This window comes from Strix aluco, chromosome 17 (genome assembly GCF_031877795.1).
Source record: "Strix aluco isolate bStrAlu1 chromosome 17, bStrAlu1.hap1, whole genome shotgun sequence".
Taxonomy (NCBI): domain Eukaryota; kingdom Metazoa; phylum Chordata; class Aves; order Strigiformes; family Strigidae; genus Strix; species Strix aluco.
The window spans coordinates 2810894-2953573 of NC_133947.1; the positions used below are offsets into that span (position 1 = coordinate 2810894).

The 142680-nt window shown below is 44.8% G+C and overlaps 3 protein-coding genes across 9 annotated transcripts; 2 read left to right on the forward strand and 1 right to left on the reverse strand.

The window, feature by feature from the left end:
• The first annotated feature begins 10704 nt into the window (after positions 1-10704).
• NKAIN4 (sodium/potassium transporting ATPase interacting 4) lies at positions 10705-64761 on the forward strand. Of its 4 annotated transcripts, XM_074843555.1 has the most exons (8): positions 10705-11100; positions 36410-36547; positions 37056-37136; positions 45482-45679; positions 53911-53971; positions 57097-57181; positions 61833-61920; positions 62389-64761. In XM_074843555.1, the coding sequence occupies exons 1-7, from the start codon at positions 11047-11049 to the stop codon at positions 61834-61836; spliced, it is 621 nt and encodes a 206-aa protein (XP_074699656.1). In that variant the 5' UTR covers positions 10705-11046; the 3' UTR covers positions 61837-61920; positions 62389-64761. The 4 variants fall into 4 exon arrangements, with proteins under 4 accessions (XP_074699656.1, XP_074699658.1, XP_074699655.1 ...); XM_074843554.1 differs by lacking the exon at positions 61833-61920 and having other exon boundaries at positions 10707-11100; XM_074843556.1 differs by lacking the exons at positions 10705-11100; positions 61833-61920 and adding an exon at positions 32565-32672.
• Positions 64762-65712: 951 nt separating this feature from the next.
• BIRC7 (baculoviral IAP repeat containing 7) lies at positions 65713-84134 on the reverse strand. Of its 2 annotated transcripts, XM_074843549.1 has the most exons (8): positions 83868-84134; positions 72999-73527; positions 70777-70876; positions 70201-70282; positions 70054-70099; positions 68872-69087; positions 67835-67906; positions 65713-67347 (listed from the first exon to the last, which is right to left on the reverse strand). In XM_074843549.1, exons 1-8 carry the CDS (start codon positions 83880-83882, stop codon positions 67145-67147), a joined length of 1263 nt encoding a protein of 420 aa, XP_074699650.1. In that variant the 5' UTR covers positions 83883-84134; the 3' UTR covers positions 65713-67144. The 2 variants fall into 2 exon arrangements, with proteins under 2 accessions (XP_074699650.1, XP_074699652.1); XM_074843551.1 differs by lacking the exon at positions 68872-69087.
• Positions 84135-84270: 136 nt separating this feature from the next.
• Positions 84271-100396, forward strand: YTHDF1 (YTH N6-methyladenosine RNA binding protein F1). 3 transcript variants are annotated; one of them, XM_074842810.1, is made up of 5 exons: positions 84271-84677; positions 85094-85118; positions 86558-86637; positions 91212-92815; positions 98910-100396. In XM_074842810.1, exons 1-4 carry the CDS (start codon positions 84651-84653, stop codon positions 92784-92786), a joined length of 1707 nt encoding a protein of 568 aa, XP_074698911.1. In that variant the 5' UTR covers positions 84271-84650; the 3' UTR covers positions 92787-92815; positions 98910-100396. The 3 variants fall into 3 exon arrangements, with proteins under 3 accessions (XP_074698911.1, XP_074698912.1, XP_074698913.1); XM_074842811.1 differs by having other exon boundaries at positions 91212-92738; XM_074842812.1 differs by lacking the exon at positions 85094-85118 and having other exon boundaries at positions 91212-92738.
• Positions 100397-142680: the final 42284 nt, after the last annotated feature.

The window sequence follows — 142680 nt, forward strand, 5'->3', positions numbered from 1 at the left end:
GGCCTCAGTGATTAAAAGGTCCAGAGAAAATATCCTCAGAAATATATCACAGAATAGATATATCCTGGCAGAAATGCTCAAACAAGGCGGATAAGGAAGAACATCTTGGCCGGACAACAGAGTTGGGAAACATCCAAGGAGAAGAAATTGTCCTCAAAAGACTCATGACCATAAAAGGGAAAAAGGAGTAGGGGGCTTATGCCCCAAACGACCACCCGAGACCCCCCCCGTGCGTGCGTCGTGCAATTTTGGGACACCAGCATTCTGTAAATGTAGTAGATAAGCAGAAAGGTGGAGACTTCTTGGAAAATGTATGAATATTCATATCTTGAAAGTATATAAAGGATAAACTTTTGTTGTAGTGTATGCACGTTAGGTGGAAGGATCCCCTGTGCATCCAGCGCTGCAATGAAGGATGCCTGCCTTCTAAAACTTCAAACTAAGTCTTAGGGAGTTCTTTTGAGACCGAATTTACGGTAACAAAGGGAGAAAAAATAGAGTTGTTTCCACCAAGCAAAACCGAAACAAAGCTTTACAGCGAACTGTGTGCGCTCGCTTCAGTTCCACACCACCACTCAGTGGTTTAGCGCTGAGGGGAGGTTGGCCCATGAAGGTGAATTATATCAAATTATGGGGTGTTTTTCAGTCAGTTATTTCTGTGAGCTGACGGGGAGTGGGAGGGGGGGTTGCAGCTGAGGCCGCACGTTGTTCCTAGGCCAGGAGAGCAGGCTGAGGGGCTGGTCGGAAAGCACAGACCTCGCTTCACCCGGTGTCGGAGGATAATTCCCATCCCTTGCTCTCCAGACATTGTCCCCAAAGGTGAGGGTGTATCGGATGGGAAGAGGACCTGGAGCTGCTTTGTGGTGCTTGGAGGCATGTACCAGGAGAGCGCGTTTATGCTCTATGCACTAATTTCCTTTTAATCTTCAACTGTAGGCACAGAGCAATGCTTTAGCATTTGTACATGAACCCCACAGAGACGATGCGCTGCTCATTTCAGTGCAACTCCTAGTCTGGCCTTCATCCTTAATAAGCGGGCTATTATCTTACTATCGTGCACGGGAGATTAACAGGAGCCATTTTCATTACCATTAATTCTAGCTACATACATAACCGCCTTGCATCAAGATAATGGGCCCTTCGGTGTGCACACATACGAAGGACCGAGGGAGGGATACAAAATATAAAGCAAACTCGGCTTAAATAATTTGCTTTTGCAGTTAAGGAGAAAGTGGTCTCTTCTGATAAGCACCATTATTTTCTGGTAAACATGAACCAATGGGCAATGAGGTTCCAATTACACAGACGCTGTATTATAGGGTCTAAAGAGAATATTAATCTTAGTTTTTCAATATAATTCATAGATAGTCCAGTGACTGGTGGTGGTGGTGGTCCTGCAGCAGGTCTGGAAGGGCACGTGTTGCACGCTCAATACTTGTGCTCACAGCCTCAGGGGAGCAGTGTTGGGCAACATTTTTCATCCGCTGTGGTGCCCGGCTAGGAGACAGATGCCTCCCGTGGTCTTCATTTCCCAAACACGCATGTTCACCCTCACTCTGGGCAGCAAACTCTTGCAGTGGCAGCTTTGTCTTTTCAGGATCAGAATTGTTACCACCAAAGAGCAATTCTGATCACAAAATACTGCTTCTGCTTTTTTCACTGTAGGAATAATAATTGCACTTTGCCTTGAACCAGGAGTCGTCCTGATGTACATCCGTCATGTACAGTGAGCAGCAAAGACTTACCTGCACGAGTGAAGGCTGCCGGGTGGGACTGTCTGCTTTTCAGTAGGAATAAAGGGAAGCCACAAACATTTGCCTTTCTTAGCAAGCAAATAAATGCATGCCATTCCCTGGCAAGTCCAGTTTGTTCTGTTCCCGGAATTTGGGAGGGGTGCGTAGCTCTCTTCCCATCTCTGCAATGTGTGACAAATGGCTATTCTAAGATAACAGGTAATGCCAACAAGAAACTTTTGCAAAGGCATCCTGCTTTGTATTCCCTATTTCTTCCCTTTCTCTAGTTATGAACTGATTCTAGCTTGAAACTAAATCACAAATATTTTTAGCACAATTGCCATTGTTAAAATTGTTATGCCCACTGCCAAGCACATATGAAATGCGACGATAAGAAACAAATTACAGGATAAAATAGTAAAATATGAGGCAGGCACAATCTCTCTGAGCTGTTTTCCATGTTGAGATTTTTCAGATAGAAATAATTTTACTCGGCTAGGAAAGAATAATACTCAAACATGTAAAGGGTAGTCCAATTTGAGAGCACAGAAAACAAGTAGAGCCCAATTCTGCAAAGATTTCATGAATATATGCATCATAATTGCAGTGAGGAAGACTAACAGCAAGTGAAAGCTTATTAAGATAACCTACCTAGTGTGTAATTTTGCTTGTAAGCTAATGATTTTGAATGATGGCTTTGAAACTTCTTAGTTAAAAAAGAAAAGTCTCTGGAAGAAGATTTAAACCAAAGGGCATTCATTTTCACTTTTTCCTCTTTTACAGATTTCTCAAACCCTTTCTAATCTGTTACTAAGACTTGATTTTGGCTATTAAATATTGCAGTCCCTGACATAAATGAAGCGGCATTACCATTCAGTTTAAATTGCACATAAATACCTGAAAAATTCCCTTGTAGAATAGCTGACAGCATGAGCATGGGGTTGGGAGGGATTCCTCATAAATCTTCAAATATTAAAGGAAAAAGAGAAGCAGCAAAACCCTGTTTTGACTTTTTTATTAACACCTGTGTGGGCTGAATACAATCCTCGGTACTAGCAGCACTTGTCGTGGACTGAGAAGCTGTGGATTTTTATTGCGTTTTTCTCTCCCAACACACCTGAGATTAGCCACTATATCAGAGTAATGTGCAGGTTGTCACAACGCTTAAATTGAGGGGAACAAAAAGAAACGTAGATACCCTTGTTAGATAAATCTGTTTAATAAATCTGAAGAGCAAGGAGCAAGGAATAGACCTGTTTCCGTGATAAATGTCACCATTCAAGTTCTGCGTTGTCATTACTTACGACTTATGTAACTATAACTGTGTGAATAATAATAAAATCCCAAACTCAGCCCTTTTAGCTCCATAAGTAGTCTCATTAATTGGTGGGAATGTGATAACACCCTTTTCTTGGAGGGTTTTTTGGTAATTCTGTGCGTTGCCTGCTCTGAATATCACCCTGGGAACTGTAAGCAGGTTGTCACCTGAGCCACCAAAGACTTGATCTCATTTTTAACTTAATAGGCTCGAGAACTTAGAATGATTTCAGGGCCTGTCTTATTTTTTTGTAAATCTTGACAGAGGCTCATTGCTACTAACACTATGTTACCTAACAAAAAATATCAGAAGAGTAATGTGTGAAATATTTTCTGCCAAACAGCAGCCCAGTTGTTACTAAATGTTTAGGTTTTTACTATTATTTATTATGCTGAATAAATAAGATTTATTAATTATTAATTACAGCATTCAGGGGTATTGATATTCATTGCATTTGGCAGCCACAGCATAGCAACCTTACCCAGCTACAATGAATATTGCCATTAGGTTATAGAAATGCCACATGCACTTAATAAAATAATCACTTCCCTCTCATTGTACAAGGGAACATTACTTTGTCCTTCACTCTTCAGCTGAGAAACCCATGTATAAGGGCTTTTCTGATACATTTCCTCAGTTAACTTGACACTGGCAAAATCTGTAACTACATCTAGTTACCAGTACAGCCCTACTGGTGGTCAGGCAAGAGAAGCGAGAGTTTAAGCAGGAGTTTAGTCCTACAGCTAATACGAGGAGTCCTGCCTACACTTGGGATCACACACAGCAGACTCTGGCGCTGAATTTCATGTCCAGCTCTTCAAAGCACAGACAAGATCAGGAGAGTAATCAACGCCCATCCTTCCACTGCATATTTATAGGAAATTCACTTCTGATTTGAGCTCACCGTGCCCGCTCCTCCATGCAGCTGGGAATGCATTTTAATGTGTGCATTTCTACTATCAATCAGGCTACTAAGACATTGCTTCATTATGTTTCTCCGCTTCATAGCTAGAGCTGAAGAAAAGCTTAAGCAGCTACTTGTATTTAGAGACCTCCATCAGACCTTCTGCCTATGAACTTTTTTTTTCATTTCAGGAATGAGACGAAATTTGGAAAGTCTTCATATGAGACAGCAGGAAGCCTTACCTCTGATATTAAAACAGCAAACAGAAAAGCAAAAGCTTTTATTTAACAAGCAGCTATTACTACACGCAGCTTTAATTTTGTGTGTACCATTGTCAATCAAAGCTATCAAAGTGGCCACCTAGCATGGCCCAGGCAGGATGAAAAAGCCTGGAAGTGCTGCCAGCTGCCTGTATCTACTCTGTGGATATTCAGAATGAACTTTGGGAGGCTGGTTCCTGTGGCTTATTTCCAAGACAATGAATTCTTTCTGAAGTAAACGTGTGTAAAAAATGCTCCTTCAGCCTGGTGGCACCTGACACTGCTGACTTCTTAATACATACTAGCTCTCGCTGGCTGGGATTGGAAATAATATCACTGGAAACATGGCAGAAAAGTAGCTGTGTTTTGTGTATGCATGTGCTTGACTGCATGTTTCATACCTACCTTGGGGCAGTACTCAAGTACGCCGGCTCCTGACAGCATACACTCGTGCACGCACTGCTGTAGATGTCCTTCAAAAGACACTCTAAAAGAAACTTGCTATTGATTTCTTCTCCATCGTATCACGTGAGACTTGTTAAATTGGCTTGGGGAAGTTTGTAATCATCTGAGAGGAAAAAATGATTCCTAAGCAAATGGGGAAGCAGCTTGTCTAAATGAGAGCGCCCTAAGCCACCGCCCAAAATTGGAGACTGCTCTCACCCTTTTGGCTTGTTTTTAATCATATCATTTGAGAAATGCAACTGTTGCATGGAAACCTTGAATAATCACTTGGTATCAATACCCAGGGACCTTGGCAGCTGCATTGAATTACTTCTTGGTCACAGTGCCTAGTGAAATTGCAGCTGGAAATGTGGCTGCAATCATGCCAGCTACTCAGATTGCATGGGCTGAGATGCTGGGGTGTCAGCTGTGACAGCTTGTTTTTCCTGCATGAATTAACCCTTCGGGCACTCCCTCCTCTCCACTCGAGGCCATGCCTATGAAAGTACCTGTGTCGTTCACCCAGGAGCGCTGGCATGCAAGCCCCAGAGCTGCTATAACCCTAATCTGAGCAGCATTTCCCAAGGTAGTTCAGTAGTTGGCTCGTGTTCTCGGTCTCCAGGTTATAAATAAGACAGACTGGGAATTTCAGTGAATGAGAGAGGCTCTTCAGTGCTGCTGTTCAGGTGAGGTGATGGCCCGTGGCACAAGGAACCCCCCTCAGACTAACAAAAATGCTGGCAGGTTCCAGAGTGTTTCAGTCTCTACGTTTTTTCCTTTACAGTCATGGAGAAGTAGAAATGGAGTTATTTGAAAGGCTGCTTGTGGGATGTTATGGCAGAATTGTCAAGGCATATTATTAAAGCTGTAAAAGTGTGAATTTGAACCTTGACTCCACTGTAGCGGTAAATGGGTGCCTATGGGTTTGATCCAGGGGAGGGACGATACGAGTCGTGTTTCCTTTGTACAAGCCCTTGATGATACAAACAAGGTACCTGCATCCGCTAGATGTGGACAAATTGTTCACCTTGCTATTATCCTGACATACCGAAGAGCTTAGTGAATCTGCCTTCCACCTCTGCCGTCCTCCACTTGCTCATCAAAGAGTGATGAGAATTTGTTGTGCAGCTCAGCAAGTTCATATTAGGGAATTACAAATGCGGAATGTAGATGACGGTGGTGTAGAAATGCCAAAAAGCCTGATTAGGAGCCGCCTTCCCCCCCCCGCAACATCCAAGACTTCACAGGGATCAGAGAGAAGATGACAGATTTCACACACCGGTTCTGATAAATTTTACAGATTGCCCTGGGCGGCTGGGGAACCATTTCAAAGCATGAAAGTCATTGAGATTGTTCCCTTTCTTGTGTAGTGATGAGAACAATTTTTGAAACACTGTGCTTTGCTCTCACAGGGCTGTTTTTCTCTGCGATGTATTCACCAGGCTGCAAAAGGAGGGGAAGAGCAGAGTGTGGTTCCTTTGGACATCGCCTGCTGAGGGTGTACCACGATGAAGCTGCTCAGTTTGGGCTTCTCTGCCTCTCTGGTCCCTCTGGAGAGAAGAAGGACATGTCTGTGCTATTGCCACCTCTCTTAGGTCTTCTACATTGATAGTCTTGGCTTTGGCTGGCTTCAGTCCCAGAGCAGCTGAGCTCTGTAACAGGTCTCTAGTTATTACCCCAGGCTAATGGGAGGTTTGAAAAATTACAAGTTTAAAATTAGAAGGTCAAAAGTCCTTGCACATTTTTCACGATCTCTCTCTCTTTCTAGCTGGTTCAGTAATCCTTTTCTACAAAAAGTCTTCAGTAAGACACATGGGAATATCACAGGGTCCAGTTCTTAATAGCCAGACCTGGCTGCCCAAGGTGAGTGGTGGCAACCTCTGGTCACCAGCAGTTAGGTCCTGTCACTGCATCCAACATTACTCTTTTGAGGAGACAGGACAGAGGCTAGTGCCCTTTCCTCCTCCTACCCAGGAAGATGATTTATCCTGATCCATTTGTACTCGTATACATTTTAAGCATCCACAGTGTCCTGTGGCAGGAAGCTTCACCGCTCACCCAGCCCTTACGTGAAGACTTTCCGATTGATTGTTTTGAATGTGTCCCCTGTGAAATACTGCTGTGCACAGTGGAAAGCTGCCATCAGTCAGACGACTGGCAGCTGGTTTTACTTCTAATTTGTGATAGAGAAATATGATGTGACATGCCACCTTGGGAAGGCTGCTGTCTGCCCTGAAGGAGGGGAGCGGGCTGGCTGATTAGCTCTTAAGGCCATAAAGCGCCGGGACAGGCACGTTTTGCCTTTTGGATGTGGCATTGATGAGGTTGGAGTACTCTGCCACCACTGCATTTGACCGGACATCTGTAAAGGCACTGTGACCCAGATGAGGTTATTAAAATGGAGAGGAGGCGAATGTAAATGAACTGAGCGGAATAATGCACCCCACATGTATCGTGGGATGTAAGACCATCTATAGCTTTCAGCAGCTGTGACAATTACAGGGTTTGGGCTGTGAAGAGACGTGTCCCCAGCTAATACTTTTAGCCTCTATTGCTCGTCTTGATCTGTCAGAGCAAGGAGGCTGTGGATATGAGAGATAACAAGCTGTGGTAAGATACTGCTGCTTTGTTTCAAGCTTGCTAACTTTGTTTCTTGATTTCATGTGAAGTAAACCTCTGACTTCTTGAAGTAATTTGGATGTAACCAGCCAGGAACAAGTGATAACAACGTCCCATTGTCACAGGTTAATCTCCCCTAGCAGTGCAGCTGGGTCCGTGCAATCCCCCTCAGCGCAACAAATTTGGATGGGAAGAGGTTTCTGATTCAAGGACTGGCTGAGAACAGGGACATACAGTCTCTGGAGCATCATTTGAACCTGAGGATGATTCCCAACTGGATTTCATTCCCTCCATGAAGTCAGGATGTGACTAGCATGTGCATCAGGATCTTAAACTGAAGGGGCATCTTCAGGAATTAAAGGAGACAAAAAGAAACAACCAGGATCTCTTAAACATGCCTGTGGCACAGCATTCGGAGAGGACTGCAGTAATGACTGCTTGACCAATTCCCTTTTCTTGGTCTTCTCCTGATGGCTGTCTGCTAGAGAGGGATGGAGCTGCCTGCAATTGCCTTGCTCTGTGTACACACATCAGGGATCAATATCCCTGCTGAGAATCCCTCGGACCCCATCCAAAACCCCTTGATCAGGAGAGATCCTTCCTGACATCCAGACTGGACTCTCGAAGCAACATTTTGCCTGTCAGAAGCTGAGGATGAGGTTATACTCCAGGAAGTAAAAAATTCAGGATATGGAACAAGTTTGGTTTTCTTTCTTTTTTGCTAATTTAAAGTTGTAGTTGGTTTTATGAGTTAAACTCTTAGGGTAGATGTGTGGCCCTGCAGCACTCATGCAGGAATTCAGATGGGTCAGGACTTGGCACAGTTTTTAGGAGATGCTGGCGGCTGCTGTGGCCATGCCAAGCCAGGGCCACTGTGCTGCACGGCCTGTGGGCTGCCTCATCCAATGGTGCCTTGTTAATCCACCTGCTAGTGAAATAAACCTAATTAGGATCTAAGTTCTATGTGTTTTATTCATTTGGGTCCAAAATCAGCTAAATTAATATTTCATCTCACAGAAGAAAAGGATTTTCTGGAGGTCAGCAGGAGGCTTTTTAATTGGCCTGCAAAGAGTAAACAAAAAACCAAACCTGTTTTCAGGAGATTCCAATGCAGGGCACCACTGGTGTTCACAATCAGCGAGGTTGGAGACCACAGTACTGCAGCAAGTGTCCAACTTTCAACATGTGAGGAGCCCCACTAAAACCAGTGAGGCTACTTGGATGCTTGATGGCAGATCCCCTCTGTGTCCAGGCCTCCTGCTTATACCAACGCCGATAAGAAATCATACAAATGAAGATTATAAGAGCAGGCTTTGGGAGTTTTAAGTCTCTCTCTGAAATACAAGTTACGTTATCCCTGTGGTTTCACCCTTCTTAATAAGCTAAGGAGAGTCAGTGTGTTTTCTTTCAGACGCATGTGGAATCCCAGCCAATGTATGGTTGCCTTCTACTTAGCTCATCAAGATAAAAGTGCAGGTGGAAAAAATCCTGTTTATGTCAGACTTAGTATTTCAGCAGCATTACCTTTTGCTGTTTCACACGATGTCTCCTTAGCAGTACAACTGTGTTGGAAAATAGCTCTGCTTACAGGAGGTTTTTAGACGCAGGAGGCAGTACAAGAGATGCAGGAAACCTTAAGAAATTGCACAAAGGCCGGGTACTGACCTGCACGGCTGCAACCCAGCCCTTCCCGTACTGTTCCCTGCAGTTTCCAGAGCACGTAACACAAACCAGCCTAAGCCCAGCCTGCTCTCGGCGGGCTTGAGCTCCTGTTTTAATTCTGATGTCAGGTTGCCTGACCCTACAGTGCAGACTGAGCTCTCCCTATGCAGCTTGTAAGGAATGTTTCATCTGCATTCATTAAAAAAATAAACTGGCCTTTGTTCCTGTTGCCTCCACCATCCAAAACCCATCATCCTGGGAATACAAGTACTGCCAAAGCTTCTTCAGTCCATGGTTTTCTGGGTGAAGTAAATTGGTTTCTTCTCTGGATGTATTCCTTTCACCTATAATAAAATGTGGTTTATTGTATCTGACTGCATTAATTGATGCCCTGGTTATGCACAGTGCACAGCTCAGATAATCAATATACTTTCCCATTTCAAACCAGTAGGATTTGTGATCAATTCAGAGTCTGCCTCCTAATGTCAGATATTCAGAGTTTGCTTGTTTGTTTGTTCTGTTTCTCCCTGTGGATGATTTAAATAAAAACAATGTTATTAATATAAGGTTTTTAACATCCGTAGCACTTTAGGACTAATCCTGCTTCCTTGGGGTATAGTCAGGCACAGCTTTCCTTGAGTAAAATGATAGAGCTTCTATCATTTCATCTACCATCTTCTCTCACCACTGTAGTAAAAGCAGCGTGGTGTGCTTATTTAAAAGGAAAGTGGAACTGGTCACTCACGGTACGAAGTCGCACCCTGCTTTGGAGGCAGAAGCAAAACCCGGACTTGCTTCAGAGGAAGAAGGAACAGCCTGAGAGTAACAGAGCAAACTGTCGTGCAGCCACTGGAGTCACTGGAGGTTGCAAAGAGACGACATCGTCACCAGATGAGTCTCTCCCAAAGCTTCTTATCCTGTTGTGTTGAGTTTAGCGACGAGTCTGCCCCAGTGACAATGCGTGGTGTGTGACCTGTTCCTGGCGCCAACCAGAAGGGCAGGGAGGGCTGGCGTGACCCCGCATCTTCTGGGCCCTGTTTCTCCTCCTGGGGAGGAGGCAATGTGGAGGACTCGGGTGTGTAAGGGAGGTGGTTGTGTGCTCATGGATTTGCTCAACTTGCGGTTGAAGTCGACCAACTTGCTTTTCTACAGATGCAGGGTATGGTGAGTGGTTTGTGGTGCTCAGGTAGAAGCTCTTCTTGGAAGGGGAGAGATGCTCCCCTACATCCCTCTGCTACTAGTCAGCTGTGGTTCATTCACAAGCCTGGGGATATACTTTAAAATTCCCACAAATGTGCATTTTAAAGAATTCCTTGCCTTAGCACCCTTTCTGAGTTTGTCTTTCATGTGCACTCTCGCTGACAAATTTTATGGGAAGAACCATCATATTTGAGGCTAATGCAGGGTTCACCTTCATGATTTTCAGGGGGAGCATGCCCGCACCTGCACGGGAAGGAAGGTGATGGATCTATGTGGAAGGGCGAGAGGATTCCCCTCCTGATTCCCCTCTCCTAGGATGCTCTATTGGCTCTGTGCCCTATAGACTCTCCGTGCCCAGCCCGCCCCTCTGCCCCGGCGCATCCCGGGCACCCCCGGCCAGCGGCAGAGCCAGCACCCCCCGCGGAAAAACGTCCCATTACGGAAAAAAAAAAAAACCCTGGGGTGCCCCCCCCAGCCCTCTCCAGGGCAGAAGGAGCTGCCCCCAGCTGCGCTGCCTGGCTCAGCCCCCCGGGGGAGGGCTCTGCCCGGGGGGCCGGGAGCATCCCACCGCGCCTGCGGGGGCTCCGGGCCGGGGAGAGGGGGGCGAGTCCCGGCGGCGGCAGCTAGCCCCCGCCCCGCAAGCCCTGCCCGCATTTGGGACGGCAGCCGCTGGCGGAGCGTTGCCCTTTTAAGCTCTGGCCCCCACTTGCCTCCTCCCCGGCTCCCGGAGGGGCTCTGGCAGCAGCCGCGACCGACCGACCGACCGACGAACGGACCGACCGAGCGAGCGAGCGACCTCCCCCCGCTCCCGGCAGCAGCAGCCTCGGGCCGGGCCGCGGAGAAGCCCCAGGGCGGCGGCGGGGCCGCAGCGAGCAGGGCTGCCCCTGCCCCCCCGGCTCGGGGACCATGGGATGCTGCACCGGGCGCTGCACCCTCATCTTCCTCTGCACTTTGCAGCTGGTAAGTGGAGGCGCGCTGGGGTTTGGAGGAGACGGGAACGGCGGAGAAGAGGGGGTTCGGCTCCCCGGGACGGGAACAAAAGCCCCCTCGGTGCCCGCTGCCCCGGGGCTGGTAAAGGCTCCGGTACCTCCTCAACTTCGTCTTGGAGGAGGAAGGTGGAGGGATGTTGCTGAGCGGGAGAGTTTAGTGATGCCTAAAACTCGGAGAAACCATTGGGGGGGGGGAACAAAAGAAGTTCTCAATTCGTAAGTTTGTGCTAAAATACAACTGGAAAAAAAAAAAAAAAAATCGCTCCGTGAAAGGAGTCCCGGCGGGTTCGGTGGCGATGTTGCAAACCAAACCAAACCAAACTTGAGAACCCCACCGGTACCTTCAGCCTCTTTCACGTCCATTTGCAAGAAGGGGCTCGCCTGTATCCCACCCTGCTCGCCCACACGGAGGGGGATGTGCTGCCAAGGAATTACATTAAACCTCCTCGGGATGAAGTGCTTAGGTAGAATGTGCTTATAAATATACATATATTTATTTAGGAAGAAACTTCCCTGTGTATGGAAAGGGTGATCCCTGGTGGGCGCGGGTTCCTCGTCCGCATGACATCTGCGTACATGATAACACGATAAACAAAGGTCTGGTTGTTCCCCGAGTGTCTGCGCATCCAGGCTGGGTCTGGAGGGTCCCCTTCTTGTCAATAGCTAACGGGCTCCAGGGCTCCTCCAGCCTTAAAAAGGAAATGACAGCATCTATGTATTTGATTTCATTTACTTCTTCCAAATTTGCTTTATTTTGGAGCGTTGGCAGCGTGCAGGAAAGGGCAGGCTTCCTGCTAAGTTCTGGTGAATAGCAGAGTAGTGCCAAGGGCTGAGCCGAGTTAAAACTCTTTGTTTTGGAGTTGCTCGCGGTGACAGCGGCGTTTTCTGCGAAGGGACGGTGAGCGGGCGCTCTGCTGAAGGTGGGAGAGCACCTCTCGCTAGAAAAAATGGGAACCTGCTAGTTTTGGAATGTAAACCATCAGCCTAAAATTGAAGGGGAAGAGGGTGGGAACGCAACCCTGTTAACTCTGACTAGCACAGTTGGAAGATGTGGATGGAAGATTTTGACTCGTAGTTAAACAAAATACAGACTAGAAGTGGTGGGGTTTTCTTGCACAAAGCATCTCGCTAGGCATATTTATGAGCGAGTTGAATGGCTGGGGAGTGTATTTAGTCTCCTGGATTATTTCTTTTGATTTTTCACCCATGATCACAGAAGAAAGAAGCTGTACCCTGTGTTACATTAGAAATTGGCATCTCAACACTCGCTGTCTCTTAAACCTATCACGATGTCATCCTGCTTTAAAGCACACACTCACACGCACTGGAAAAAAAAAAAAAAAAGAATAAGAAAGAGAAAAAGCCACGAGCTGCTGGTGCTGTTCTTATTTCTGACAAGCGTGGGAGTTTTCTCGTATCCAAGATACAGGGACAAAGAACCCCCAGCATTTTATTTTCCTTAAGACCCTCCTCCTTGAAGAAAAGAAACAGTTTGGCTCATTCTTAAGCAAGTTTGGATGCCTCGGCCGTAGCCATTTCCCATGGCACTTGCTGGGTGAATTGGTAGAGCTGGAAAAATGTGAACTATGGTGAGGGAATTCCTGGAGCCGCACTCCGATGGGGGTGAGGTCAGGAGATCCTGGCTGGTTCCCAGCAAGTGCTTGGGTGCGGGTGAGATCCAGCCTGGTGCTTTTTTTATTTTATTTTTTATATTTTTAAGCAAACTTTTTGTAAATCGTCACATCACTTCTACATCAGTGTGGCCAAGTGACCTGCAGGACTCGCTGCTGCTCGGGGTGGGTTCTGTTAAGACAAAACACTGAAGCGATCAGGCCAAGATCATCAATAAATTATAATGACATGAACTTCCTTTGTTCCTCTCATGTCTCTGCTCAGCTTCATTTAATACTTTGAACCCTTCACAGTCTTTCCTGTACATTGCCAAGATCTGAGTCTCCCACTACTGAAGTCCCAGGGGTGAAATTCTGGCTCCTCTCTGGTCTGTGGAGGTTTTGCCTCTGACTGAAATGGGGAGAGGATTTCAGTGCTGGGGTTTCATACTTCAGTTTTGCAGCACACCCCTGTGTTTCTTTACATGTTCTCATGTCTGTTCCTCAAGGCTTCACTGGGGCTTTTTATAAATGATGAATGAAAACATGAAACACACGCACCCCCCCCAAAAAATCACATTAGGAATTCAAGTTGCGATGCTTTGTAGAGATTGTTTTATTATTAGGTGCAAGTAGTTGAGTGAGTGTGTGGGGAAGTGTTCGCACGCTGCAGCCTAAATGTTTCCCTGGAAAAAAAAAAAAAAAAGGCAGAAAACAAACATATTCGTCATTGTAGTGTATGCTCCCAAAGAAAAAGTTTGTGATCCAGTCAGAGAGCAGAACGACGTGTGAATTCAAGAGCTGCTACACCATGTGAATACCAAGTAGATCTTCAGCCCCCCACGGGCTGAGCGCTGGTGGCGCAGATAGAGGAGGAGAGCTGTATGCATCTGTCTGAAGAAAATCAGGGCTGACTCCCCAGCGGTTTGCTAATCAAGGGGGGAGGGAAGGCTGTAGTTTGAATAAATAATTTGCCATGTTCCAATTTTAGGTTATTGTTTCCTTGAAACATCCACGTCAGGCTCTTGCTTTGCTGGTCGGTGCTGCAGGGAGGTTGCGAGAAGGTTCTGGCTCTCCCTCCCCCTGATCCCGGTGTGTGTCGCTGTCCCTAATCCTTCCCTCCTTCCTGATCCACCCCTCTCTTCCACAGAAGTTTGGGTGAACGTTGGCCCAGGTCAGGGCCACCCTGCAGATGAGCTTCTCCTCAGCCATGGCATAGAGGAGGAGCGTCAGGAAGGTGTTGGGTGTTTGTAGCCCCGAGTTTGTGCATCCTGAGGCTGTTGTCACCTCCCAGGTCTCGCTTTGCCTGAACCCCTCTGCCCTTCAGGTGCTGATGTTGCCGACAGCAGCTTGCCAGCCCTTGCTCATCCCTCCCAGCTATCGGGCAGTTGCGTATCAAGAAACACGAGCAAAACTTAAATGAGCCATAGGCCTTCCCATGAAAAAAAATCAGGACTCTAAGAGAACCTCTGCAGAGGGTTAAGACATGTCCCTTGGAGAAATTAGGGTTGAAAACGGCTTGTCAAGGGCAGGATTCCTGAACCCGAGTGGTACGACAGAGACTGTCGCACCCAGCAGGACTGTGGACTGGGTGGGTCATGGTGAGAAACCACAACTGAGGGCTGGGTCTCAGGCAGGGAGATATTAAAAAATCATTTATTTGCTTCTTTGCCAGCGTGAGATTGCACCCAAACTCTGTATTTTCTGGAGCAGTAAGTAATTGTGCACTGAAGGCACTATGTGAATTTATTTCCACCAAGCATGGAAAAATTCCCTCCCTCCCCGTGCCCTGTCCCAATAAATCAAAACTCTGTAGTTTCTTTACATTCTGTCCGTGGACTGAAGAGCTCAGATGCCAAGCAAAGCCTGGAGACAATTTTACAGATACATTATAAATCCCCCTAGAATAAGAGCTTCTAATGGAAAAAGTGACTAATACTGCAAATGAGCGCAGAACAAGGCGCCCTGGGACGGGACTGCTTATTGAGACAAACCAAAAGTAACTATATACCTTTATTTATTTATTTTCTCATGCTCTCCTTCTCCCTCACTCCCTTCTCAGCGATGCCTTTTTAATCTCTTGCAGAAGGGGGTGACCAGTTCTGGAAACTATTTGAAACCAGCACAGATCCTTCTCTAACTACTCCCTTGTATCTGAAGCGGTCGTGTCAGTTTGATCGAGGCATAAAGTGATGAAGAGCACGCGGGGGGTGAGGGCAGAAGGGGAGCAAGTGGGATTGTATGGCAGGGCAGGATCTGGGGGAAAAAAAAAAAAAGTAGGTGGGCTTGATGGGATGGGCACGTGTGGGCTGCAGGAGGGAGGGTGGTGGAGCATCTTCCTATCCAAGGTAAGGAGCCAGCAGGATCGCAGCATCTGCACTTTGGGGGCTGCGGAGATGCCTTTCTTGGCTTTCTCCTCTCCTTCTCAGGGAGATTTCAAACCGAAGGCAGGGTGGGGAGAGCAGGCCCCGTCTCTCCCCTCCTCTGCAGCTGCCTCCAGAGCTGGGGCAGTTCGATGCCTCTCCTGAGGGAGCTCTGAGCTCGCGCAGCTGCGCTACGGCTGAGCACAAAGCGTTGGAGGCCAGAGCAGGTGCAAGGGGAAGCGCAGTGTCCCTTTGCTCATCACACCCTGCTCAGGACCCCTCCAAAATTACCTCGTGCTCTCCCCAGCTGTTTATCTTCTCCGTGGTTTGTGCTTAAATTATAATCCCTCTAAGGAAGGGGCTGTCTTTTGTGTATATGCACAGCACCTAGCACCGTGATGGCTTGAACCTTTCCTGAAGTCCTTGAACAATACTCCAGGCTAAATAATAACATAAGTCTAAAGACTACGTTTGACAGATGCTGTCTTCTCCCTGTCTCTTCCAGACAAAGGAAAATTAAAGCTGTGCCAATAATAGACCTCGTCAGCATTTTCCACTGAAGCTGACTTTCAGTAGAAACCTGGGGATTTGGCTAAATGAATATTTTCATGAAAAGTATCTGCTTTCCATAGACAATCCTGAGTTTTTCTCCCAAGTTTTGGCCAGAATATTTTGGCAAAAAACCAAAAATGTGCTGGCAAATGTTTGCTGTGCTGGCAAACATTTTTAATTCTGGAGTTGTGGAGCTTTTTTTACAAAAAGTTGAATTTTTGCATGAGATTTTTCTTTTTTTTTTTTTTTTTCCTGAGCAGCTGGAGTCAGTACTGCTGTAGCACAGTGGTCCAAGCCCAAGAGCAGCACAAGGGAAGAGGGGCTCCAGTATGTGTTTCAGACGTGCCCCGTTGCCGACTGCGGCGTGCCCGACAGCCCACGTCCGCGTTTCCTATCGCAGTGACTCACAGGAACCACGTTTCTTTGTGTCCTCTAACCAAACCCATTCAGACCAGGAATGAAATTTGGCAAAAGCCAAGCCAAAAAGCAGCTGAGGGCAGGGTGGTATTGAAGTCAACTCTTCTTGGAGAACCAGGACTTTATTTTGGCTGACGCAGTATGCTTGCCTGACCACTCTCTGATTTCTCCCGGCCACTCTCTGCTCCTCTGCCGTCCCCTTTTTCCTCTTGCTGAGTACCAGGACCATGCAAGAAGAGAAGGAGCTGGTTTCCCCCATGGGGAACCTCTCACCCTGGCCGGTGTGGGGTTAAGGGAGTTGACGTTGTTCCATTGTGTGCTAATAATATACGGAAACTCGGATCATTTTGGCTGGGGTGCAAAATGGAGCTCTTCCAAGAATCTGCTCCAGGGGCCCTCAAGTAGGAGCTCTTGGAGAACAAACTGGGTAACAAAGGCCAGATTGTGATCGCTTTTCCTCCAGGAAAACCCTGGAATAGCCCATCGCTTTTCGAGCACTTAAGAAAATGCATATGATGTAGCGAGCAGTAAGTGCCCCAGCTGTAGCATTCCCTTTTCCCATTAGCAAAACATTAGGATTGAGGTCAGTAGAACTGAACCTTTCTTTCTTACTAAAAAAAACAGAGATAATTTGTGATTTAATGTCCTTATGCTTGTGGGGTTCCCTTTGTCCCCCTCCTCCTGGGCTGCAGTAGATGTGATGAGCACACCTAACTGCATAGTTTGTGTCTCTGTGTTTAAGTTTGGTAGAAAGAGAGTTTTCAAGAGAGTGGAAACTTTTGTCTCAGAAGTAGTGCATTCTTCTCCCATTCCCTGTCTCCAGAACACGAGGAGGAAAAACAGGACCTTTCTGGGCAAAAAAAAAAAAAAAAGAAAATACTCTGGCATTTAGCAATGTTTGCTGAAAATGATGTGAGGTTTATTGTGCCAAACCCCAAATATTTTGAACTTTTCAGAAGTGTTTTCAAGCTTCTGTAAAAAAGTTGAAAAGTCTTACTGAAAAGAAGGTGGCTTGGTGTTGGTTTTTTTTCCTTTGGAGTTGTGCGCTCTGGAAGTTCTCATCTTCCCAATATCTCTGATGTCATCGTGTCTCCCCCAAACCCAGCTCGTGTTGGGGTGGAAGGGGAGAGGTCCTCAAAGAGGAAGCACAGGTTTGGGGGTTGTTGCAGGGTAGTGCCTTGCTGAGTTGACTTATCTGCTCCTAGGCCAGTGGTTTTTGGTATTTTTGTTGTAGAAGGAAACTCAATGAATAAACGCCCTGCAGAATTGCCAATCTGAGATATTTTGTAATCATTCCAGAGTCATAATATTACCTTAAAGTTCATGACATTTAAGAATAAGAATAAATTACTTCTGCTTCGCTTGTTCATTGAACTTTGATAAGGGTCAGAATCTTAATTCATCATCTTCTTGCCAGGGATAATAGCAGGGATTACAGAAGCTAGGATTAATAGTAGTAAAAAGTAGGGAATCAGTAGTAGTACAGTAATAATAGGAAGGTAGGTAGTAATAGTAGGGATGAGGAAAACCTGAAATGATTGAAATACCTGGCAGAAATCTCTGAGATGGGATTTCAACAAAAGCGCTGCTTCTCACCCGCGTGTCGGATTTGCGTTTCACATTGAACACAGAAAAGTCAATGGTGATGTTGCTCTGGCTTCTCCCTGGGTTAGCTGAGCCCTGAGCCTGCATCTGAAAGTCCTTGTGAAGTGAAGAACAGAAGTTTTATTTTGCTTTATGTTCCGAGGTCTCACAGACTAGAGAGGAGTGAGCAGCAGCGCTCTGCTGGGGCAAGATCAATAGATCCTCCCTTGACTTCGCTGTAGCTCATTAACATCAACTGTCTTTTCCAAGGGATGCTTTTTGGTCTCATTTCCACAAGGACTTAATTGCCATTTTCCTGGTGTCTGTGGCTTGTTCTCAGCACAGCTGTTTCTGTGTCAGGACGTTAGACACAAATATGTTGTTTATCAGGGAAGCGCACGTCCCAGATTTTCTCTCAAAGGTGAGGATTCATGGAAATGAGGAGAGCAGCTTTTCCGATCCCCCTTCTCCCTTCACCCTGGATGTTGCGTGGCTGGATGTCGTGTGGGTGAATCTAGGTTTAGTAATTGAGATGTCAGATTCCCTGACACCTTTCAGCTGAAAGGATGATGGTGTGGAAGCAGTGACCTCCGCTGCCATCTGCCACGGCTTAATGAAAATATACTGTGGGAATCAAGGCAACAGCTTGTCTTTGTCACCTGCTTGGAGAAGGCAGACGTCAGGAGTTGCTGTGCCAGCTTCTCTTGCCACCTTTCAGCCACTGGCCAGCCCTGCAGGCAGCTTCCCACCTGCTCTCCAGGCTCTCTCAGGCCAACAAAATACCTGCTTTCTTCCCTCTTTTTTTTTTTTTTTTCCTCTCCATTTTTTTCATCCAATGCTCAAAACTCTAGAAAACCAGGACCATCATCTTATTTCTTCTGCACCAATGGAGCAAGCACACAGATGCTCACCCAGGCCTTGACTTTCAGAAGTGTGGGAGCACAAGTTGCCACCTCGTTACGGCAGCAGGCAGTCTTGCTGCACAGCGATGGGGTGGGAGGGCTGGGGGGGGGAAATCCAGCTTTCATGTCGTTTCTGCACTTTGGGGCAGCCCCTCACCACGCAGACGTGTTCCCCATGGCGCTGCCCTCAGAGGAGGTAAGAAGGCAGCTGAGGATCCCACTGATGAGATCCCTGGAGATGGGATGCCTGGAGCAGGGTGAGCCACAGCTCCTCATCCCTCCTCGCTCCATCCCACACCCCAAGAGCTGCCCGTGAGCTCGGTCTCGCAGGTCCAGGAGGGCATTGCTCTGCGACAGGATCTGTTTTCTCAGCACAATTCTCCAAGGCTCTTTCCCTGTCATTGTGACATCTGGGAAAACAGACCTGGAACATCACCGACCTAGGAAAGGTAGATCAGAATGATACAGGACAGACTCTCTCCTTCATTAGTGAGCACTTGGGCAACCAGTCACCAGGTCAAAGATACGAAAGAACAAGAATTGAGTATTTCTGAGGATCGTTGGGTTATGCTTCTCCTCAAGAGCTAAGTACGCTTAATAAAAAATGAATCCTGGTGCTCAGATGAATACACAGTTACAGAGAATATACAAATCCTGGGAAGATACCTCCTGTGACCCCTCTCTGCGGAACAGGGACCTGTCCTGTATCTGTGGTGACCCTGACAACAGCCTTGGACCCATTAAAGCGTCTGGTGCTGAATTATATTTTCCAAGTGCTATTCTCTGGAGATAGTTCATCTGTAAGTACCGTTTCATCTGAACAGGGAAGGTGAGATAGAGGACACTAAAGAAGGGGATGGAGCATTTTATTACCCACACAGAACTTATAAAATATTGAGTGTAACCTTGCATGGAGTGCTCTGTATGGTGTGTTCATCCATCACAGATAAACAGCCTCACCACAATTAACAGTTTGTCACTGTCTGTGTTCAGCTCCACCTGCAAATTACCTCTATAGTAATCGGAGTTCAATCTCAGTACTAGGATGGTTAACCTACGTGGAGATCAGGAGGAATCTAAATCCTGGCCTTACTCAGATTTGTTCAGATTTAGGAGGTATGGCTATTGTTCTACAGTACTACAATAAAAACATTTCCCTGCACATCAGAAATGGCTTCTTTGTGTCGGGAGTATTTTGGGTTGTACTCCAAGGTCTACAAGCAAAATTTTCCCCTACATGAAGCTCAGCAGGTAAATGGTCTTTTAGTGGAGGGTATGTGACAGGGTCTTTGCTTAGTATTACGGCTATGGTCCAGATACTCAGGAGTGCCTAATGCCATGCTGCGGGGCTTGGGAACATCCTCTCCTTTCAGAGATGCTGGACCCTTGATACTTCATTAAGAGGAAGCACCACATCCAAATGCTCCAAGGACCAGGAGGCAGCCATGGGCACTTAAAATCTTTTCTGCTTCCCTGAGAAGGAGTTACTGAGTGAAGCTGATTGAAGGAAAAACTCCTCCTGCACCAAAGATCCATCTCGGCAGGACAAGAAAGAGCTGGCCTCGTCTAACTGGCTTTGACCTTCGTTCAGAGGCCTTGAAAGCAATAGAGACCACAAGTATGTGTTTACCAGCTAACAGGTCCACAGAGACAAGGTCTAGGTCCAGAGGCTGATTAACTTTGTGGAGGATGACCAAGACCTGAGTCCTCAGACTTGGGTGGACCTTTGCACTTCCCCAGAACTCAAACCACCTTTGAGGTTCTGGGCCAAACACCTCCTGTTCAGCTGCAGCACAGAAGAGCTTCTCCTGCAGCTCTTCCCTGGGGGATGGTGAGGAGAACATCCAGATCTCTGGCCAGATTTGAAGACTGTGCTTTTAGATAGCTTGCGTGAATATCTGAACTACTGGCTACTTAGCCAAATCAAAGCCAGTTCCTAATTTCCCATGGCTACTGGTAATCCGTCAGCAGCAGATTTCCATGTGTGAGATGAGAATGGGCTCTGGCAGGCGGCTGGCATCCCCAGCTCCGGCAGACAACACACTTTTTGTGATATCATTGTGGGAAAGGCAATACACCTGCTTACATTGTATATAGACAGAATTAGGGGAGAAATCTGATTATCCTAATTACTCAGAAATGCTAAATACGTGCAGAATACAGTTTGGCTAATTAGCCTGAGAGATTGCTGTCTGTTCGGCAGCGGGTGTTGGGAGAAGTGTGATGGGAGTTCACAGTCTGTTATGTGCCCTTTGCTTTCTGAGCATGTGGAGAAAAGTGAGCATGGGGGTTTGGAGATGTGATTGCCAGCCTTAAAACAAATTACAAAGCTGGGAAAGGGCAATTCTTTTTCAAATGTCTTCCACTTTTTAGGATTCTGGGTCTTCAAGTTTTCCATCTCATTATTCTGAGAGGAAACATTCAAGGGAAGGATGGGTCTGCCTCGCTGCACAAACAGCTGGCGAGAGCCCCTGCACGACGCCTCCTCAGAGGTATCTGATCTGTGTGCTCTTCATCCCGCCTTTGTGCTGACACAGGCAGATTCTCAAATGCTCTCAGAAGCCTGAGGAGACCGTGATGGTAGTTGGTTGCGTGAATGGTGCTGCTTCGTTTGCATTTAATGGGCTTATTTGCCCCACAGAAGTGCATGTTAGAAGAGGTCTTCTGGCCCCAAATCTGACCCGCTTTTCCCAGAGATGCAGAGGAGGTCAGGCAGATACTAGGCGGGGTGGAGGGTGGTTCATGCTGAGTACATCTCAAGGTACCAATCCCCAGGTGTCTAGATCCAGAGAACCAGGCTGGTTCCTCCAGCTCCATGCGGGATGTGCAGCCACCAAGCAAACCACAACACTGCACGGGAGGGCTGCAGGAGCCGCATCAGGGCGAGGTCAGGACAGCTGGCATGCACAACTCTCTGTGTTCTTGGGTCCTACAGTCTACACAACGCTCTGCCATCAGACCAGAGCCCAAACCCAGATCTTCTGGATATACTCAGTGCCCAAAATGCACATTCATCCATTGCTCCTTGTAGTCATGCTTCCACGTATCTTTAAATAACCCTGCATGACTTTTATTCCTGACCTAGCCAGAGGCTAACATCTACCTCAAGCTTTTCTGGAAAGGTTAACTTTCTTGCTCCTAAGTCACTGGCCATACTCGGTGTGCTCAGGATCAGTCCTGCTGTCAGTTTAAAACAATATTAGCTGGGAAGTTAGCTACATGAAGCTACAGAAGCGTTGGGGCTTCCAGGGCTGCCACTAAAACAGCTTAAAACTGAGTTGTGTGACAGCCTGAAAGAATAGATAGGGTGATATAAAAACTCTGCCATGGCTTCAGACAATAAAGACTGTGTCTCCCTTCTGATGAATAATGGCTCTTTGTTTTATTCCTTAGATGACAGGGCTGTTACAACTGTTGAGAACTATTCCAGTGCTAAATATATGGCTGTGTAATAAAGGCTCTGCAATCTATGAACTGGGACTGAATGGATACTTGAGTGAATCATTTAAAGTACGATGAATTTCTGAAGCAGCTCATAGTGACAGGAGGTGGAGGGGCAGTAAACTCCTTTGCAGATCGTTTAGCCAAAGGATGCTTTCCTTGCATGAGGCGTAACCCAGGTTTCACAGCTGCCAAGTTTTTCCCTGGTGGTGGTTCCCATGGCCATGTAAAGTTCCTCACTCCCAATTTTGGGCACTAACCTGCAAACAAAGGGCATTTGAGATGGAGCTCCAGTGTTTGGTGGTGAGACACTGCGCAGATTTTCTAGCAGAAATCCTGGACACCCAATCCTCGCAGACTCAATGGGAGTGCAGCAGTAAACCCCACATTCAGCTGTAACCCAGGGCTGAGAGCTCAGTGGGGTTTTGCTGGACCCCGTCAGAAATAGTGATAGTCTGGAGCCTGCTATGATAGGGAGGAAAATGCTGCTTCTTACTGCTGCAGTGTTGCCATGCTCATGGAAGAGATGATGTACAGATATTATTATCACTGATCTGGAGTTCACCTCAGAGTCTTGCCAGATTAAACTTCCTTGAAATTACTTAATGTAGTGGCAAGGATTTGAATTTCTATGATGTGGTTTAGCACTTTTCTATTTTAGCTAAGCCTTGCAGACAGACCTGCAAGCAAGAAGATCAAAAGACTTGAAAAAAACTGGTCAGAAAGTTTGGAGTAGGGACAAGCCAAAGATGCCGTCATTCCAGGGATGAGGAATCGTCTTGCACCTCCAAAGGGAGCGATAGGAGCAGGGAGGCAGGGCCATGTGTGGATGAAGCTTTGGTACCACATGCTAATAGAGGGCAAGTCTTTGTCCCCTTTCATGGCTGGAGGAGACACAAGAGTTCATGAGCACCCCACGTCTGAGCTGCTGCCCCACGGCTCGGGGTTCAGTCCCTGCAAGGTCACCAAACTCTGGCACTGCGGAGACACCACCGTGAAAGATCTGCTGCGAATGAACTTTGTTCTCCAGAGCTGCCAAAGTGGCATCTATTGACCAGCCTCTACTTTAAAAGAGGAGGGGGAAGGGGGAAAAAGAGAGGGAAAACAGAAAATCAGCTTTGCTGTTGAATAAACCATGAGCCATTGAGGAGCTGCGAGTCGGCAGGGGCAGCGCCGAAACGAAGGGGACGCAAACGTCATGCGAAAAATGAGGCGCAGGAGGAGCCCGGCCATTGTGCGACACTCTTGGAAACTTAATTGGAGAGTCGGTTGGTGGGAGGCCAAAAGATGTGTACAATAAAAGAGAGACACTCGACTGGACTGAAAATGCAAACAAATTGGGTAGCACAACAGAAGAGATAAATTATGCTCATAAAATAAACAATGGCTGAGTGACACTGGATAAACAGTTACATATAATAACGCCACTGTTTGTCTCAGCCATCCTAATTGGGAGGCTGGGCAGCATCCGATGAAAACTCTACGTTGCACATTTTCCCTTTATAATGAGGAAGATTTTCCCTCCCCCCTGAAAGCCTCTCCTCAGTCCCATTTAGCAGCAAACTGAAAGGCCTGGTTTCATTCCACTTTCCCACAGCAAACTCATCCTGGCAGGAACTGCATTAAGGAGGACAAGTAGAAAATGATAATAAATTGAGGACTTGCTCTTATTTCACCTTGTGACAAATCTATCCAGTGGGTGACTCGGGGAGGGTGATAAGAGCATGGACTGGGCTGCTGCTTTTCTTTTGACGCTTGGTCATGTGGAAAATAACCCCATTCTAGCCTCCACTCAAAAGGGCTTTCCTTTAAAAGTAATGCTTTTTAAAAGGCACTGAATCCTTATTTACACTGTTGGAAAGCCAGCAGCTCGCCTCCATCAAAGTGAATGTCGTGAGTCTCATTTCATCATCTACGTGGACTGAAGAGCAAAAACAAAGGGGATGCTGCACAAAAAGTGATAGTCAATGCCATTAATACAAGTGGGAGAACTTGTTAAACCTTAGCTTTTTTTTTTCTAGCATGATATTGTATTGCTAATAAATCCATGATGAGAATCTTTTGCTTCATCAACTCCTCTTAAGTATAAGCAGGAAACACAGCGGTGCAGGGGATGGTGAGCATGAGAAAAACACAGGCTTAGTGACTTCCACCACGGCTCACTCTCACGCTTTGAACCAGAGACTCTCTGCCCTGAAGCACTTGTTTCCAGCGCTCAGTCTAGTCTGTAGCAGAGATGGGCTCTTACCCTTTAATGACTACCCAGAGCAGACTGCACTTCCCAAGCTGCTTCATCAACCTGTGAAAGAGAGAGGCTGATCTTCAGCCTCAAATGTGTGTCTAAACTTTTCACCTTCTCCATTCTTAGCTATTTACTTGATTAATCCATTTGAGCACTTCATGTGTCTCTGTTTTCTTGCTTTTATTGACTTAAGAAAAATAGAGCTGGATCTCTGCTTCCCAGCCTGTAATGCTCGTGGGGAGGTTAGAGCCAAGGAAGAAACCCAAGAGGTGGGCAGCCTTCCTCGCCTCCAAGAGCAGCGGGGACCACGCTGCTGGGGCTGTGCCGAGGGTACCGGCGACTCCTGAGATGTGGGTGACAGCTCAGAAGTCATCTTGAGTCACACAGAATTGGCTTTGCCTCCTAAAGTGGCTGGAAAACTGAAATATCCCTACTTTACATGTCTTGAGGGAGGCAAGGGAAATTAGGTTTGTTACCTGTAAGTACTAAGGTAATTAATCAATTATTTAAGTCTGACTGATTTTCTTCCAGTGAAGCAATCAGAAGATGAAAGTCAATAGTGATTGATTTATTTTCTAGCCACTTTGTAGAAGGGAAGTTGGTTGTGGGGATTGTGGTTATTGGAAAATTCCTGCAATGCCCCAAAAGCCTCTGACAGTCCCTATTTGTAACAAAATAGTCGTTTTCCTGTTTGTTCCAATGTAAAACCCTTCCTGTCAAAAGCATTTTACTGGAACCAGAAGCTGGACAGCTAAATGTTTTTCATGTCCAAAATACTCTTTTCTTCCCAGTTCTTTTTCATTTCATGCTTTAATGACAGGCCTGGAAGTTTGCTGGTACTTTCATTAGGGGAGAGTTGGTCAGTATTTCTTCACTGTTATTTACTTTTCAGCTGAAAAAATGGCTACATGTTTTTTCAACTGTAGTTTTTTTCCAAGGGAAATTTTTCTTTTGTCCTTTTTTTAACTGAAATAAGCACATTTTTATGTTGAGCTGTGTTTTTGGCAGAGCACAAACACCAGAGTGTTACTAGTGATGATCAAAACTCAGCTGTCACAGTATGGGTCATTTTATACTGACGATAGCGTGCATGAAATGCAAACAAACTCATTTGGCCCATTTGCAGCCAAACTCCTAAAATACTTCCAGCTTCTAATTTGCCTGAAAACTTTCTGCATATTGCCATGACGTGCAGAGGGGAGTCTCCTGGGTCAGTTTTGATATATAAACCCAATCACTTCGGCAGCATTAGCTCATCTGCTCTGTCCTGACTTCCCAGCTGTTTATTAGACTGAAGTTACGTCCTCTGGCCGCGCAGGGCAAGGTAAGATTGATAGCTGAGGTGAGCAGCAGTGGGGGGTCTGGCAGGGGGACTGACTGGGCGTGTTTTGCTGGGCATTGCTGGGATTTGGTTGGAGCATCGACAGGGCTGAATCTGGGGGGATGCAGGCATGGGAGCGGGGTGGCTTTACCTCTCTGTTTTGAGAATGTGACAGTGGTGGGAAAGGTGAGGGGTTTGGCTGTGCTGCAATCATTATGGGGGGGTTCCCAACCTCTTTTTATCAGTGCGGGCAGGTGGGCATCCAATAAAAACACTATTGCAGTGACGATGCGGTTTCTGCTGGTGCAGGATGATTAGTATGACAGACTAAAGCAGCTTTTTCCAAATACAAGCCAAGTCTCCAGCTATCCTCTGTGTAAAATGAGGGTGTTATTTCTAATTCCACTGTATAGATAGGAAGACAGACAGTTGACAACTGTGCTGGAGGGCTCTGGTGGAAGGAGCAGGGGCGGAATCAAACCCAGGAGACTGATCTGTATTTGGGGTAACACAGGTTTGTGCTGCCCTGTGCCAGGGCCAGGCTGGGGGTCAGCACATCGATGCCCAGATGCCTCCGTGTTGTTCCTATGGGATCTGCTCTCCTGCTCCGTCAGACCCAGATTTTACAGAGCCCTTCAGCACGCGACTGCAGCTGGGCGTCCGCTGTGCCTCAGGTCGGCAGATGCTCCAGCGCTTCGATGAATGAGGGCTTCTGTCTTCCTCGAGGAGCTGCTGCTCATGGCATTACAGTGGGGCAAAAAGCAGGTGGAAAGGGAAAGCTGTAAAATGCTGGGAAATGCATCCCTTCAGCTTCACATGTAGTCTCTCCCTGACTGCCCCGACTTCACAGCTAGGTATTAGGAAGCAGAAGTGCTAAGAGCACTTCTCCGTGTCCTGGTGGGGGAGATAAAGTCTTCATTGCCACTTTGCTTTCCATGAGAAACAGTTGTTCTGTGAAAAAGGGTCTGTTTGTACGGTAATTACCAGTGGAAATTTCGGGGTGGCTGTGCTGTCTCCCCTCCTGCTGCACGATGATTACAAATGGGCTTTTCTTCTAGGAGCAAAGTTGCAGCAAGACCATGGCAGATCCCAATTTCCTAGATTATTAATAATAACAATATCATTTTCTTTCTCCCCTATTTCTGACCCACCCTGCGCTTCCCTTTTAATTAATTCTCTTCTCTTGCTGTAGACACCGCAGTGACACCAGCCTGATTTGTAATGTAAATAGGCAGCCCAGTGTAAAGGCGACCTGCAAGAGCACCGCAGGGCTCTAATTATAATTTTCATTAAACTCCTTCTGTTTATGAATATCTGAGCAATCTGGCATTGCAGCAGGAGCAAGAGGAAATTAAAGCAACATGACCACTTAGCTACAGTGTCAGGGAGCGGGGACCCAGCTGTTGAGCAGAAACTGAAACAGGGTTCCTACGGACAAAGTTTTGAAGAGTTATTTCAGCTTTGGCATCCTTCCTCTCTCAAGCTTTTACCCCAGTTGCAGGGCTTGCATGTTTTCCCTTCAGAGGATCTGGCTGGTGCAAGTGTTTTACACGTGATCTGTTTGTGACCTAATTAAGGGGATCAGCTGCTAGAGCTCCCGGTGCCATGTGCAGGATGGAGCTGAGGGAGAGCGGCTGCTGAGCAGGATGGGGCGGGTGGAAGGTGCAGAGCAGAGGGAGAGGGACCGTCAAGCAAAGGGGAGAGCAGGGAGCTTTATCTAGAAAGGCCCCGGTGGGGTCCCACAAAAGATCAGCGCCACAGAGACCATTTGTCCACACGTGTTGGGGCAGAACCTGCTGAGTTTAGGACTGCTCTGACACACAGAGCTATGCAGAAAGTGGGGCTTTGCTGGCCATGCTACATGGACACCAAGAAACTCTCATCCTGGTCTTCCCCTGGATGAGAAAAAGAGCTTCAGGTGGCTTTCTGCAGGTGTTTTGCCTTCAGAGAGGCGTTTTGTAACTGAGGCTACAGCTGACCCTTGGTGAGGAGAAAGTGCTGCAGGTGCCAGCCATGAATCAGACAACAGGGGACACTTTTGTTCATAAAGCTAGAGGCAGGGGATGGTCTCATATCACTTAGACACAGCAAGTCTTTCTTGGGCTGTGTGTGGACAGGACAGAGGAAAAACTGAGCTTGGCTTTTTAAGCCTGAAGCAATAGTTTCTTCCTCCTTTGGGGAACTGCCAGTAGTATATACAAGGTCACAATTCAACTTTGGGGTAACCAGAGGCAAAATAAAATTGCAGTTTGCAGTAAGTGCCTATAAACTAGCAAAGATAGCCATCATTTTTTCTAAACTGGGTGAGTCTAGCTGGTATTCATGGGCTTTATACAGTCTGTGAGTTTTAGTCTAACCTCTGAATGATTTTTAAGTCTTTCTAGTGCACTTAAGAGCTCATGGGAATCTCTGAGCTGTTCCCAAACTGCTGCTTCCCACGTCCAGGAGACTCCAGAGAGCTGCATCATCAGAAGGCAGGCTGGGCAGTCCTGGCCCAAATAGTCCTTCAGTACAGCCTTGTACCTCCTGTGCAAGTCCTGTTTATGTGTTTGTTCTCTCCCTCCAGCAGCAGAGCTGGCTCTTTTACCTAAGAAGACAATACTTAAGGTAGCAGATCCAGAGGGTATAGGGTATATTCTCTATGCCAAACAACGCCTTGCCTAATTTTTAAGTATTTTCACTTTTCCCCTGCATCCCTGTCATGTGAATGAGCCCAAACTTTTGATAGCCTTCCTGGCTGAGCAGTGGCAGGGATCACAGAATATAATGCCCTGTTGGTAGGAAATAAATCTCTCTATTAGAAAATTAAATTCCTGCTGATCTCCAACACCGCTCTGCCTCACAGCCTTTATAGTGTTTAGATGGCTTCATAAATGGTAGCAGATCTCCCGAGGGAAATGGCTGGTGAGTTAATGGCACGTCTTTAATATACTCCACTCAACAGGGAAATTTGTGCTACTGGTGGGAGAAGGTCTGTCCCGTCCCCGTCCCGTCCCCCCGCCCCCAGTGCTGAAGCTGTCTGCCACACCAGGATGCTCTTTGTGGGGAGCAGCAGGGATGTTTGCCCGTGATCATCAGTACGAGGTGGGCTAAGATGGGACAGCAAGTCCTCCAACAGGCGAGGGAAAGGCGGAACTGCCACAAGTGTGGAGCCTCAGCCTGGGGTAGGGCGGTGCCTTACAGAGCATCTGGCTGACAAAAATGTCCAGCACGTGTTGAAGAAACTCATTATATTTTATGTCTGTTGCAAATACAGTCACGTCCCTTTCGTTGGAGTGCCCCCCCTCTCTGTTATAAAGCTGGAGAGCCAAAGCTGAGCTGTGAAACTGAGGGAGGAGAAAAACGTTGAGGGGGAGCACTGTGGGCACAACAGATTAATTCAATTATGTTTGGGAAACTTCGGTTTGAGTGTTGATGTAGCTTACAAATAAAACAAGTTTGTCATTCTTGTCAGAGTGCTTTTTTGCCTGGATCACAAAGGCACCTGCTTATTAATTTAGCCTGATTGCTAATCTCAGCAATCAGCAATCACAGCAGCATGCAGTACTTAGATGCTATCAGGAGACACAAGCAGGAGCGCGGGGAGCAGAGCAGCTGCACAGACACCTCTCTGCATCCCTGCGGTCTGAGCCCTGAGCCGAGATGGGATCCAGGAGAACCAAACTGGCCAGAGGCTGGGTGGGGTGTACAGAGCACAACCTGACCAGGCACGTAACTGACCCCGATTTGGGAGAAGTTTAGGCAATACAGGGCAATAATTTTACTGAAACGTTCCTCCTAGGAAGCAGTCTTTTTTCTAGGAGCTGTATTCTGAGCATCATTTAGAAACTCAGTGCTGGGAAACCTCTTCTCTCCTCTGAAACGTTATGTGCAAGAGCCAGCTAATTAATTGTACTGCTGAGCACCCTGTTTAGAGGGTTGTGGAGCAGGAGAGGGGCTGCCACGCTTGGGCTGCACCTGGGCATATGCCATTTGGTGGGGACCATGGACTATGGAGTCTTGCTAGAAAAAGTACTGCCAGCTACTGCCTTACACCCCAGTGCCTTCTCTCTCCCTTCACATATTCCTGCTGTTTTGCCCACTAAATGGCACAACCCAACACTTGGAGTAAAAAGGTTTGAGAGGTTTGTGTGCATGAATGCTTGTGCACAGCCCACGTCTTCAGCCGAGCGAGGCTGGTGGCCATACGTGATGTACTAGGAAACCTCAGTCCTTCTGAAGCTGGAGCCTCAACTCCAGACACAAACAAACAGGCTTCAGTGTCAGTCTCATCCCTTCTGTTTAGCAAGGATTGTGCCTTTCCTGGAATGCTAAGCAGCATTTGGGCGTGTGGGACTGAATAATGACTTATCTTTGCAGCTAGGATGTTTCTGAAAGGCATCGGCAGCAAAAAGCGTAGGGATCAAGGTCAAAGCAGTGGCACTCCTGAGAGCATCATTCCCAACACGCAAAATGATGCTGGGAGGGGAGAATCCAGACCACAAAGGTGCCAGGCCAGCAGGAAGGAGGAGGTGAGGGCTCAGTGCTGGGCTGTGTAACGGCAGGATGCTCCGGGCTTCAGCAGGGAAGTTGTGCTGAACCACACCGAGGGGTTATGTCTGCCCGGGCTCTGCACTGGATGGTACTGGGGGGGCAGAAGTCCTGATGCTCAGCTGTGGCACCTGCAAGCTGTGTTTGCTGGAGCGTAACGCCCCAGGAGCGGCCAGTCGCAGGGCAGTGACCTGGTGTGGGGCTCACACCAGCGATGGGGACTTCTCCAGCTGCCTTGTGGGGCCCTTTGGCAGGGCCTGGTCTTCAGGCCATCACAGAGACCAGAGTTTGCTTCTGGAACATAAATGATTTAAGGACATAAGCTCTGCTGTTGGAGGCCTCTCTAATGTCTGTGTGAATAGAAGGGGTTTCAGCAGCTTCTGGGGAGAAAACAGACCAAACGGAGCAGAGAATGGGGCTTATTGTATCCGGTGGCCAGAGTGGCCAAAGATGTCTGAGAGACAAAGTGACAGAGACCTCCTATGCAATTAGTCTCTTGACCTCTGTGGTTCGGTGAGGGATGCCGGGAAAGGCGCTGTGGATCACAAGGCCCCAAGGAAGGTTTCCTTGACAACACTTACTGAAGAAAAATGAGATTTCATGAATGCAGCGGGTATTAGCACGTGAGATGCTGACTTTAGAAGAGACAAGGACGTGGCAAGTAGCAGAACGACCCCCTCGGATAGGGGGATGTGAAGTAGTGGCTCAGTGAACTGCTTTTTTCAGATAAACTTAACTAAACAGCTATTACAACCATTAATATTTATTTCGAAATGCAGCCACTGTGGTAAAAGCAGACTTATTGTTTAATAATTTTTCTACCCACAAAATCTTCTCCACCTTGAATAAGCACTGGCACGGAAGAGAATTTTCTGCTCACTGCTGATAGTTTCACCACACTGCAGCGGGGGTTTAGGATTCTTTAGATCCAGCATTGTTTCACCATTTACAAACGCAAAGCAATTGTATAGAAAGACTATGTATAATAATATATCATAATAATACTAATAATACCAATACAATAATAATAATAATAATAATAATAAACAGAGCAGACAGGTGTTGCAGTATTGCCAAACTTAAACTGTATGGAAGAACCAAAAATAAGGATATTTGTATTCAAAACCTGAATAGATACATTTTTAAAATGATGTATTTGAGACTTTTTAATTTCTTCCTGCTGTTTCAGCTGGCTGGACTTAAATTTTCATCCTTGATGTCTCATAGGGATAGCAGCACTGTGACTCTGTCCTGAACTCAAGCTGTCAACCACTGCATGGCCAAAATACCTCAGAAAATCAATGCAAGTTTTTCCTCAAGAAAGACCCATGACCTTTCTCAGTGAAAGTCTTGGCTGCTCCGATGGTGTTTGCACAGTAAACAAAGAGCATCTTCTTAAAAAGCAAAGCCAGTTGGCAGGAAATCAAACGCTGGATCAACGCGTCGGGAATCAGCCAGGCAGCCCTGAACATCACAGGAGCGCGGTGGTGACCGAGGGCTGTAGCTGAGGCTCTTTCTCAGTTCAGGCTAGAGAAAAAGTAAATATAGGGGTTTAAGTTGCAAATTTTGTCTGTGTTGAAGCTGTAGATACGCACACAGGGGCCCAAGGCGGCTGTGTACACCGCTGACCAAGGGCAGTGCAGGAGTTGGAGCAGTCTGTGAGGCTATGTGTCCTTAGAGCAGTGAAAGACAAAGAGTAGCAAGAGAGTTTTCAAGTTTTTATAGGCCAAGTGGAGAATTGTCTAGGTTTCTGGGTAAAACATTTTTTCTTTTTTTCGAGAGTATCACCCTTAAGTCCTGGCTGGCCCATAGCAGTAGGATCAGCCTTTCCCATTTGCTCCATTTATTGCATGCTTGTAAATTCATTTCTAACATTTAATTTTAAAAAGAAATCTCTTATTAAAGCTGAGCTTGGGAAGTGTAGGTTTGCTTGCAGGAACAGATACATAAAGACGTGTGCGTGTGTGTAGGCAGGGCATCCTCTGCGTACCTGTCGTTGGGCTTTCTGAGCATCTTTCCTGCATCTCTATGAGTTATGCCAATACCTTGATAGTGATATTTGTTATTTTGTGTCCCAATTGATTTCAGAAATGCAGTGAAAGACACAGATCCAAACCAAGTAAGATTAAAGGCTTTAAAAGCTTAACAAACTAAGAAGAACAAATCTAGCTGGTAATGTGGCTGTGATAGTAGGCTGTAAAGGACAGGGAGTTAAAGAATTACAGGTGACTGACTTGTTCATCAGCATCCCTTCTTCCTTAGCAGTATGGCGGCACAAGGGGAACAGGTTGAACTCTCCAGCTTATCAGCACGACAGGAACAACAGAAGACAAAGATGAGGGGATAGAATTTGAGGGACCAGAATTTAAACAAGCACCCCCCAGCCCATGCTGAATCAGCTCGGAGTGTCTTGCTGGCTTCGACATCTGCCAGTGCCACTGTCCTGCCAGAGCCATTGCAAACACAACCGGAATGGTTTGAACCCCCCAACAAGAAAGTATTCCACAATTTGAGATGTTTTCTAAGACTATTTTCCTATTCTGCAATGGGCTCCATCAGACAACGCTCTCCTCCAGCTCAGGTGCAGTTTCCCTCTCTGGTGAAGTTTTAATGGTGTGAAGACCTTGAGCGTGTCCCGTCGTGCTGGCTTACAAAGCCTGTCTTTGCTCACTGTGTGTGCGCTACGTGATAGGGCTCTGTAAACTGCAGAACATCTTCTCTGCCTTTCTTATCTTTCCCGGCTGTATAAATGAATGATAGCCCAACAGAGAGCTTTGGCTTGTTTTGTTTGCCTGGCTAACAATTGCTTCACATGGTTATTTGCTATTCCAGTTTCACTCAGATCAGCAGAAATATGGTTTATTTCAGGAGAGAAAAGTCTGCCACAACTATTCTGATTTTAGTACTGCAACAAATCATTTAATTTAATGAATGAAAAGTAAAAATGTTCTGTGGGCTAAAGAAGCAAAAGGAGCAGAAGGAATCCTGTTTTTAATAAGAATAGTCATAAAGAAAAAAATTTGTCCTCCCTGATGGAAAGGTCCTGTCAGCTTTGAATGGGTTGAAACCTGTGCCACAATCTGTGAAATTTCTCTTTACAACCAATATCTCTAGAATATAATAGGCTTTCTCAACAGAATAGTGTGAATCATCATAAAGAACGCTACAGCAAGGATATTACTCTGCAGACACTTGGCAGCAGCAGAGAAAGATGGCATTTCCCTGCTCACCAAGAGGGATCCAAGAGAGGTTCAGTACGAGGGTGCAGATATATCATCCCCATAGGCAGGGGCAAACCCCGGCCCTGCCATTTCTGAGCCAGACTGAAGGAACCAGGGCTGAAGGGTACCATGACATTCTTCACATCCCAACCCCCAAACCAAGGCCAGCTTAGCACAAACATCAGCCCTATTTACCTGCAAATCTCAGCAGCATTTAATGGGTAAGCTTTGCACACAGACCTGTAGTGTAATGAGTGAAACGGTTGTTTATCTATTTGTTTTTAGCAAATATTTCCTTAATTATGCTAAGTTCCTGAGGGAACAGGGCTAAGCCCAGGGTAACTTCAGGCTGCATTTCTGGATCGCAGCACTGACTCACTACCTGTGTGTCAGTAACACAGTGTTAGAGTTTCATCAGTAGCGTTTGCGCTTGTCATCAACACACATCTTACAGAAAATGGCTTTTATTTTTATAAATGAGGAAGCAGCTTGCCTGAGCTCACACATCACACAAAGGTGTACCGACCCAGCTCCCGCTCGCCTTAGCTGAACCGGCAGACAGGCCCAGCAGATCTCTGTACCAGCTGAGTCACGCCTGCAGCTTCCAGGGACACAAAACCATCAAAAAATGTAGAGAAAGTGGCAAAGGAACATAAACCAGGACAGAAACAACCTGGAGACAAGGGCAATTGCAGTAAGGAAGAGGGAAGTATGACATGAAACTAACTGCTGGGATCATGGGGAAAAATCCAGTGTGGCTGGGGACCGGAGAGCTCGCTAGGAGCTGTGCCCCAATCTGAAGTCAGTGTAGATTGGCAGGTCCATTGCCAGGACGGTTGGTACCTCCCACTTCACAGGCCAATGTCTTCCCCAATCCAAACAAGCCAGGAAACATCACAAAGCTGTGGAAGGACAAGCTTTCCCCTTTTTATACAGCCCTCACGGCAAACGTTAATTTGGGAGAAGAAAACACTTTTCCAGACATGGATGCCCTGATTCTAGAGTGGGAAAACTCATGGCAGAAGGCATGGTAGGAAGGATTTGTCTTTATCCCCCTTTTCAGAGCCTGAGGGCATGAGGTGAAGCTGAGCAGGGCGTTATCTCTGCGGAACACACCCCCATTGTGTCCCCTTGGCTAATTGATGCACCGCGGGCGCTGGCTCTTGTGGCACATACTCCTGCGTTAATATAATGCACAAAGCCAATTAAATGCCTGATTGGATGAAGCGGTCACAGTCAAGTGACCCATTGTCAGCCAGTCAGGATTCAAAATTTCCAAATATCGTTAAGGTATGTGCGTTAATCCCCTCCTAAAAGATTAAGCATTTAACCTATTACTGCTGTTTCTGATGAGATACAGAAAATCTGCTGTGCTCGGGGGGGAGGGCAGGCTGAACCGTGAAACGAGCAGCGCTCGCCCTGCTCCAGCCCCAGCGCCCCACGCGTGGCCACGCAGCACATCTCACATCATCTTCCAGGGGGTTCAAATGGGTCAGAACAGGGCAGGGTGTGTTGCTTCAAAGGGAAGACTAATTATTTTGCAGAAGAGACAGATTTGGAGACTGCCTCCCATTCCCTTCCCACTCTCTGCCCGCCTTTGCCAGTGAAGAGAGATGTCAGAGAGAAAAAGCTGCTACCACCATCCTGATTGATCTCACTTAACCAGGGCTGATATAGATTTCTTTGAAATACAGACTTTTGTTGAACTTCCAGGGTAGCGTTGAGAATTGCAATACCTTCCTAGCCCAAGAGAGGTATGAAGGTAATTTCCCCACTGATCCAGGAAGAAGGAGGAATGATGGTCATTTAATAGATGTGGCTTCCCTCATTTTGTGGCTTGACTGGGACCTGCAACCACTTACATCCTGAAATGCTTTAAACCATTACAGAAGCTCCAGTGCTTGGTCCCCAGCTGCCATTTAAAAGCCAAGCCAGGAAAAGATGTCACATAGCTGATTACACACAGTGGACAAGGATCACCCATGGTTAATGTCTAATCAGTAGTTAAATTAATATTGACTATCGATGGCAAATTGTAACGATTTATTTAGGTGAAGATAAATATGAAATGTCATCATGCAATCCCAACGTACTACTATGATACTTAAACACACTTTGAATTCTTGCCCTGATAGGGAAATCTCCTGCTGTGCCTTAGCATGTAAAGCTGCTGGGCAATGGGGGGAGGTTGGTTGTTCTGTGTTAGCGAAGACAAGCAGAGAGAAGGTCTTGGGCACTGGGAAAAAAACTGCAGGAACCGTTTTTCACCCTCCACTCACTGTTTTTCCTACAGACATAGTATTTAAAGGCTGTGGGGATGTAAAGGCTGGCATGCAATTGCATGTTTACTGTGCTCTTTCAGCTGCACGCCTAACAGCAGTTCGGATCCAGGTGACCAGTTGTTGCCTGATACACAGATGATAGCTACAGATGAAAAGCACATCTTTATGCAAATATGATTTGAAAATCAGGCCCAGCACTTCAACAGTAATGGGGTTTTATTTCTAGAACATAATACTAGCCTTGAACCATGTTATTAGTGCTGGAGAGGAACACAGCCTGTCCTGGGAAACTGATGCGTTTGCAGAATTTCTTTGCTGGGTGGCAGCATTTTCTGTGGGGCGAAGGTGGAGGAGAGAGTTTTCTCCTCTCTCTTACTTTGATGGATGTGTGCTGGAGAGCAGAAACACGAGAAGTGTCAGGAATGATGGAGTGATGCTGAAGGCTCTGACAAATGAGCTCTTGAAAGTCCTGCTGCAGCCATTTAAGATGTTACTGTCCCGCTGCTCACCTCTGCCCTCTGCCAGGGCCACCTCCGCCTCACAAAGTGCACAGGAGAGAGCACGTGTCCCCACACGGGCACTGGAGCTCACTGCTCTGCGGTAGCTCAGCCATCGGAGGAGATGGGATGGGTACAACGTGGAAGCAGGGGCATGTAGACACATGTGCTGTCCTACTGACCTGGTAGTAAATTGCTTTGGGACTGGAGCAACATCTTCAGCCGCTGCAGTGATTTGCTGAGGGAGCGTGTCAAAACCTTGAGAACAAACATCACGAGTCCAGAAGCTGTAACTCTCCTTTTCCTTCTCCCTTCCAGCTTGCTGCATTAGAGAGGCAAGTGTTTGATTTCCTGGGATACCAGTGGGCCCCTATCCTAGCCAACTTCCTCCACATCATCATCGTTATCCTCGGCCTGTTTGGCACTATTCAGTACAGACCTCGCTACATAGTGGTGGTAAGTAATATCCGTTTTGTTCAGAGCCATTCAGAGCCTTTCACAGCCTCTGCTCTCGTGGGATATGGCAAGTGATGAGGAACTGAGTGAAGCCCTTGGGAAATCAGGCACGAGTGCTGTAAACAGTTTTAGCAGGAGGTGTCTGGCTCTGCTTAGGAACACATTGTTCAGCGTGCTGCAACTTTACTGTACTTACGCCAGACTTGGAAGATTTCCGATAATTATTACTGGTACCAAAGTAACACCGAGACACTGCACAACAGAGAGGGAGAGCTAAATGCTGGACAAATGCATGGCAGAAGCTCTTCTACTCCCTCCAAACTCCTGCCCCTGTGTCTCTAATCAGGTGAGGGACCATCTGCATATGGGAAACAAACAGAAGAAAATGACTCCAGTGCCGACTCAGGCCATTTAACTGCCCCCAGCCGCATCACATATATCTAAGCTAATTCCAGTGACTTCCTAATGTTTATTGCATCTTTCTCTCCCCGCCCCCATCCCCTTCTAGTATGCCATCTGGACTGCAGTTTGGGTCACCTGGAACATCTTCATCATCTGCTTTTACTTAGAAGTGGGAGGGCTCTCAAAGGTGAGTAGGAGCTTTATGGGTGAGTGCCCAGGCTTGGTATCAAAGGGGAGGGAGCTCAGCTGTGAGATAAGGGAGGGGGTGGTTAAGGTGAGTGGTAGGGTGCTGCTTGGGAGCAGATCCTGCCTGTGGCAAGAGCTAGGGGGTGGAGGAGTACTGCTTGTTGTAGGGTAAAAATGGGGAGCTAATATTGATTTCTGGAGCCCTTTGCTGGTCAGTCTGGCTGCGTTGACCTGGACCAAGGACCTTGCTGTAATTCTATACCTGACCAGCTCTTGATATTTTTTTGCCTCCTGGTCCTGCTGAAGACCTGGTGCACTTCAGCAGGTTGTTGCTGCACCAATATTTCCCATTGCACCTTTTGGGAGAGGCTCTTGTCTCTGATGAGCAGAGAACCAGAGGGATGCTGGGAGGCTGGCACATCTCTGAATGTGGCCTCAGAAGCGATATGGCTTCCCTGTCTTAATTTTTCCTTCTTAAATACAGTGGTAGTTATTCATGGCTATTGGCCAGGGGTGTTGTGAGTTAATATGTGAAGCTCTTTGAAGACTAGATAAGCTAAGTATTGCTGTCTGCTTAATGAGGGGTGAGTCAGAAATAATAAAAATGGGAGGCAGGCCCTAAATTAAGCCTGGGCTGTAAGCAATGAATTACTAAGTGCTGCTGTAGCTTAGCAGACTCGGAGCAATTATAGGATACAGGTTCATTTCTGAGCACTCTACGTCTGGCTTAAATTCCCAGGTCATACATCTAAGTTGCAGTCATAATTGGAACTGCACTATGTTTTTTTTTAACAGGCCTACAGCAAGTCATGAGTGACAGCATAAATCCTTTGCAGATAAGAAAATGTAACTTCCTAATTCCTCTATTAATCTCAATTTCCCCTCTCAATTATCCACAGAAACTTTGAGAGAGTTCTTGCCCAAAACAGTGATTACTCATAGTCTGAAAGCTCAGCCTGAGATGATCTTGGTGTTGGCTGTGACCAACTAAAAAGGAATTTTAAGTAACTATTTAAATGCTCCCCTCTACTGAGGAAATACTGGCTTGATAAACTGCTCTGGGAGCTTCTCTGACAGCCAATGTTTACTTCCAGCCAGCTGATTACTTGTGTTTACTAATCCCAACCTGCCCTACAACACGTTGGGTTGCTGTTCTGCAATTCAAACAGCACAGCAAACTCCACTTTCTCAGCTACAGAGGAGCTTCATCTCATAACCTTGCTCTGTGCTGTGGCTCATTTTAGCAAAGCCAGCACACAGAGAACCTTTATTTAGCCTACAGGATGATTCTTGTGACTGGGGACTTTTTTTTTTTTTATAGAATTGAGCTGCAGTATAAGTTGCTATCGACTCAGCGGACTTCTCTCTAGAGCTGCAGTGAGAAATTCATGCTGTTCATTTGGCAGTAACTGGCAAAAGCAAGAATATTTGTGCTTATTTGGTGGTAAAATCCTTTACAGCCTTGCCTCTGTTCTTAAGGAGTTATTTTCATTTAAAAAGACTGTCTTGTAGGAAAAACTCATGATGCTGCTTTCTTTCCTCCTCCTCCCCTTTAACTGAAGTTATTTGGGTCTTTGTAATAGCAAAACAAAACCCTCACTTCCATGTGAAAACAGAAGATATGCTTGAAACAGGAAATCAGGTTTCTGTAGGACAGTGTGGTGCTTTGCAGGCTGGGCTCAAGTAGTGTTGCTGTCCGGCTGCATCTCTAGAAACCTGACCCAAAGCCAGCTGACATCTGCAGAGTCTTACTGATCTCTTGGGAGATAGTCTTGGGAGTAAGTAGTCTTGGGATCAGACCCCAGAAGAACACTTGGGCTTGGATGAGCAAGTGTTGAACAGGCTCCTGGAGGGGGCGAGGGCAGGGCAGTATCAGCTGGGGGTTTACGGCAGCAGTGCTGCAGAGGAATGGGTCCTCGGGAGAAAGCTGTGCTTTAGTTCGTAACAAGAAGTCAAAGTTTGTAGTTAGCCTGGCAGTAAGCAGATAGATTGCAAATATTAGAAGAAGAGCTTTGGTGGAGCGAGGCTGATGGGGCTGGTCAGGTAAACACTAACTCATTGACTGCTAGACTAAGCATGAATACGCTGGGGAGTGTTTTGGACAGGGCTGTGCTCCTGGGCAAGTCCCTTAAGGGGCTGATAGCTCTGAGGAAGGTCTTCAGGTGCTGTTTCCTCGTGATTCCTGGTGAGGCTGGGGGAGTGGGAGAGTAGTGTTCCTGCTAGTGCCGTGCTTGTCCCTCTGTTCCTGACAAGGGCAGCCTGCCAGGGAGATCTCTGTCAGCAGCTAGCTGATTTATAATGACAAAATGCAGAAAGGGCAATGAGCTAGAAAGAATGGAGTTTGTTAACTTGGCGGCTGGTAATGACAGCCCAGTGCAACTGAGACAGGTGATAACTCAGGTGGGGTGAGAAAGGATTCAAGTGTTTCTGCTGTAACAAGTTTAGAGAGCCTGGAGAATTTAAAAAATGAGGAAACAGTTATGTGCACTTATTGCAAATAATTCTCTGTGCTTTGGTGCCTAGGTCTGATTTGCCAGTGGTGAGGGAGTACAGGGTGTGAGCAGGGGAGTGCTGTGCAGGGCTGAGGTGACCACGGACACTTGTTCTTGTGCCCCCCCTTGCTGTGGGTGCCTGGCTGACCTAGAGAACAGAAACCAGGGGCACCACGGCTGTGGAATCTGTGAGGAAAGGTCCAACGCCAGCCCATAGTGAATTGGCAAAGGGGTAAGAGACTATCTCTTAGTTATAAACTCTGTCATCAGTAGAATATGGGCTGGTAGGTGCATGGTTGTTGAACTGCAGTTTGGGGGCTGGCTGTTTGCTTTCCTTTACCAAGCCAAATCGCTTCTCCACTGACTCTTTCCTCTGTTGGGTTGTCTGCCCACCACTTCTCACCCTCTTTTTCCTCCTGTCTTTCACATAATTTCCTAAAGTGCTCCTTTATCCTCCAGGTTCCTCCAGCAGTGCTCACTCTCTCCTGGCCATGGGAACCCTCAGAATGGCTTTTCTGGCCAATCCTGCTCATGGTAGCTATACCTGTTTACTAACCATCTACCTCCTAACCTCTAGTTATAACTACCCTCAGTTATTGAAAAGGAAAATGCTCTTTCCTGCTCTGTGAAACTATTCTCTACTACTTGGAAGAACTAAACTGGCCTGATTTCTATTTTTCTGTGCTGTCACTTTTATCTTGCAGTGTCTTCTTAGTAGGAATAAGAGTGTGAAATATGGCACAGCAGAACTTCATTAGGTGGCCAGACAGAAATGGATCAGCATAAGTGTCTAAGAAAGCACTTTCCTCATTGCTGCAAGGGCCTCCCTAAGCACGCAGCCTATGCCAGCTTTCCTCTAAGTGCTTTGCCAATGAGCAGGCAAGCGATACAGCAATCTGGATTTGAAGGGATGCTTCTCAGCATTGGCAGTGAGACGGTGATGTGCCTCCGAGCGGCTTTTGGCAGCGTTGCCTTGCTGACTTGCTCTGCTCCTACTTCTGAGCACACTTGCAGCATCTGGGGGAAGCGCAGCCTCTCCAAAAGTGCTGTACCACTGCTCTGTGGTGGGGCTCAGCCAAATTTCCAGATTGCTGTTCTTCCTCCTCTGGTCTGTTCCTGCTCCATCTCCTTCTTTTCTCTTTATCCATCTGGCCATTTGGTTAGGTGAATTTTGGGAGTTATCCTTGAAGTTTCAAGGCTGTGCTTGAAATAACACGTTAAGCTTCCCCCTGTCTACTTGAGTGTGAAACACAGTCCCTCCTGCAACCCCACGGTCTGAGTTAATTATTAAAATCCTGCTGTTAAGACATGTGAGCATCTGTCTGTCCAGCTGCCATACTGATTGACTCTTCATTATGTACTTGAGAAACATTCAGAGAGGTTTGAGGAATTGGTGTTGTGTATTTCAATGTATTCCTTTGTCTTTTCCCTCTGGAATTATTTATCTTGGAATGGTGAATTTTTTTTTTTTTTACTCTTCCTTTATATTCTCTCTTGTCTACTCAGTGCTTTGATCTGAATCCAGAGCTGTGGTGGTGGTCTGAATCTCTCTTGAAATGGAAGCAGCCGTTATTAGTCAAATGGAGGGTTATTTGTATTCCAGAGAATCTGGACGGCATCTTGGGATGACTTTGTACCTGGAGAATATACTGTGAGGAGGATGGATAAATGCATGTGTAATTACAACTGTCCCTCAACTCCATCTAAATTTAGAAACTGGAAGCCTGGGATTTGGCCTTTAAATGCTGTGGCATTGTCAACAAGCCTGCTGGGAGACAATGAGAGTGCTTCTCTGTTTTCTCAGGGTGATACAGCTATTCAGCACACAGGACTGAAAGATAAACATTATATTTCCTATTTTAATAAGAAATGTTTCCAACTGAAAAGGTTTAAAATGATTCTGCTGTCAGGCTCTGGGGGCTCCCATACAGGGTTCAATTTGTTTCCAGAGCCAGTATAGTGCTGGCTTGCCTGATAATTAAGGAAATTTGGGGGGGAGGCAGTTCAGAAGGCTGTTAACAAGAAGAAATAAACCCATCTCTGATAGTGTCCCCTAGAAAATAATTTCAGAACAGCTTTCAGAAAACTATTTTAGAAAAGGAACACAGCTGGCTCTGTGGGTGTCAGAAGTAGGTGTGAGTTTCCCCGTGGGACACAGTGGGGTGAGGCTTGGAGCAGAAAATAGATTGTAAAATGTAGGTACTATGGTTTTAGTGCTGTTGTCTTCCTTCTCACGCTGATGGCAAATGGATGGCAACCAGGTGCTACGGCAGTTCAGAGTGATATGTGATTTTTGGCTGGCCTTCAACATGCTCCTGAGAAGGAGCTTGTATCACTCTTTGCTCATATTTCTCTTCAGGCTGAAGGTTAAAGAGGAAGCAATAGCCCTTCAAATAGCAGCCTGTCAAGAAACAAGGGGGAGTGCAGTTACACACAGATCACTCTCCCAACAGCAGGGCCTGATCACTTCTGGGACTGATTAACATCTTCCAACCTGCATACCACTTCTGGGAGTATTTCAGTCTGTTTAGACTTCAAATGCATTGCAGAAAGGTTTTGAGAAACAGCTGTTCCCTAAACTTTCTTGCAACTGGTTCTTTTTCCCTGACTTCAGTGTGCTGTTCCTATTCCGTAGTTTCACTTCTCTTCAACCATCTTCTTCCAAATGAAGCTGGCAAACCGCAGGAGACATCCTGGGATTGTTTTCCTAGTCTCCCAGCAAGCACTGAGCAACTGGAGGTCAATTAAGTGATTTCCTTGAATGCTCTTTTATTGTGCCTCATCAGCGCAGGTATCCTCCGAGGACATCCAGCCAGGGACACGAGCAAAGGGATGGCGTTGCTCTGCATGTTGAGACCCTTTCATTCTTCTGCCCTCGTGCCCTGCAGTGCTCCAGACAGATGCTTGTTCAGAAAGGTGTCTGTGAACGCGAGGGCGTCCACAATCCCAGTGTGCAATCAGTATTCTTTTTACATCTGTGAGATGGATGGCTCATGTGTGTCAGTCGTGGTGCTTTTAGAATCCAAATGCGCTCGGTTTTTCCAATCTGTTCTTAACTCAAGTATAATTTTTTTTTTTTTATTTTTGCATGGAGCTGGAGTGCGATTGTAGGCAAGAAACAGTGAGTGCTGCTTAGGACCTACTGTTCCTCCACCTGCCCACCTCCAGCCCAGCACCTGTTCTGCTTTTTCAGGCTTAATTCACAAGCAAGTTCAGCTTCTGCAGCAAAGCTAAGGCAGAGCCAATTCTATAAGGACTGACAAAAGGGAGGTTCAAGAAGGGAAGCAGCCTGTTTCTTACTTTGCCAAATACACATAGATGCCTCTGTAAGGAGTGGAGAAGGCACTGAAGGGGCTCTTTGCACCAGCAAGGCAGAAGGTTTGGGAAGGCACCATCTGTGAGCTGGCAGAAGGAAGCCCTGGGGACCGAGGTTAAGAGTAGATCCTGTGGTGCCCTGTGGAACAGCTTTGTTTCTGTGCTGATGGGGGAAGCCCCAGGCAAAGAAACAGGAATTGAGTCGTTTTTTGAGAAAGATGATTCTTTCCTTCCCTAATCCAAGTGGCGAGTGGCTTGTGAGAGGGAGAAGAGCACAGCAGCTTGGAGGGCTGGCTGTCTCCAGGAGCAAAAGCGTTTGCTGGGGAATAGCTGTGCGTCTCAGAACATGCAAACTTTGGGGAGAAAGAACAAGCTTTGCAGAAAAGATGCAATTTGGTGGATATGCGAGAGATCTGTGGGCCACTGAAGAGCAATGCCCAGCAGAGGGAGTAAGCCAAAGACTCGCCTGCCAAAACTGTGAGGAGCTGGAAGAGAAAACTGCCTCTATAAATGTAGATAGCCCAGCACCTTGAACTGTGTGCATTCTTCTGTAGCTGCCAATCTAATAATTATTCCCCATAGCCTTTAAAACGCAGACAGCTCCCTCGAAACTCCCAACTGTTAATAGTTTTCCCTATTGTATTTGCTATTCGGGCTGCTTTTGCACTGGTGCCATACTTCATCTCTGTGCCCTCCTCCATCTACTGTAAAACACATCCCATCTGTTGTGGTGATTATGTCAGGAGTTTGGCAGCTGTCTTCTCCCTTAATTGTCCACATTTCTTAACATGTGCTTCCTGCAGCATATTTTAATAACAGCTCTGCAAACTGTTTTTGAGTATCTGTGGTGGAGTGGAGGGTACCTGCACAAAGTCTATAGTGGGGCCTTGGTTTCTATTCACAGGTTTCTCTGGCTGGCATTCACATTTTCTGCTCTTGTAACTCAAGTTTGCCCCAGGATACAAACATGGACACAGAAAAGTGTATCTGCAGAACTACCTGGCTCGGCTTCCTGTACTGGCAGCAGAGACAAGTCCTTTCTCCAGGGGGTAATTCAGAGCAGGAGCCTGGATTAGTCGCTCTGAATCTGTTTTTCCCTCTTGACTTTACAGGGAGCCGAGGCAAAGGAGCTGTTACATTTGGTTTCCCATGTTAGGAAGTGTGAATGCCCCAAGCTCTGACTGTTGCTGTTCTGGGAGGTGCCTCTTTCCTGCAGGGACTGTGTAGGACCCTGGCATGAGCAGTGTGAAGTAGTATATAGAGTGGTGCTAAAACTTTTAGTAATGGTTCAGTTGGGCCTGTATATCCAGTACCTATTTCTCTCCTGTAGAGACACATAGATTCTCTGCCTGATCCATTTGATAATCTATCTTCCAGAATAAAACTTCCAACCCCTTGCCCTGTTTTGTGGTCAAAAGGGGTTGTTGGTTCCACATCAAAGTGACCCAAGAGAGCTGCTGGGACACCCAGCACTTAGCACTCATCCGTGAAGTGATGCAGCTGATCTATTCAGCCAATTCTGAGTTCGTCTTCTACCATCTGCAGGGAGGGCTTTGCTGCGTCCTGTAAGCTCAAAATCCCAAAGCTCTCCTGGGTACTCCAGCGAGTACCACTCTCTTCTCAAGTGTGAGGAAAAGTGTCATTATTTTTAAATAAGCACTTGGTTGCATACCAAACTCCTGCACTACTTGTGTGGCGTTTCAGTATGTAACCCCCACAATGGCATGGTTTAAATTATTGAACTAGCAAAGAGGAGAAGAGCAAAACAAAAAGCCTCTCTCGGGGTAGAGATGATAAGGAATACTGAGGAAGTGTTTGCAAGAAGTTGCAATCATCATGGTGAGGTCAGCTCAGCTGGGGAATCTGACCTGAGGCTGACAGTGTGTCAGGTCAACGGCAGACACAGAAGCACCATATGTGAAGAGTGTGGAAGGCAATCAAGACAGAAATGGTAAGGGAACTTGTTAGATGTGTTAAAAGCTAGGGACAGAGGAAGATCTGTTGGGTTCTGAAACTCACTTTAGGTTTATGAAGTTCGTATTTCTCCGTTATCTGTGTTGACTCCCATGCTGGGAAGAGCATACCCATAACACATGATTCTGACAGGATGCTTAGTGCTGCCCTGTTTCCCTTTTTTCTTCTAGATTTGCAAGGTTAATCTCTCAAACCCAAAACTTGAGGATTTTTTTTTTTTTCTTCTGGGTGCAGGAACCACTAACGAAGTGTTCTTGGGTCTGCAGCCTAGAAACTGTCTTTCTGATGGAGAAGTTGCTCGGTCCTGCTCCTGAAGTGTGCTACATGATAGTGAAATTGTTGGAGTGCTGCAGGCCTGCCTCCGAAACAGTTCCCACCACAGGAGCCTGCCTGTGAAATACTTAAAAGGAACATAAAGCCAATGTATTTTGTTCTGTGCTATCACTTCTTGAGGGTGGGGGTCTTAGAAACTTTAGGTTTTTCATTGATTTTAATATGACCTCCATCTGACAGCATATCAGACACTTATAATAAATGGAGATCTCTTGGCAACTTTTCTCTTTAGGATAGCGAACTCCTGACATTCAACATCTCCCGGCACCAGTCATGGTGGAGTGAAAACGGTCCCGGCTGTGTAAGGAAGGAGGCTTCAATGTCTGGCATCAAAGGGCTGGACAGCCATTCCTACATCTCTGTGATAGGCTGTGCCCTGGAGTATCGGTACATCGAGGTCATGCACAGCTCCTTCCAGATCCTGATCGCGGTGAGTACGTTGCCGAGAGCGCTGCAGGGTAGCAATTGTTGAGGAGATGCTGTTTGGTTTTATTTTTTTCCAGGCACATAGGCTGGCCCATATTTCCCACCCCATTTTGTATCATCTAACTGCAAAAGCCTCTGTAAATTTTTTTATCTTTGTTTGCTCTCCTGTTCTCTTTTATAAACAATATTGCTTGAAAAAATTGGAAATAGATAGCAGCAACCTAACACCTGAATTAATGCATCACATGCATTCATTCCATATCCCTGTTGGGGTATGGAAATTCATGTTTTGACAAGGACAGAGACCCTTCTGAAGAAGGATTTCTCTTATTCCTCATGACTTAGTGATGGGTGGCAGAGCATACATGTGCACAGTAGTGGTGAAGAAATAAAAGGGAGAAGATCCTTATCTCCAGAAAATGAAAGAAACTTTAAGGAAGCAGAAAGCAGCATATTTTCTTTCTGCTGACACCTAAGATATATCCACTAAATGTTTTCATCAACTCTTTCCTCATTGGAGTCTTCCACAAGCTTTTTTAAAGTACTCTGCAGTAATTCAGTGTCCTTAATGTTCACTGTTAATTAATTGTTTCTCACTTGTCTGTGAAATTAACTGAAACAAAACATCCATTGTCTCCCTTCCTTCCTCGGTACTCTTGCATTTTGTAGCTGCATTAGAGCTAGCAGCCCACATCTTTCTAATCTGCTTTGGTCCGTTACTTTGTGGTTAATGGCTTTAAGTACATACGGATGTGGACTGGTGAAACGTTCACATTTCAGCTTTGGCTTAAAAAAAAAAAAAAAAAGGGTAACTTGCCCTGATTAAATGTTAAAGGATAACAAATAGAGAAATTCCAAGCTTTTGGAGTGCCAAGTACTTCTCTGCACGTTTTTGGTACAACTTTCCACTGTCTTGATCCTGCATTTCCTATTAGCTGGGATGATCTGTGTGACCCAGCGAACTGCAGGGAGGGGGGGAAGACTCGGCCCCCTTTCTTGCTATGTCACAAAAAAGAGGCAGACAGAGAAGCTCATGTTTCCTGAGTTGGATGGACTCCCTGGCGTGTGTGTTGGCTGTTAATATTTGGTTAGTTCTCCTTCAGGGAAAATGATCTGCATTAAATTGTCTGAGAGTTACTTCGACGCATGTGTATGAGAAAGGCAAACCTATGTTTTCAGAAGAATAGAGCCTGTTGTCTTATAAAGGGCCATTAGCTGGGGCCATGCCAGCGCTGCCCGGTCTCCCCAACTTGGAGGTCCCCCCTACAATCTGTCCCCTCCAGTCCAGACTCTTTCCAGCCTCATTTTACCCCATTTAACCCACTTCCCCCCCACCCAGGCTCCTCCTGCTCCCCCAGATGTTTCCTCACTGTGATGCCCATCAGCACCTCTCCACGCCCTTGTGCCCAACGGGGCCTGAGCACCTCAAAATGGTTGAGGGGGGGATGACACATCCAATGAGCTGGGGCAGGACCTGGGTTGAAGACACCAGGAGAGCTCGGAGCAACTTCTGCCCCAAGCCCAAAGATTTGGCGTTACTGAAGGAATCAGGAGAAGCCACTTGTTGGCTTATTGGTTGGGCCACCTCATCTAGACTGGGCTTTTGCCACGAAAGGTTGGACCAGATGATCCTTGAGGTCCCTTCCAACCTGGGATTCTATGGTTTAGCTGGAACAGGACTGATGCTGCTCAGTGGTTGCTGTTCATGAATTTGGTGAAACAACTGACAGACTTTGAAGTCAGAGCAGAAGTATGTCACTGTTAGCATCCTTCCCAAACGCCTGAGCTGGCACCAGCCTTGTGCCCCAGGCTAGAGGTTCAGCCCACAAATGTCCTGAGTTTGTTTGGAATAAACCTTTGTTTTATGGCAGCTTACTAACTTAGGCACATGGCCCTGAGCTAAGTGATCACACAGATATATAGGAGCTTTCTCTTTGGAGTGTTTTCTCTGTTGCTTCTTCCCCAAAGGCACATGACAATATTCTCTGTGCATCTGCAAAACACCACAAAGGGCCAGATGGGGAGACAGACGAGGGAGCTATAAGATAAAATAGGATTTAGGTAAATATTTTCTTTCTCCTTCTCCCTGAGATTTAAGTTGCAGTGGATTTTTGAATCTTAAACTCTGGAAATGAGGCTAAAATACTTGTGTATGCAAGAAAGCTGTATGGGCTGAGCTATGCAGAGTGAAGTAAATTTCTACTTGTCCTGTAATAAAGGTAGAGCATTGAAGCCCCAGGCCTGTAACTCCTGCCAGCTCTGAAATGCTCGTATAATTTTTCATTTAGTGGGACAAATAGAGCTTTTCCTCTCTAGTTTGCTGAGGTAAGGCAGAAAGCAAGCCTTTTCACTTTCGCACTCAGACCTTGCCTGAAAACAGTCAGCCAGTTCTATCCCTTTTTAGTCTCTGAGGGTCAAACACTTTAAGCCCTGCCAGTATCTTTTTCTGTTCTCTTTATCTCATTTTAAGGCAGATTTTATTACAGGTTGCTGTCCTTCCCAGAGCGCCTGGCTGGTACTGTGCTGCAGACAGGCAGGGACACCAGATCGATAGTATAGAAAACACGACTAGGAACTTGAAGGCTCAGGGGATGCAGCAAGGGACATGACCTAGTTCCCTCCTTGTCCGTCACACATCTGAGACTGGAATAGCCAGCTCCCTGTTAAGAAGGACAAGGGACAGTCAAAACTCTGCTTTCTGTAGTTTTTTGCTTTGCCTAGTGGTTTTTAGAAGTTGTGGGGAGGGGGGTTGTGTTTTGGATTTTTTTAATTCCAATTGTTGTAGTGTGAAATCCATGTTCTTTAACTATGCAGTACCCAGCTGTGGACATTTTGGTTGTTTTCTGGCAATACCAACTCCTTGAGACTATTGAGGAACTGTAGTGCACCATATTGTGTACTTGGGGTGAGGCTCACTGAATTCGATCTTGCACGCCAAAGGGGGAAAAGCAAACCTGAACTCATATGGTGAGCACAGTGTTGGCTGTCATCTTAAATCCTGCTGACTATATTATCCTGCTCCTGGGCATACATTTGAAGATACATAAGGTCTCAGTCTGCTTTTGCTCAGAGCTTGTCTGTACTCCTTGAAGGCGCAACTCCTTTAATCTGGAATGCGATCAAACTTGGGCATGTCAGTCACTGTGCATGATACAAGTAGCTGTAGGGCCCAGTAGGAAAATCTTTCTTAATACTTTAGCACAGAACACGTTGGAGGAAAAAGCTTATTGTAACACCATCTTAAAGCCTATATTGGTATAGAAATGTTACTGTAAAACTAATCCTACCAGCCCATTTAGGAAATGGAACAGCAACAATTTTGTCAAGAAAATAAATCTGCTTTGTTTTTATCTCAGCAAGGATTCATCTTGCATCTCCCCAACTCGCCAGCCAGCAGGGAGAGAAGGGATTTTTAGTTCTGAAATACCTGGCATAGCTCTGGGCTGTCCATATGGTAGTTCTGGGCGTGGAGAGGGTTAGGCTTTTCCTGAGGCTCCAGTGAAGGGGATGGAAGTTGGAAATGTCTTCCCAACCAAGAGAATTCATTGCCTGCCTGTCTGCTGTTTTCACTCAGACTGACAGGTTGGAAGGTTCCCAGGAAGGCGGCAAAGTAAGCCTTGACAGCAGATGTTATGTGAGAAGCAACGCACAAGAGATGCTTTGCTGTTGGCAGAAGCTAGATTTTCAGTGGTCATAATTGCATCCAAAGAGTAAAGAAGGTCAAGGAATCAAAGGATTTTGATTGTCTCTTCTGGCTATCTGGTCACAATAACTCTTTCCTAAGCTGGCTTTTTGCTTTCTTGTAGCAGAGATCTCTTCATTTGCCCCCTCTCGCACTGATGACAGCATACACGCTTCATTAGCTTTGATGAGAAGTGAAACCTAGAATACATCTGCCCTAAAGGAGACTCTGCACATATTCTCTGTGGTGGAAAAACCAATGGCAAATTTTTCCATAGAGAGAAAAGTTGAAGAGCCCAGAATCCTCACTAGGACAGATGTAGACTACAGCTAAGATCTTACACAAGCAACAGTAACACCTCCTAAAATTTGCCTCCCCATCCTTCATGTATTTTGCACACTCGCAGCCAGCTGGTCCCTTTCTGAGATCTTGCTGTAATTCAGTCCTTCTGGCTCCAGCACTTTAGTTCAATGCTGCTGTTTTATGAACACTTTTCAACTCGCTATTAAAAAGTTAACTTCAGATGACTGAGGGGGCAGAGGGATGTACAGGCTTATGTTTTCCTCATTCCCTTTGGGCACACTTGTCTCTTCCTGTCTTTCCTGCTCTGTTCATTTGCCTGCAGAATGCTTGGGACATCCCAGCTCCATTCTTTTTTGTTTGGCAGTGTGTGTGTTCCCAGGCTGTCTGACAGGCGGACTGAACGCACCTGCCTACCACATGTGTTCCTAATAAAAAGCTTAATCGGATACTTCTGCAGCCTGGAGGAAGCTGGTACTGAACATGCAGAACAAGTAGAGAAACAGCAGCAGAGGATAAAGCCCAAGAACATTCTTTGGGGAATTAGAGCAATAGCTTAGTGTCATTTTACATCACTGACATTTTCCCTCCTCTTCCACCTCCCCTACCTAATTTGCAAAGATCTAAGAATTATTGCTATTTCCCAGGGAGAGTAGAGCTTAAAACCCTCTTTTTATTGAAATCAGCAACGAAGATGGCACTTTGAGCAACAATGAAATTACTTCCAAATTCTTGGCCTCTGTGAAGCTTTCTGTTCTATGTTAAGTGCTGTTAAACTTGGTGATATTTGGGCTTGACACATCTTCATCAAGGCCACAGTCAGAAAGGAACTGTTGGTGTCCCTTGGATTCTGCTCATCCCACATTCTAGCAGACTCTTCCAGTGAAAAGGGCTGGACAGTAGGAGTGGCATTTCTCCTCTGTAGCTACATTTCATTCATAGTTCATGCAGAAGGTGAGACATGGGGAGTCCCAGGGGTTCATTTATCCCTGAGGTGATACGTTTAATTATAGTTTAGGTCAGCCCATGTAAAAATGCAATTCATGTTTATGTTGTACATCTCTTCCCTCCTTGCCACTGAAATTCTCCTGTTCTGGCCAGGTCACAAGACTAGCAAAACTTCTTTGAATAAAAAGTGCCATTAAATAAACCGTTTTTTATTGATGAAACTCATGTAAAGAAGGAATGGATTATAAAGTCCATAAAAAGTAAATTTTAAACACTAAGCAGGTAATTTTGAAACAAAGCTAGGAGATAGAAGAAATAAAAAAGAAAACCCTCCATTCCAATGGAGCTGGAATTAGAGATTTGGGGAAGTTCACTTAATTCACTAGCTTTTGGTTCATTTTATTTTTCTGAATGCAAAAGGTCACCTTAGCCATAAAAGGAAAAACGTATGGGGTGAGAGGAATGTTGGCTGAGAGTTATGAGGCATTAATTTCTGTGCAAAACAAACTTCCCCAATCAATCTTACTGCTCGCGTGGTGCTTCTGAACCGTGAACAATTTGCAGAGGTTTAACAGGTTCCCTGTACCAGTACAGCTGATAATCGTTCATGCGCTCTGCCCATAAACTGGGTGGATATGTAATTTTCATTGCTAATACTATCAGGAGTTCCCTGACGCAGATACACATAAGGTTTGTGTGTAAATGTTATAGAGTATAATAACAGTGAATGGATTTAGGGCTGCCACTTTGTATGACTGTTAACCCAAAGTTCCTACCCTGAGGCATGATGGAAAATCTGGGGAAAGAAAACCTTCCCAGAGTTCCCCTAGAATCAGGGCACACATTCAAGAGGCATCTTTCCTGCTTGGATGTTTGTATGTATGTAAATTAAATGATTTGACCTTCTATCCTTTAAAAGGTAAAAGGCTGGATCTTCAAATCATAAAAATTCCAGAGCAAGTACAAAGAATGTGTGTGACCACACTCCTAATTTGATCCTAGGGCGAGCACAAACGCGTGTGTGTTGGAGACCAGAGTGTGCAGACGGGTGGTTAGACATCCCCTTGAATGCTGGGACGGCTTTGAGCTGAAGCACTGTTTTCCCAAGAGCAGCTCTAAGTGTTGAGGTCGTTAGCTACCACAGCCCAGCTGATGAGCGCTAATTGCTGATTAGGCAGCCAAGCCTACTCCTGACGCGAGGCAACGGGAGCAGCCTCGGGGGCTGGGTCAGCACCACGGCCAGTTCCTGGGCCCTCCTGCCCGGCCACCAGACCAGCCCCAGAATACCACAAACTTCAGAAAAAAAATTAAAATTCCCCGGGTTTTATGTTAGTACTGTACAAGCAATAGAAGAGAAAAAAAAAAAAACCCTCTGATTATTCTGAATTTTTTTTGTTTAGTTGGTTTGGTTTTTTTGTCTGCCTTTAAAAAGCAATGGTCCCACTCAGAGGTAATTGGTAAAATGAGATTGGTCATTGCATGTGGCCTCGTGGTTAGTATCACACCTGGAAGGATTTTTTTATCTTTTTTTCTGCATGAAGTCTGCTGTTGCTCATAGAAACTTAGTGTGAAGCAGCCCTTATTTCAAAAACGCACAGTAGGGGAATGAGTGAGTCCATGGAGACACCTCTCCTTCACTGCGGTGCTGGGACGTGCCAGCCAGGCTCACCCCAGAGGAACGGAGAGAGCTGGCTTGTCTTTCAGATGATTATAGAAAATTGTAAAGCAAATACAAGGTTTAGTGATGCTACAAACCCATTCCATTTCCTTCCAACAAGGTGTGTTTTGTCAGGGAGAGCTGGAGAACTCACAAGTGCCTTATAACTCCCCAGTAGAAATCTCATTATCGTGCTTTTTTTTTTTTTTTTTTGGTGTGATGTATTTTTCTGTCATATTAAAAATGAATGGACTCTACTTTTCAAGGCCTACCATGCATCATTCTGTCTTCCCTTAGAGTGAGTCACTGCATGTTACATTCTAACTCTCATTCAAAAGAATTGAGTTCACAGTGGAAAACAATTACGTCTCACAATAACTTTACTAATACATTTACTGTCAACCAAGATCTCGCTAAGTGGGGTGTTATGTAAAGATGTAAAATGAAGGATGGGAGAGAATATTTGATTAAGAGGAAGAAGGCAAAGCAAAATAAAACCCTGCTGGATCTAGAATGTTTAACTGTCTTAGTACCAGAAGTTTGTTTCTCTATTCAGGCTGAGTAATAACTTGCTACTGAAGCTGAATGAGGCAGTTTTGATGCTTTAGAGCTTCTACAAACTACCAACTAAGAACAGACCCACCAGGCTACTTTAAATTGCTTTTTTAATGTTCAGTCTAGTTTTCTGCTCTAAAGACTGCTCTAAGCAAAGGGTTGCCATGAGGGCCACACCATGCCAGGATGGCTGTTATTTGAGAGGCACCCTGTTGTTTTACTGCTCCTTCCCTGCTTCTATCTGGTTCCCAGGAGGTGGCAATTTACTGCTAACCTATGCAATTTGTGAATTAAGACCACTGCTATCATCTTGTCTGCTTCTCACTGTGCTCTGGCCCGTTTACTTTGCAGACCCGATGCTTAATTAGTCCATGCAGGAGTCTTTATTCTCAGAAGACACCTTAGAAATTGTAGAGCTAGAATAAGACTGGGATTTCTTTCCAATGAATTTTTGATCTCCAAGCTCAAGTTAGCAAAGATTTCAGTGTCTCTGAACATTGCTGCCAGTACAACACCATTTCTATGGTTAACTAAGTTTCTATCTCATCTGCATAAAAACTACTCACATTTTGTTGCTAGCTCTTGCACCAAAGTAATTTCTCTTCCCTTGCATACCCCTTATGACAGGAATACAGAGCAGATGACTTCTTGTCCCTGGACCTCTGTTAATAAAATCTACCCCTGTACATCTGTGTGTCTGTCCAGTATGTAGTTATCTGTCTAAAAGGTTACATGAGGCACTCTCCTGCATGCCCATCACTTCCTACAGAGAGTAAACTTAGCACGGTAGTTTCAGTGTCAACAAAGCCAGCCCGTGTTCTCGCCAATCATTCTAGCAACAGCAGGCTGCTGCTCTGAAGGTGAGGATGGCTCTTGCAACTTTTTAGTTTTGAGCTTTGAGAATGCTCCCAGCAGTGTCTTCCCTTAAGCCTACACCTGCAGCCCCTACCTTACAAGTAGTACGACTTGGCTCTGCCGTTACAGTAATGCCGCCAAGCTGAGAGTAAATACCGGCTGTTGAAGTTGTGCCAAGTGGGTTTTGACCAACCTCACAAGACTGATGCTAAAATGATTTATTCTCTCTATTTTCCAGCTGGTGGGCTTTGTCTACGCCTGTTACGTTGTTAGTGTTTTTACAGAAGAAGAAGACAGCTGTAAGTATTTATCAACAGATCCCTTAGCAAAGGTTTTATTAAATTTTACTTTCTCTCTTAGATGTTTGTCTATCAGGACTGAGTTGCCATCAGACTTCTTTCCATCTCTCTATGTGATATGGCACTACCTACTTTTCAAGGATCAGCTATTTTTACTGCGAGGTTTTTTTCCCCATGTCACCATGTGTTAGATGCTGTAATTCTGCTACACTTTCAGCACAAAAAAAGCTTAGTCTTGGCTTCTCGCTCAGACTAAGCTTTAGAGAAATGGGGCAGCTTCTTTTGCTCTCAAGCTTATATAGCTTAAGAATAATGCTACTGAAGTATTACCACTGTAATTAAGAGTACCTACAACACGGAATACAGCCCAGTACTCAAGTAAGCCACCTGCTGAGTATCATATGCCAGAAGCTGAGGATGAAGCAGAGCATGAGATTTCTTGCCAAGGACCGACCTGACCACTTAATTTAAAAGCAGAGGAAGTACTGTATTTGAATTACAATGAGGAGGAAGGAGCTGACTCCCTCATGTTGGGTATACAAATCTCTTAAGTGTTATGCATTCACTATGACACGTGCCAGAGAAGGGCAAAGGCTCAGAGGAATCCTGTGGGTCTGTGGGATCTATGCAGATATCCATAACCTGGTCCTGCATTGCTTTGCTCTTCTAAAAATCCCTTTGAGACCAATAATTTTACAAACAAAAGAATGGATGCATAGGGTTCAAATAAATGTGAAGTCTGATTTCTTTGGCAATGTGTTGGGTCTAGGCCAGTTTACTCCAGGTAAGGACCAGATCCAAAGGCTTTATACCCAAGTATCACTTCTTTAAGACTTTTGTTAGGTTTCTCCAAGTAGCTTTGCTGTTTTAAAGAGCAGCTGGCATGAGTGTTAGCTGAAAAACAACAGCTTTGAACTGAATATTTGAAAGTATGTGAAGAATGTTGATTTCATAGGAGTGAGATAAGATGCACTGCTTATCTGACTTGTCCTCATGTTTTTCTGTTCCTTCCTGTGTGGCTGAACTCATTCTCCTGCCTTTATTGATCATTTGTTTAGAGCTTGGCAGTGCACTTAGTGAAGGTGCTACATTATAAGTAATATTTTAAAAATTATCCTGTAGCTCTTCTATTAGCTAAATAGCTTGAGTTCTGAGCTCCTTTCTGAATATCGCCAAGTGATAACTTGACAGAGTTCATTTTTATAGTAACGATCGTTTAGGAGAGGCAGCCACATGGAAGGAAGCATTATCTAGAAATGCAGAGCTGTTAATTTCAGGATACGTAATTTTTTTCCACTAATAAATTCCTTTTCCCTCCCAGTTTCCCAGCTTGGAGTTAAAATGCCAGCTTGAATAATTAACAATGACAAACCATCAATATTTCACACTCACAGTGGTAGATCCTTCCAGTGACCCAGACAAATCTGAGCTGCGTTTTAATTTTCTCTTCCATTTGTGGTTTCCTTTAAATGTTGCTTTGATATGCAGCATGAAGTAATTATAAGCGCTGAGGCACATTAATCAGGAAGCTCATGCTAACGTGATTTTCATGAGAAAACACAGCGGTAGGGATCTACTAATGCTGAATTGTGGGCAAGAATATTTTAGATGTGCTAATGCACTGTAATATATCGCAGCAATGAACCACAGTTAAGATTTTTTTTTTTAAGTGACTTGTGTTTTGAGTGCTTCCATGATTGGGCACTCAGATGATAGGACTTCTGTTTGTTCAAAGTACTAGACAGTTACTGAAAATTGCAATTCTTTAAGATTTCCTAATTTAGACATTCCATAACTGAGGTAATACAGTTAGTATCTGTTTTTTAGAACTGCAGACTGCCTTGATTTTAAAATACTCAAACATTTTTAAAAGTGTCTGAGAAAAGGTCAAGTCTCACTGAAACTCCTGGGAATTATCCCCCCAATTAACTTAGACCCTCTACAGATTTCACCCATCAACTGACAGTTGTTCCAAAATCACAGTATCAGCATGAAGCTATCCATCAAGATGGAATTTGTGAGAATACCTTGGGTTTCTAAATATATTTTAAGAGGGGTTTTTTTTTCACTTCCAATATATTTAGTAAATATTTTTTCTATTGTTTGTTCACTAAAAAATACCAAAACTCTTCAGCTAAAATTTAAAATAATAGTGCCACCTTCAGGAAAGAAATGTAAACAGGCACTTACATAGTTAATAAGACTCTCCAGTTATTTTTAAATGGCATTTGGACAGGATGGCTTTCACACTTGCAAACAAAATGCACTAACTTGGCACTGAAAAGTGGTCTAAGCTGGATCTATTTTGAAGGGTTTTGTAAGGCCTGCTAGGTCAGTCACAAATCACACATCATACCCCTACTGACCTGGCTACGTTGGCCAGCTCAGTAATATAGACTTGGCCTAATTTCAGGGGAACTAAGAGAGACTTGGAAAATTCTTCTGTGGTTACTAAGGGAATTGTCACTTAAAACTTTCCTTGTTTAGTTACATTGCCCTTATGTGAATACTGGAGAAGGGAAGTATTGTTCCTATTTGTATACAACTAAAAGAAAGTGAGTTGGCAGAGGGGACATGAAAAATATCAGAGCTGAAGATAATGAGGTATTTGCAGTTTTCCAAAGCTGCTATTGTCTGTCTTGCAGGAAAGACAAGTGGGGCGAGAAAATTCCCACTTCACTATATAACCTTCATGGGGATTGCTGTGCTGCCAACTTCTCGGCTGGCATTGACTCACAAGCCATTCCCCAGCTTCCTTCCTTCAGCACATCGCTGAATGGCTGAGGCTTTGTCAGCTCAGTTCTCATGTGAAGTCACAGCATGGTGGCAACATCCAAGGGGGCTGAGGGACGCCCTTTTGTTTTTCTGGAGTCTTTGTTAGCTCTGCTTGAAGTCTTGTGTTAGCTGAATCTTCTCTTTGGCACACGTGCCCATCCCAGGAGATCCCAGAGAAGAGGTCTGTACAGGCAGAGATTTCCACCAGGCAATCCATACCTGAAAAATCATTTTTCTGTTTTCTCACTAATTTTTGTGTTATGCCATGACACGCACCAACTTTTTCTTTCATTTCCTTTCAACTTTCTGGCCATGTTTGTTTATTTATTTGAGTTTTGATTTTTTTTCAGTTGATTTCATTGGTGGATTTGATCCATTTCCTCTCTACCATGTCAATGAAAAACCCACCAACCTTTTGTTCAAGCAGACATACCTGTAAGTATCATCTCCTGGGCTAAGAGGCTATGCATGGCTCTTAGTCTGATGGCTCAAGGGTCCCACAGGTTTGGGTTTTTTCCTCCTTGCAGGTTGATTTCTCTAGCAGGTTTTTCAGGCATGAACGAGTGGACACCAGAAGGGGTGAAACTGCCCCTGCTCAGCCCCAGGTTCCCAGGGTGAAGCTGGTGTTGCGGTATTTGGCTTATAGCAGTGGGGCCAGCTATAGGATGTTATTGTAAACAAACTACTGGATGCCTTTTCCTTGAAGAAAGCAAAAAGAGGCTTTTCAGCAGTGAATGGTGCCCAAGCAGGTAAAGGTAGGAGCTGTGAGGAAGTCAGTCAGTGGATGCTGAGAGTAAGCCATAACAGAACATGACTCTCTCCAGGTTCAATTGTCAGGCAAAGCCTCAATGAAAGATCTTTACTGGGATAAAATTTACACAACATCTAGTTATTTAAGCTGTATTTTAGCTCTGTGGACAGTCATAACTGAACTCTGACCTATACATCCATGCAATTTTGATCGCTGGCCCTGTCTTTGTCATCCTCCAATAATCTTCTCATGGTAGCACCACAAAATTTGACTCTGTCTTGGGTACGGGGTCTGCCTGTATCATCTGGTACTTCTAGGGAACCTGTAGGGTACAAAGCTAACACACCAGTGAATTAAACTAAACTGAGCATTAGATGGTTTGTATGCAGGATGGCACAGGTTTGCTCTCAAGGTTTCTCTCTTTTTTTTTTTTCCCTTATATTCTGTGGCCTACAAGAACAGAGGCTTCTACATGTGGGGCAGCCCAAGAGTTCATCCGAGAGCAGGGAGCAGAAAGGGGAGCTGGCCACAGCAACTCCTCTCATCCCACTAATAAAGATCCACTGTTGAATTCCAGCTTCTGCCCTCTGATAATCCCTTTCACTGCTGAAGGCACACGATTGCACTTTCACACTGTCCACTTAAAAGCTGGTTCTTAATGAGATTCTCAGACATGAAGGCCAGTATTATCTGTTTAAAGCAGCAATTAGATCTGAATTTTTGATACTCTCTAAATTGAGCTGCAAGAAGGCAGTTCAACGTGCAGAAATTTTTAAAAACAGCTGTGAAGGGAGGTTGTTTCTTGGGAATAATGTTACCAGAGGGGCCTGCCAAGAAGGATGTGAGGATGGAGAAGAAAAGTGGGGTTGAAGAAAGAAAAACTGCACCCAAATATGTTTGTAGATGTGCCCCTCTAATGTAGTATGGACTTACCACCCACATTGTCACTGCAGCACACAGCACAAGACCAGGAGAACAAGTAATTTTTGCAAAGCAGTTAAATTCCCTGTAACTTTGGGGGTTCTACAGCACTATTAGAAGGGATACTACAGAGATTAAATATTGATTTCCCTCTCATTTTGTCACAGTAGGATGGAATTTTCCAGTCTGCAGAAGCTGTGGAGCTTTAAGCAGCTCCCTGATTTACTAGCCTGATACAGCAGTGTGCTGAGGAAACATCACACTGTCACAGTATGGGGTTGGGGCTGTTTTTTTCTTAAAATGACAAATCCCATTTGTGAAAGAAGCTAGTACTTATAAATTACTGTGTGGGGAGATTGTAATATGAACAGAAGCTAGCAATGTAGAACTTCCTTTCATGGGGCTCCACAAGATGGTAAGCTACTAATGAAGTACACAGATAATTTTGCTGTTCTTCAGTACCATTCTTCAGACCATCACTTATCTATTGATAGCTTCTGCCAGCCCAATATAATACTTATTTCTAGCTACTGGGAGGTGAAAACAGCTGCTGAGCAGTAGATACGGTGGCCCTCTATAAATTTCACAGCAGCCACCAAATAGCAATTTGTGTTTATTTATTTCAGACTAGCTCTTGCCTTTCTTCTATGTGTATGAATGGGAGTGAGGGGAGGAACGGATCCTTGAGTCTTGACTAATGATGCCATGGAGTTTTGCAGTCTGGGGCACTGAGTGCCAGATGCCCTTGTCCTGCTGTGAGAATCATTTCATGATGACTGAAGGCATTTTTTTTTTTTTAATACCCTGTTCAAGAAGATGCAAAACCACAAATACATCCAACTTCTTCCAAGTTGAAATTTATGGAACAGCTAGGGGTCAGGAACATGGGCTTTCTAGTTTTAAACTCCTTTTTGTTGAAGGAAATGCTGAACAAAATCAAATCTATTCTACAACTACTGACCTGGAGCTAACTGCAACCGTGAGCCTTCATTTTCAGATGGCGTCACCCCCCGTCAGTAGTCAGCTGCTCTCCTGATAATGCACTTGCCCTGTTGCCACAACTCTAACAGGCTCACTTTCCTTCATTCCCTAATGGAATTATCCTATTCACTCCAGTTTTAGCTATCCTTTCCTGATGAGATCATACTCTTTCCTCTCCTCCTAATGTGTCCTTTCCCTTGTCCTGGCTTGCATTTTTCCCTAATCTCTCTTCTTTATCTCTCCAAATTTATGATTTTTCATAGATCTGAAGGCCCCACAAAACAGCGACATTGATCTAGACTGATGAGCATAGTCTAAGACCAGCCCCCCATAACCTCTCTATCAAGCAGTAGTCTATGAGTTAAATAACTTTTAAATATGCTGTCACAGTTCAGACACATTAAAGGGAAACTGCTGTGTTCCTTGGCAGCCTACTTCAGTGGTTACCAGCTGCTAAATTCAGTATTCAAAGTGTATACCACATTTCTGCCCTTTAGCTTCCATGCAACTCCACTGAAAGGAGTTCTTAAATACCTCTGCCTCCTCCTAGGAGGAGAAAACATCTCCCCAAACTATTATTGATAATAGGTACTTCCAGACCACAATCCAGTTACCTCCCAGCTTTATCATGGTAATCTGCTGACCTCCTTGACTTCAGTTGCAAGTCTCCAGTTAGTGGAAAACCTCACAAATTACCGAGTCAGGTGTTATTTTTCTTTTTTTTTTTTTTTTTAAAAAAAAGCCAGCAACAACAATCAACCAACAGTTTTGTACTGTTGCTTGCAAAGACACGATTTAAGTGTGCTTCATCTTAATTAGCACCTCTACCACTCACACAGCAACAATGATGTTCTATAAATACAGTTATTTCTATTTCAGGTTCCACAACTGCTTCTGTTCTACATTTCATTGACCCCAGGGAGGTTTGGTTGTGATAGTTCCTATTTCAGGTCACAAGCTTAAATAAGAGAGACTCAAATGATCATGAAAAATTGTTCTAGAAGTTTTACTGTGTAATAGAATTACCCTTAGTCTTAACTGCTGCTTACCAATCAAGGCATTGCACTAATTACTTAATAATAATATATTAGGAATCTTGATAGAAGATATGTTAGTCTTCAGTGCATGAGTTTCTGGGTCAAAGTACTTAGCCAAAGGATAATAAATCACTTCTTGAAAACTGAAGTTTTTCTCCTGAGGCCAAAAGAGAACATTTCCAATGATTTTTCAGGAAGGAAAGGCTGAGGTCCTACCTCTCCCTCAGCTGAAGCTCAAATTCAGCTGTGCCTGCTTGCACCACACTCTTCTTTTCAGCTACACAGGACAGGGCATCAGCTCTGGGTTGCTTTTCTTCCTGTTCACTTGTAGTAACAGAACTCTCATAATTTGAGGCAAGGAAACATTCTTGCACTGATAACTGTGAAAGGGTTAACCAAGACAGCTTTGAAGTTTCTGATTAAAGCTGTTATCTCCAAGTACCCACTCTACCTGCCAAGACTGGAGGAGGCCCAGATCATCACCATCATTTGTCAGCACTTCCTGCCTGCTGCATCCATTCAGTCTTTTGACATCATTCTCTGATTTTGTTTCAGAAAGCAGCACTATGCAATCTCCATTATAAAGCAGAGTCGTCTCAAAGCATGATTTTGTACATGACTTAGTGCTAAATCAAGAACCCACCGGCTGACAGGATGTAGTCTCCATTTATTTAAAAGGTAGAGAGATGAGCAATAGATCTTCCTGCCTTTTAAGACTGTATTTATAAGACCAAGCAGTGAACTGCACAGTTGTGAGGCTCCAGTCCATGACACTCACTGTGATCTGGCACCCCAAGTACTACATTACATTAATGGCTTAAGAGCTTTAACTTGATTTTAGTTGCGCAGCCACATTTCACTGACTTGGCTTTCCTCAGATCTACCAGTGGGAAGGGCCCTCTGGTAACACGGGGTGTGACTTTTATCAGATGGAGACTTCAGTATTGACAGGGTAGCAACAGGAGGTATTGGTTAATTGAATGATCTAAGGCTCCAGCTGGTGATTGCTCACTTTACTGTTCCCTGATCAATTCTTTTGTGGTGCAGTCTGACTGCTAGCCATAGGCAGGAAGCAGCTGTGAGCATGCAGCACTGAGGACTAGACCCCATGTAACAAGGTTCCAGGTTCAAAGTAGGTTCTTCAGATTAACTGACAGGTACAAGTACACAAATAATGTTCTTCAATTAAAAAAATCAAAATCCACACTGAAACACTGGGGGAAGGAGAGGGGGGAACTCCTTTAGGATTGTTTTCCTCCCACCCCCTCCACACTTTGTCTGATCACCAGAATAGTTTACAAAGGAAACTTTTACTTAAACAGAAAAAAAAAAAAATCCCACTTTGTTTAGAGGAGAGAAAGAACACAAAACAAAATGCTTCTGCTTTTCTTTCTAGGTAGATCCTTTCCCAAACAAACACTTTGCTGAACATCAACATGAATTTACACACTGTTTTGATCAACCTGAAGCTGCCTGTTTAAGAGGTGATGTTTCAGCTGAAAACATTCACTCATCTTTACTGCTGGCTACAAAAGTAGATCCGCTTATACTGCTGCATCTACACAAAAAGCACATCACTGCAATTTCAAGAAGCTACTTTATTCTAGAGACGACCTCTAGCTTTTAAAATCTCTAACCTAATTTTATGCTGCTCCAAATGCTGAGGACACATAGATCTAATACTTTGGCTTATATCTATTCCTTAGCCTAACTGCAGTATATTCAGGTCTGGCATATGCATAGCATTCTTTCCAGACTTGACGACTGCTTAACCACATTACCTCTGAGCTCTCAGTCCTATTCCTCATCTATAGTCAATCCTATTTAAAAACTCAGGAGAAAAACAAACAATTTTGCTTTCATTATTTCCACACCATTTCTGTTATCTTAAGTAAACAACTTAGTACTTGCTTCACATTGATGCCCTGCCTTCACTTTTTTCCCCACTACAGGCCTGCGTAAATAAAGAGGAGCCAGAGGATGGATAAACCTTGCACTCCACCATCAAAGGTGCTGCAGGAAACAATCTCCTGTGGCCTGGATCTCTGGCAGAGGAAATGCAGGATGGTGAACTCCATTCCATTTTTTGTTCCTTGTCTTCTTTTCAAATGCAATGAATGTACATTGAAGAACGGCCACGTGGTTGGTTTTTAATTCTCCAAGTGCCCTGACGAACCATTCCGACTGTAGTCTGGTGGTACTGGCCAGTAAATGGCACAGCCCTGAAGACCCCAGGCAGAACAAGTTCACCAAGAGCCTCTCTCAAGTGATACAGTTGAAGTCGGAGCTGCTTCCTTGCACCATGGATCCATAAAGAAGGAAGCACTGCATAACACCCTGGGACATTTCACATGTTGTGTAGTTAGTTTCTTCCCCTTCTCCTTTCCCTTGTTCTGAAGAGAGCCTAAATCCCCTAACACAACTTCACCTCCTCCCTGCCTGGATGGAACTAGGTGGGACTATTTACTTTTGAGTTATTTAGGCGCTTTTTTTTTTAAGTTATAGATAAGAGCTCTTCCCTTCTTCCCCCACCCATCCAGGACACCCTTCCTCATTCTCTATTCTGTAGACATGGTCAGCACCTTAGCAGTAGGCATTTGTCCTGGATTTTAGTGTTCTGTGACCTAACTCCTATAATGCTGAACAGCTAAAAACTAGTACAAGCACCAAATACTCAGCATGGAGCTTAGCCCCATTTCAACATGCCAAGCCATTCTCAGAGCAGCTGTAGCTTACTCTGGGTTTGCCCATCTACATTAAATTAACACTGGTGTAGCTGTAGGCACAGCTGAGCCTGCTGCAGGACGCTGGGAAATGCCTGGTTCTTCATGGGTCATAGGTGGTTTTGTACCTGCCTTCTTCACTGAGCAGCCACACTTATTCCAGGCACAAACCTGGCAACATCCTGATGGAAGGGGGTTTTTATGACAGGATGATTTTGAGGGGAGGGAATGGGCTGAAGGAAAGGGCAATATAAGTGTAATTAAGTTGCATTAATGAGCTGCAGCAATTAATTAAAAAACAAACAAAACACAATGTCAGTTTTGTCAGCTACGTCTCCCAGCGTGTTAAGTGTCAAGCAGAGAAAGAGCACTTGTCAGCCTTCCGTGGCTGGTACGCTCCAAGTGCTGTTGCAATTCTTTATTGTCTTGCCTAATCTGTTTGAGATTACTTGGCATTTTTGAGTAATGCTTCTCAGAAGAGTCAAGCTAGAAGCCATGCTAGGGAGGGGAAGCGTGAGGGAAGAATGAAAAGAAATAAAAACGTTAAGTGCTAAGTCAAAGATGGAATGATGCACTTTTTTTGTCCCATTACAAAGGATCCAGGAAGCAAAATCCTCTTCTATAAACCCAAAAGTATAAGCACTGAGAGAACATTTTTTGTTTCTGTGCAACTTCCATTCCAGATACCCACACTGCAACCTGATAACCTGAGTACAGCCAAGTAAAAATGTTGTCTTCTGTAGGTATTTTTCCTCTTTTAGCCAGTAGAAGCTACAGCTTCTGACTGAGCAGAACAGTTACTGGTTTGATACTAGTTCCATCATCTGAGGAAGAAATAGCTCAACCCTCTGCCTGATAAAACATAACTACCTCCCATATTAGTCAATACTGTGCCACTACCAAGTTAAAATATGTATCGTAGTGGAACACAAGCTACTACACCATTTTGACAGCATGCATAGTGTGCACACACAATCTCCTAGCACTTTCTCCACCTCTTCTTGAAGTCAGTTCATTTCTATTCTATTCACTCCTACTTGCCCACTTGATGTTCCCTGGAGGGCAGAAAAAGAAATGGAAGAATACATATCCTCTAGTCAACGACACTGTTCCATGAGAGATTGCATTTATTTGGGGCTTTTGAAATTAATCTTCCCTTTCCTCATCAGAAAACACTGACTTCACACTTTTTGGTTTAATATGATTTCTTTTCCTCAGCAAGAAATGTTGTCTATCAGATACCAGCATTCTTGATTGGCCTTGTTTGAGAGCAACCAAAATTCAGCACAGATGGTGGAGAAAGCACAGTTTCAGCTTTGAACAGCTGAAACATTTCACTAGTAGTTTCAGGAAGGAGTTTTTCTAGATGCTAAGACGAATTCAAAAGGAACTCTTTGAATTATTTTGAGGTCTGCACATTTTTAACACTATACCTCTCAAACTGACTAAGCCTTGATGTCATTTACTAATAAAACTGATCAAAACCACTTGCCAAGTACTCTAAAGAGACTAAGCATCAAACTATGCACTTAACAGCATGCCTCTCGACTTTAATACACACTGGTAAAGATCAATTAAATAAATACAAGTGTGATGACCGAGTAGCTTCTTACCTACCATTCTCTATTATGATGAACATAGGTAATTTATTTTACTTCTATTAAAAGATACTTAATGTTCAGGTAAGCCTATAACATTTAGTATCAATGACTGCCATAAATCATCAAAAATCAGTCTGAGAAGAAAGAAAATAAGACAAGCTACCATGGATCATATTCCACACTTAATTACCTCCTCTAGTTTTCATTAGCAGAGCCATTCATCCTTCATACTCTGACAACTCTTCCTCCTGGTCTGCTTGTGCCAGACCCACTCCGAGTACTGCAAGGTCCTGCAATGACCCTGTAAGTGAGGGCAGGGACTCCCGACCAGTTGCATCCCCAAAGTACTGTAAGAGTAAGGAGTCGCTGAAGGTTTTGCTCCGGTGGGATCCCTTATGGCCAGGCCAGGAGTGCCCTCTGTTGGGGACAGGCATTGCTTGAGATATTAGATTGCTAGTCAGAAAACAACGTGGGCCTGTTTCCGAAGTGACATCTTCTCATAGAAGTAACAACTCCACTCTTCCAGATGTGGAAAAGCCTCAATTTTCAAAGTGTTAAATAAAAGAACCCCCAGAAATAGCTGGTATATTTACAGCTTTGTAGTCCTGTTGATGCTTGGGCTAGGTTCCAGCCACACTGAGCTAAAGTTTAGGAGGAAACAACTACTCCAACACTGAGCTGGTTTTGTTTTCCCTTCTCGGATTAGCACATCTACTTAAACTGTAAGCTTTTGCTGTTATTTACAGAGACAAAATAAAGCCAATGATAGCTTGATCCCAGACACAACACCTCGTTCAGCATGGTGATACAATTCTGTTCCCTATGAAAGCTGCTGTCTGGCAAAGACCCATTAATTCCTCCAAGAGTTGGAGCATTTAAACTGCTCAACTAGTGATTTCTCTCATCGTTGCCAAGAGCTGCATTAATATTCCCCTCTTCTGAAGACAAGGATGAAGACATCTGCTCTCCCACATGGCCCAGGGATACCTGACACCTTAAAGTTACTCAGAGAAAAGCCTATAACCCTGTTCAGTATCCAGGGCTGGAACCAACAGAAGCAACTCCAGAGCCACTGCTCCAATCTCCACAGGTGTGTTTAAGAGCCACATACCAAAACTCTGCATCCAGTTCAGATGCAGAATTATCCCCCACTTACACAGCTTCAAGTATCCTTATCCTCCTGCATCCATACCCCTTCTTTTGCAGTTAGGAGAGTCTGGAGGACCCACATGCTGTCTTGTGAATTCTAAAGGAAGATAACGGATGGTAAGAACAGGTGCTTCACTCATGCCTATATAGTACTGAAGAACAGTAGTTACAAGTGATCTACAATCTGATGCTGCTCTAACATCTTAGGATACCACCACACCCCTTTCCCCCCACAGGGCATGATCTAGAATCAGATACTCAGTCCTCTAAGATAAACAAAAGAAACTTTTTATTCAGTGAAAAAGAACAGTTAATTTTAAAAACATATTTTCTTTCCCCTGCAGTTATAGTATTGACAAAACTTTCCTCTATTTAGCTACATGATAGAATGTTCCATTTAAAATAAGAATCATCAGTTTAGCCAGCAAACAGAAATCCTAAAAAGGTAAGTTTCCATAATTATCTTCTAATAGGATAGTACTCAACAGCCAGGGAAGAGGCTCTGCAAGAAGCTTCCATGAGATCATCTAATGACCCTGACCAAAGAGCCTTTCACCTTCTGTCTAGGGAGGTCAGCTGAGAGTAAAGAGGTTGGAAAGTCTACAACAGGCCAGGCTTTTCACTTAGTTACATGGATTTGAGAATTACTGAAACATTCCATCAGTTGTTGAAAATTCAACAAGGGGGAAGAGTAAGACAGCAGAGTTCAGAAGAAAAAGCTAGATTCTCCTTCCCCCACAATACATTGCTGCTGAGTATTCTCATCTCAGCAGAACTCATTTTGTATAAAAATACTCCCATTTTGACTCAGACTTACTGAAAGAAGGCATCAACCCTAGCAGAATCTCCAAACAACTGCTAAATGAGAGAAAGAACCAGAGACCATCTACTGAAAACAGCCCTTGATTTCAACACAGAGCAGGGATTCATTTGAGAATGCAAGAATTTGGAGGAGAATCTCTCAACAACAGCCTCTTTTTGGAGGACAAAAGAAACCAGCAGAGTCTTTTTTTGGAGCAGTCCTGCAGCAAAATCAGCAAGAGTACAGCAAACCAGCAACTCTTACTAGAAACACTGTGCATAGGAGGCACATTCCATAAGTTTTTACACTTATGTCAAGCTACCCTGCAAATAAGATTGCTCCAGCATCAATCGAACTATTTACTTATGTTCTTCCTGTGAGGAGTTATGAATGAGTTGTATAGAGTTATCTTTCCCCTTAGGCACATCATGGTTCATGACATGAAAGTCCTCACATTTCCCTGGATGACCGCTCTGCAGATTGGACACAATCTCAAATTGAGGGCACATTCTCCACAAGCTACCAGGTGGCCACAAGGAACAAACACAACAGACACATCTCTGTCCATGCACACTTTGCACATCCTTTCCTCTTGCAGGCGCCGGAGCTGTTCTTCTGTGCTCATCCGAGACTCATCTTTACCAAAAAAGAAAAAAAAAGCCCAAACTGTTAGTATTATAAGAGCTCCAGAGTGCCAGTCCTGTCATCTTAGGAAGTCACACTGCAACTTGCTCATCATTTTGTTCAGAGAGTGACTGTGAAGATGGCAAATGTACCTCTCTGGCAAATTTCATTTAAGCTGAAAAACTACAGCTATTACACCCTGACTTAGCTACACAAGATTCAGCATATCTACACATGCTGGACTGAGCAGGGATCAACATCTTTTTTACTGTAATATGTAAATTATCCCGATAAACTAAATATTTTGTATAACAGCCTGCTCCACAGTGGAACTAATTCCTGAATAAGGTCTCTATGTTCAGTTACCATTCAAGCTAGCACACTTTCCCCTTCAGGATTAAAAAAAGGAATGAATACAATGACCACTGATACCATTACTATAAAAATCATCCCCATTATGCCTAGGCTCAATTTCACCACCACTGTCAGCCCAGAGCACCTGATTCCTTTTGTTGCACAGATTGCATTTCTTCTCTTGAACTTGATGTTTCAGTCTCTCTCTGAACAGCATCTGTATAACCAGGAAAGAAGATGACATTAAATGCTACCCCTTTCCTCCCTCTTCAGACAGTGCTGTTTAAAAAGATGAAATATCCTGGATTTCAGTAGCCTTAGGTTAAGCACCTCTTTACGCCGCTGTTAACTTCACACACTCAGCCTGGTGAAGCTGATGTTCTGTGGTGCTTCAGTTGCTATATATGTTAACCTCCCTACCAAAATGTGTCCGCATCACATTGTCTCCTCAAAGTTGATTTATCTGTCAGACAGCCAGAGCCATCAACTGCTCATTCCTGCTTCTGTGCTACTATTTAATCACACTTTCAGCTTTGTTGAATTTTTTTTTTTTTTGCCTTAGCTAAAGAGATGGCAGACTGTGATATAGAGACAGGAGCTTTGGAAAGCAGGCTTGCTACCAGAGAAAGCCCGTGTAGAACTGCATCTTCAAATAAACCTCACTTGGCAAACAGATTCCACAACACAGATAACACAAGACAGACATAGATAAGTTAAGGAGAATATATATTATCCAAACAAAAAAGTATGGCTATTTCTGATCAAGCCATTGATTCAATTTTCAATAGGTTTGGAGAACTCATGCATCCTAGAAGCCTTGCTTCAGGCAACTACCTCTGTCTGTCTGCATCAGATGTGAATTTGTGCACAAGCCTCCACATCGTGCAGATGTCTGCTACCGCAGGTCTAAGGCAGCAGAAAAGTATCGAGGATATCTACACCATAGGCTACTGGAGGCAGATACAGCTCCTGTTACACCAGTAATCACAGCTCTTTCAGGTTTCTTTAAAACAGAACCTCATTCTTCAGCCTCTCAAAGGCAGGCAGGCTTAGGTTATTACTCTTAATTCCAGCCTAGGAAGAGAGAAGGTAGACCCGCAAGACACTCACAACAGTGCCCAAGATGAAATGAATAAGAGGTTAAACATCCACCAAGAACGTGGATGTGCAAGTCAGGCATACCTCTTTCCTCTGCGCTGCTGCTCTCTTCCCAATCTGGCTGAAGCAGATCAGAAATCAGTTCAGACTCAGAAAGGTAGAAAGTCCCAGTCAGCATGTATTTATTCTCTACCAGGTTAGCTACCCAGGTGGGGTCAAAGCCCATCTGCAGGACATTCTGCACTATGGTAAACTGATCCAGAGAAGGAGGAGCCTGCAATTCCCAATTCCTCAGAGGATCTGTAAAGCAGTGAGCAGATACTTTACCAAAAAAGGCAGAACTCTGGGCAAGAAGTAGGCCACTCCCTGAAGCTGTCATATATAAAGTGGCATTAATCTATTCTAGAACATTCCTCAAGCTGTCTATATATAGCCAGATCAACATCCAGATTTACAGTTCTTACTTCCAGTCATACATAATTCACAATAAAGTCAAAAGCAATTTCATAAGAGCCAAGAGACTAATTTTGAGTCGTTTATTCTGCTGTATCAGTGAAACAACCCTTTCATGTTTGGCCCCAGGCCAGAATCCTTATCTTTGTTTCACATTCCAGAACAGAAGCCTTGAAACTGCTTTTATGAAGATCAAGTGGAACATCCCCATTGAAGTCTCTCCTACCTCATAATCTAGCTCAACCATTCACCACTAAAGTGGGAAATTCAGCTGGCAGTCTGTTCAAAGTCTTTCTTAAGCTCATCCTATCAGCTAGGCTCTTTAAGAGAGTGAGAAAAAACACTTTTACACAGTTATGGGAGCCAAACTGCACCTACATAAATTTCCAGGAGCAACTGATGTATGGGAATAGATCCCCAGGATCAACACTTTCATGAACAACTAGACCCTCCAGCTGTTCTCTGGTCTCCTATCAAGTACATTTAGAATGCTGTAGTCTGAAAGACTCTACAGACAGACAACAACATCAAGAGCATGCACAAGTCAAGGAAGGTTAGGCAAGCACCCAGAAGTCACGTGATTATCCAGACTAGCTAAATGTCTCTGGTCTTAGACTAAGAGGTCTCACAAGAGCAAGCAATTTTCCATCTTGTGCTGGAGAACATTTGCTAAAAGTAAAGTGAAACAGCTTCTAGAATATCAAAACATCTCAAACACCATGTCTACAGAATGCATGGTAGCTAGGGTGGGGTAGAAGTAAGACTACACCACTTCCAACAAAAGACAAAACACCATACAGTTGTAGCACTGACCTTGGGAAGAAGAGGGATCCTGTTCGGTCTGATCCCAGGAATCTCTCTGAAAATATCACAAGATAGTCACAAAAGAGAAACGTGTGTTCAAAACTCCCTCTATCTACAAAAAACCCAGCCACTGTACACAGAATATGCACAACTCACTGGAGATAGCAGGGTGGTAGAAAAGGACTCCTGAACACTGCTAACAAATTCTCTCCCCCTTGATCGCAGTAAAAACTCACACCTATAAGCAGAAAGATTTAAATACATTAGTACAGGATACCTCAAGTGAAAGTAGCAATAGAAGTTTGAACTTTAGAAGCAAAGGGTGCTATCAGGTTATGAGCAAACCACTATATTCATTAAAGAAGATGGAATATTGTGGTCTTCCCCCTCCCCCCATGAAGCGCAACAGTAAGAGGCTCATGATCCCCTCTTAAATCAGTCTTCATGTTTGGCCCAAGGTGAGCTCAGTTGTTATGTCCTTTGGAACAGATCACAGGAAATGTGATAATAGACCAGTTCAGAAAAAAAACCAAGAACTGCTACAGAAAAGCAAGGTTTAAAATATCTTTCTTTTTGTACCTTAGAATAGTAGAAACCAAAGCTGTTCTTTAACATTAAAGAAAGTGATTTTAATTCAACTTTTAGATGGTGAACTCTAGGTCAAATTAGAAAAATCTTGGCATATCTTTTTGTCTTGCTATGAGGGACATTCGTCAACCAAGACTGACTTACCCTGGATACCATTTAGCATGTTCCCTCCAGGGATCATCTCCAAACGACCAGTTCCTCACACCTCCATCACAGTAAAAACACCTCACAACATCTCCTTGTCCTGAAAAAAGACAATAAGAGATTATTTGACATCTGAGACACTCTACTAGCTCTGGATAAGGACCTAGGGAAGGATGCAGCACAGAACACAGGCTACCAGACAGAACAGATGAGCACATGACAATGTACCAACGCTGTGCAAGTTGTATAGGGGCAGGAAATCTGATGAGAGTTTGAACTCCCAGAGCTGTGGCTGGTTGAGATGATTCCAGAACTGGGTCACAAGCTAACAGGCAGCATGCACGTGAGCACCATTGCTCCCATGTATGCACGTACCTATCCAATCCCCTCTTGCCTGCATTTAGAGCAGAGCTGTAATTAATTATACCTATAAACATAGTTTCCTAACGACAATCTGCCATAACCAGCAGCAGGCAGAGGACGCACACAGCTTCCATCTCATAGGTATAAGAATTTGCCTCAACATGGTCCCATCCTGCTACTGTGCTTCTCTTCGCAGAAGTTACAGAAGAAAAAAAAAATTAAAGTCAAACACAGTTAAGAACTGCCTAAAAACACCCTGCTGTAATGTAAAGGCTGCCAGTGAGGTGGGGTCACAGACACCATCTTCTAAACACTCGTGTCAGAGCACTGCTTGGCTTAACTCGAGTGCTCAGCTCCAGAGCTCTCCTGCTCATGCAGAGGAGAGCCATGTCAGGCTGCTGCTGCCTAAGAAGTCCCCAAAATAAGTCTCTGTGCTGGGCTATCAAATGGCTGCTCTGCAAATGATAAATCAAGTCCAATACAAAACACACAGGTTTTTAGCTGCAGACACTGCTTTATAGTTTATTCTGTGTTTCTGGCCATGCTGGTCTTGTGTGCCTTAAAATTAATAAAAAGACAAAAGCAGCAGATAAGCTAACATGCATACAATGCTCTTCCATTTAGTCATGTGTGCTGTTTCACCCCTGCTACTGCGCTCCAAGTAGACAGGTACAGATTCTCAGCATTAACTGGAATTACAGCAAGATCCCAGTCATGCATTTCAAGTTAAAATTTTGCAGAAGTAGAGACACATACTAGCAAACTGACCAGTCACTTCCTCTAACTCCAGCTAAAAGAACAGAAGGTCAGTTATTTAGACAGACTTTCCTATGTGCATGTCACTCACCATGTTGCATCTCAGATTTTTCCAGCTATGACAAAATTTAAGGCTGTTTTTTCCCCCATTCCCATCTTTACCAACAAATAGTACTTAAGTAAGCAGAGAAAGGGGCAATTCAATTTTACTTCAACAATGAGAGCAAGACATTCAGGATGCACAAGGTTTGTTTCTGCCAAGGGACCTTTCGTTTACAGACCCCGCCTGTCACTTCCTTCCACATCTCTGATGTGCAAATACAAAACAAATAGATTCCTTCATATGGAAGGAGTCACACTTGCAACACGCAGAAATATCACTACATTGCTAGCTTTGAGAAACAGAAGGACCCCAGTATTTAACTATAGTCAAGCATTAACATACTGTAAATATTTCCTCTGACTGGTCAACCCAGGGAGGAGCACTTCTTCAAACTTACTATCTAACCAGCAAAGCATTTGCAAGGGGAAGTAATGACGTTATAGTGATATTCACATGCATATGGTAACATGAAATATTGCTTATTTTCCTCAAAAAAAGTGTCATTTTTACTTCTGTATTACAAGTCCAGGGTCCTTTGAAAACAAGCCACAATGACAGCCAAAAGGGCTGACTGCCTACAGGTTTCACTCTGATTTGGTTTTTTGAGTAGAGAAGGCTTCAGTACAGGACAAAGCTTGTACAAAACATGACATGCCAACTAAGTGCCTCAATCCTTTTAGAAGTGCAAGTAATAAGTAGGCTCCATGGATCTCCAAGCACACACTTTTTTTGCTAGTAAAACATCTGTTTAAAACATGACACTTTTTCCACTCCTGCTGGTAAGGGAACCAACTACGTACTGGACCCCTCAGCACCCAACAGGAGTTATCACAAAGTGAATTCTGCACAAGCAGCAGGTGAAACAGCACAGGCTGAAGGAAGGATGTGGTTTCTAACTACACTACACATACTCGCAAGTATTTGTACAAGCAATAACACACAGTGACACCTTCAAAAGTTAACTTGAATAAGAGTTAAAAACATTTCCCCAAGCACCTACCTGTGTAAAAGAATCCTGCTCTAGCCAGCTGCTCAGGATGCATGTCAGTATACTGCGGCCAGTTCTGAAACGTAGAGAGTCTCATCTCCTCTGTCACCATCTCTGGGTATTCTGGTGCGTTGGGCAGGGCTGTCTCCTCGCTATCTATCCCCTGCAAAAGACTGAGGAACTGCCCATCCACAGTGTCAAAGATTTCCTGAAGAGGTAGCATCTCTTGGTTCCCAACATCCTCACCACAAATGAATTTGCAGGAAGGGAAGAACTTCAGGTGCTCTACTACCGGGCAATCACCAGGAGCCCAGTCCTTCAGGACACCACCGCAGCAGAAGCACTGTACTTCATCTCTTGGACCCACAAAGAAAAAGCCAGCCTTGACCAAATCTCGGGCAGATACAGGTGAGGTGCCTGGCCATCGCCAAAAAGTCCTCAGTCTTCTTGCTTCATTCCTCATGCTGGACTCAAAGAGCTGGCTGCGAGCAGCCCTGAGCTCAGTCTCCTCTGCTGGTGTCACGTCCCCCATGTTCTCGTTCTGAAAGAGAGGGTGAGATAACCCAGAGCAGTCAGCTGGATTCCTGGCGTCAGGCAGCACTCACCCCGCGTTATTTGTTCCTCATCCCCATGCATATTCCGGAAAGCTCCTGGTCTTGACAAAGCTGAGCTTGTTTCTGAATTGCAGCCCAATCAGAGATCTGGTGCTTCTGTACTTTGCTGTTGAACTTTTGCTGAATCCTCACTAGTGTCTGAAGGGAAGAGACTAGCACTTTCTGAGCTCCCCTGCCAGTTTACAGGAAAGATGCTCGTGGGAACAGAGAGCGGAGGGGGAGGGCAAAACCTGTAATGCCTCTCTTGCTGAACCAATCCAGCTTTCAGCATCTGATTTGTGTGATAAATTTTGCTCAGCTTTTACATTAACATTAAAAAGACTTGGTTTTTTTTTTCCAAAAGATAGATCTAAGAAGGCATGCCATAACAAAGCAGACAACTGCCACACCCTAACAGTGTCTTAATGTTCATTTTACAGCCAAATACTACACTAAATATCCACAGATTTCTCATAACCTTATTATGCTAATTAAACAATGACTATATAGAAATATGGCTAAGAGAACTTATCCAGGACACAGTTTAAAATAATTAGGTCTGGTTTCTATAGGGAGGCGTCCTTAAATCAAAGATATGACATCTACCTGTGCTAGCTCTATGGAAGAGTCAAATTAAAGAAGCTACCGAGTGCCTGATTATCCAAGCCCTCATCCTACTTAAGGCAACAGTCTGTCCCCTGTGTGAGTGAGCTAAACTGCAACTCAGCTGCTGCTTCTAATACTTTCTGTATGGCTGACAAATACACTTTCAAAAGGTCATATAATTACATAACTGAGAATCAGGATCAATTAATCACTCCAAAGGAAATCCTTTAGAGTAAAGTCATCACACATGTGACTAAGTGGTAGGTGCAATCAAATCCATTTTTTTTTTTTTTTAATTAAGTGCCCTGAGAATCCCTTTACCACTTAATAGGTCAATTCATCCCAAGGAAGTGCTATCTACTGGTTATCAGAGGTAAGCATTATAAGCACACACCCCCAAAACATCACACAGGCAAATATTAAGTTATGAAAAAAAAAATATTTATACACACACCCCTAAAAAAAATAGTGTTTCAGAGTTGGTACTCCACATTATTAATATAATACATAACTACTGCAATGTACTCTTTTGGATAGGCACACTGTAAAAAACAGTCAAGTAGAGACCACCTGTACACAGTAGCACAGACCACTAAGAGGCACTCAAGCCAGTAGCATCTCTGAAGTACTATTCCTCTTAGTTAAGTGCTGCTGTACACTTAAGGGGAAAAAAAACTTACAGGGCATTTTAGTCGCAAGACCTGTAGCTAGAGTTAACAAATCCATCCTTCACAGGTATACACGTTTAGTGAGATTTTAAAAGCAAAAGCAAGCTTGTTTAACCACATGCCTCACAGTAAAAGGCAACAGGAAAAAGAAGGTTCATTAGCAACTAGAAATTTCTTCTATAATCATAATCACAGAAACCAGAGTTGAAGGAAAAGACAGCTCTAAAAGTTTGATTTAGAAACTATGTTTTAGTTACTACAGTAAAGTAGTTACTCAAGAACTATGTCACTGGTATAAAGAAAAAAAAACATACAGAAAGAAAACAAAAACCGTTAGGCACTGATACACAGCAGAATTTGCAAGCTAAGCAAACTTAGGAGCATGTAATTTTTTAGCCTGCACAGCAGATTTCACTCTCAGAACACACAGAAGCAGAGAGACTTGTTCATCTGGCACAGCTCCACAATGCCTGTGCTGCTTTCATCCTGGGCCCTAACAAAACAAAAGCCATTATTCTGAAATTATGATAAATGCTGTTTTCCACCCAGAAGATGACCAAGTTACCTTAACCTCCTCCCACTTAGGAAGTACACATCAGAGCAAGTTTCACAACAAAACACAAGGAAAGAAAGTTAGATTTTCCACCAAAAAGCTTAACAATTGTTTTTTAAATGAGATGCAACATAGGAGAACAAGTGCATTTGTGTTTATGAATAAACTCATTGTGGTTTACCTGCATTAAAGACATTTACATGCTCTGCAAAAGAGCCATTAAGATGGCTAACAAGCCTCTCCAAACCAAATTGATACTTTAAATAGTGACAACACCACTAAAAGCCAGTATTCTCCCACAATCCGCTATTTACACCTACAAAGTAACACACTTCCAAAGCAACCTTACAGCTAACATCAACAATTCCCTACGATTAGGGCAATACAAACTAAAAAAAACCATAACAAAACAGAGAGAAATTTACCTGCAATATGCTAAAAAAACCCACCAAAACACTTCCAAAAACTAATACTCTCCCAACCCCACAAGTTTCAAGCTACCCTCCCCTCCCAGCAATGCAGAGGTCTTTCTCAAAGAAGCAGAAACCCTTCCCAGGTGTAAGTGAGCCCTCCTGATGCAGAGGCCATTTCTAATGCTTTGTTTTCCCTGATTGGATGGGTTTGTGCTGAAATTCTCTATTGGCTAAACAGCCCAAATTTCCTCTTTATAAGTGGGAGTCACCAGGGTAAGATACAAACTTCTTCCAGAAAATAACTGTTTAGGCCCAAGGAAAAAAAAATAAAAAGCAAAAAACCCCCAAGCCTTGTGATCTTGTTAAAGCCTAGCACAGTACCAGTCATGACATCTGGACTCCTAGGACATGGTGACTGCAATCCTCCTATTTTGCTATAGTACCTTTGCTCGTGCATCTGTGATTTTTAATTTCTGTTGATACAATAACAGAGATGAACATACTCATATTCTAAACGACTGTCCTGATGTAAGTTATGGCACATGTCAAACGCTGTAGTATGTCACACATGGCACAACAGCAGCTCCCTGTCAAGAGGGTGAGAGCCCTCAGCCCTTGCAATCACACTGTGACTCTGTATTAACAGTATTTCTGTGTCTTTTTCAACTTGCTCTCACACGTGTTTTGCACCTTATAATTTTTAAGAAAACGTACTATAAAATTAACAGAGAAATAGCAACAAGAATTTACTCAATATAGCTTGAATATATTGCATTGCCTTCACTTTGGGAATAAACACTCTTCCGCTACAATCGCATCTTCGCAATTTGAAATCTTTCTATTCCTTTGCCTTCCTGTGGTCACAATTCAGAACGAAGGATTTTAAGGTCAGTTTTGAAAGTTGCAATTACTTGAAAATGTGTTTTCCTCTGCCACTTTTCTGCCTGAGAAGATGCATGCAGCTTGACAAATTGTAAGTTCTCTATGTTAACATAAGAACACAGGTGGTTTATGTTTGTAAAAAAGGATAAATTAGGATTTTTCATTAAAGGAAAAAGATCGAGTCCTTTTCTTACAGGCAAGGCGATACAAACATTTTAATTAAAAAGAACAGTGTTGAAACTTTTTTTTTAATTAAATACATGTTAATGAAAATCCCTGAGCAGTAGAGGGCAGTGCTTATATACAAAACTTACAGAATCCTGTAACAAGGGAATGTGGTTCGGGGTGGTTTTTTTGTCTGTAATGAATTTATATGTAATTGCACATTATCTTCTGCTCCACAGATCCTCTCCTTTATAACTCTATATTGATTTTTGAAGAATGTATCCTAAAAATATAAGATACAGTTAACAAAATCCCTCTCACAGAGGCTGTTTGGGGACAGCTGATGGGTTGTAGCGAATCACCTGTTAATAGACAAGAATGATCGATAGTTCTGATCTTGTGAAGCATTTTACAAGCAATGACCTCATCTTGTACTGCTTGTAACCACCTTGCTTCTCAAATGTCATCTCGGGGGGTGTTGAGAATATGGTAGGCTCTTTGATCTGCCTTCCTCACAGCCATGCCTTGGCCTCACCAGCAGTCTGCAAGCAGCTCTCAGGGATGCTTTCACGCAAGGAGCTTCTAAATTAATTTACAAAATTTGGCTGATTCTGGCAGGAATTATTAGGAGTTTCTTTGTTTACATAACATCTTTCATCATGCAAGCTTCAAGACAGGTTTAAGGTTGGTTTTCTGTGGGGACACTTGTGATTTTGGGGGGAATGTTTCACCAACAAAGGGAAGCTCAGAAGGACTAGTGAGATGACTGTAGCAGAAGAAGATGAAGTGACACCAAGTCTGGTGTTGAGAGCAATCAAAAATAAGTCACCACAGACCAATGATGGGGTTTTATTTTAGCACACCAAAATTTTGAAAGCAAATAACACATTCAGTAATGTGTTGTATGCAACTAATGTTGATCTTTTTTAGCAGTTCCTATACATTTTTAGTTCCTTTTCAGAGAATTAAGATATCCTACCAAACTTCTGAATGCTTCTTAAGATAAAGAGTATAACGAGCTAATGACAAACGACTGTGGCAATCAGTAAGAATCAACCAGGAGTCCAGGATAGATCAGTGATAACAATCAGCAGCACCATCACCATGACCCTGTATGAGAAACGTAGTAACTTCTACATTGCTGAGCTCATTCCAAGCATAACTGGAAACCAGTACTAGACAGTGATTTGAAACACTCTAAGAAGGAATGTAAACATAATCAATCAAAAATGTGTTTGCTAATGTCAGCCTGATTTGGAAGGAAAGCAATCAATAAATACAAGGGCCAGAGCATAGCTGGAGACAGCATGATAAAGAGCTTCAAAGGGCTGAAGGGACTGGAGCCCCTGGAAAAACTCTGGCAGAGTTCAGCATCTCTAACCTCAAAGTTCTACACAGCTGTAATGGGATGAAGCTCTTCTGTGTGGTTTATAGGTCAAGGAAGACTACTGTGCTTTCATCCATAAATTAAGAGTTAATAAAAAACTCCTGAGGAAAGAGGCTTTTATAACAGGGAGGGAACAAAGGTATCAGTTAGCATTATCGAAGAAGCAAAGAGGCTGGGCACATGACTAGAGATGCCATAGCTTGCCACTGCAACTGATGTGTAAGGGAGCTGGATATCAAAGAAATTTATGGCATAATTCCTGTTCCCACTTGCTCAGAACCACTGTTAACCACTCTGTGAAGCCAAGGATCCATTTCTCAGCATCAAACATTCAGACCTTGTGATATAACAGCTTTCCAGCCTGCAGCAGAGTAGACAAAATCATTAAATTTGTAGCCATAGAAGTAGGTGCTGCTTCTGTTTCTCCATTTAGGGCCTTGTTTTCCCTCTTCTGGCCACCTCTTTCTTGTCTGTTGTCCTTCCTCTTCATTCACGCTGAATGCCCAGCTGGTACCATCCTGCAGCAAAACACCTGCACTCTGCTGCTCTCCTAAGAGTTGCTGGCACGACGTTTCCTACAACGGTAAAATCTGTGAGGGTGCCTGTCTGTTCAGCTGCCTTCCAGGGCAGCTGAGGGACCAAAGCATATTGCTGTCTGTTGACACAAAACGCCAAGGCATCCATAAAACAAACCTGCTGTGGACAGGCAGCGTGATCCAATCCAGTGAGTAATGACAAGACAGGCTGAAAAGTGACTGGTCACACCAGAGACAAACACAAAGTCATTCCCTTAGGGCAAAGCTCATAAGTCTCACTTTGCTTCTTCATTCAGCTCAGGGTTCTTTTTTTTTACTGAAACAAGTACTGCTAAACATCTACTGCCTACCAACATTTCCCTTGCTGCACTTTCCTCAGTGGACTTTTCAATAACAAAGAAGAACAAATGTAATGCATTAATAATAATAAATGATTTATTCTCCCAAACATTAAAAATTAATTCAAGAAGCCTGAAAAATGTTGCTATAAAGTAAATACACATACTATAAATATATACTGCCAGAACTAACGCACAGGTGAGTAACAGGCACATGTTTTGTGAAGTGATTTCCTAAGGATTCAAACCTTTCAATCTCCTCCCCTAATTCTTTCTTCTGGCCTCCACTACCATAGCATCTGATTGCCTCAAAACTTTATGTATTGTAATAGTTAGGAATAGCTAAATGTAGCTTGCAACATGATTCATGAGAGTGCTTAAAATCAAATACTATTAATATACCAGCCCACAGGAACAGAACACAGTACCTATCAAAAGAAAAATCTGCAAAGCACAGCAGATACTCAAAAAATCAATAGAGGAACTGACCTTAAAATCCTACTGTGATTTGAAAGAAAGGCAAACTAACATGCTAGTTCCTTGGAATGAGGAAAATTAAAGTGCCACAAGCCATTACTATGTTTTATATCGTTTCATAACTTCCTGATTTCAGTGTCCAGCCTATTATAAAAAATATTTCTGCTATAGAAGATAGTGTGGGTTGAAAATTGTTCAATGCTTTTCCAAAAGGTAATTGCAGAAGACAGTTTATTTTTTATTTTTCTAAATGGCTTTCGGAGCTGAAAAATTTGAGAGTTATTTTTTCAAGGGTCATTTTTCCTCCTTATTTGGTTTTCTACCCCTTCTTGCCTTTGCCAGTAAACACAAAACATCATGGGGAAAAAAAGAACAAAACCAAAACACACCTCTTTTTTTTTTTTTTTTTGTTTCCCACAACATTCTGAATACTTAAATCTGTAAAAATTCAATGCTGCCCCAAACTGGATGAACTATTTTCAGATTTCAGCAGATCAATGGGATATCCAAAGAGCAAGCAGAGTGCTTGGAGGGCTGAGCAGCTGCACAGGGATTAGGAATACCAATGACAGTTTCAGGAGAGAACTGTCTGGCTCAATACAATTCCCACAGGGAGCATGGGAAAGGTGAATGATATTCCCCTTCTTCCTCCCTTTCTGAGTAGCATCTGGCTGGTTTCCCCAAAGACCGGTTGTGCTTCTCCTTCCTCTCTGCTCCTGCCTCTCCCTCCCGCTGATTCTGATCAGTTCCTGATTCCTTCTGATTTGGACAGGGAGGAGCCTCACGCTTGGGCTCTATTCCCTCTACCTACTCAAAGCCTGTCAGGAGGCACAGGAACAGAAGACATGTAGCCTCACGTAAACTGGGTGGCATTGCTACTCCAAATTGTTCACAAATAAACTAACAACTCTTCAGAAGAGATTGCTATCAGTTTATGACTAATGTACGTTCCACCATTCAGCCATTAATTAGCTTTAAAGGATTTGTCAAGCATTGTTATGACTCTAATGGAGCTCATCCTACTTTTTAATTGGTGGAAAATCAGCCATCAAGAAACATGGAACATCTGATTTTCCAATTAAATTCTGCTATAGTTTGGAATGTGTTTTTATTGCAGAGAGATATGCCTAGCTGCCTGAATACTGCTTGGACAACAGGAAGAAATATCTGCTGTTGAGCTATTCACACTAGCAATCATCTGTTTTTCTCCATGCAAATTGACTTGGAATAGGTTTATTTTGTCCTTGTATCAGCAATCAATGGCAAGATTGAGAGATGAGGAAGAAAGACAAGAGACCAACCTGAAGGACACTGCAAAAGGCTGAAGTGAAAAATGAGTGACAGTATTCCAATTAGTAAGCAAGGACAGACTGGCCTTACAATTTAACGGAAACTACAGGAGAAGAGCAACAGAGTTTCCAATGATGAAGATCAGAGGGAGACACGGGAGAGTCCCTGCAATCAGCCATTGCTCCCTTGAGCTCCTTGCTGCAGCTTTTCAGTGAAGTTGTCTTGCAAAGAACAGCGTGTGCCATGACGGTGTCAGATGATATCTGTTCACAGGCCACACTCTTTGCATATGATTTCCCTTCTCATGTTTTCACAAACAATGTGTCAGTGACATGAAAAACAGGAGAGAAAAACAGATACTATTTCTCTGCATGTCTGCCTTTACTTTTCATCCTAAAATGATGGAAATCAATGTTGGATCCTTGCTTTGGTTACATTCAACAGGGGTGTGGGATGCAGGAGGGGAGATGATTCCAGCATGGCAATGTTCAATTTTACCCCCCTGCTCATAGCAGAGAGGGCTGCATAAAATCCCTGTAAAATCTAAATTTTTAAAAAAAAAAAGTATTCTGTAATTTACACATGAACTCTTGTGAGATTTCAGAGAGTGTTAGCAAAGGAAGAAAAAGATAGCCATAACTTTTTCTTTTGCTAGAAGAACATACCATGATATTTCTCTCAACAAAGCCAAAACCAAACAAAAACCTGTGCTACACCCCAGGTTACCGTGTTACGCTCCAAGCGTATCCTGAGTTGATATAATTTTGAATATTGCCTCATCTATATGCTTCAACTGAGACTTCTCGTCTTACTGGTTTTGTTTCTAAAAGATTGTGTACTTCTCAATGGATAGACAAGATTATTCTCAAAGTTACCAGGAAGAAGCAGAAACTCACATTTTCCTAAAGCAAAAGAAAAAAATTCCTACAAATATGGACTTAGGTATATATATATATGCTCAGTCTTTGAATCAAAAATAACAGGTATAGCCTAATAGCTGTAGTCCCCTGTACCTTAGGTTGCTGAAGCAAATACAGTTCTAACATTCTGCCCACATACACTCATGGCTAGGATGATTCATAGTCACATAGTTTCTATATAGAGACTAGTGAACATACACGATCACATGGACTTCAGAGCAGCGCCCATCACCCAAGTACCCAGGACAAGCCTTTCCCTTTCCCTTCCAGATGTTCCACTCTCTAGCCACGCTGCTCACTTTTTTCTCACAGTTGTTTCTGAAGCACTGCTCTTTAGCCAGCCTTTCCAGCTCATTCAGGGACTCTCAAGAGCACAGACTCACTGACTTTGTCCATAGGTATACCATATGGCAAACAGAATTATGATAAAACTCACCAATTTTCACTTGCTACCTAAGCCAAACAAAGAACCCAAAGCATCTCCAGGTGCTGAGGATTAATGCAATACTCTTTCTTCCTTATCTCTGTGTGACTGATTAGAAAAAGGACAAAATAAAGTGGACTATTCATTTCAGGTATTTTATTACAACAGTAAATGCAAACTCAAACTAAAAATTTCCAAACATGTGAGCACAGAGAAGACTCTGGTTTTAACTGTATTTAAAGGAAAGGATGATTGCATTGTTTAGTGTCTTTCATGAGGGCTAGAATTTGCCACTATCCCCAAAATTAAGCATGGAGATGCTACAAGTTAAGACTTTGTAACTTCTGGAACTACTCTCTGGTATGGCAGAGCATCACACAAGTCAGTATTAGGCCTAGCCTGGGCCTCAACTTATTACCTCAGGCAGTAACACAGTATATTATACACATGTTGGAAGCCTGATTTTGATTCATCTTTCTCTCAAATATGGTCTCATATTGCTCATATCTAGAAATTGTAAATGGTGCATGTTTATGTCAAGAAACCTACACAAGAGGCACATCCAAAGCCAAAAGAAACTTACCAAACTAAATTTCTGCAGGTATTTTGATACCTTCAAGAAAAATTCAGGCTTCTGGCCAAGTTAAGGGCCATTATTACCATTCTCTAAACAGATGTCAGACACCTATGTAACACGTTAAAAGATAATCTCAGTGACATATTATTAATCAATGAAAATTCTTTGTTACAAACCCTTTTACTGCACTGGTTTCCACAGAAATCTCATTTAGATGTTATCATCTGGTACCAGTGTTGTTTACAAGCACTGCAATGATATTTTCTTTTGTTGTGGTGTAAGAGGCTCCCAGTCCACCATACTCTAATTGGATGAACTATCATTTACTATGCTTGTAAGTCAGCAGGGCAGTGAAGCCTCTGGGTGTTACCATAATACAAATAATAAGAAAGAAAAACAATGTTTTCTGTTTCATCACAAAACATTTGTGATTTGGCCATCAGAACTCAAACAGATTGTTAAACAAGTTTCTGTATTAGAATCAGTATATAAAATACATTATAAACTGCAGGACCTTGGGGAGGGCAGGAACTGCCCTTTTGTTCTGTGCAGCACCTACAAACTGTATCTTGACCAAAGGACCCTAAGGTGGACCTAAACCCAATTAAGAAGTAGCAACAGTTCTGCTCACTAGATATTCCACCCACCTAGAAATAAACAAAACCAAAACTAAACAAACAAAAAAACCAAAACCCAACCCACTACGTACAAGAAGCAGAACTACAATCATTAATGAGGCAGACCTCAAATACTAGAAATAAGAGGGCATTGCTTTCATTTAATCTGATTTCTCCTTAAGCCATCTCTCCCTAAAAATTAGAGACTCAATTTTGGCATAAGGCAGCACTGAACGATGACAACTCAGCTTATTCAACAGTGCTTCATTTCCTCACCTTCCCTCAAAAGGGCGCGTAGGTAAATGACAAGTCTCCCTCCAAGCCACGAGTTTACTTCTTGGCCCTGCTGAAATCAACATCAGCAACGTTAAGGGGGCCAAGACTTCACCCAGGTTCTGCAAAAAAGCAGCTGGAAGGAAAATAAAATGAATTAACCTGGTAAAAACCCATGCCGAGAGCAGCTGCAGCCAGCAGTCCGGCTGGTCGGGCCCCTCTGCCATAGGACCCCGGCCGCAGCTCCCGCGCGCCCCAGGGCCGGATTCGCGTCGCCCGCGGGCTGGTGTGAGGGGGGACCGGCCTCCCTCAGCGCCTGGGGCCGGGAGCGAGCCTGCATGGCCGAGCCCGCGGGCAGGAGAGCTCGTATATGGCCTCGCAGAGACCGAACGATGACAGGAGACGGGGCCGAGGCAGAGCGAAGCAGCCCGCCGTCCCTTCAGCCCGCTCGCGCATGCGCAGCAGGTGCGGCCGCGCTCTGCGCGCCTTCCCCCGCCTGCGCCCGGCCGTGCCTTCCCGGCGTGCCCTGCGCGCTTTCGGCGTTGACGTCACCGCAGCCCGGCGCCCGCCGCCATTGGAGTTGGAGGCTCTGGCTTCATCCCTCGCTGCGGCCCCGACGGCGGCGGCGGGCAGGCCCGGGCGGCGCGGCCCGGGGGCATGTGAAGAGACGGGACCGGCAGGGTGAGGCGAGGCGCGGGACCGGCGCCGGCCTACCCGTCCCCTGGGCCCCCCTCCCGCCTGAGGAGACGCCGAGCGGCGGCGGCGGCGCGCGCGCCAGCGGCCCCCTTTCCCTCCCCCTCGGCCCCGGCCCCTTCCCCTCCCCGGCCGCCGCCTGAGGGGAGAGGCGCCGCCGCCCCTCCGCCAGGCCCCGGAGCTCCGCGCCGAGCGGCCCTGCCTTCTCCCCCGGCCCTCTCTGCTGAACCACGGCGGCCCTGTACATGAATTATGTCTGCCACAAGCGTTGACCCTCAGGTAAGTGGCGAGGCGCAGCGCGGGGCCTGCCTCCTCCCCACCCGGGGGCGGGGGGTTTCCCTTGCAGGCCGGTGCCTGCGCCTGGCCCGGGAGAGGCTTTTCTTCTCCCGCCCGGCTTCTTTGGACCTTAATCTTTCTCGTTAACTTCCCCTGTGGGCGCAGCATGTTCCCACTGCCTGTCGAGGGCCGTGGCCATTTCTAAGGAAGGCCGGTGCTGAATGATACTCCTCAACCCCAGTTTAAACAAACCGTGATAGGTTGTTAGCCATTTTTATGAGCTTCCTATCCGCCCTCAAAAGCAGTGTGTTTTGCAGTGACAATATAAGCGTTTTTCCAAAATTAACTTATTTTTATTTCCCCTCTTTTTTTTTTTTTTTTCCTTTTCCTTTACCCAATCATGTGCTATGGCTTCCCAGAGACCGAAAGGACAGGATAATAAAGGTGAGGATCATGCTGAGATCTGATCGTTTAAATTGTTACTGTAACGGATGAGTTATGTAGGTACCCGTAGGTGAGCAGAAAGGTATTGCTCTTAGTCTGTATGGATAACATCTGGAACAAGGGAAGTTGTGCTTTTTTTCAAAAATAACACATTTGCTTGCATCCCACTTAATGCTACTGAGTTTATTGGGAAGGACTGTGTATTAGTACTCAACATAATAATGCTCTTAATTTCCTTGAAATAAAGCAAATTTCTACATAAAGTCACAAGGATATGGCTATTCAATATATTTTTTTACATACTTCTGCATAGTCTCTTCCTGCTACGTGAATACAGTTGTGTTACTGGTCTGCTGTTGACTGATTACATATGTACTGGCTGTCATATATAAGCCTGTACACTAAGGAATTTAAAATAAAAATAGTTAACTTCTGATGAGATAATAAGATCTTTATGATAATTCTGTGCTTCACTTGGAATTAAACTTAATAACAAGTCCTGATTGTTACTGTGATTGCTAATAAGAGTGTAGCTGTTTAGGCTTAGAAACTAACATTATTCAACTCAAGTGCTTTTTAATATAACTTAACTTGCCTTAAAAATCCAGCTACTCCTAGTTACAGAAAGTTTGACACCATTTCCTGTTTGTAAATACTCTTTTACCTCTACCTGACAAACTTGCAGAAGTATTCTGGTAAATTCCCCAACTTGTTTGCAAAACATCCTATTTGGTGTAGTGTTACATTTAGTTTAGCTAGTCTATGAAACAGGTAAATAAAACAACTATCACATAATGTGTTTGACCTTGTTTCCTTAAATTTAAAGCAAACAGAGGAAATTATTTGAAGTGATCTAATAACAGTTTTGGTTTTGCATATCTCTCAGTAACGGGTTTTAAATTATTTTCACACATTAATTTATGCTTAAGTAGGCCTTTGATTATAGCAGATATCTCTATTTTACACATGGGAAAATTGAGACTTAAATTTTCCTGAAAATGTCAAGATATCAAGGCACTTAGTCATTCTTTCATAATTAAATGTAACCTCACCTTGTCTTATTTAGTCAACTTAAGCAGCGAATAACACATGCTGTGGGAACTGTGAATTAGTTTCTGAGAGTTCTAATTATGGACCAGAACAATAGATGTTGTTTCCCAATATTTTTCACAAAATTCTTGTCACTAATTATTATTTTTTTGTTCAGAGGTAATTCACATGAGTTGTCTATTCACTCTTGGCTGTATAATTTTTTTTAACTTACTGAAATTTAGTTTTGTAAGCAGTAGTTTAAAGAGAAACTGTTTGGGGGGGGGGGAAATGTCATCCCTTCATGCTTTGCATAAGAAGTTGGCTTTTCATGAAATAACATCGGGTGGAACTCTTTACTGAAATGCTACTAAGCAGTATTATAATATCTTGTAACCTTTTTCTTCTAGTACAAAATGGTTCGTTACATCAGAAGGATACAGTTCATGACAACGATTTTGAACCTTACCTTTCTGGGCAGTCAAATCAGGTTAGTGTATTTTTAACTTAGGTTTTTTTCTTAGGCATGCTGTTGGCACTCAATTCATAGGATTGTGTTGAGGGAGCAAATTCCTTAAATAGAAATGGAAAAAGAAATGACTAGCATATTGTGTTACTTGGTAATACAACTAGCGTTTGTGCTCACAAAGCTAATATTACTCTGCATATCCAGATGGCCACAAGTGAAAATGAAATTAATGCTCCAACTAGTGTCTGCTGATTGCTCCTCAAATTGCAGGTTATTGATACGGTTGGACTGTGACAGACTATTTGATCTTAGAGTTCTTTGATAGATGAGTTGCACGTGGGAGTCTGAAGGTTCTGGTTTTGGGATCTCCTAATACATATAATTTGTATAATCCTAGAAATTAGCATAGTTGAATTTTGGTTTCAGGGCTTTCTAGACAGCTTGTAGAGTTGTCCCACTTGCTTTTTACACTTCAGCAAATACTCTAGGTTCTTTCATGTCCTCTGAAATATCTAAGAATTAAAAATGTGTTGTTTTAAGGGTAAGGCACTGTAATGTAAACTCCCAATATAATCCAGTTCGTTATAATGCATGTTAAATCAAATTCCATGACTTAAATATCATTATAATTATCTTCTAATTGAAGTAATTTTTGATTTAACATTCAAATCTTTAAAGTGAACAAAATATACAGAAACTGGAGATGCAAAGCGTTTTCTTTTGCAAATATAAAGTACCATTTCGGAGAGAAAGCTACTGATATACGTTGTTATTTCTTTGTAGAAAGGCTAAGCGTTATGTTTTAAAAGGGAAGTTTATAATTCGGCCTGAAACTAATAGATGCCACTGTTAATATTGGTGACATCAGTGAACCTGCTTGCAAAAGAAAATCATTCTACATGCTAAAAAATTTCTAGTGTATAATGTGCTGTTCTGTTTTATTTGTGGAAATTGTGATTTAATCTCGAACACGAACACTGGAGCGAACAGTATCAATTCATGTACTGTATCGGTTATCTTCAAGGTGTATTAAACATTTTTAGTAGGGCAGTCAGGTAGATGGAGCTGTGTTACGAGTTTGTTTTGGATCACAGCAGTTTTCAGGTGCAAATAGCATGATATAGATATACTTGAGCTCGTTTCCATCCTGGAAGCAATCGAGACACACCACTGTGGAAGTCGGAACAAGTGTATAAAGGATGACATGAATTGTCTTCTGAGCTCTGCCCTCTGTGGTTCTGGCTCCTGAGCTAAGCTTGAGTTCTCTGCAGCATAGACATGTTCTCATACAAAGTTAAAATGATTTAATGGGAAACATTCCTTCTTCGCTGGAATTAATGTACTGTAGCAGGTATAAAAACAGGAAAAAAGGAAGTAAAATTTTCTTTTGTAATGCAAAATTAGTTTTGAAAGAAACCGAGGTTTTCACCTTTCTCTAATTTTTTGAAATTCCATTTCACATTTATATGGCATTTTTAATAACTTAAAACCAAGATATATTTTTCTAATGTGAAATCCACTGAACATTAAACTTAAATAGAAAAAAATGTAGAATCATCTATTATAGTTTAACTGTAGGAAATTTGTCTTAGCTGTCAACAAGCCCAATTATTAGGTTTAAATGGAAAAATTGCTATGACTGTTAGGATTTCTATAATTCTAACAAAGTTTTCTTACATGAAAATGTAGCTCCATTGACTGTTTTATTTATGCTGCAGTAAGAAATTGGCATGCTACAAGAAACAATTGTGTAGGTCGTCTTACAATTTCTAGTGGAAAGTGACAGTAGCATTAATTAGAACTGTGAGATTTTGTACTGGAGACAACCACGTTTCTGAACAAAGCCTTATTATCTAGTTATTCAGTCAGATTTATTCAACCCTTTAAAATTACTGCAAAATATAAGTGACTTACAAAAAAGATTTGAAACTGACTTAAGAAATTTAAAAAATACTTAAGAATTAAACCCCCAGCTGACACAACAATATCATTGACATCAAAGATCAAATGTAGGTTGGTAATATTGTGTTAATTTCATCTTTTAAAAATACAAATTAGTCTTTAAAATGAGTATCGAGCATGTCATATAATCAAGTAAAATATAATTGTCTCCCATCTTTCTGTTGAAAACTGCTCCTAAGTAGTGGGTGCCTTCTTTTCTTTCCATAAAGGTGCTAGTACCCAAGTACCAGTAGCTAATACAAATCAAATTTGAGATGCAATAGCTTTTTTGTTACAAAGCACACTAAAAGTAACTTTAAGTGCAAAAGGAACTGAGTGAAATAGAGTATTCATGTACAAAGTTATACTCAGAGCAAAAAAGACATCTCCTGTGTAATGTCATCCAGAACCAAAAGATAACAGGGAATTACTAGCAAGCAGGGTACTTTGGGAAGAAGGATTCCTGTAATGAACAGAATGGTTGGTTTGTTTTGTTTGTTTTGTGTTTTAAAAAACAAACAAAAAGAAATACGGAAGGGTGCTGAAAGGTCAAGGATAAGTTTGTTGAAATAAATGTTCTGCAGTTGCAGTGAGGGACTTCTATCTGGGTTTCTTTTACACACTCTGGCGTAAAGCCAGTCAAAATAGATTGAATGTTTTGTAAGGATGTCTGCTGATACTTTCCTTTAATCTTATTAGAATCCTTCTGGAAACTTTACAGGCTGTGTGGCAGGAGATGACAGTCTTAGGAATTGTCTGGAATCCTTTAGCAGAAATATTCTGGGACAAAACACTTGCTTTCTGTAGGCTTATTCTTTTTCATCTTAAGTTTTAAATCTGTAGAACATATGAACATAAATATCTCCAAAGGACTATTTACGTGTCCTCCCTTTCACCTGCATTTGTTTTTACATTTTTCTTATATTGACACTTTAAGATATAACACATAGCAATCTCGAAGTAAAGTCTTTTAGAAAAATGTTTTCATATGCTAAATATTGATTATTTTATCTTGGGAGTCTGACAAAATTTAACGTATTTTAGAGGATCTTCTCATAGAAAGGTGGATTGTGTACCTCTTGTTAACGATAGAATTTGCACGTAAATGAAGGCAGCATGAACAGTGGCAGAGATTATTTCTTTTGAATCAATAACCTTGGATTTAGGCTGTTTAAATCTCAGAAGTGTTTGCAGTACTGTATGTAAGTCTTGGAGGCATTTTATGATATAATTCTCTATATGGAAAATAAGGATATTGAATCACTCTGGCTTTGGGGTGTCATGGAAGGCAGTCACTGCAAAATGAGCAGTAAAAATTATTCTGTATCAGTTGGGTATTTTTTTTTTTTTATATTTTTATATTGCTTATCTTCAGCAAGGAGTTTTTTTACTTCACTTTTTGAATAAGCTGAGAAATAATCTGATTTTCAGAAAAATGACTGAAGCTCCGGTGCAGTTTTGCTGATTTTGCAGATACATTTTTTTCAAGTTTGAAATCTTAGTTTGAAATAAATCTTAGTTCCTCCTCTTAAAATAATCTTTCTCCATGAGTAAGGAAAGGCAAGCTACTGTTTGACTCATTAACAGATGTTGACCTTCCCTCCCCCTCACTGGTAATTACAGTTAGAGTGTCAGTTTGGAAAATCTCCAATATACGTGCTTCAAGTTTTATTTAAAGGGGAATAAAACCTATTAGAATATTCTGTGTTTGTTCTTTTGCATTGTTGAATGAGAAAAATACAGAATGCTTCAGAATCAAGTGTCAGCAGAAGATTCAGAGTGGAAGGAAAGGCTTGTCAGCTTGGTCTAAAAAGCAGTTGAAAGGGAGGAAAAGGTAGAATTTCAGAGGGGAATCTGCTGGGTTATACCCAGTCAGTCTCTTATCTCATAGAGTGGAAAAGATGGCCTGTTTGGGAGGACAGTCAGAAACAGCCTTGCATGGTTTTAACTTTGCTACTGAGGGAGGAAGAGACTTGCAAAAGGCTGAATAAGGTCTTTCTCAAACAGTTTGAATGGCATGTATCACATGCCATGTTTGCATATGTTTGTCTCTAGTATACCAGTCACCTTGATTTCAGTTTATAGTTAGGTCTACTTAGAGCAAACTTGACGTGCTGCTTAGCGTGTGATCTCGCTGTGACCCTGTCTGTCAGAAGTAGCCTTTGCCTGTTTTACCACTCCAGGTATGTTTTGATTGTTGGGGACTGTTGGCCCCTCAAAACAACTCCATCATGAGGACTATAATCATGTTTTCTGTTATATGTGTTGTCATATTAATTTAATTAAAACTTCTCCCATATAGCGACCTAGAAATGCCAAATACCTCAGTATAAGTTCCTTGAAATATTTTGGAGTATTAGTAGATTAAACAATTCTAGAAGGAGGCACTAAATACCCATAGTAATGTAACTAAGCTTCCATGCTTTCCAAATCTCAACTGCTAACCTCATTGTGAGCCCCTAGTCCTGGGGTGCCCAGAGACAGTGGTTTAGCCCTCAGTCTTTTTTGGAGTGTAAGCTAAGATCTGTAACTAGAAATTAAATTACCTTGTCTCTATTGTACTTTTCTATTTGGTGATGAACGGTGTTGTAGCTATTTATAAATGAAGGGGGGTTTTATATCTGAAGTTACCTTTTTTTTTCCTTCTTTAACAGAACAGTAGCTATCCATCAATGACTGATCCTTATCTGTCCAGTTACTATCCACCATCTATTGGGTTCCCCTATTCTCTCAGTGAAGCACCATGGTCTACAGGAGGAGATCCTCCTATCCCATATCTCACCACCTATGGACAGCTCAGTAATGGAGATCATCATTTTATGCATGATGCTGTTTTTGGACAGCCTGGGGGTCTGGGAAATAATATCTATCAACACCGGTTTAACTTTTTCCCTGAAAATCCTGCCTTCTCAGCTTGGGGAACGAGCGGATCCCAAGGACAGCAGACTCAAAGTTCAGCATATGGGAGCAGTTACAGCTACCCACCTAGTTCACTGGGCGGTACCATTGTGGATGGACAAACAGGATTTCATAATGATACATTAAATAAAGCTCCTGGAATGAACAGTATTGAGCAGGGAATGGTTGGACTTAAGATTGGTGGAGATGTTACAACTTCTGCGGTGAAAACAGTAGGTTCTGTTGTCAACAGTGCCGGGATGACAGGTGCCCTCTCTGGTAATGGTGGATCTAATGTAAACTTGCCAGTATCTAAACCAACCTCTTGGGCTGCTATAGCTAGCAAGCCCGCGAAACCACAGCCTAAAATGAAAACAAAAACTGGACCTGTAATCGGAGGAGCATTGCCACCTCCGCCTATAAAGCATAATATGGACATAGGTACTTGGGACAATAAGGGTCCTGTGGCAAAAGTTCCTGCCCCCCAACAGATACCTTCTCCTCAGTCTGTTCCACAGCCACAGCAACAAATTGTTCAGCCTGTTCCAACTCAACCTCCTCCATTGACTCAGCCGCAGTATCAGACCCCTCAGCAGCCTCCCCAGAATCGCTGGGTAGCTCCTCGCAACAGAAATGCAGCTTTTGGCCAAAGTGGAGGAACTGGTAATGACAGCAGCTCAGCTGGCAGTACCCAGCCCAACCCTGTTCCAAGTGGCGAGTCCCATCCTGTTCTTGAAAAACTGAAAGCTGCGCACAGCTATAACCCTAAAGATTTTGAATGGAACCTTAAAAATGGACGTGTGTTCATAATAAAGAGCTATTCTGAGGATGATATTCATCGTTCCATTAAATACTCTATTTGGTGTAGTACAGAACATGGCAACAAACGCCTGGACAGTGCGTTTCGGTCCATGAATAGCAAGGGTCCAGTCTACTTGCTATTCAGTGTCAATGGCAGTGGACACTTCTGTGGAGTAGCAGAGATGAAATCACCTGTGGACTATGGCACCAGTGCAGGTGTCTGGTCTCAGGACAAGTGGAAGGGGAAATTTGATGTCAAGTGGATCTTTGTGAAGGATGTGCCCAACAACCAGCTCCGACACATCAGGCTGGAGAACAATGACAACAAACCCGTTACAAACTCCCGTGATACACAGGAGGTGCCCTTAGAAAAAGCAAAACAAGTGCTTAAAATTATTGCTACTTACAAGCACACGACCTCCATCTTTGATGACTTTTCTCATTATGAAAAGCGCCAAGAAGAGGAGGAGGTGGTGCGGAAGGTAAACTTATTAAAAAATTTATTTTATACACAGATATGGGGAAAATGAAATGTGAAGGCTGCTATGGTGGAAAAAATGTAAGTAGGAATTCGAAATGTTTTTTAATACATCTCAACTTGATGGTTTTATGTGTGTTTAACAACACAAAAAACAAACATGCTTATTTGTCTGTGACAATTTCATAGCTAATGAGTTTCAAAGCAGAAAGCTAAGCAGTAATGCAGGTAAAGGACATTATGTCCATTTTTTTGAGTTCAATTTTTTTTTAATCTTAAAATGGTTAATAAACTAGAAAATGAATTTCTGTTTTGCAGTTGGATTCTGCCAGTGATTGCCACTTAAGTTTTTTGCCTTAAATATGAAATGTTTTGACACTGTTTGACTGGAACTGGGCTGTCAAAATTGATACTTGTATTGGCATTTGAAATTTGTACATCACCTTTAAGAGCAAGAAGCCTGATCTTGTTTGTTCAGTTGATTCCTCTGGAAAAGAAAGAGTTGCATAAAATTGCTGGAATAGTGCTAGAAGGATTGCGTTTCTGCTGCTGAAGTCACATGTATTATTATTTGGGTAAATAAAGGTTTTCAGTTTCCAGGTCTAATCTGTCTACTAATTCTTGAAAAGAAGTTTTGAGTGAAAATGTAGTAGGAGAGATTTGGGCAGTAACTGAAAACATAGTAAGAGAAATTTGAGCAGTAACCGGTAAAGTGTAGTAAAAACTTAGATACACTTTCATGGCTCTAAGTCTACCTCAAGAGACATCTGTGCCTATCTATCCCATGACCTCAGGTTCAAGAACACCTTTCTCTAATTAAGCAGTCTAGAAGTAGTGGGCTGACGACATAATAGGTGGTGGGATGTGTAGTTACAGTTTTCAAGTTGCTTGATGTTGATAGTGTTTCACAGACTTTGTACAGCATTTCAAATAAAGCATTTTTTGGGAGACTAGTGCAGCTCGTGCTTGCTTCAAAATGTTTTTGAAGCAAAGACTTAATGCATGTTCCCGGAGCTTAAATTGAAGTTGCCATCTTAAAGGTTTTGTTGCCATTTAAAAGTGCAGATAAAATTGCTTTAAACAGTCTTCATAGAATATACCCTTAAATTAGGAGAGAAAAGGAGATCAGTGTCCTAAGAACTCTTCAGCGCAGCTTTTCCTCACCATCAGATAGGATGTGCATGGCATACCTCCACGCAGCCCGGAAGGAGAGCTTAAGATTTGAGGTTTTTCTTGTGTATTCCCTGCCAGATTTCCACAAGCTAAAACCTAAAAGCTTTTACTTCCACACTTCATTCCTTCAGTAGACAGTTAGCAGTTTGATATTTAATGCAGCCTGTATCTTGGAGAGCTGTTCCCTTATGCAGGAGAGAATCCTGAGCGAGTTGGAATGCCTGGGCTCTGTTGTCCGGTGTTTACAGTGTAGGGGAGGGGTGATTGTTTTTTTTACTGCTGAGTCTCTCTGTGATTTGATGCCAAGTCTGGAGGGGAGAATAATATCCATGTTTAAGGAGTGAGAGTACTGGGAAAGTGATAGGACATCTAGTCTTGAACAGTTAATTTACTGGCCTGAGGAAGATCCCGATGGCTCGTGCTGAAAGCCAAACTTCCTTTGCTTTGTAGTAGCTCAGGGGCTGATGCTGCTTTGGGTTGTTCTAATATACACAACTATTTCCCACTTTCAGTTCAAGTGCTGATACAATATTCTTAGCCAGGTCACTGCTTTATAATAGGATCAGTTTTTCAAAATAATGCATTTTTTCTGCCTCATTTAAAATTGAGGCTCTAGCTTGTATGACGCATTCAGAAAATAAACTCTGAAGTCTAATTTAACATTTCTTAGATTCCTCCAAATAGCTTAGAAAATAGGACAATACACAGACAATTGAAGTATGCTGAGGAAGATAATAGTGCTACAGAGGTAAAGCAGATCAACAGAGAGGGAATGAAAAATATGATACTGCTTGTCGGATTGCATTCTATAAAACTTCTGTCTGGAAAGTTAATGTTTTTTCTCCTCCATTGACTAAATGAATTTCAGAAGTCCAGCTGATGACTAGAAGAGTTTCTTTGCAGGATATGCACACACTTAAACTTATTGTTGTTGAGAAGTTTGTGCTATTGAAGTTGAAGGCTTAACCAAGTTAACCTTCCTATGACAATAATTTTTGATGAATCTTATTGCCAGTTAATGTATCTTATGACCTAACTGACATTTTCAGATGGCTGTTGTGCCATCTTAATTGGTTTTCAAGTTGCTGTGGTTTTTATTCATTATACTCTGTTTAGCAGTAAAATTACTTGTTGAAATTTTGTGCTTTCATTTCACCCCTGTTGTGATTACAAAGGGCCAGAATTCTTAAAAATCTCCACATGGGGGGGGCTTGAATGCTTTAATTTATACACAAATATTTAGTAGGGAAGAATAATCTGTACAACGCAAGCCCGTAGCATTTCAGTTCTTTAGATGGTTACTGTTTGTTGCTAGCGAGTGTTTCCTTAACTATTGTGTGCTGAGTGAGCTCCGGTGTGTGCTCCGAGTTCAGCTGATCTAGGAACCCCTGTGTTAACACCAAATCATCAAATGAGGATTTGGCAGGTATAATGCTGGATGAAATTCATTAAAGTGCCAAAGATTCATCAGTGTTACCAGCATTGCTGAAGGACTGTATCATCATCTAGAATTGAGGGAAGGTTTGTTCATGTTGGGATCTAAGTCCAGCTTTTGATTTGTCATAGTAATAAAATATTTAAGCCCAGTCTGGTGATCCAGAACCTTGGAAAGGAGTAATAGAAAGATGTTGGTGTCTGGAATGAAATAGCAAAAAAGTGAGTGGCATGAAATCTCTCCTGACCCTCCTAGCATTTCTCAGTCAGTTTTTAGGGCCACTACAGTGTCCACAAAGAGAGCAACTTCTGTGATCCAAGCTTATGCTTTTAAAATGTAAAAAAGTTGCAACACGTGTGAGAGAACTTTAAAAAGAAAATACAGTATAGTGTGGCATTAATTATTAACATTCCCTAGAAACCTGCTTGCATAGTCTTAGCACAATTGTCTTCTGAAGTTAAAAAGATTGTAAAGAAAATAAACTTGTTGCAGACTTTGGTATTTTTATTTACAACTCATGGTAGTACAGATGGGCTGATCTACTGTCAGCAGCTCGTCTTCATAGATCTGTGTTTAACCAGGTGGTTGTAGTTCTGAACTGGGCTGCTGTGCTGTCACCTCTGGTCTGTGCCAAGGCACTCGGCTATTCCGAGGACTACACCTTGGTGTTGGGTTGGAAGAGCTGCATGGTCTTACCTCAGAAAGCTCTCGAACCACTAAGCTTACCATTTCTCCTTTTGGGTGATTAAATATTGTAAAGTGTTAGTTAGTGCATGTTGGCACTTAAAATACTAATTTTCTTCTAGCATTGTGTATTTCCTTTTAGTATGCTTTCTGTGAACACACTCATTGATGCAGAACTTTTAAGGATAGAATATTGTCCTTCTTCCAAAACTGTAGTTAAACATATATATTTTAAGATTAATACTGTGTTTCCTAATACAAAGAAAACGTTTATATTTTTGTGTCAGAAGGTCAATGGTTTCATTGCACTGCCCTTAGCAAATGAAGTTCAGTAGGAAGGTTGACAGCAACTTTAGACTGACACGAAGGGAACAGAAGTTTGACAGGGATGAGTGTCTCCAAAATGGAAGCTTCTGCAGGTTTTGTGAAAAGTGTATAGTCTGAATACTATACATATTAATGTCCTGAAGGAGAAGTAAGCAACAGGAGCTCCCCTGTGAGATATCACAGAATTCCCCTGGAGAAGAGAAACTGTGAAGGCTCCAGATGGATCTTCAGGACCAAAATGAACAAAGCTTTGTTACTTGCTTACAAAACTGCTTGTTCTTACTTGCAGTAGTGCTAAATAGCAGTAGGGAAGAGAATTTGAGAGTTGGAGCTTCTAAAAAGCAGCTACACTCAAGAGCATGAAGAATTGTTGCATCAGTTTTCTTCCTGTCAGTTTATATGGTTTCAGACACTTCTTAAAAGGAAGACAGATTAGCCTGAGAGAGAAAGCAAGCAGCAAGGTAGGAGGAACTGCTTAATAACTCACTTAATAGATAGCACTTTTTACTGAATTATAAAACCTGAGCTGAGTCTCTGAATGCCATGAGCGTACTTTCTAGGTACCAGCTAGAAGTCTCAGGTGCTAGCCTGTCTTCTATTTATGTGGGACTAGTCCATGAGAATGGAAAACTTTGATTTTTAAACAAAGTGTAATTGTGAAGGTCAGTGGATGACTACACAGAAAACTAAAAATAAGTTATGTAGGTGGCAATGGAAAAGAATGGACTCGTGAGCATGGTAGTGCAGTGAAGCAGAGTAAAGGGGATTTGCCACCTTAGAAGTGGAAGTAGGATGGAACAATTACTTTCTTGGAAGCCTGAAAATGGGGTTGATACAGTTCAGGTTTAGATCCTTTCTAACCCCCTTTTGTTGGAAATGGCAGGCAGCCATAAGCTCTCTTCATTAAGAATGTACAACACCTAAGATACTCCGGTGCTCTGCCACTAAGAAGTGGCTTTCATAGGTCAGCAGTTAAAAGATAGGAGGAATAGAGATTTTTAAAACAAATTATACCGCTTTACATGGGCTTTTTTGTTGATTTGGTAAAAAAAATTTGCTATCTTCCTTCTGTCTTAAATCACAGATTAAGAATTATACTTGACTCTGTTGACTTAATTTTATTATGAAAATTGAAATATTAATATTATTCAGTCTGAAGGCAGAAATCAATACATTCTATTTTTAAAAAACTCTTCTGATTTTATGTTGTGACCAGCTGAAGTAGCAAATACAGGCTGTTACAGTTATGTTTGGTATATTTGCAAAGAAGCTTTACATCGCAACAGAAACAATTCCAAGATAAATTTTATACAGAAAGATTCCACAAAACAAGTAAAATCTGAAGGTGTTAGTTTAGGAGTTGACGGTTGTTTATGCTTAGGAGATTTCACAATTTTCTTGCTTGAAATAGGATTTGATGCCATATTGAAGCATTCAAGTACAGTACACAAAGAGTCTTTACATGCCAGGTTTGCGCTATACAGTCGGTTTTAAACACTGCTGAGATGAAATGGAAGACAGTAAGGCTGAACCCTTTCTAGTCAGTCCACATGGCGTCTTAGCTGGAAAAATGCACTGGCCTAAAGATACAGCTTGTCTTGCTGTCTTCTGCATGTCCAGCAACTTATGAAACTCCTGAAACTATTACTGAAAAAGTCCCCCTGTTTTTGTTACTGCATTGCTCAGCTTGTCTGTGTGAACCCTGTGCGGAGGCCGGAGCAGAGGCATGGCTGTTTGCTGCTGGGAGAGCACAGGTTGGTTAGGTGAAGACTTAGAGCAGTGGAGGGATGCCTGCAGGTGTCCCTTAGGTTACCTTTATCTGTTTTCCGTATTTTGGTTAGCAGAAGCGTTTGAGAGAGACTTCAGAGAGCCTACTGGCTTCTGCACTAGAAGGCTTTTAGAAATTCTTGGGTTGTTCAGTCTAGCCGTGCTGGTTTTTGTCAGACTGTGCAAAAGCACGTAACTTTTCTTCTACCTGATCATGTTTGTTTGGTTTTTTTTTTTTCCCTGACTTGTCAAGTATTTCACAGTGCCTCCCAGAATAGTTGAACAGATAGGAAGAATGAGGAACAGAATTTCTAAACTCAAATCCCTACTGTTACTGAATGTGACTAAACTCCAAAGTAATTTGAGTGCTTCAAAATTACACCAGTTCTGTGGAGTCACTAATCTACCATCTCCTTTCTGCTCGTGTATTGGTTGTGCTACTACTGCAGCAGCTAAAATAATCCAGAAAGTAGAATATTGCAGGTCCTGTTTCTGCTTAGGCATGTTGGTATCCCATACCTTTCTTACCTTGACCTTCATCTGCTGTCAGTTTGAAGGGACCGTGCAGGTATTCATGCAGCTGTTCCACTTGAAGCTGCACTTAATATTAAGTTATCGAGTCCTTGGGCTTATCAGATATATACAATACACTTCTAAAATGTAGCAGCAATGTTTTAACAAAGTTTATAATTATCTGGGATCACATTAGTTCTGTTCTACTACTAAAAACGTTTTGCTTGTTCATTTGACTAAAATCTTTCTTAACTTTTAACTTTTTTCTCTTTGCAGGAACGTCAGAATCGAAACAAACAATAAGAATAAACATATACAGTTTGATATATATACTAGAACTGATATTAAATTCGACTATCAGAAACAAAATTTAAGTATACTGGTGCTGTATCCTGGCATCAGGACAAACTAAAGCTTTCAGCTCCAATATATCTTCTCGTGCAGGGGAAATTAAGTTGTCGCATCTTTAAGTACATTGTAGTTTATTTTTGCCCAAGTGGATCTGCATTAATTTGTATCTTTTTTTCTATGTAAAATTCTGTAGAAATCATTAATAAAGGTGTGTCTGTTTTTTATTTTTTTAAGTTGGTAAACAGTTATATTAACCTAATGTGGACCTATACATGAGCATACTAAAGTGTCAGTGCTTCCCAAAGACTTTATTTTGGCACAAATTATGTTCCTAGCCAGATATAGAGATTATGGAGAATACATCACAAATCTTCCTTTATCCTCCTCCCAAACCCTTTTTCTTCATGGCGGAAGTAAGAAACCATGCATTGATTTTTGTCATTTCAAAAACTTTTAAGATACTGCACTTCAGAATTTTGAAATGAAAAAACTAAATTTCAGATCACTTTGTGCAGCTGCTATGCCTCTTTATTTATCTGTACAATTACACTTTTAAAACTGCTAATGCGCCATGTTGGTTTTTTCTGTCTAGTAGAAAATCAAATTGTCAGTGAAATTGTTTCTCTGGAAAATATTTCCCTTTCACATTCTGTTAACCAGTGCTTCAGTGTGCATTTGTTATCCCATATCCTGCCGAGAGTGAGCGAGATGCTTTCTCTCAGCCATAATTCTGCTTTACGGTTTTTGTAGCTTAATTAAATAATAATGTGATGCTATCAACATTGCAGGGGTTTTGGACAATGTGTTTAAACCTGTTTCAGCTTCCAGGTGTTATTAGTTAATTGCAGATCATTTTTAATCCTTCCCTTCATTACTCCCTCCCACCCCCCAAATCCTAATGCCATTTAAAGTTTTTATACCAATAATGCTGAGCTTTAACGTAGGAACTAATAGTACGGATAATATGATGGATTATGCCTCAGATGTTTAAAATTGACAGTGTGTATGTCTAATTTTTTTCTGTTGGATGAGTAAAAAAACCTGTTTTAAGAAACTGAATTTGCTGTCATGTTTTTGTGGAGTGAGGGGACCGTCGGAGAACCTGTCACCAACTGGAGTTCCAATTAAGCATGGAAATGGTGCTCATGTCCGCTGCTCTAGCACACTGAATCTGCACGTGTTTATTGTAGAGGATCTTTTACTATATTAGAAAGCAAGTATCTTCTGAATACTATTTACTCCAAAAGGACCTCCAATTTAAATAAAGTTTAATCTGTATCATTTAGACTTGTATTTAGAACGTATAACTCTGTCTCTGGACTGTTACTGCCTGTAAGGGGTAATGGACAGCATCAGATTAACTTTTTCCTCTAGGAGAATACAAGCCTTAATAAACAATACATATTTAGCAAGTTTGATGTCATTTTCATTTTTTCCCTGCTTTCAGTTGTCTTCCTATGTTATAATCACCCTTTATGCTATGAATTAAGTCTAATTTGAGAAGCGTTTCGATTGAATAACTTAGATGTTTGCAGTCAGCACACTTGGTAATTGCAGAAGGGTTTTGCAGGACTCTGAGGAGATTGGAGCTGCTTTGAATGTTGCCCTTGCTCAAAGGAAATACATGCATGTACAGTGCTGTCACTTGTGCTGTCCCCTCTCCTTGTATGTAGAGAAGCTGAAGGAAGAATCGGAAGTTGTCCTCTGGCCTGCAGGAAGCAGCGGTGCAGATGTGGGTCACCGGGGTGAGAAAACTCTCCAAATAGATGTAAAGCTCTGAACAATTTCTTGTACAGCAGTTGGCTGTATTTCCTAACTCTAAGTTTAGTAATTTGACTTGGTTATCTTTTTTTAACTGACATTTTGAAGCAATACTGCATTTTGTAAACATGTTGCCATCTAATAAAAGCACCTGCTGTTAGTTTCAGTTGTTATATCAGGACTCTTACAACTGGTGATTCCAGAGCCAAAAAGAATTCAGCTCCATCTGGACCCTGAAGAAAAAAGTTAGTTACACAACTTTTATTTTGTTCTTTAGATCTGAAAAAAAAAAAAGGTATCTTTGTTGTGATATAGACTTCAGATAAATTTTTTCTTGAAAAGAAAAAAGCAACCAACAAATTGAGAGCCTTTAGCTGAAACCGGTTTGGCTGTATTGTTAAGAAAAGTTAGGAAGTGTCTCAACCTGCTATCTGGCTTTGTGGGTAGCAGAAAAAATTCATAACAGCTTCAGCATGCAGAGATTTCTTACAGATACTGCAGCGCTGTGGCTGGGTTGTACAGCAATATCTGAGTTAAAGTGGGGAGAAAATTTAAGTGGATGAAATAATCACTTTCATTATGATCATGTTCAGTGCTAAGATAACTGAAATGCAGACTGCCCCTGGTTCTGATTTTCAATCAACTGTCAGTCTAAAGAGATCCCTCAGCTTTTTGTTTTACAGTGTTCAGATTGCACTGTGAGGGGGGAAAAGCATTCTCCCACTGTCTGTTGTACAATAACTTCACGTCATAGGTCTTACTTATCCTTTATTTAATCCAAGGAATAGATCTAAAAGAACTTGCCTATGCGCTTTTGGAATTTGTGCTTAAATTCACTCCTTAAATGAGTTGCTTTTGTTTGATGTTTTTGTGTGTGTTTGACAGTATCCCTGCTGCCTTCTGCTTTTAAGTCAAGTGTAGCTGGTAGCAGCAAATGCTGATTACAGTTAAGTTATTTCTCTGGTTCGATTACTGGTCGGTGATGGCAGCACATTGTACTGCTCTGAAGCTCTGAATGTTACATCATTAGGGGAAAAAAACTCATTTGCAGGTAGTCACACCAAAAGTAATAGTACTGAATACTTACCTTTATGGAGATTGTATTTGTTGCTGTGAAGGATGATTTTAAGTGACTTGAGCTTGTAGAAAAAATGATCAAGTTAAACCTACACTGAGATGTAAGGACAGAAACAGGCAGACAAAAATAAACAAATTCATGTTCAAGATTACAGCTCTGCCATAATGCAATGTGCTCATAAATTAAGGTCAGACTTTGGTTTTTACCTTACTCGTTCTTGGGAGATGGGAATAGGGGATGTAAAATTTAAAATCCTAATTTTTTTTTCTTTCACCCTTTAAAGGACTTGATATTAAAAGATGTGAGTGTTTCTTCACAAAATACTTAATTTTGTTTGGAGAACTTACTCGAAGATATTAATGGATTTAGTAAAAAATATTACTGACATCTCAGTGCAAAAAAGAGTAGTATTTATTTCTCAGCATTAGACTGACCACAGTGCACTAGAGTCCATGGACAAGTTGTGACAGAACATGTCTTTGCTTTTCCTCTTTAATAATGAGTGATTTTATTTGGCATGGGAAGATGAAAATTCCAGTAATTGTGCATTAAAAAACTTGTAGGCAAAGACATTACAAAACTATTGAAAGAAAAATAACTGTTGTAATGTTACTGCCCTTTTCTTGTACACCTGTTGAGAAGAGTAGTTGAGAGGAGCAAGGGAAGCTTAGTTAAAACAGCAGATAAATGCAAAAATGAAGCACAAATAATATCTAATGGGGTAAAAGCGTGATTTGATCTAATGCTCCTTTTCCTGATCTCTCAGCCACTTTGAATTCTTTATATTGAACAATCTGTTTCACTTGGAAAAAGCTCTGGCTTTTTCTCACAACAGTGCTCAGCATCTGTTCATTTTAGGAGAAAGCTGTTCGCTATTTTTGGGAAAGTGCAGGTTTTTAATTGGAGTTTGTGATACTGCCCAAGAATAGTGCAAATGTAGCTGTGGCTTTTCTGTGATAACCACCTCGGCTGTAGCCTGCCTAGTCCACAATTCCTTTGAGAAAGAGCAGCTCTTGTTCAGCCTATTTTTAGAAGTAAGGGAGTTGAGTCAAAATGTTGAAATGACTTAATTGGGGTGTGACTTTTGGCAGAGGGAGATTTTGGATTTCACGAGTGGTGCGGTTCAGCGTGATGGGCTGTTCCATAACTGACAGCATTCTCACAGTACTCCTTCCCGTTCACATATGTTGGCACTTTGACCTAATGTTGGGGTGAATGGGATCGTCTTGTGTACAAATGTTACTGCTCTCACAGCTTTCCTGTCTTCAGAAAACTTAAGTTGGAAAAAATCCTTTAAAACTGACTTGCATATTGCATATGCAATGCAGCATTGCATATGCGATGTGATGGCAGTGTGTAATATTTTTCGTTTCCTAGCAAGAGTATAAGAAGGGCAGGGCTTAGGAATTACAAGAACAGCCTTTGTTCTGTGGTATGATACTGGATTAGTTTCCTTATTTTATGTAGGATCATAATTTCAGGGCACCTTTGTAATTCCTTGGGAAATCCGACACAAAAGAGTGCTGACTTGACTTCTGTATCATCTTTTTGCTTCCTGTAACGTCCCTGCTCTCCCTTTTGTTCACGTTCCTGAGGCGAGTTACTGACAGCACGAGGAAGACCTTGGAGACGTGCTTTCTTCAACATACAGGACTTTATATACTAAACCTCCTTTAATTTGGAGAGTGTAGGAGGTTTTATGCCATCTGTCTGTTTATAAGTTATTCAAGAAATTATTTTTACCTGGGATGTTACCATGACAACAGACAGTTGGTAAAGTCTTCACCAAATGCATTTCTAATGTTGTCCAACTGCTGCTAAATCAGTAGGATCTGGTGTTTTGCTGTGGTTTCACTAATGAAGACAGTGTGAAAGAGGTGTAAATACTTGTTTTGCCAAATCCGTGCTCTCCAGGTATTTTTAGATTATTAATGCAACACATTGGGCAGTAATACATATCACAAGCAACCTTCTTGATTCCTTCCCCCTTCCCTCACCGTTCGGTGGGGTGAGAATAGGAAGAAAGCAAATTTTATTAGTAAATGTTGTATCAATCTGTATGCCTATAATTAGGCAGTTTTTTTTCATCATTTATATCTTCTGTGTAGTCTCTCCATTAAAGTATTGCTATGCTGCTGTGTTCCCGTTTACAGCTTTACTGTAAACTGCAGCACAGTTTTAATTTGTGCTCTGCTCTTGTGGATCTACAAATTGCAACTTAAGCAAATTGATTATTGATAACTTCTAACTCTCTGAGAGAGCTCTGCATCTCCCTGAAAGTGATCTGCAAGCCCTCTTAAGAATTTAGAAACCACTGTTGTAGGAAGTGTTTTTGCTGCTGTTGGCTCTCCTGTAGCAACACGTTTGAGTTAGCTGAAACCACTGATGGCAGAGCCCCTGAACATCCTGATTCTTGCAGCTGAACTTGCAGCCCTGTGCTGAAACCGTGTTTAGCCTGTTTCTATGAAACGTTGGGGGGGGGTGGGTGTTGTTAGGCTAAGGAAGAGGCAAAGCAGATCAATGTCTACACCTGGCTGGAGATTCACTTTCTAATTAAAGACTGCACATGCCATGTAGTGGGCCCAGATTTGCCAAGTTTGAAGTTAGACTTACTGGCAGGGTGGCTTCCTCTTCACCCCCTTGGGGTGAAACTTCTGGATAGTCGGCCCATTCAGGAAAGAGAGTGAATTTTGGAAAGTCTGGGGATTTATGGAGTCGACTTGGCTTTCTTACCCTGTTAGTATACATGGAAATCCTCTTCTAATATAAATTTGTTTCGTATCAATTTGTAAACTACTGACAGAATACAATTATGTGAGTGCAGATAGTCTGATTTTTAGGGGGAATAACTCTTCAGAGATTTGTAACAAAGCAGTGCTTTTGTAACCCAAAAGCAGAGGCTTTTGGCCACTTTTAAATAAGCTGATCATCAGGAGTGCTCAAAAACACCTCTGTGAAGGAGCAAGGTATTTTGATGTTTTGGCCTGTAATAACCTTTTTTCATAAATACATCAGTGACAGTTATCGCTACCCGGCATGAAAAATTAGAAATGTTTTAAGTACAACTATTTGTTAAATTTTCTAGACCTCTGTTCTGATGTTTTACTCGTGCAAAGCCTTGCTAGTGCTCTGGAATACACGAAAGCTGTGAGCCTTCCCATTTCTGCTGCTCAGGTTTGAGATGGGCCAAAGCCTGGGAGGCAGGTGCAGGTTGGGACAGATAACAAAGCTGTGCCATTGTGTAGGTCTTTTGAAATGTTCTGACTAAAGATTGCATGACCTAGTCCTTAAAGAAGGTGTTTTGTACTTTCCCATAGGTGCTCCGAGACAGAGCAGTGATTAGGGGTAACAGCCTAAAGAGGCCGTCAGCGGTGCTGAGGATGGAGGCTGCTCGCTCTCGGGGAGATGTTCCAAAGGAGCAGTTACCAGTAAGGACTCTATTTTTGGGACAGTATTAGATTCTGAGATACCAAAGCAGGTTTTTTTGGCTTAAGCCACTGGCAAGTCGTGGGGATTGTTTTCATATTTTACCCTTTTCAGTCCACGTGCAAGCAGCTGCTTAACTTTGAGATCTCCCTTTAAATCAAAATAGTAAATTGTGCAGCGGTTGGACGGTCATACAATCACACCAAATTCAGTGCTTTTTAGTTATGCCTTGTTTTATATGTAGTACCCGCTTAGCCGAGCTAGCTTATTTCACAACGTTCAGTCTTTGGGGCCAGGGTGTTGTAGCGATTTATGCTTTTTTTTGTTAATCAGCCAGCAGAAATTGGGAACAAAAAGAAACAATTAAGGAGGTGTATCAGCATGTTGCACCACTCCAGCAGGTGTGTAACATTTTAAAAGTGAAGGCGAGGGAGACTGCTTTATGTCGTCTAGTTTTATATATTTGACCTCTGTAAAACAGGAATTACGACTAAAACATTTTAAAACCGTAATAATTCCGTATTTGCTCTGACAAGGAACAAGAGTTCTTAGTTTTAACCTGTTAGTCTGGTAAGGGTATCTTGCATTGTTCCTTGGCTGTACACTTGGTTCACGTACCTTGACAGTTCATTCCTTTGTCATCACCAAGGTTAGAAGCACGGTGGGGTTTTTTGGTCCAAAAGCTCTGTCTTTCTAAAAATGCCACTTCAGAACTGGGGGATGGTGGGCAGTAAGTCAGGAGAAGAAACAAGCAATTTTTACCAGCTGGGAGGAAAGACAACTCCAAAAGATTTCCTGATGCTGAGCAAAGAGCAGCACTAATGAGCTCCTATGGGAAATGTAATCTGCCCATCGTGAGTAAAATACTAGATGGGGAAGAAGAGTGATTTTATGAGCCAGGTATCATTTCAGATTTTTTCCTTAACTGGCTGACCTTGCTGAGGATGGGAAAATGCTGCATGTTGCTAATTCAGTTATTTCAAAGCATGTGAGAGTGGAAGATAAATCCTAGAAGGAGAGTATTCATAAAAGACTAGCAGATGGGGTGATCTTTAGACAGATTTTTTAAATTATTATTATTAACCCATTAGGATTTATTTGAAATAATTAATACAACCATGGATGTGAACCTCTCAGATACCAAATTGCACAGAGGCTCCTCCTGTGAAATTTCAAAAACCTTCTGGTGAAATGAAAGTTGGTTGTGAGGCATGACCATCCTCAGAAACATCGACAAAATTCTCATCTGCCCTGGTGAGTATGACCTGTGGTACGACTCGAGAGAGCACGATTCCTTCTCAGCACCTCCTCCTGATGGGCTGGTGCTCTAGAAAGTGGCCCACAGAGGTAATGAAGAGGGTAAGTAAAATGATACAAGGCATTTATGGAGCAGCACTTTTGTGCTTTTCAGTCATTGAACATACACAGTTTTTCATTCAGAAATAATCTGGACATTGAGGTCATTAGTAGTCTAGTAGTAGTTAGTAGCCTGTGGAGAAGCTTGCTTGGCAAGTGGAGCTGAGACCCTCCCCATCCGCTCTGCAGTGGGAACAGAAGGGCACGGCTGGGGGCCCGGGAAGCTAAACCTGAGCAAAGTCAGGGGAAAGGTGGCAAATGCAAAAGTAATTCTGTATTTTGTTCTTATTTGTTGTTTAAAGTGTAAGGGTGTAGTTATGCTAGAGATAAATGGAAAGACAGGAGGAGGAAAATAGGTGGTGCCCAGTATATGTGGTCATCAACTTCACCAACACACCTGCAGCGAGAAGCCCACGTGTGCTTTCCGGAGAGGCTCGTGGCTGTTGGAGCGTGCCTGGTTGGCGCTCACGGAACAATAAAGAAGCTGTTTGAATTATTCCCAGGAACCCAGCTGTGCCATTAGTCAGTCTGGTAAAGTTTGTCCAGAGGCAGAAAGCATCTCTAGCCTGGTGACGGCAGGAAACGTTCAGTCTGTTTGAAAGATTAGTTACAAGAGCCATCCCATCACAGAGAAAGGGGGATTTATAGGCAGTACCTCTCTGCCACCTCTGCCCACAGGAAATAAGTGGTGTACAAACAGGAGCCCCACAGTCCTGGATAATGAAAATGGATTTTCTTTGTGATCTAATTTCATCATTTCCAATGCAGTTACTTTTGCAGCTTTCTCAAACTTAATTCTACAAGGCACTTTTTGTCCTCAGTAGAATAAGAATGTTTGGCACATAATAAGCCATTAGTTTTTCAAAGAAATCATACTCTGGACTAAACACTGGTATTTCTCTGCTAGATAGTAGCTTTTATGTATGGGTGTGTATATTATGTATAGAGAGGTATATATATGCAAACATGTATCTGTATGCTTCAAAGAGAGGTACAGTAAGAAATAGTGCTGGCTTTTTCTTCATACAAATGAAAAGGTGGTAACTGTTGCTGTGATTCTGAGCTGAAGTAAATTGGCACAGCCCCAGACACTGCTGATTTCCACTAGCTGGCAAGCTCACCCTGTTTCTTGTGAGAAATACATTAAAAGTATTAATGATGATAACAAAGAGAAAAGTGGGACGATTAAAAATGAGATAAAATAGCAGAGGAAGGAGGAGGTCTGGAAGGAGCTGTGTACATCAGAGACTGTTTTCAGAGATCCAGAGCAGAGAAACCAACCCCTTTTTTCACATTTTTAGAAAACCTTCGTCAGAGAAGTGGTCTGGTGTGATGCCTGCCCAGTTGCCCGTGCTGTAAAAGCACATCTCACCGTGGGTGATTACAGCCCACCCGTGAGAAGGGGGTTCTGCAAGGATGCGTTTTCAGTCCTGCAGGAACTTGCAGATAAATAAAAAAGCAGTGGGTTTACAAAGCCCTGCAGTTCTTTTACAAAGTAAAAGCGCTGATAAGACAAGAAGGATTCTATTCAGTGTTATCTTTCCTCTAGTAGTAAAGCTGTCTTAAGACACTTCAGGTATCTTTCACTAAGGGCTGCTCCTCTTCCCATACAGTCCTGCCTGTACTTTTTTTTTTAATTGAACCCTAACCGTAAAAACCAAAATACCGTATTTCAGTGATCGGATTGACACCCTAGGCTGTGGATTTAGCACAGCTAGTGCATGGTAAAGGATCAGAATTAGTGAAGCTGGAGAAAATGTACTAGCCAACTGCATGCCAAGAATCCTACTGCAGAGATCCTGCTCATCTCAGTGGTGCTAATTTGGTCATTGCTGATACAGTTAACGGCGTTGCCATTTCAGTGGCAGTCAGCAGAGCTCGGTTAGATGAGCCGAAGGGAGTTAGTCAGTGCTTTGACTCTTTCCATAGGTCCAGCTGCATATTTAGGGTGCCTTTGTAGAGGTTTGTGACAGGGCAAGGCCTTTGCATTAATTTAAACTTGCAAATATATACGGATCACCCTGAGGCAACGTGATATGACTGGTAAATTGTTCCAAGAGTTCTTAACACCTGTTGAACTGAGAAATAAATTTGTGTGAAAATAAGCTGGTTTGCAGTAAATTGTATGAGTGTGTCACAGAGTCATTTGGTGACCTCCTGTGGTGCTTTGCATCCTTCTCTGGCAAATAGATTGTGTGGCCTCTGCTGCTCCAGGGTCAGGAGGGGTTTCTTTTCCCCTTGTGCTGAATGCTTCAAGAATCAAGCATTTTTTTAATTTTTTTTTTTTTTTAGTTCACCCTATACTGTGCTTGGCAATAGTAGCTCACAGATTTATGAACTTGAATCCTAGCTGCCACAGTAGGATGACTTCCAGAATGTGGGGAACGCCTCTGGCTGGGGTCTTTGAATCGATGTGCCTAGAGCTGAGAATTGGTCTGTCTCATCAGTATAACAACCAAAGAGTGGATTCAAGGACTACAGCTGAAAACCTCGTCTTGGCTCCAGCATGCCTTGGACCAGAATTTTCTCTTATGTCTCTGCCCTCAGGTTACAAAGCCCAGGGAAGGCAGATGTGTTTTAGGTGCCATTCGCCTAGAATTTGTTGCAAAACTCTTACCGAAGATAATAGGTACAAAATGAGGTCTTTCTGTTCCTCACCTGCCATTCCCGTTTGCAGATTTGCAGAATGCATGGAAAGAAGGATATGAGGAGTGTAACTCCCAGTTAGCACCACCTGGCATTGCTCATGCTTGGGCTCCCCGAGATGTGATCACAGCCACGCAACTGTTCTATCCCCACTTAGATGGGGCCTGTACGTGCTGCTGGCACTGTTAGTTCTGAAAGGAGTTTCTGGTTCTGTTAAAAAAAACCACACAACAAAAACAACACCATTAGAGCAGAAAAATGAGGGAGAGAATACAAAAAGAAGAATTCCAGCAGCTCTGCTCGAAAAAAGGAGAGGATTGTTTGTTTGGGGCATGAGGGGTTGTGGAACATGATGTTCAGAACCGAAATATAGCTCCCTGCCCTAGGGAGCTCTCTGTCTTACCTTCCTGCCTTTTGTTCTGTTCCAGACAAGCTGGCAGTATTGCTCCATCCCAGGAATGATTTCCTTCTGACATAGAAGGTTTCCATTAACGCCTTCCTGCTTGCATCTTTGTTTCTGGGCAATTTCCAGAGCATTAAGCCACAGCACATCCACTTATTCTGGGACTCCCCATCTCAGTCATTAGCTTCTTTTGCAAAGCCCTGTCCACTCCATGCTGCAAACCTAATTGTGCTCTGCCTGTTTCCACCACTTTGACTCCTGTAGCAGTTACAGCCTCAAAGAGCTCCATCAGATTAACCACAACTGTTCCTAGCTGAAACCACCTTGGTCCCTATTACTCAAGCTGTGCTTTTGCATTTGATCTTTTAAATGCTTTGTAATGCTTACCCCACCGTTGATGTGAAGCTAATTGGAATGTAACTTCCTACAGCACTTCTAGATCTTTTCCTGTAATGATGCCAAAAGCTTTTCTATCTCTGGGGTCTGCATCTGAATTTAGCTGCAAAATGAAGGGCTTTCAGGAGGTAAAGGTTTGCATCAGGGTTTTGGTCGTGTAAATTTCTGACTTTGTCTAGCCATGACTTGCTAGCTGCACTGGGAAAGGGGGGAGCCTTCGGTGTGAAGGGTTTGTGAGCCAAGGAGCTGCAAGACCCCCCCAGCAAAGCATGCAGGAAGGTACAAACCCTTGTGCTGCCAGCAAAGAGAATCTACAGTAGAAGAGTCAGGTAGCACAGTAAAACAGCCCCCCCCCGTGTCCTCCTGCTTCCACTGGCCAGTTTCCAGTGCTGCTTTGCTACATCCCTGTTCCCCCCCCCGCCCCCCCCCCCCCCCCTCCCCGTTTTATTTCCAGACACTTAGGTGTCCACTTCTCACGCCTTATGCTCCAAGCCTTCAACCTGGTTGCCCCTGATTTGGCAGCCTTGTGCCCTGGTATCAACACTGCACAACCTCTCTTGCTGCAGGACCCCAGGGGATGTTCTTTTATGAGGGTACCAAGCTGCAAGTAACCCCTCTAACAGGGACATTGACCACTTACAAGCATGTGATACAGGTCTTCTCTCCTGGGAGCTGATGTACAAGCTTTTGACAAATTCTCTCATGTGCACATACCCCCTCCTTTCCTCTGCTTCTAGGGTTGGTTTTTTTTTTCCCATCTGAATGCAAGAGATTGACACATCACATTAGGCGATTTCTGTAGATCTCATTTAAATCTCACTCCTGATTTGGAGATGCTATTGGGAAGAAGGTGAGCTAGGGGCAAGCTTCTTGTGTCGTGCAATAGCTAAAATTAAGCTGAGCAGCTGCAAGCAAGCCTTTGATCACTTCTTTGCACAAAATGTGAACATCTCTGAATCAGCTGGCATTTCCATATGGGAAGGGATACAAGCTTTCCTGGAACGAGGGGCGGGGGGGGGGGCGGCGCAGATTGGAGGTTGCCACTGTGCGGTGGAGTGTTAAAGAGCATCCAGTCTCCCTGGAGGCTGGGTACCACAGTTAACTCGGGAGGGGCAGGGCTGGGGAAGGGGAGGCTTGGGCTGCCTCTGGGGCTGGAGAAGGAACACGTTCATGTGGCTCTCAGTTGGGAAACCTGTGGAAATGACTAAAAGGAGGGAGAACTACTTGCTCAGCTAAGGGTGAGCTAGGTGAAGACTAACCTTCCGCCCAGCAGGAAAGGTGATGTTTCCTTGCACGTTTCCAGCCTTGTCATTTTAGACACGAGCTCTTGGCCAACATCCAGCGCATCCGTGGGAGTGGTGGCCCTGGCATCCAGTCTTGCTGTCTGTCAGATAAAAGGCCTGTGCCTGAGCAGGTCGGCTGGTGTTTGGAGTATCCAGAGAGGGGTCAGGCTATGCAGGGAAGGAACCGGAGCCCGTATCTTCTGACATAGAGTAATTCAACGCCTGCTTTGCATCTCGCACCGGCATCTCGTTCCCCGCAGATCCCTGCAGCCTCTTGCTAAGATGGAGAGCTAGTGCCACCTTGTGCACAGCAGCAGCCATGCCTCCCACTCCAAGGAAAGCTGTGCGAGGGCTGCCTGCCTCCTCCCCGGCAGCCTCTTGCACTCTGCAGAGGGGACATTAGGCACCAGGAGGCAGAAGTGATGGGGAACAGGCTGGCTGCAGGATGCCTGGCCACTTCTCTGTAAGGTCGAGAGGGTCTCAGGGCTGAGTCGGAGTGGCAAAGCCACTGGGGGACGGGGATAGTGGACTAAAAAGCTGAGGGTGAAAGAATCTGGTAGAACATCACTTCTGGTTGTTTCTGTAAATGCCAGAGCAGAAGTGGCTCTTGCCACTGAGAAAGCGGGGCCGAGCTGGCAGAAGGAGGCAGAATTGCCTCTCCAGGTCAGAATGAAATTTAATTCAAGCCACAGTCTTGAAACCAAATTCGTAGCTCAGCGCCTGTGGAGATCCAGGATCCTGAATCATTCATCAGCGGTTAAGTGACAGAACCACCACCTGGGAGGCCAAAACGCTGGGCAGGTTATCAACACCTGCCTGCCTGCAGCAGTCCTCTCTCCTTTCTCCCCTCTCTCCTCTCTCCTCTTCTCTCTCCTTCTCTCTCCCATCTCCCCTCTCCACTCTCCCCTCTCCCAGCTCCTGGCACAGGCCGTGGTGTCCTTCCAGGAGAAGTGGCAGTGGTGCCATCCTGCGGTCACCTGGGCCTTTGCAAGAGGGAGAGTGGCTTTGTCCCGCTATCGTTTTTTCTCCTTCTGCAGGAACTGGTTTTATCTTGGTTCTCTCTTTGTAATAAAGGTGATAAAAGTTTAAACAGGTATTGCCTGCTTCATCTGGGCAGCAGCTGACGGTGGGGTTACTTAGAGGGTTAGGAGAGCAGGCTGTGAAAATGATCCCTGTGCTCTCATAGTCCTATAGCCACTCTGCAAACATGGGGAAGCTGGTCTAAAATACAGGCAAGCCCTGCAGGGAGCGAGGCTGTCTTCCTGAGGGTCCCTTACCTTCTGGTGTCAAAACTCTGACAGCCCAGGCTGGGAAAGATGTGCTACAGGTGAGGTGAATTGTCCTGATAGCCTAAAAATCCTCCTCTTCCCTCCTGGGTAAGCAGGGCAGAGTCTGGGGTCCTTGAGTGAGTGCTTTGAATCCTTCCCTGTCAGGCTCTGCAAGTCCCCTGGGCACGTCCTTTTCAGGGGGACAAGAAAGCTGCAGATACAGCTGTATAATATGTATATATTATATATATGTATAATCCTACACACATCAGATTATCATCATTTTCCTCTGTTTCTGCAAACATACCCAGGAGAGTGTGCAGTTCAGAAGGAAGCTGTTAGGAGGTGAAAGAAAACAGCCGTTGCTCTGGGATATCACCTGGGGGTGTTATTATACCTTGGTAATGCTGCCAATTGGTTTTGAGCTGGCTTGGGACAAACCATGTGAGGAAGTAATCCCAAATAGGATTATTTCCATAGGACTGATGAAGGTACATCCCATTTCTATCTTTCTGGAAAAAAACAACACCTTGAATTTGATCACTTCTATGGGGATGCCTCAACCTTGTCCTTATATGTGGACAAGCCTGGGCTTTTATAGACACTGTGCCCTGTCATTGCCCCTCGAGCAGTGGTACCTTTCTGGGTCTCTGTGGTGACACAGATGAACCCTTTGGGCTTAGGAAAAGACATGAGCATGGTTGGGGGTTTTTCCATTCTTCCAGGGGAAATAGCTGTGTGATGCCACCTTCTCCTTGTGGCCCCTTCTGCATAAGGCTGGAGGGATCAGTGCACCTGCAAGATGCTTCTCCAGTATCTTCCCTTGGCAGGAATTTCTCCTCCTGGCCAGGTTGTTCCAGTGCTTCTCTGTCCTTCCCACCAGAAAGCTCTTTTCCTGATACCTGAATCATTCCTGCTGCAGGCTGGGCCTGTTACTACCTACACAGCTATGGAAATCAGTGGTTCCCTCCCCTTACAGCAGCCTTTTATGCACTTGACCGTTATCCCTTTCCCTTAACCTCTTTCTTTCTCAGGTTTACCCACCCATATCATCAAACCTTCCCTCAGGATCAGGCCTCTGCCCAGATTTGTTTCTCCTTATCCTATTTGCAAGCAGTCCCTGTATTTCTCGACGTAGCTCAAACCTGAAGCCTCCCTGGCACACACTGTGGGATGACAGCACAGCTCCATCTGCCATGTGGTGATTTGAGAGAAAAGATACGTATTTTTTTAACCTGTCCTTAATAACTGATGTCAGGACTAGTATAGGATGAGGCAGTCATATGCAAAGTCATTCCCTGAGCGGTTGTCACATGAATAAGGGGTGGAGACTGGTGCTTAGTGTACATCTACAGGGAAGGGGTGCTTAGAGAGTTGAAGATAAATCTTCCTTCTCACCCCAGCTTGGGCCCAGCTGTGCTTTTCCCTGTGAGGGGGGAAACTGTGTAGCTCTCCTGAGTGTGGGGGAACTGTACAGGGGAAGTAAGGCAGTAATTTGTTCTCTGTGGTGACTCCATCATGGAGTGGCCTGGTCCAGACCCGCTGTTGCAAAGACCAGCTCATATTCCCCAAGGCTTTTCCATCAGGAAGCTGGACTTCACTAAAGCTGTGACTGGCACAGGGGTACATCTGATCTTGGATAAATCCTCCTTCTGACTGAAAAGGAGGTGGTACTTGGGACCAGAGACGACTTGGTATGGTGCTGTCTTTGCTGTGTGACTAATGGTGTTGCTCTGGGGGCTTTTTTCACCTAATCAGCCCGCAGGATGTGTGACCTCCTGAAGCGGGTGCCCCCAGCTGAACCCTGAGCAGATCAAGCCTCTGAGCCAGCCAGGAACCACCAGCAACCAAGACTAAGGAGCTGACTTTGACACAGAGGTGGGTGAGAACATGGGATCCCGCCACAGAGCGGAAAACACGGTGGAGGAGACAGGTGGGAGCAGTTTTATGGACATACATAGACCTCTGTGCAATAACCTCCACTCCCAGGTGCTTGAGCCTTGATGTACCTAAACAAACAAGGTTCAGTATATGAGCAGAAAACAGGCAAAGTGAAACCATGGCCGGCCCCAGCACCAGCCTTTCTCACTTTTCCATCTGCCAGCTGTAGCTGATCTGGCTCTTGCTGCCTCACACTCTTGTCTCCCTTGATTTCAGGCTGGCGTGAAAGGCTCAGTGCAGCGCAGCGGCCCCCGAGCCCGTGACCGTTTTTGGGGGGTGGGGGGGGTGAACCAGCCCCCCTTGGCCATGCTGCAGCCGCTGGCTCGTGCACGTTGGGAGCAGTTCTCCTGCAGACCCCCAGCTGCAGCCTGGGGATGGGAGCAATACACGGGATGGGGCTTTGTGTGGGGGAAGAGGGTTACAGCTAAGAGATCTAACCTCCTAAATCCCCTCCTGGCTAAGAAGGGGGCACATAGGAAGCCTGTGGGAGGGGAGAACATCTGAGAATCGAGGCAGTCCTGTTGGCTGAGGACTCTGTGCGACTCCCTCCCCTGCGAACCTGGAGAGGGATCTGGTCCAGGAGGAGCATCTGGCTTGCGCCGTCTTGGCACGATCGATCTTGATTCTCAATCCCCGTCGCACCCCAGTCTGGGGACCAGGCCCTGTCCCGTCCATCGGGCCCGCGCAGCCCCCCAGTTACCTGCGTGCCTTCAGAGCTGGCCTTGGCCTCTCGGTGGCCCCTGGAGGGAGCCAGCAGCTTTCTGCTGCACTGCAGAGTACCTCGGAGTGACTTGCTCCTTTCTGTCTCTTAATGCCAGCTTTAGGTTTACTGGGGTCTGGCTCTCTGCACTTGGCTCCTTATCCCTCGCTACCTGCTTTGCAAAGAACCAAGGACTTGTTCAAGAGCGGAACTGCCCCGTGGCTGGAAATCTGCCCCCGCAGGGCTGTATGGAAGGGATCAGGGTGGTACGGGTGTCCCTTCCCCCAGCAGTGAATCCAGTCACCGCATAGCCCCTGACTTATGGTAGGAGCAAATGAGGTCAAAATGTGTCCTGTGACCTTGCAGCACTGGATGGCCGTGGGAGCAAGCAGGTCTCCGACACCTTGGTACTTGCGCTGATCTACTGGGAAAGAGGGAGGGGAAAAATCCAGCTTCTCTTAAGGATCTCTGTGCCTCTAGAGCCCTCCTGATGAAGCTGGGCCCTCCTGCACCTCGCAGCCTCTTGCCCTCTGAGCTTCTGCAGTTACACGGTACCTGGCCTTGCTGGAGCAATGCTCAGGATCAGGTCCGCAGGAGAGGAATGGGTTGCCGCACCGCTCCGTGTAGCCGTATGGGCACCGTGTGCTTCCTCACTCCTGCCTCTTGCCAGGGTTGGAGGCACGACCCGTTCCCAACTGCTTGGTTGTGTGATCCCTCTGCTGCAGCACAGCCTCGGGAGCGGGGGGCAGTTACCTTCCTCACCACCACCATGCTGCTGTCCTCCGAGGCCCGTGTCCTCTGCTTCTTCCCTTTCCTTGTCCCGCTTCCCCCAGCAGCCCTCCCTAAAAGCACCTGCTTTTCCCAGGCGAGCACGAAATCAAGGAATCCCGCAAAGTACAGGGAGGTTTTTCCTTTCCCCCTCTCCTAAACAAGGAAAGTGCTCTGCTACTGACATCTCCGTTGCAGACAAGGTCGTGTGTCCCACGGCAAGCGCTGCAGGGATGGAAGATGGAGATGGCTATGGACTCGGTTCCTTGGACAGACGCAATGCTGATAAAAGTGGAGCAGAGATGAAGAGGGGAGGGGGTGCAGAGAGTTGTGTGTATGCGGCTGAATCCAGCTATAGGGCTTTTTGCAGCCAAATAATTAAATCTTCCCTTGCCCAAGCACAGCTCTCAGGAGGCTCAAACTCAGGGCTCGGCGTGTCTTTAGGAAGCTGAAAACACGAGTCTTGCAACAGAGATTTATTGAGGTCTAAAGCCTAACCTAAGAACCGATGTGGGCTACTGCAGTCTTGCTGGAGCCTGCGAGAGGGGACGCGTCCCCCCTTGCCGGGGGTGGCACTGGGGGTGGCTGTGGTGCTGTGGGCCCTCGCCTTGCCGGACCTGGCCGGCTTCTGGAAAAAAGCAGGCTCCTAAATGAGTTCTGTGACTAGTTGAGTTGCAAGGAGGCTACGAGGGCGCTGAGGCAGGCAGGAAAGGACCATGGACCCGTGTTGCGGCTCCACAGCGCAGCGGGGACCGCGTGGCCGAGCCCCTGCGCCAGGGAGGAGAGGTGCAGGGATGCGGGAGAGGGGCTGCGGGGGGCAACGGCAGAAATAAAGATTAAAAAAGCAAGTGAAAAAATAAAGCAGAAAGCACCCCCCTCCCAAAAATAAACCTCCAAAGGGGTGGTTTTTCAGGGAGCTTATGAACAGCATTGCAGAGCCCAGCGCTCCTTTCATAGCACCGGGAAAGGAGGGGGGGGGGGACGGGGGGTGTCCCTTGCTCTAGGGGGGTCCCTTTGCACGGGAAGGGGGGGGTCCCTTCGCTCTGCAACGCGGGGCCGCTTGTCACCCCCACCCTTTCGCCCACGCCCCGGAGCGCTCCCTGCCCGCGGTCCCCCCCCCCGCCCCGGCTCTGCCCGCATTGTCCTGCCGCTCCTCCTGCCCTTTGTACGGCGGGAGCCCCCGCAAGCCCCGGCGGTACCGGAGCGGGGCCTCCCCCTCCCCCCCCCGGGCTCTCCCCGTGCCCCCGTTAATGCGAGCAGACAGCTGCCCCGCCAGGCGCTGCCGGCATTGTTACTCCTATTTGTCAAAAGGCCGAGGATGCTCCATAGATCGCTCCGTGGCTGTTGTTAAGTGTAATTAGAGGGTTTATGTCCCCAATTTCCATGAAAATGAAGCTGTGAGGCTCCTCTCTTGGCATTCACCGCGTGCCTTAATTGTATGGACATTAAATCAAGGTCCGCTGTGAACACGCAGAGAGGGGCTCGGGCTGTCCCCGCTCGGAGCAGGGCAGGCGGCGAGCGGGGCTTGCGGGGGGCGGGGGGGGGGGGGGAGAGAGAAAGAGAGAGAGAGGCTGTCAGTGCAGGGTCCACCCCGCCGGGATCGCCGGACGCCCCCCCGCCCCCCCCACTCCCCGCCGCCCGGGGCCCCCCCTCTCCGCCGGGGCGGCCGCGGGGGCGCGGCGGGGCCGGGGGCGGTGAAGGAGGGGAGGGAGGGGATGAAGAAGGGGAGGTTGGGGGGGGGGGGATTTGCCTTGCGGCCGGGTGCCGCTGCTATCCCCACACCTCTCCTCGCCCTGCTGGGGTCAGCATGCCCCCCCCCGACACCCCCCCCCCCCAACCCCCCGGGCTCCGCCAGCCGCCCCCGCTGCATCGCAGCCGGCCAGATGCTGAGCGCCGGGGGCAGAGGGACGGACAGACGGACACATCCCGAGCTCCGGCGAGAAAAATACGGCTGGGGATAATCATAATAATTAAGAATAATAATAATAAGAATAATAATAAAAGCTGCTAGCGCCGAGGACAGCTCTCAACAAACCTCCGGTGCCCTGCGACGCGTCCCGGAGCCGCGGCAAAGCGCCCAGAGATGCTGCGCAGCCCCCCCGGGCCCGGCGCCCCGGGAGCGGGTCCCCCCCGCCGGGCCGCCGCCGTCCGAGCCCCGGGGGCAGCCGGCGGGTGGCTGCGGGGGACGTTGGGGACATCCCCTCCTCCCCCCCCTTCCTCGTTCCCTCCCCAGAGCGAAATTAAAATCCCGCTCGTGTGGTTTTGCTCGCAAAGCAAAGGAGCCGGTTTCTCTCCGCTCGAAGGGAAACCGGCGGAGGTTTAAACACGCGTTTCCCAGCTCTCCGCTCCGCCGCGGTTCGGCACAATAATCGCTCCACTTTAAAAAAAAAAAAAAATAATGCAACAAAAAAAATAAAAATAAAAATTGAGAGGGATTGAAAAGGGGTAAAGCAATTAAACCGGTTTCGTTGATCGCCGTCGGACTTAGAGGCGCCTTATGAATTTAGGACGATTTCTCTTTCTAGATATCGCGTCTGAAAAATCCTCACCCCCTCCCCTTCCTCCCCTTCCTTTTTGTCAAAAAAAAAAAAAATAGAAAAAGAAAAAAAAAAATCACAAGCCCATTAAGGTCGCTTGCACAAGGGGAGAAAAAAATCCTGATGCTCTTCCAAGTTAGCAATAGAGCTGGGTCGCTCTCCCACCATTGTCGCCCAAACCCCGTAATTACGGCTCTTAGCAGATTTACCCACTCCGGGGGAAGCTGCGCTCGGCGGCTCCGGCGGCACAAACTCTGCTGCCTCGCTCAGATCCAGTGCAAACGCCCTCCCGTGGCTCAGGACGCTTGTTTTTGTGTAGGCAAGCTGGAGATGAATAAGAAAGGCGCCTAGTCTCTCATTATCTTTGAATTTCAGACTTTTTTTCCTCTCTTTTTTTTTTCTCCTTTTCTCTTTTTTTTTTTTTTTTTCCTCCTCTCTCCTCCTGCCCTGGAACAATGCAGAAGGACCTCATCAGAGTGAAAACCAGGCTCCCGCTACGCTTTAAAAGCAAGATGAACTTGGTGCACCACCCATCTTTCTCTTCTCTTCTCCAAAGCTCTTTAAAGGGGTTATGAGGCGTCTCTCTCAATTTATCCCTTTTCTCTTGATCTTCCTAGCAGAGGGGTTTGGGGTCTAGTCCTGGCTGTTTCAGCTGATCTCATCCAGTCTAAGGGATTAGAGCTTCTTCTCCGCATCCCGGCTCTCAGCACATCTGCTGATTGGGTTCAGCACAAGAGGATTACATTGGGACCCAATGACGTCACCGCTAGGACATAAGTTCTCCTCCATTAACCAAATCCTCATCAGCAAGATGTCCTTGAAACTGGAGGAGTAACATTCAGGACTCCATCGCCAGCCCGTCCCCACCTTCCTCCCGGGCGGGCTGCTGGGGCTTTCGGAAAAAATATTGTTTAAGCTTTGAGCACTTGCAGCTGCATCAATAATGTACCGCTACGGGCTGGAGGATCGAGGCGTTATAGGAGAGCGCGTACCCTATAAATAGGGTTCTGCACCTAAACTGTTAATCAGAGGAGCTTTATATATTCTCTTGCTTTTTCTTTTTTTTTTTTTCCTCCTTTTTTTTTTTTTTTTTTTGGTTGGGAAGGGAGGGGGTGAGGGGCAGAGGGGGAGGGGAAAGCTGCATCCTACAGTTATATTTCCAAGCTCAAAAAGACATCAGCGATAATTTTCTTTAAAGCTGACATGGATGTAATTTTAAAACGTGTTTTCTTTTTTTTTTTTTTTTTTAAGAAATGTGTAGGATTTCACCCCCGTTCTCTCCGAGAAGAGACAATGTGTCCTGAGTTATATAAAGTAAGAGGTTCCCTTTAAATATACAATACAAATTTTATATTTTGGGGTTTAATGCTAGATTTTTCTTAATATTACACGAGCACAGACTCACAGGAGTGAGGACCTGAAAGGAAATGCCTTTGACTTCCAAGTGACAAACCGAGAGAGTTGTTTTTTTTTTTTTTTTTTTAAGACTCCCACCCTGGAAAATGCCAAAAGCACCTATAGATTTCCTGCCCTCAACCTGCTCTAACCTCTGCCATGGCATCCAGGCGGCTCTCCCCGCCGCGCTGTCCCTCTCGGGCATCCTGCACTCGCACTTTAACTGGTGCCTCGCTACGTGCTTCCACCACATCCATTTTGCGAGCTGGAAAGCCGTCAGACAGGGGTTTGCTGCAGCTCTTGTTGGTTAAACTTACAGACCTCATCACGGGGCGGCTGTTACAATGGAAATGGGCACCAGGATTTATTTATTTATCTAGGGTCGCCGAATTTCATCTCTGGGGAGAGAAAACGTGTTTAACAACAGGCAGGCTACGTCCAGCTAGGAGAGGTCTTGCCTAGAAGCCTTGCGTGTGTTGAATTTTTCGGTAAGGAAGCCACTTCTTCACTGCTAATTATCCATCCCTCCCCCTCCAGACACACACACCCCCCCAGAAAAAATGTGTATACACACATGCTCACACTCACACTGATTTTTGTGATGGGAGGTGCAGGTCTGTGTGTTTCTACACAACCTATTCCCCATCTAGAGTAACTTCCATGGCCAGCAGTGCTATGCGCATTCGCTAGAATGGCTTTCAGGCAAGGATTTATTTGCCTGTGTGTATTTCCACACACTCTGGTATTTTCCTTCTTCTTAGGAAGGGGGTAAGGCGGGGGGGAGGCAGGATACAATTGTTTTGATGGAAGGCGTCTTGCTCCAGGTCGGGAAGTCTCTCCCTGCCCCGGCAGTGTGAGCATTTCCAGGACAGCTGGGTTATAACCGCTGGAAGAGAGATCTATTCCCTTCCCCACTCTATCAAAACAATTGTTTTGAGGATGGCGTCTCCCTTTCTGAGAGCCGTGCCACGCCAGACCAGGCTCCGAGGGGGAAACGGCCTCCAAATAGCAGCTCATAAAGAACCGGTGGGCCACGTTTGGCTACCGATGAATGAGCAGAAATATTCTGCAGCGAGGTGAAATATCACCTTCTGAGCTCAAGAGCCGTATTTAAAAGGCAGCCACGGCACCGTGAGCCTCTGCCCCTATTTGTGTGCATTTTTCTCTTCCTCTTTTATAACGCTGCAGTTCATGACATAAGCACCAAACCGGGCAAAATCAGCATTTGGCATTACGCAGTGAAGGGATATTTCCCTTCGCTTTTCGTCTTCGGAAACTTTAAAAAAAAAAAAAAATTAAAAAAATCTGCTTATTTAGAGCCTATTCCATATTGACCTATTTACTCCGACAGACCAAGGCTCTCAATCTTTTATCGATTTAAAACAAAACAACCGAAACAAATTAACACGGAGGAAACCGCGCTTCTTGTCCCGAGGGTTTAACCCTTTGCGCGGGGGCCACCTCGGGGGGAGACTCGGACCCGACCTCCGCACCCAGCCCCGAGGATGCTCCGGCCCGGGCCTGTCCCCAGCCGGGGGGGACACCCCGGGGGGGTCCGGGGGGGGCGGGGGGCGGCCTCCCCCGGGCCCCGGCCCCGGTACCGGCCCCGCTTCGCTGTCCATGGTATTGAAGGAGCGGGGCCGGCGGCGGCGGCGGGCTCAGTCCGGGGGGGTTGTGATGGTGGTGGGGGGGTGTTTCTCCCCATAAAGCAGGAGGTGTTTTCCTTCCTGCCCCCTTCCCGAGGGGTCTTTACTCCGCTGAAGGGCCCTGCGGGGGGAGGTCGGTCGGTCTGTCTGTCTGTCTGTCAGGCGTGCGGGCACAGCGCGCTCCTTCACCTGCCTCTTTCCTCCCGGCGAATCCTCCCCGAAAACCCGCGGGTTTTATTTTCTTCCCCCCACCCCCCCACCCCACCCCTCCCCGCCGCGGAGTGGAGCGGGGATGGGGTATTTTGAACCTCCTGTCAATGCGAAGCCCCGCGCTAGTGACTGAGCGATGTCATCTGGCGGTGGGGGGAGCGTTCCTGCTCGGCGGGCTGGCGGCAGGGGTTTATTTCTCCTTTAAAACAAACCCCACCAACAGTTCAGCCCCTCTAAAGTTTACCATTAAATACCCCCACCAGCTCATCCCCCCCCCCCCCCCCCCCGCCTCCCCCGCGGCCCTGCAGCCTCTTCCTGAGCTGCAGGCTTTAAAAGCAGGCTGAGGTCTGGCTGCTATTTTATTAACACTTCCAGTGAGACATTTTGTCTTAAGCACGGCCCTTCCTTAATCTCTAATGCAGCATTTCTACATCCCGGAAGAAAATAGTCAGATGATTTGCAAAGGGCCATTTTTTTTCTTTTTCGTTTCTTTCTTCTTCTCCCCCTCTTTCGCTCTCTGCCTTTTTAAACCTACCACCTACTGTTCCCCGAACAAAGAAATCCCAGAGACAAGCGACATGCCTCCACTTTCCTTCCATTTCCAAACCCCGACTCCGCCATGCATAGATGACCACATTAGAAAAATACACAAGATTGAACCCGAAATCAACTGCGGCACAAGAAACCGTAGAAAACATACACTCAGCCCTGTCCCGGGCAACGTGACACAGACGTACAAACACACACACACACACACACACACACACTGCGGAGCGCTCACAAAACACCCGAAATATTTCATCACCCTCCTCATTTCTGCTGAATAAGTCAATAACAAAACAGCCTTTGTCTGTTTGTTTGCCACCAGGATGCGGCCCAGGTACCGGAGCAGCGCTCAGCGGCCAGTGCCCCGTCGCCATCCCGAGCGTCGCCTCGGAGCTGACCCGCAGCCTGGAGGAGAAAGCAAAATCTCTTTAAAATGAAGCCCAGATCTCTTTCAAATCTCAGAGAAAGGTTTCGCAGATTCTAGGCCTCTGGTTTCTGCCCCAGAAATCTCACTGCGCAGGAAAGAGATCAACAGAGTTTGGTCCCCGCTATAATTTCAGGCATTCTTCTACATTTTTTTTTCTTTTTCTTAGAAAGCAATTCATTTTCTTAGAAAGTAATTACACTTACAAGAGGTTTGGGAATCAGATTTTTCTATCAAGTCTCCTCTCCCTCTTTTTCTCTGTCTCCTTTTGGTCTTCTTGGCTGCTGCAGGGTGCTTTTTTTTTTTTTTCCCCCAGATCTGTAATAAAAAAAAATAAATAAACCCCCTCCCTCCCCTCTTCCCCTAGAAATATACAATTTGCTGATTTGCAAAGCCTCTTCCTATGTGGAGGAAAGCTGCCTGCTCTCCCCACGACTCGCTTTCCTGGCCTCCCAGCTCCTTGAGAAAGGAGGAGGGCCTTGTGCATTACAATTCCATTCAATCTCATTCATTCTTGCCTCTTTCTAACGGTCTTTGGACAGCAAATCCACACCAACGGGGGGTCCGAGCCCCCTCCTCACGCCCCCCCCCAGCCTTAAACACACACAATAGCCGTCAGCTAACAGCACAGCAGCAACTTTGAAACATTCAAGCTTCTGAAGTGAAGAATGCCCGCAGCTCCCCAACCCCCACCCCCTCCACTTGTTCCTGGGCTTGACATTTAAAAAACATATAATGATCTTAATTTTAAAAAGGGGAAGGGAAAAAAAAAATCAAAAATGCCTCACTTGGGTCACACATGGTTTCACAGGGCAGAATTCTGGTGTCAAGAATTTCCTCTGCAGGAGAGGATTGCTCCATCACATAGCTAATTACCTGCTTCCCCTCTCGGTGCTCCACGCTGGAGAAAAGCTTTTTTTTTTCCTTCCCCCCTTTCCCTAGAGATGTTTATTTGGTTGTATCAATCAGCAGGACGGTTTCCAGCCTAATTTTTCCCAGTCACCTCGCGAAGGCACGGCCAAGGGCTGGGAGCTGCAGGGGTTGGGGAGGGGGGGGTCCTGGTTATTGTGTGCCTGTGGTGCAGCGCGGAGGCTGCTCTTGTGTGAGCGGGGCTGGGAGCGGGGACCAACATCCCCCGGCGTGGCGAGAGTGGGGGCTGCCCCCCGGGGAGCTCGTCTGCGCCTGGGGGTCACCCCCACGCCGGTGTAAGGTGGGGGTATGCAGCCCCTCCCTGGCTGAGGTGCCACAACTGGGGCGAGGGGTGCATCCCGGAGGGGATGGGGGACCCTCTCCTCATTCCTGCTCGGGGTGTGGTGTCTCCGACCTCTTGGGCGGGATGTGAGCAACGAGCCACCACCTCCCCCCTAGAAATGCCCCTCACTGGGGCTCACTGCCCTCTCCCTGCCCTCTCCCTGCCAGCCTGGGCTGGGGGGCTGGGGCCCAACCTCCTTATCCCTGTCTCCAGCTTCTGCCTGCTGCTGCGTGGAGCCAGGGCCAGCCTTGGACAGGCTTTTCATGATTTCCCCACACCACCACCACCTTTTGCTTTGAAGCTTATGCATTTTCTCCTCTTTCCATTTTCTCAGCGAAGAAGGTCTCTTTCATCGTCTCTTAATGCGCTGCTCGGCCCCTCCTTCCCCAGGGAGCACCCCTGATCCCAGCAATGCTCCCCCAAGCCCCAGGACATTGTCCCAGGGTGGGTTTTGTCTGGGGAGGGGGAGGAGAGAGGTCCCTGCGCATGAGACCCCACTGCTGTTCTCACTGAAATTATGGTGTCTTTGGTTAAGGGCTTGGCTGGTGACGGTGGCGGGGGGTCCCTGCCCTCAGCACCCCAGCTCCCCAGGGTCTCCAGGCACTGCCTACTCAACTGACCAAGGCTGAAGCCATTGTCCCCTCCTTGGTGGAGGGGGACAGGCCCAGGGATGCTCCTGTCCCTCAAGGGTCAGCCTGGCTCTGCTGGCACCCCCCAGAGAAGGGAGGTTCCCTGGCCAGGAGGAATGGGGACTGGGGTGGCACAGGAACGTGCTGGTCTGGTTTGGCTTCCTGGAAGGGGCAGAAGAAAGGAAAAGGAAAGGGGAAGGGATGTGCAGTGGGGTCAGGGCTCTGCTGTCCCCGCTCGCTCCCACACTGGGATTTTGCGGCAGCAGCGAGCATTAGCGGGAGGGGGAGGCCACAGCTTTGCTGTACATATTTGAGGGAAAAGTCCAGTCCTAGAGGCAGCCTATGGCTACTGCAATTCTTTTAATACAATTAAAAATCAATGACACTCTGTGCACGCACACAAATAAACATTACCCCTCTGCATCCCTGCTTCCCTGCCCACCCCCTCTTGAGGCCGGTGGGGAAGGCATCTTCTCCAGAGCCTGTTCATTACTGCTCTACTTAGATGGGGAATTGCTTAACCGGTCTCTCTCCAGTAAATCATATTAACTCCAAGCACAGCTATTTATAAAATGTTCCACAGCCCAAGAGTACGGCATCCAGATCACTCGAAGAAAATTAGGCGATTAGGCGTGCATAATCCAAGCCCAGTGCGTCTATGTACAAAGCCTCGCCAGCCGGCCTGCCTTCAGCTATTCACTGACATTAAAGAAATCACGGTTTTTGTTGGAAGCCCAGCCCAGGCCCGAGTCCCAGCCGGGGACAGGGAAATAACCTTTTGCAGGGCAGAGCATTCCCGGATGGCTTCTGATGGCTGGGAAATGAAGCCCAACTTGGGAAAGTCTCCCCTCCTCAGCCCTGCTTCATCCCTTCCTGCACAAGGGCCCCTCCAGACACATAAAATGCAGCACTCCAGGCTGGATTTCTCCCCCCTCCTCCTTTTGCGACCCATTAAACGTCTTCTATACATTTCCTCTTCATCTTGTCAAGGCCAGTTGCTCTATGACTGCTGGTTTCCCAGGCAAATCACACCAATTTCTGAGTTGATGTTGAAGGTCCACATTGGCTCAGCAGGGGTCCCAGCGAAGCACTCATCCATGGAGCCGGAGGTCAGGCTCTGCCCTGCTTCGCCAGCTGAATTATTATTATTTTTTTTTTAAAGTCGTGTTGCTCTTTGAACATTTACAGATCTGTTGGCGACGGGGATAACAACAATAACCAAAGGAAGGGCGTCCTCGCTGCAGACGTGCTTCTGAGCCTTTCTGATAGGGAGGATGCTGAATGGGATGCAGCTCCTCCACCTTTATTTCAGCCTAAACTCTTAAAGCAAGAGCTTTTTAGGAGGAGACCAACGGGGTGCACGTGTGCACCGCCCCCCCCCCCCCCCCCCCACCTACCCCAGGGAGAGCTTTGCCCTGAGCACCAGGCAGCACAGCCATGCCCCTCGGGGTCTCTCCATGCACGTCCAAGGTTTCATTCACATTTTAAAAACATTATTTGCTTAAGGGTATCTGGATGCTTCATCTGTGCCTTGGCCAGGGAGCGCGGGCACACGTAGAGCTGTGGCAGCGTGTCCTCCCGTGCAGGCTGCGGGCAGACGCACACCCCGTGTGTCCATGGGCAGGAGCACGAGCGCTTCCCCACACACCCCAGCCCGGGATGTTCGGGGACATGCTGCTGCAGAGGTTAAAAAATAAAATAAACCTGGATCCTGCTTTTGCACTCTTAGGATCTTTTTCCCTTTCTCCCTTCCCCTTCGCCAGCTTTAGCATTTTTAATTAAATTACAAGCCTCAATAATGTTTTCCTAACTACAGTTCCCTGCTTCCTTGTGGAGTAGCGTGTGGAAAGGTATAATTTTGCAAACAGTTTCTTTAAGAGCTGGGCCTGAAGTACCATCAGCGATGTGTGTGAATAGAAAAAGAAACACCTCCACAAAAGAAGGGATTGTTAATGGAGGACAATCCAAAGGGGGCCCACTAAGGCCTGTCCTTTACAATAACGATGGAGGGCGATGATTTGAATGCAGGGGGCCCTACTTTCAAATCTGGACAAAAACAAAATGGTAATAAGGGTTGAATCCCTCACTGGTCAAAGCAGTGGGCAGCAACTGGTCTCTTTAACTCCCCCCACCCCCTCCTTCTCCCAAATCAGACCCCAAACAAGAGGAACTCTCCTCCTCTTTAACTTTATTTCCTTGATTAGCTCTAAAAAAATAATCACCCGGGTGGACTTAGGGGAAGTTTTTTAGGGCTGTTTGAAAGGAGAGGGCTCCTCTTCTGCAGGTGCTGAGGGGACGTGCCTCGCCGCGGGCAGGTAAGCACCAAGGGGCTTCTCTTTCTTACCACGCTCGGAGGCTTCCGAGGGCTGCCCGGGATTTCCGAGGCAGGAGCCGGGATGCAGCTCGGCAGGGCCCTTCCCATCCGCGCAGGCTGCACGTACGGATGCTCCTCAGCGATGCTCTTGCCTCCCTGGCTGCCCTGCCTCCAGATGTTGCATCATTTCGCGGGGTCAGTTCATTTTATAACACTGCTTGTAGGCTTCCTCGTCTTGGAGCCAATTAAACCCTCGCATTCGGGGAGGGGGGGATGTGGGGGGAATTAATAATTACTGCGCTATGTTTAAATACCGCTCGCCACTTATTTAATGGGATTTCTGCAAAATATTTGTAAATGGCTCTGGAAAACTGGGCGCAGGCTCTGCCTGCACCGAGGGCTGTGGGAGGGGGGGGTCTGGCTGTGAACGGGCCCTGAACGCTGAGCAGAGGGTGCAAGGGCTGTCCCCTCACTGGAGACATCTCTGGCTGGTGCTGTCCCCCCCCAAGGGCCCCCACGATTTCCCCCCACCCCTCTGGCTTTGCTTTCACCTGCAAAACCCCCCCACTCAGCCCAGCTGTGGATATTTATCCCAGCTGGGGGGTGCAGGAGGGGGGTGCTCAGCCCTCCCCCCATCCCTCAGCCCAGCCCCCGACCCCCCAGGCCCTGCACCCCTGCCCTGCTCTCCACTGCCTGCTCTGGGCAACCCCACGGCCGAGCACGGATCTGCCTTGGGACAGGGAGGGGGTAAAATGGGAGCAAATGCCCCCACGGCACCGGTGGGCACAGCCACAGCCCGTCTCCCACATGTGCAACACTGCCCACTTTGCAGGGACAGCTTTACAGCTCCATTTGCATGGCTATACCGAATGCACCAGGTTATATATATCTATCTATCTCTCTCTCTCCCTCTAATGCATATATAATTGGGGTGGCACATATATTTATAAGGCCAGGCGGCATGTGTGTTTACGCACCCTGTGTGCTTGTAACGCCCTGCGTGCTCCGAACCTTTCCAGCTGTGTTTGTACAACTTGCATGGCTTACTCAGTGCGTGTAATATGTATCTTGGTTAGGCAGATTATTTCGCGGAATATATTTTTAAATTCCTCTAGCTCCCGTGGGTACCGAGCCGGTACGTCTGCGCTGCTGTCCGTCTGTCCGTACACACGAGGACACGTCTCCGCCTCGGCAGTCCCGTCAGAGGCATCCGCAGCCGCGTTTTCCCCATTTCGTGCTTAATTTCAGTGTTGTACCCCTCGGCTTCCCCCGTGGATGTTGAGCAGTGGCTTTAGCACGGTCATTCCTCCAGTTAGGAGCGGTGACTGAGCCGGGGAAAGCCAGGGCTAAGCCCGGCTCTGGCTGCTGCATGGCGGCGTGAGCAGGGGCATCCTGTGCCCCCTCCCCTCCAAACCTGCGCCCTTTCCAGGAGGCAACTTCTACACACATGAACTCAGTTCTGTGTTTGGGAGGACAGTGTTAGGCAGTGACACCAGGCAGGCTATGGGAAACCCTTTTTCCTAGGAAAAAAACCCACAGAATTTCTTAATTTTTTTTGGCTTTTAGGGAATACATTTATCCTGAGCTGTCCCTAGGAATGCGCTCCTGGCCGTGGGGGCTTTGGAGAGATTGTTTTACTCTAAGGAAAAGGGGAAAAAAAGTATTGTCATTGTGTGTTTTCCAGCCTCCCTTATAAAATCAGCCCATCTCTCTAACAAAGGTCCCAGGAAAGGGGAAAGGCACCTTCCTGCTCCTGACGCTCCCCTCGCCAACCAACTCCTGAAGGGATGAACACACATTTGTGTTTTGCTGGGCATCACTGTCATCCCCTTCTCCTCTTCCTTTATTTACCAGAAGTGCTTCGAGAAGGAAAAAAGATCTCCCCCCCCCCACTGCCTCAAGCTTCACCTCTCCTTAAATATTTGTCCTAAAAATACTAGTCTCTAATGGAGGCAGGAGCCTGTTTGATTAAAGAGAGCTTTCCAAACAAATGCAGCAGCGTGTCAGCAGCCCGGCAGCCGCTGCACCGGGCACCCGCCGCCGCGGCAGCCCCTGAGCCGCAGCATCCTGCGCTCTGGCTTCACCCGGGAAAAATCAAGTGTAAATACCTACAAATACCACTCTGGCAGACATCTCTGCCTTTGATTCCTCTGTGACAAGCATGACAATCCGCTGAAATGAAGGCACCTCGGAGTTCATTGCGAGAGGGGAAAACTACTGTATCTTTGCTGCTGCAGCATCAGATCCGTATTTTTTCCAGCAGAGTTTTGGGGAGGGGGGATACATATGTTTAGTGTGCACTGAACTGGCGCTTTGGTGCTATCTCAAACCATCAGTCCTGTCTCTTCGGGATTCTGGGTAGAGGTTTCAATCTCGGGGGTTGATTGTGCTAAGTTTGATGCGGTAGTTTCTAGAGGGAAGAGCATGTTTGTAAACACAACCTCTGCTGCTGGTGAAACGCCGGGTGATAGACGGTTATGGAGTTTTGTCAGTCCTGCTCTCCCCGTGAAATGCGCTGATAATCTCGCTTTAATGCTGAGATTTAAGGTGGAGGAATAATGCAAAATAATTCTTTGCGCAGGGAGAATTCGTATAATGAAAAATGCAAGCTCAAATATTCCTCGTTCAGACAAAACAAGAACATATTTAACAATGCCTAGTTAAAAATAAAGAGGAAATCTATTAATGTAATAACTAAATTGCTATTATAGGCATCAAAGCACCCTGATGCTTTGAGGTAACTTTATTTCCATCGGTCTTTTTAAAGAGCGCAACATTAAAAAAAAAAAAAATCCCCTACCATCCCGCCTCACTGAAACCCTGCCATTTTACTCATTAATTTTGTAATTAATCAGTTAAGAAGTTCTGACTTATTGGATTAAAGGGACGGGGAAATGCAATTCCGCCCAGCCTAATTTTAAAACGCGATTCTGAAATTGCTCTTTTGAGCCTCCTGCTTCAGCTCCGTGCCCTCTTTGGAGTGGGGGGGGCGGCGGCTTCAGGAGCCCCGGGCCCGGCGGGGACCCTCCGGGGAGACCCTCGGGGGGGACCCGCCGGCTGCGCCCCCCCCTCCCCGCACAGCCCCCGCCGCGTCCCCGCGGGGCCCAGGGGGGACTCTTGGGGCGACCAACCAGCCCCGCGGCCGAGCCGAGCGGCTGGGGAGGGACGGTGCTTCCTCGCCCCTTTGCAGCTGGGGACCAGCAGCGCTGGGGGGGGGGGCACAGGGGGTCTCCCGGCCCCGGGGCTCCCTTCGCCCCCCCCCCCAGGGGCTGCGGGCATCCCTCCCCCCCCTCCGCGGCTGCCTCCGGGGTCCGGCCCGTCTCCCAAAATACAGGGAAGGAGACACCCCCCGCTCCCCCACGTCGCAGCTCCCGGGAGCCTCCCCTGCCTGTCCCTGCCCTGCCTGTCCCTGCCAGCCCTGCCTGTCCTTCCCTGCCTTTGCTCTGCGTCCTTCTGCCCTGCCTGCCGCTGCCCTGCCCAGCTCTGCTTGGCCCTGCCCTGTCCTTGCCCTGCCTGTCCCTCTCCTGCCTGTTTGTGTCCTTGCCCTGCCTGTCCCTGCCTTGCTCCCTCCTGCCCTGGCTGTCCCAAACCTCATGTCCTTGTCCTGCCTGTCCCTGCCTTGCCTGTCCCCTGTCCCCTCACCAGCCCATCCCTGGTCCCCGGGGCAGTGGGGGGAGCAGTAGGTGGATCTGGGGATGGATAAACTGCAGAGCCCACCCGGCCATCGAGCGTCTGGGGGAAGGAGGAGGCTTTCAAGGCATCCAGCCTCTCCCCATCACCCATAAAAAGCCACTTGGGCGTTTGCATCCCAGAGGCTTTTTCCTCTGAGCGAGCACCAAGTGGCAACTACCTGGCGTGTCCCCAGAGTGACAGCCCTGGGTGTCACAGCCAGTGGCCCGGTGACCTGCTCCGAGCTCTCTCCTCCAAAGATGCTCCACGTTTGTCCTTCCTCAGCGACACGCGCGTTCGGGGCAGCGCGGTGCAGGAAAAGCTGCAGCATCAACCGTGGCCGCTCCCCGGTGCCTGTGTGCGCAGCCCCGTGCGGACCCAGTGCCGCACAGAAGGCAGCGAACAAGCGAAACAGGCAGAGATTATTTTTTTTACAATATACGCTTTGCAATAAGACACGTCCAGTGGATTATTTCTCTACCTCTGCCTTTGATCTTTTGAAAACTAGACAGCTTTATAAATACCATTCCTCTGTTTTCAGCCATTTTGCATTTCTTGTACAATTAATGTACAGCAGCGATCCGTTTTTTTTCTTCTTCTTCCAATTCTTTCCAGAACAAACAGGCACTCCTGTCCACACTGTGCCGGTGAGATTTATTTCTCCTTTCTCCTTGTGTCATCATCAACACACTAGAATAAAAAAAAAAATGTATTTGCTGGACAATTTTGACAAAATTATGGACGAGGTGTAAACCCAATGCCCCGAACCTACTACACAAGATCTGTTACTATTATTAATTTGTAAACCTGGCAAAACTTACATACAGAAATGGATGCTTTATGCTAATTATTTAGTAAAGATTTTTTTTCAGCAGTGCAGCAAATCTCTGGAGTTTCTGCATTTGTTTCACACTTAAAAGAACTTGGTGCAAATGTAATCAGCACATTAAAGTGCATCTTTCATTAGAGGACAGGGAGCAGGGAGGAAGTCTGTCCCACCCGTCTCCATGCCATCTACCAGGTGACCTTGGAGCAGTTCATTCATGTGGAAATCTGTGTTTGGGTATCATTATTATTATGGTTATTATTATTATTATTATTGTCCCCTCTTTTCCCCTCCCCATTGCCAAAATTCCCAGCTTCTCCCAAGGCACTCAGGGAAAATCCTCAGGGTTAAAGCACTTTCCCTGGCTTTGCTGCTAGAGATGTGGCCCGTTGCCTCCAGAGCTGGGGGTGCCAGGGCATGGTGGGGAGAAGAGTGGGGATCCACACCAGGCTCTCCAGCACCCAGGGGACCTCTGCCTCTCATTTTGTGGAGGTGGTAAAAAGCAAAGGCAAAAGAGTTTTTCTAGGAGAGATGTGTTTGTGGGGGGGTAGGAGATCTTGAATGGTTTCTACCCAAGTCACTCTTTTGTAACAGAAAAATAAACCACAGAAGATGTCCCTTCTCTCACTCTGCACACAGACGCGAGAGGAAGGGGCAGCTGGGGAGGTGGCCGGGGCAGGGAGCCTGTGTAGGACCTGCCTGCAGAGATGTCAGGTCCAGGCTCGGCTCAGTGCCAGCAGGAAAAGATTAGTTGAATGTCACCCTCTCCGACACTGAAACCTTTCTTTACCACTTCCAGCTCTTCCTCTTACCCTGCTGGGCTGCTCCCACCCTCTCCCTCTGTCCATCTACACCCTGCCTGTCCTCCTAAACCACCTCTCCATTCTCCCTCGAAAAAAAGATGTGCAGAGACCTTGTTCTGCTTCTTTCTCTTCTTGCTCTCTCTTTCCCTCGCATTGGCTTCTGCTCCTCCTTTACTTCTCTCTGGCAGTCCTTGCCTTCTCTCCTGCAAACCCTTTCTGTGAGCAAGCTGTTCTCAGTGGGCATGGAGGTGAAAATCCAGCTGGAGATGATAAAATCCACTGGCTTGGCTATTTCTACCCCTAAAGATCATCCCTTGGTGAGACACAAGAGAGAGACAGACATCGTAAAGGCATTTTCTCACTCAGCCTAAGCCATGAATTTTAAGTCCTCAGGCCAGAGACCATTTCATGTGGTGTGTGTTTGTGTAGATTCAGCACAAGGCAGGGACCATACTGTTATTTCCCCAATATTTCCACTTCCCTGACTCCTACAGTGCCCCTGTTTCATCTTTACTAGAGACACATACATTTTTACATCCCTCTTTTTCTTCCCATGCATCTGTCTGACTTGCTGTTCGGGGTTTTTAGTTTTAGATATATTGTTTATTGTTCATAGTATTAATAACAGGTATCATCCTGCTATAGCAATTAAATAATTACAGAACTCATTCTGGTTTGGTCAGCCAGAATCCCCCATATGGCAGAAATATATCTTATAATGAGAAGAACTAAACATGTACATAGCTGGGCACTAAGTGTTTAGCTTTCCATAAACTTAAATATGTGCATTTCTTACCCAGTTGGATCCTCCACAGACCCATAAAGCAAGCAATAACAGTGATCTGCTCTTAAGATGCTCTGAGAGCTTGGAGAAATTTGTTAAGAGTGCTACTTCTGTAGGCTCTTGTTACCACGAACTGGTGATGAGATTCACTGTTTGCCTTTACATCCACTTCTCTGGGCTTTCCCAAGCCAGGGGTAGCCTCTCATTGTGATACTGGGTTTTGTGAGATGCTGCTGAAAAAGAATCACTCCCCTTATTCTCTAACAGCTGATGCAAATCAGTGAGGACCAAAATGGTCCTGATGCTGCCCTGATCCACCCCCTCACCTGCCCAAGAGTCACTCTAGCTGGGGCAGACGACTGGACCAATGCACGTGGTCCAGTACAGCACATGGATGTTAAACTCATGATGTAGTAGAGCCCAGCCCACCTGAGAAAGCATATCCCCACTCATCCGTCCTTCACTGGGTCCCCACTTGGCAGCAGATGTGGTTTCATTACGGCACAAGAAGTTCCCAAGGCTCAGAGAGGCTGGTGTTGGTAGAGACCCTTCGCTGCATTGAATCACAGCCACTTGCCAATGCCAAGGGGGTTTGTCTCCCCCTCAAATAAAGAAGAGAGGCTGAAGATTGTGAGAAGGAAACCAAAGATGTCAAAGGTCTGACGGGTGTTTTCCATGCCTGGAAGTCTGTTAGGTTTAGCTGGGATAGCCAGAGCTCTGCATCCCTGCATGTCCCCACCACTCTTCTGATGAAGGGAGATGAGTTGACTTTTCAGCCTCTTCAGTTTCCTCCTTTGCCATGACATGACAGTTCTAGTCCAGCAGAAAGTTCATTAGTTTATGGGCTGATTTAATTCTTGAACTTTTTTTCCCATCAAATTCTGTTGTTCTCTACGTGTGTGATAATTCACTTGTATATTAGCAGAGCCAAATCCTGAGCGGTGCAGAGCTGACCATGGCCATCGCTCAAGAACTCTCACGATGAGAGGCTCAATGCAGTCACCACTGAAAACAATACATAATCAATTCCTTTCACCTTGCCGTCACTTAGCTCAGATCATAGTTATAACAAACCCTAGGACAAGATCAAAAAACTCACGTAGTAAAAGTAGATACCCAGTGAAGTCTGTAGAGCTGGTTTACATATGTGAGTTTTTTAAACCATCTTGACAAGAGTGAAATGTAGACCAGCTTCCACAGGTTGAGGACTGAACATGACACATAAACCACACCAATTTCTCTGGAGTGTTTGATCCAAAGCCCGTAAGCTTCTAAACACGACACAAATGAAAAAGTGATGGCTATTCATGCTTTTAATAGCTTTTTCTATCTTGATGATATAAACCTCTAAAAGGTTAAGAAGTAAGTGATTGATTGGAGTCAGAGTAAAGAGTAAAGGAAAAGAGAAGTTCACTCACAAAATGGTGATTTATTCTTCTTTTTTTCCCTTACTGTCTCTCTCCCCTCTGTGTCTGAAGGGCAAACTTTGTCCACGCACCAAAGTTTAGTAAAACTGGACTAAAACCCTAGGGAATTGAACCATGAAATTATAAAAACACAAATAGATTCAGCGACTTTTTACCAACTACTCCTTTGTTTAAAAAAAGGGGAGAGCATTATTTTGTTGAGCACAATTTCAATAAACCTAATTTCTACACTTGAATACACAAACCCTGATTTCGGTGAGGTGTCTATACCCAGAAAGGATCAAGCCTTGAAGATTTTTCCAAATTCCTCTGTAGGAACATGGTCAACTAGTTTTAAACGTCAGTGTCGGGAAAATGAAAACAAACTGTTGATGACCTAGAATATATATAGAGAGAGAATCAGATGATATAGCTACAAGGTCATAAAAGCTTGGAATATTAAAATAAATAGCAGAGCTCTTGAGTTAATGAAAAGCCAGTTAGGCCAATAAACATCTAAAAGAACACATATGAACAAACATCCATCTTTTTAGTTCATCGAATGAGTGCTGTTTACAGCTTTAACAGATTTTAGGGCCAGTTCCTGTTGGAGTGGGCAGTAAACAAGTGAATCAGATGGTCGTGGTACTGGCTGAATTTCTCAGCCATGTATAACAGTCCAACAACAGGCATCCCTGGCTAATTGCTGAGCAGCCCCCAAAATGCAGAGCTGCCATACGCTCGCGTGGATGCAATATGTGCGTGGCGATTTTCATACACCTGACACCCTATGCACAGCCTAAGCTAATGGGTTACACACAAAGGAGATATGAATATATGACAAAAGAGAGTCCAGCACCAACCCTGAAGGCAGAGCTCGAAATCTCTTCCACGTTGTTAATATCCAGCGCTGGCCTAGGGGCTGGAGCCTTTCTGCACAGCATTAAGTCTGAGCCCATGTATTCAAATGATAGCAGCTCAATCAAGAATACCTCTTGTCCCTTCTTTTATTTTGCTCCGACCTTCCTCTGCACATGATTTTTATCCAACAAAGAGCTCGTACCAGATGCATAGCCACCTCTGCAGTATGATGTCCATCTTGGGCACTCCACGCTCCATCTAGGGGTGATCTCTGAGTTACCGAGAGCGTTGAATTTCACCCCGAGTATATGCAGGGAAGGGAGGGAGGCTGCAGTTTGCATTTTAAAACCTGAAAACATATTTTAAGGGCTCTGCTTCTGTCTGTTCTCCAGTTCCTGAGAAAAACTCAGCTAAGGAAAGATTTTGGTAGAAACCCAAAACTGACATTCGCCTGCCTTTTCCAGGTAATGCATATGCATGCATGCAAAACTCAGGCATTGGTTGTTTCTGCCTCAGGATTAAAAGCTATGGCATGAACAGAAATAGAAGCCCATCTTTACAAAATTGCTTTTAAAAATTCCATATGCCAGTTGCATACCCTGCAAAGATGTAGAGCTTGAGTAGTGGTAAGGAGATGGGGCTGCCAGCCAGGAACATGAGCAATAAGCTCAGCTTCCCGGCAGGTCTGTTCTTTGTCTTTGGGTCACTTCTCCTTCCTCAGTCTGTTTTTCCAACTCTAGAAGGGAGAAGGTTAACGCTAAGTATTTATTTGTGTCTCAGGATAGTCCTCAACAGGAACACTTTGTTTGGGATGAGGAGATTGACCCCACATCTGCCCAAATATCCTGAATTCCTAGGAATGGACCTTTATGTTTGGCATGTTCAAGAAATACAGGGATGGCTCTCAAAGCTGCCACTTAAAACCCAGTTGAGTTTTAAAGGGGTAAGTGGCCCGTCAGAGTACCAGCAGTTATGTCAGAAGATGTGTAGGATAGCTTCTTGAAATACAGAAAAAAAGGAGATTATTTTGGAAGAAAAGTAAAAGTGCCCTAAAGCCCTCTGCAATTTAGCAAAAAAGCAGCCCTGACTTCGGTTGTTGTTAGGAAAACAGCAAACCAAGTCCTGGTTGTTCTCCATCCCTCTCTGAATGACTTCTGGGTAGAATAAATCTTTTCTGCTTTTAAAATAAATGAGAGAGCTTCACAATGCCAGGGCCATTTAAATTTACAGTGAAATAATGCCAGGAAACGATTCGGGCTCCAATTTGTATTCCCAGTGTTTTCCTCCAGCTGAGGAACACAAAGTTACACTCTCGCCCGTGGCTTGGTGGTGAGCGTCCAGCCCCGCCGCCCTGCGAAGCTGATTTGAATGTAAAAGCAGAAACCGAAGGAGCCGTCCAGAGCAGAGGATGCAACCTTGCTTTCCCGAGAAACTGGAAACAGAGCGTCCCCCTCAAGGTCACACCCTGCAAGGGACGTTTCCCTTCCCCTGGACGCTGAAGGGGATGGGAGAGCAGGGCTGGGCGGCTGCTCCCATCTGCCTCCTCTAACTCTTTGTTTATCACAAAAGATGAACCTTCCTGGGAACGCTGCGAGCAGTGCTACAGTACAGGAAATATTCAGCAGCTAAAGGGTTTATGATTTTTGTCAAGTGCCATTGAAAAAAAAAAACCAAACAACCCAAACCCACAAACCAAACCACATGAACTCAACAAGCCATAGGAACCTTGCAGATAAAATACTGAAATCATTTGGAGAGGGGGATAGGTCGAATTTACAGTCAGGAGACTGGAAACAGTGGAACGATTTTCTCTTGCCCTTCCCTGAGTGGTGGTGCAATATTTTGGAGTATACATTTTTCCTCTTTCCAGGCATCTATCACAGAAAGGATTTCTTTGGATTGTTTTGGGAGGTCTGGGGATTGCCATTTTCTTTACGTTCAAAGCTGCTATTGGAAATGTCAGGACCCTTCCCATTGATTTTCCTAGCCCTTCATTAATCCACTTGATTTAGTTTTGTTTGAAGGAAAACTGAGGTGTTTTCCTGCTTATTTCTAGCAAAATTCTCCAGTCTGCTTTTGTAGCTGCTACAGCTTTATTTTTAAAAACTCAGCTTTTAATCTGAGAAAACATTTTGAAGTGGCATGTTTTTAGGGTGGAAATTTGCATTAGCTTTAAACCTGTTTGCATGATTCTTAATAGCGAAAGTTTTATATTTCCCAGAACTTTCATGATGTTTAAAGTCAATCAAAGGAATTGGTCTTAGGGAGGGATAATTGAAAACACTCTCTGTAGAAACAATCTGAAATAGGTTTAGTCTTTTCTGAAAGATTTCAGATTTCCGAGATCTGGGTTGGAGCCTCCTTCTCCTGTGATTAACTGGGGCATCGCTGTTGTCTCGGTGGAAATATGAACTAGTGCCTTTTTGTTAAAGTCTTTTGAAGTCAGTTTGGAGGATGAATGCCCAGACCCAAATTGCTAACGTGAAGCTGCGCAATCCTGGAAAAAAAATTAGAAATTATGTTAGCAGGCAGCTAAGAGAGCGAATACCTGTTCATGATGCTCTTTGAACAAAGATAGGTGAGTGGTACGAAAATGTGACTGCACATAAATTGAGCGTGAGGCTAAGATTTTTTTTTTTTTCTATATTTATGTTTTCAGACTTGGAGCTCAAAAATGTTTTGAAGTTTTTGTGTCGATTGTGAGCAGGCTCAGCGAATCCCCAGGTTCCAGCAGGATATGGTCTTATCCTTTGGGCAGATAAAGTGGAAAATAGAAAAGAGTGGCTAAGGAAGTTTTACCTCATTAAGGCATGAAAGGAAGATGCACATAAAACAGGTTTTTCACTCTCTTCCCTCTCTCCTTCCTTCTATTGGGATGATTTCTATTTTATTTATGGATGTCAAAGAAAATAGCTTCCTTTTTTTCCTCTAACAAAAAACCCCCCACAAAAACCAATCAGAAATTAGAGCTGATTTGAGCTAAGAAATCAACATTTGAAAACTCAGCTGGACTTGCCCATTCCCCTCCTGTCATTATTCTGCATAAGCTGGATCCATTTTTCCCCACTGCAATCAGCTGTGAAGAACTTCCATTGATTTTAACAGGAACAAGCTACAACATGTTAGATTTAAATATTTGAATCCTCAGCTGTGCTACCCAGGCATGTCAATCTGTCTTAATACTTTATTTCAGGTTATTATATTAACAAAATTCAATGATATGCTATAACAAAGTTGCATTACATGCTCTCTCTGTGTTTTGAGCTATCATACTCTGTACGCACTGGCATTCCTTCTCTGTGTGTAAGTGATTGCATGTGAGCTGTTTCTCTAAATCCACTTTGAATATGCTTCATTTTTATTTCTTCAAGGAAAAAAATCCCGGAAAAACAACCAAACAAACACACGCATTTCTTAGACTGTGAAAACAGCTTCTCTCAGATTTGTATCTCAAATAGTGCAGAGAGAAAGAGCAAACGCTCTGGGGTTGGATATAGGCTGTCAGACATCACAGCAAACAGCACCAAGGGATACTTCAGCCAAAAGAGAATCCAAATTAGTGACCTATATTAGGAATAAACTGGTCATGCACCACAAAAATGATTCTGTAATTAAAACCCTCCCTTGGTACAGGCACAATTGATGCACAGTGTGTGCGCCGAGGCATGCAAAGCAAAACAACTTCACTGGGAGAGTTAACTTTTTAAATCTAGTTCTGATGAAATATTGAAAAATACCAGCTGGAACGTACAGGGGAGCATCATTTATAGCCCTGATAGAGACGACTCGGGCGCACGCATGGTGCAAGGAAGGGAACAAACACAAACCATATCCAAATGTGGAGCTTAATCTCTCTGTTATTTAGAGACAGAGTCCGTTGCTGCCTACCAACCTCTCCCGGTTTCAGATATGTACCCCAGCTTAGGAACCCTCTCTTTCTAAACTTGGGCTAATTCTGCAGAGCGTGTTTTTGGCTTTCGGTGCAGACTGCGCCGGGCTTCGCTCTCCTCTGCTCGGGGTGAATTCCAGCACCGCTGGGGCTGCTCTGACATCAGGAGCCTTTGCTGAGTCAGGTTCTGCTGCATGCCCGCCACGCAGCACACTGCATCTCTGGGAAAGAAAAAAAAAGAAAAAAAAAAAAAAAAGTGCATTTTTAACTATTTAATACATGAGGTCATGCTGCAGCGCCCGGCCACGCTGCAATGGAGCCAGTGTTGTCTGCACCAGGGCTGCTCGCTGGGGACGGTCACTCCAGGAGCTGGCTCTGTGGAGTCTTTCTTCTCCAACAGACGATTTAACCCTTTCAGTTTTCTGACAGCTGAATAAGTAGGCAAATGAAGCAGGGCTTAATCTAGTGTCCACCCCCTCCAAGGGCCCTGTATTAAAGAACTTAAGGAACTAATTGCTTCTGTAGTGCTATTGCCGCTCTGCGACTGCTGACAGACTCCTGGAGGTTTGCTTTCGGTCTGTGCTCTAAGTGCCAGCCTTATTTTGTTAGAATTTACTATATTTCCATATTAAAACAGCCAGGCCAGGAGGGGGAAAAATGGAAGAAGAAAAGGAAAAGAAAAAGAGAGACTCATTAAAACTGCATCATGTCACCCAGCTGAACTTCCCATCCCTCCACTTCCCCCTTCAATCAGCAGCAAGGATAACAATTAGATGTGATAGCTATTCCTAACAGGCGGCAGTTAGCGCTTGCTGCTCCAGCTCTGGCTAAAGCAGAAGAACCTTGGTTCATCCCCTGCGAGTTTAGAACTGATGAGGTTCAGACTGCCAAATAAACCTCTCCCAAGCAGGACAGGAACCGCAGGGCTTTACCCACTCTCTCTTTCTTGCTCTGGTTCCTTTTTCTGCTCAGCACAGCAGCATCAGTGAGTAGCACAGCCTGTCCCGGGCTGGGGCTGCAGCTTTGAGTCCTGCCCCTGGAGCCCAGGGACCCCAGGCCAGGGCAGCAGCAACGCTCAGCGTCACTCAGCCAGAAAATTTGGTATTAGGAGTGGGAGAAAAGGTCACCTTGGAGGATCAGAGATAGAGAGTTAAAAGAAAGGGGCTGGGAGTGGGAGAGAGGGAGGAGGTATGGGGGGAGGTTGAGGAGCGAAGGGGGGAAGGGGACATAGGATTTCTAAGCAGGCCTGACCCGGGAGGATAAAATATCCTGTTTTCATTGGTTCAAATGAACCATTAGGGAGACAGTAATTTGTTGACCTTTTTGCTGCCTTATCATGAGATGAACAGCCTTAACATGGGCTTCACGTTTGCCTTAACCCCACTGTAAATCATAGAAGAATCGATTTTTTTTTTTTTCCTTCAAAATATATAAATAAATAAATAACAACAACCAGGAAAGCAACTTGTATTTTGAGATGATTTAGCAAAGCAAGGTCAGGTAGATACGTGCATTGGCTAGACTCTGCGGATGGCACCCCCCGCCTTCCTTATTTTTGTTCTCTTTTGACTAAGCAAGTGGGAACCAGGGCTGTACAAAGGCTCTGCTTCCTTTGGGAATTAAAACTGGAGGACAGAGATTTTCCTCTTATTTCCATCAGCCTAGCTTGGCAGTAGTTCCAGTGAAGTCAGTTTACACTCTCCTAAAGCCAGTCTCTTTCCCCAGCTCCTGCAGATAGTCTGGCATGATTTTGGCCTAAGAAAGGCAGGACCGACATGAGTGTTTGGTTGAAATGACAGTTTTAGAGTTCGCTGTGGACCTTCCATGCAAGGTTGCCATCTGTGCAAGGAAATGGAGCTCGCAGAGTTTGGAGTGTGTCAGCTTGCTGGGGATGTACCCAGGGGCTGCTCATCGCTGAGCCCAAAGCACGCTCCGATCCTGGGAAGAACTGGCTTTTCTTGGTTTTCAGTCTAAATCTTGATTTTCAACCTTTGGAGGCTTCACAAAAGTTTGCACACTGAACACCAACAACAGATATAGCCAATATATTGCAGTAGACACAAGCATTTTCAAAAAGCATTGGAAGGTGTCTGCTTTGGCATGGGAAGAGACCACCAAAAAGCTTCCCCTACACGCAGGTTGGTTTTGGATTATCAGCCCTAGGGTTTCTTGCATTGGCTGTGAAGTGGCTGTTAGGGATGACATGGGATCCTGCCAGACAATTCCTGCACGTTGAGGAAATTCAGACTCAGCTGCATCTCCTTAGCCACGGCTCCTGTCCAGCTGAGCCGATTCAATGGTTCCAATCTGGCTATAGTGTTTTGTTCAACTTCACTTGCGGTATTTTGTTGTCTCTCTCTGGCACACTAGGGAAACTGTACTACTTTCACACTGAAAAAAATTGACCAACTCCAAATAGAAAATTACTTGAAATTGTAGGATAGCCATGATTTTTTACTTTGCGACACAGGTATGTTTTGTGCTTCCATTGAGCCTCTTATTATAGGAAATTTAGATATGGAGCAGAAGCATCTGGCCTTCAAAGAACTCTAAAATTGCCATGGGATGTTATGATAATGCTGCTTTTATGTGACTGATCTTTTCCATTTGTCCTTTGCTCTCTAAGTAACAGCTTGGAAAATGTCACCTTTCCGTAGGTAAAGAGAATGCTATTCGGTGTAGGGTTTGTGATATGAACTTTTATTATAATCATTCTACATGAGATGCAGATCTTTAAGCAGCCAGTAAATTCTTGTCAAATGAACCCAAATCAGGAAGGTCAAATGTTCTCATGGAGAATGCAAGATAAGGATGACTTCTGTGCCTGTTCTTGAATATAGCATCTTCTTTGATTGTTCGGAAAGATATTTAAAATTACTTCTAGCAGCAGGCTGGGTAACAATATCCCCGTGTGTGCCAGGCTAAAAATAACCATTGGAACTGCATTTGTACTACGCTGTGAAGTATGTGATCGCTGGGAGAGATTTCAAAACTTACTTTCTTTTCACTTTCTGTCTTACATTAATTACACTTTTCCTACATCTTTAACATATTGGATGTCAGGTTTTCTTCCTCAATTGCACATTCACCTTGGGTTTGGGAAGGTGTTGCTAGATTTTTAGTGGTAGTGTAGCTATTATGAAGGTGGATTTTATTACATCAGGAGTTTAAAGAAGTTACTGCTAAAATAAATTATAACCCAGAGAACAAACACATAGAAATAGGGTTTTATAAAACCCTATAGAAATGGCATAGATCCTGTAGTTTAAGCAAAAATCAATGAAAAATCAATTATAGAGCTTTATTTTAAAATTGTTCCTATGCAGTGCTTGCAAAGTAAACATTACAACACGTTATATGAAAGCAAAAAATGTATCAATTAATCCAGCTTCTAAACCAAAGTGGAAAGTGAATGAAATTGTGTTTAAAGTGAAAAATAAGAAAACGCAGAGGAAATTAAGGGGGGAAAAATCCCTTCT

Bases quoted from the DNA above. Each gene is read 5' to 3' on its own strand.
- NKAIN4 (XM_074843554.1), top strand. From the start codon at position 11,047: ATGGGATGCTGCACCGGGCGCTGCACCCTCATCTTCCTCTGCACTTTG. The intron at 37,137-45,481 runs GTGAGTAGGAGC...TTTTCTCTTTAG, and splicing joins AAGTGGGAGGGCTCTCAAAG to GATAGCGAACTCCTGACATT. The intron at 53,972-57,096 runs GTAAGTATTTAT...ATTTTTTTTCAG, and splicing joins TACAGAAGAAGAAGACAGCT to TTGATTTCATTGGTGGATTT.
- YTHDF1 (XM_074842810.1), top strand. From the start codon at position 84,651: ATGTCTGCCACAAGCGTTGACCCTCAG. The intron at 85,119-86,557 runs GTGAGGATCATG...TTTTTCTTCTAG, and splicing joins GAAAGGACAGGATAATAAAG to TACAAAATGGTTCGTTACAT. The intron at 86,638-91,211 runs GTTAGTGTATTT...CTTCTTTAACAG, and splicing joins TTTCTGGGCAGTCAAATCAG to AACAGTAGCTATCCATCAAT.
- BIRC7 (XM_074843549.1), bottom strand. The intron at 69,088-70,053 runs GTCAGTGCTACA...ACTGCTTTACAG, and splicing joins GGATCCCTCTTCTTCCCAAG to ATCCTCTGAGGAATTGGGAA. The intron at 67,907-68,871 runs GTATGCCTGACT...CTGGTTATACAG, and splicing joins CAGCAGCGCAGAGGAAAGAG to ATGCTGTTCAGAGAGAGACT.